Source organism: Panthera pardus, unplaced genomic scaffold, assembly GCF_024362965.1.
Source record: "Panthera pardus isolate Hobbes unplaced genomic scaffold, ASM2436296v1 HiC_scaffold_21, whole genome shotgun sequence".
In the NCBI taxonomy this organism is placed as follows: Eukaryota; Metazoa; Chordata; class Mammalia; order Carnivora; family Felidae; genus Panthera; species Panthera pardus.
This window is the reverse complement of record NW_026526777.1, coordinates 8978788-9114510: the sequence shown is the minus strand read 5'-3', so window position 1 is coordinate 9114510 and position 135723 is coordinate 8978788. Positions and strand designations below refer to the sequence as shown.

At 49.7% G+C, this 135723-nt stretch overlaps 1 protein-coding gene and 2 long non-coding RNA genes across 7 annotated transcripts; 2 read left to right on the top strand and 1 right to left on the bottom strand.

Annotated features, from left to right (window-relative positions):
- Window positions 1-5345: 5345 nt before the first annotated feature.
- LOC109276631 (uncharacterized) lies at window positions 5346-54535 on the top strand. Its single transcript, XR_002084765.2, has 7 exons — window positions 5346-6043; window positions 12124-12273; window positions 25108-25190; window positions 27327-27653; window positions 28219-28313; window positions 32403-32596; window positions 54199-54535. It is a non-coding gene; the product is annotated as an uncharacterized LOC109276631 (long non-coding RNA).
- A 13688-nt stretch (window positions 54536-68223) lies between these two features.
- On the top strand, window positions 68224-112869 carry RXRG (retinoid X receptor gamma). 5 transcript variants are annotated; one of them, XM_019465715.2, is made up of 10 exons: window positions 68224-68585; window positions 85635-85882; window positions 95303-95447; window positions 97139-97318; window positions 103687-103847; window positions 103963-104092; window positions 105404-105536; window positions 106880-106971; window positions 108811-108916; window positions 112380-112869. In XM_019465715.2, the coding sequence occupies exons 1-10, from the start codon at window positions 68537-68539 to the stop codon at window positions 112525-112527; spliced, it is 1392 nt and encodes a 463-aa protein (XP_019321260.1). In that variant the 5' UTR covers window positions 68224-68536; the 3' UTR covers window positions 112528-112869. The 5 variants fall into 5 exon arrangements, with proteins under 5 accessions (XP_019321260.1, XP_019321259.1, XP_019321262.1 ...); XM_019465714.2 differs by lacking the exon at window positions 68224-68585 and adding an exon at window positions 83221-83254; XM_019465717.2 differs by lacking the exons at window positions 68224-68585; window positions 85635-85882 and adding an exon at window positions 89108-89353.
- Window positions 88488-89826, bottom strand: LOC109276633 (uncharacterized). Its single transcript, XR_002084766.2, has 2 exons — window positions 89719-89826; window positions 88488-88809 (listed from the first exon to the last, which is right to left on the bottom strand). It is a non-coding gene; the product is annotated as an uncharacterized LOC109276633 (long non-coding RNA).
- Window positions 112870-135723: the final 22854 nt, after the last annotated feature.

Genomic DNA, 135723 nt, shown 5'->3' with positions numbered 1-135723 from the left:
TGGACAAATAAAAACTGAACTAATTTACTTTTAGCAGACCTAGAAGTACAATAAATGTTAAAGGAATTTCCTCAAGAAAATAAAAATGATACCAGACAGACTCTTGGATCTACACAAAGAAATGAAGAGCACTGGAAATGGAATAAATGAAGATAAGTTTAAATGCATTATTTCTTCAAATATTTTTCTGCCATGTTTCCTTCTTCTGGGATCCCAAATATATGCATATTAGACTCTTCAATATTGTCCCACAGTTCTTGGGTGCCTTTTTTTTTTTTTTTGGCTCTTTTTTCCTTTGGGTTTTCCTTTGGGTAATTTCTATTGACCTATCTTTAAACTTACTTATTAATTCCCTTATTCATTTCAAGTCTATGATGTGCCCATTGGAAACATTCTTTATCTCTGTGACTATGGTTTCCATTTCTAGCATTTTCATTTGATTCTTTTTTACAGTTTCTCTCTCTTAGTGGAAGTTACCCATCTCATCATGTATGTTTTTCATTTTTTCCACTAGAGCCTTTTACCATAATAATCGTAAGTATTTAAAATTCCCTGTTTGTTGGTTCTGACATGTGTGTAACATCTGAGTCTGGTTCTATGGATTGCTTTGCCTCTTGACAATTTTTTTGTTGTTCTTGTTTCCTTGCATACCTTGTAATTTTTTGATGAAAGCCAGACATCTTGTCTAGGGTATTAGAGACTGAGTTAAATAGTTGTCCCTGGAAATGGACATTTTTTCCTATTCTTAGCATTTAGTGTGGAGGGTTGAATCAGCCTAATTAAGAGTTGAAAACCAGTTTGGGATTTGTTGTTGCTATGGTTACTTTCATTATAACACAGTTTTAAACTCCTCTGGTGTTCGGCGCCTGGATGGCTCGGTCGGTTAAGTGTCTGACCAGTTTAGGTCATGATCTTGTGGTCTATGAGTTTGAGTCCTGTGCCAGGCTCTGTGCTGACAGCTCAGAGTCTGGAGCCTGCTTCAGATTCTGTGTCTCCCTCTGTCTCTGCCTCTCTGTCTCAAAAATAAATAAAAACATTAAAAATTTTTAAATTTCTCTGGTGTTTAGGGTGGTGGCTGGTTTGTTGGAAGGTTTTCTCCCCATGGTGTCTGCTCTACCCTTGGGTGTTGATCTTCCTTTTGCCCTGTGCTTCCATGGGGGTTTCTCACCATGATTTTGCACCTCTTTCAGCAGTAGAGTACTATCAGTAGTTACTAGATGCTTATTAGCCTGGTGGGGGGTGGGGAGCATTCTCTGATGTTCTGATTAGGTCTCCATTGTAGCCAGGCCTTGTGTCTCTACATCTTGGAGGTGGTGCTTTCTTAGTGGTTGTCCTTTACCTTTAACTATAGGTCTGGGTCCAGAACATATTCCTGCGCCTTCCCAAGACTATAGAGCTGCTCCCCCACCTTTCCCCAGCTACAATAGCTTTTCACCAGCGTCCTAGGACTGACAGGGTTTGTTGCCCTTCTGCCAATATTTCCAAGCTAGATTTGATAGGAGATAAGAATCTAAGTGGAATTCCAGACATTTCCCACAGTGTCTGCTACTTCTTTCTCCCAGGCCTGCAGCGCGTAGGATGCTGCCTGAAGACTCGTGTCCTATTCTCCATCTTTTTTGTGTATCCTTAATGAGGTCTGTGGAGGAAAACCTGCTAGAGGGTGTGAATTTGCCTTTGTCTGTGTCCCAAGGGGTTCTATAGCCTCTTGCTGGTCTAAGCTCAGCCTTTAGCAATTTGTTGAAATTTTTGTTGATTTTTATTCTTTGTTTATGTATTTATTTTTGAGAGAGAGAGAGAGAGAGAGAGAGAGAGAGAGAGAGAGAGAGAGAGAGTGCACATGAGCTGGAGAGGGACAGAGAGAGAGGGAGTGAGAGAATTCCAAGCAGGCTCCATGTTCTTAGTGCAGAGCCCGACATGGGGCTCAATCACATGAACCGCAAAATCATGACCTGACCTAAAATCAAGAGTCTGATGCTTAACAGACTGGCCCACACAGGTGTGCCAATTTGTTGAGATTTTTAGCTGAATTAGTCTTATCTGGGTCCAGCGGCATGGGCCCCAGATAATCAAGTGCTTATATTTGTCTCTCTCTGGAGGTTCCTGTAGTTTCCTTGGGTTTGGGGTTAGCTGACTGTCTTTCAGTCCCAGATCTCTGATGGGTCAAGAAAGGTGAATTTGCAGATTATTCAACTTTTCTTTTTCTTGGTGTAATGGTAGGAGTGATGTTCTTTCCAGTTTTCTACATCCTAAGTGGGAAGCTAACACATAATTCTTAAAACATTTGTGTATCAATTTTTCCATTTTTCAAGAGTATAGAACAGTATTTATTATAGTATCATTTCCAGGCCATCTATATCAGAGTGTTAAGGCTTATTAAAAATGCTGATTATGGAGCCACACTCCAGGCTTATAAATCTGAAAATCTAAGGGTCATTCATTTTACCAAGCTCCCCAGGTGATTCTCATGCATTTTTAAAAAAAGTTTATTTATTTATTTTGAGAGAGAGAGAGAGAGAGAGAGAGAGGAGGAGGGGTAGAGAGAGAGGGAAACAGAGAATCCCAAGCAGGCTGTGTGGTGCTCGAACCCATGAAACTGTGAGATCATGACCTGAACTGGAACCAAGAGTCGGATGCTTAACCCACTGAGCCACCCAGGTGCCCCATCTCATGCATTTTGAAATTTGAAAATGGTTGGATTCACAATTAGCCGTGAACATTTATTGGCATTTATTATAGTGCACCCGGCATATTACAAAGATTATCTTAATCTCACAACAAACCTATGATATAGGCACTTTTATCATCCTTTTTTTTTCTAAATTTTTTAATGTTTATTTTTGAGAGAGAGAGGCGCGTGCGAGTAGAGGAAGGGAAGAGAGAGAGGGAGACACAGAATCCAAAGCAGGCTCCAGGCTCTGAGCTGTCAGCACAGAGCCTGACGCAGGGCTCGAACTCACACACTGTGAGATCATGACCTGAGCCGAAGTCAGCCGCTGAGCCACCCAGGCGCCCCTATCGTCCTTCCTTATACACTATGCAGCTGGGTCTCAAAGAGGTTAATTAGCTTATCCAAGGTAACCCAGCTGGGATACAGCAGGGGTGGAATTTGAACTCAGATGGTCTGATTCTGAAGCCCCAGATCTTTTTAAACATTGAGCTATAATTCACATTTCTATCTTTTAAAGCGTACCATCAGTGGTTTTTATTATATTTACAAGATGATACAATCATCACCACTCTTTAATGGCACATTTTATTTTCATCGCCCCACCCCCCCAAAAGCAATTTGGTACCTGCTAGCAGGCACCCCCCCACTCCCCCGCCCCCCTCCAGCTCCCGGCAATCACTAACTCACTTTCCATGTCTAAGGATTTGTCTCTTCGGGACGTTTCATGTAAATGCAATCATACAATACGTGGCCTTTTGTGTCTGGCTTCTTTCACTTAGTAAAGCCGGAGATCTTAACCACCGTGTCAGAAAATTAGAAACGGGATCGTATCTGCTTAGACAAAAAGAACTAACACCTGTCAGCTCGCTGGTGCAGGAGGAGACAGGCTACCCAGGAGACACAAAGACAAGAATTCCATTCAGTTTAGTGAAGACTAATAAAGACCACGTGTGTTACGCGCGAGAGCGGTTTCGCTCGGGGAGGGGGGTATCTGGGTGGTGGGGTCTGGGGTCCGGGGCGGTTCCGGCTTCAGGTGGCCGCATTCCCCGCGGGCTCCAGATGCCCGGAGCAGAGGGGACCCCGGCGGGCGCGCAGGAGGCGACGTCCCCGCGGACGCGTCTGCAGGAGCCCCAGTGTCCGTGACCCTGGCGCGCCTGGCCGCCGCGGTGCGCAGCTCTGGGCCGGGCTGCGGAGGCGGCTCCCCACGCAAACTCAAGCTCCCCGAGCCGCGAGAGATGCGTTCGCCAGGAGGTTTGGTCAAAGTCCCTGATGAGGCCGGAGCACTGATGACAGGACGCGGCCAAACTTCAGGCTTGGGCCTGACGCCGTGGACCGCCCCGCCTCCCCCCCACCTACAGGAATGATGGTACAGTTTTGAGGCGGCCTCTACAACGCTTTGCAAAAAGTTCGTGGGTTTGGTTTGTTAGGAAGAGTTGAAATGAAGAATGTGAGTGGAGAGAGAAAACTGGGGTGCCTCCTGAGAGCAAAATCTGGGGCCGGATACTCCATGCGTATGCACATCAGAATTGCCCCTGGGGTGTGATAAAAATAGATTTCTGGGCTTCACTGGGGGAAATTCTGGTTTTGGGGTCTAAACAGGGCCCCGTGTCCCGTGATTCTAACAGGCCTCTGCAGGTGATGACGAGTGAGGGGCCAGGGCCAGGCTGGCACGCACAGCTGGAGGGTAATAGTTTTCCGCGTTTAATGTGCATGCGAATCATCTGAAGGTCTTATTAAAATTCAGAATCTAATTCATTCAGCAGGTCAGAGAAGGGGCCGGAGAGTCTGCGGTTCTGAGGACCTCCTGATTCGCTATCCGGGGACCACCTTTTGAATGGGAAGGTTGTAGGGGATACCGGCTTAAGGATAGAAAGCTCTGGCTCTCACTTAGGGTACTTGCCGTCTAGGGCGGGGAGCCCGGTGGACAGCTGCTTCTAGGCCAACGTGAAGTGGTCTGTCCCAGTAAAGACCCAGAATCGTTGTAAGGGGAGACACACCCTTTCTGTGGGCATCACGTGTTGGTAGTGAGACATCCAGGAAAAAAAAAAGGTGTATGTCATGTTCGACAAACTGTTTAGCAAGATAGGAAAGGGTACTACAGATCTGACGCATATTTCTATCCCAAATGGTTAATATCTTCAGAAAAAAATATGGACGCTAAAGAGGTAAGCCCTAATTTTCTAGAAAATTCACTGATGTGGAAAACTTCATTTCCTGATAATGCCGGGAAAATCTGTGTTTTGTTGGGTGCTCCATATGCTGTTGGTGCTTATGAATTGTGCAGTTTTATTATCCTCATTAACAGGGATAATGCTTGCTTTTTAACAATCATGATCACCATCTGGAACTTGGAAAACCATCGTTTGAGACTCAGGTAGGAAGGGGAAACGGTCTTGATGGGGTCCTGGCTCACTCACTTCCCCACTGCCCCAGCCTTGTTCACGTCCAAGGGCTTGGCTGCCAGGCACAGAAGAACCATACAGACAGATGTGATGTTAGTTGTGGTTCAAGAGGAAACAGAAACAAAGCAAAACAGAATGAGACTCAGCACAAGGAACGTTTGGCTTTGACTTCACTGTTTAATTTCATTCTCATCTTTTTTTTTTTAATTTTTAAAAATGTTTTTTTTTTGTAATTTATTTTTGAGAGGGAGAGAGATGCCAATGGAGGAGGGGCAGAGAGAGGGGGAGACACAGAATCTGAAGCAGGCTCCAGGCTCTGAGCTGTCAGCACAGAGCGTGATGTGGGGCTTGAACCCACATCATGACCCGAGCCAAAGTCTCAGCTGAACCACCGACTGAACCACCCAGGTGCCCTGAATGTCATTCTAATGTTAACAAATGTTCATAAAGTGGCTTTCCATGTGTGTTCCCCTCACAGCCCTGGTGATCTATATGCTGTGACATTGTGACAAGCTGGCTAATGTGACCGTCAGTGCTCTCCCAGCTCTTGGGGGGAGTTGGATTTGGGCACCTGAATGTCTTTTTTGTTTCACGGAGGATTACCTTGTCAGAAAGAGGTGGCTAGACCTCCAGGACCTGATAACCATAGCAACCATGCACGCCTGACCTTGTGGGTTCTTTAAGACACCTCCCCAGACCTTTCCCAGACGGATCTTTTCAAGCTTTCCCCAAACTGTTAGTGGCATTCTTAGATGGGCTTAGCCCTAACATGCAGGGCACTTCAGGAGTATTGACCTGACTGTCTTTTCCAGGTACCTAAACAGCACTCCATGGGGAACAGGAGGAGCTGGAAAAATTGGGAAAGCGAGAAGAACAACACGAGCAGAATCTCGCCAAGGAAATAAAGCACCTGCTTTTGATCACTAAGAACAGAAGATAAAATGCTCACATTTGAGAATGCGATCAACTCACTGTAAGGAATTGCACTTAGAAGTTTCTTGGTGGGGGCGGGGTGGGTAGCAGGTATGTAGGTGAGTTGGAGGTAGTTTTCTAGAGAAGGCGGGTTTCCAGTAGAATTGGTGGAGAAGAAAAGGGCAAAACACGGCTGTGAAAAAGGGAGGAGATGTTAGTAGTTCCCCCATAGGGGCTGTGTATTGTTTCAGGGGCACAGGTGGGGGCAGGTCCTCTGAGGCTGAACCAATGGAACAAGGCATTGGGGGCCATATGGCTGAGTCTTACAGGCTGGATCCATCATCATGAGTAGCCAGTTCCAGGGTGGGCAGACACTAAAACAATCAGGCTTCCCCACGTTGTGTCCTCCCTGAGTTTTCCAGCCTTTCTTCCCGCCATGCTCCCCCTTTCCCTGTTTCACCCTCCCCAGCAGCCTCTTCCTTGCATGTGGCTTCCAAAGCACCCGTGCCATCCCATCAATTGGTACCAGATTGAAATGAGGTTGAGACCAGATGTCGACATGCACTGAAGCTTAGAACACTATTGGGGCTCAGCCAAGTCAACTCGTTGTGGTTTCTTGACCGTTTCTCTGCTGACATGTGGACATTTACCACAAATAGTGAATGTTTACACCAAAGAAGTGGAAGGATGTGCATTCTAGCTGACCTTCACTTCACCTCCCTCTGTCATCTTCTAGAAATAGGGCTTTATCGTTGGAGATGGAGTCAATGGGTTATGTCTCAAGTATGAAGACTACTTCACCACAGGGGGGTAAATAGTGATGTTTCCCATTGCAGTTATTATGGGATGGAAGGGGTAGAAATATGTAGTCTGATTTGTGCTATTTCTTCTTTGGGGGAAGCACACACTGTATTAGGCCTACCTCACGTTGCATTTGGTGCTGGTTGGATGAGATCATGATCCTGTCCTCTGTAAATGGAAGGTGACTCGGATACTTTCTCATGGATCCTATGTAATTGTCCTGTAACTTACTGGGTGACTCTGAACTTGGGTTCCATTGGGTGAAGTTACTAGGTGACCTGGTTTCCTCAGCTCTCAAATGAGGGGAGTGGGGTTGGACCTTAGTTAGACTAGATGATAATTCATAGCCCTTCCAGTTCAAATATTCTGTGACTTTCCTGGGTACTGGGCAAAGCTCAAGTTCTAATCACAGAAACACCTGTGAGCCCCTTCCACTGCAGACATTAGCTCCATCCTCTGTGGCTCTGGGTGAAAAGTGACACATTATCAGTAGGGACCATGGGCACATGTCCAGTTTCATACCTGCAAGGCACGAGGCCATGAAGTGTCCAGAACCCAGCACGAGAAGTAATAAAGAAGTTCTTTGAGAGTAGGGATGATTTACATCCGGTAAGATTAAGTGTGGCTCTGTCTCAAGGAAAACCTAAAATAACTGTTTTAAAGCAGTTCTCAAAGTGTGGTTCCTGAACCAGCATCATCAGCATCACTTGAGAGCTTATTAGAAATGCAGATTCTTAGGCCTCAGTCATAACTGAAGAATCAGAAATTGGAGCCCAGCCATCTATGGTCTAATGAGCCCTCCGCATGATTCTGATGTATGTTAAAGTTTGAGAACCGCTGGCCTAAACATACCAAGATTATTCTATTATGGAAAAAGAGGTCTGGCGGATGACCTCGTGGGCTGATAGAATGTCACCAGGAACCTAAACTGACCATCCACCTGTTTTACCAGACTTGGTTCTGAATGATTTTGGCTTGCCCTGAAAAATAAATTCCATTCTCAAAGCAAAAAGACCCAGTGGCGATTACAGGTACCCAATATAATTTGGTTCATTTATTGAAAAGAATTCACAAATATGAATTCTAAAAATATTTTAAGCGATGGCACCATCATTGGGTTGTGCGCTTCCTAAGGTGAGGTGCCACTCACATGGATGTGTGTAGTCTTTGGTGTGTTTGTTTAAAAATTAACCTAATTAATTCATGGTCATACATCTTAACATGGTAACATTATAAGGCCATCATCTTTAATGCTTACTTCTTCATTTATTTTGAGAGAAAGAGAGAGCATGAGAGAGTGCTTGAGCGGGGCAGGGGCAGAGAGAGAGGGAGAGAAAGAATCCCAAGTAGGCTCCACGCTCAACATGGAGCCTGACATAGAGCTCAGTCTCACAACTGTGAGGCCATGGCCCGAGCCGAAATCAAGAGTCGGGCACTCAACTGACTGAGCCACCCAGGTGCCCCTCTAAGGCCACATCTTGCAGTCCTTTTGTAACCCTCTCATAACATACTTCTTTCTGGCCACTGAGTAAGCTTTCAATAAATAATGATTGAGTTAAATGGGTGACTTTATAGAGACCAAGGCAAGGCAAGATGAAATCAAGAATCAAACACTGATCTGGATAACTAAATCAGTGTAGACAGAAATGTAAGATGTTTCAGAATCTCAAACATTTGGTTCTCCATTGTAGATTTTTTCCTTTTTCAGTAATAGTTTGGGTTATGTTGATTTGAACAGGGGACTGAGAGCTAGGACCCAAGTTAAAAGCTCTGCCTTCAGCATTGGGAAAGTCACTTACACTCATTTTGTATCCCATTTCTTTTCCCTACAGGCAAGGGTTTTTACAATTAAAAGAGTTGGACAAGAGCTAGTCCATGAATCTGTCTTCTGCTCCTGAGGGGATACGTATGCAGGGCCTCCCCGTAGAGAGAATGGCACATTCTCAGTGGCACCTTTAGGACACAGCAGATACCTACCGTCGACCCCCATTCCTTCAGATGTGACTATTTTCCATTGGTCTGTATGGATCTGCGGGTGGGAGAATTATGGGGTGACCTTGAAGACCGAATGACACAGTGTGTTCTCATTTCTAACCTATCTGAGAAGCCTAGATGGTTTAGAAAATTGGAATAATTTCCTTTCATTTTCACAGAGAGCTGTGGTTTCTAAGAAAAAATATCAATGTTTTTGACCAATTCCTTCCATGAAGACTGGAAAAACCATGCCCTATCTGCTTAGCCCAGGCGCTGCGGGCCAGACAAGACAGTTGCCTGTTTACACGAGCAGAAAACAAAGCCGCTTCTAGATCAGGCTGTCTGACTGCTGCCGATCAGATCAGATCAGCAGCACTGAATGGGCTCCTCGCAGGGCCAGCTCCGGGTACCCCAGAAGACACGGGGCTGGCGGGGTCTACTCGCAGGTTCTCTGCCCAGCATTCATTCTGGCTTCTTCTTGACCAGCAGAACTCCTGCATCATTGAGGGCAGCAAGGTGTCCACTGAAAAGCGATGCTTTTTCAGCTTCCTTTTCTCCTTACCTGTAGGTAGCCTTGTGACCGTGTTCTGGTCCTTGAAATCCAAATGGAGCCTTCACGTGGATCTCCAGGAAGGCTCTCTAAAGACTGCCGATTCAGCCCAGAGGTGTGCCTGTGTTATTATTGTTCTACTCTTTCTCCTCGCTGCTGCCCGGAATTGAAAGGTGACATCTGGAGCCTCAGCGGTCATGCTGGGCCGTAAGTGTAGAAGCCAGGCACTGAGGTTGGCAGAGCAGAAAGGCGGAGGGATTAGTCCCTGTTGACTTCGTGTCAATCATGGGTTGCCTCCCCAAAGACCTCTTTTATGTGGCAGAGTAACTTTTTTGTGTTTAGACCTCAGTCATTTTGGGCTTTCCATTATATGTGGTCGCATCTAATCCCAGCTGATACCGGTGGTCCCTGCTCTCACTTCATGCCTGTGGATGCTGTGGAGTCTGGCACATTCAGGTGCATGCATGTGGTCCCTACTGTGGAGTGTATCACTCTTCGGTCAGAGTCTTCGAGGATTGGAGTGAAGGATGAGGGGATGGCAGGGTATTTTCATGATTAGGGTACCAGGCTTCCCTAACTCCCATGAGAGGGTCACAGGATGTTAACGATGACCTGGTTTAGTTCCTACGTCACTGCCTGCCCTTCTACATTGTGGGCCCAGGTTCATTATCTGGTACGTGTGAGATGGAGATTTCAATCACCAGGGGTTTTGGGGACCTGGAAGGAAACCTTGGACCACCGAATCAACACCTCTGCTTGAAGCATGAAGTGGAGATGAGACTACATGGGTGATGGTCTCTCTGAAGTGATTCAATATGGTCTGGATTTCAGCCGCAGAATGCAGCCTGACGAACAAGGTTCAGGCTTGGCTCCTTGTATCTAAGTGTTCTCGTTGAGCATGCTCGGGAATTTTTGACTAGATAAACCAATCGCAACTGAAGTTGACCATGGATCCCAGCTCATAATTCCAATATATAATTTTTTGTAATGCCTATTTTTGAGAGAGTGAGAGATAGAGACCTAGCATGAGTGGGGGAGAGGCAGACACACACACACACACACACACACACACACACGCACGCACACACACACACACACACAGAATCCGAAGCAGGCCCCGGGCTCTGAGCTGTCAGCACAGAGCCTGACACAGGGCTCAAACTCACAAACCATGAGATCATGACCTGAGCCAAAGTTGGACGCTCACTGACTGAGCCACCCAGGTGCCTCAAGTTCTGTAGATTTTCACTCATGCACCGAGTCTTGCCAAATACCACCACTAACAGAACACAGAACAATCCCAACACCTCATGAATTTCCTTGTGCTACCTGGTAGTTTTTTAAAATACCTTTCCTGAGTTATAATCACATACCATACAGTCCACCCATTTAAAGTGTACAGTGTGATGGCTTTTCATATATTCACAGATAATGTGCAGCCTCCACCAGTAAATTTTAGAACATTTTCATCACCTCCAAGAGAAGCCCCTTACCCTTTAGCCATCCACTTATCTTTCCATCCTTGTCCCAGGCAACCACTAGTCTGCTTTCTGTCTCTATAGATTTGCCTGTTCCGGACATTTCCTATAAATGGAATTATGTAATATGTGGTCTTTTGTTACTGGCTTCTGTCTCTTAGCATACCATTTTCAAGGCTTCTCTGTGCTGTGGCATGTATCACTATTTCTTTCCTTTTCATGGTCCAGCGACATTCCATTGCATGAGATACCACATGTTCTTTAGTTAATGGACATTTGGATGGTTCCCACCTTTTAGCTATTGTGAACAGTGCTACTGTGAACACTTGTGTACAAGTTTTTGTTTGAACAACCTGTTTTCGGTGCTTTTGGGTATGGAAGTAGGAGCGGAATTGTTGGGTCACGTGTACTTTTATGTTGAAGTTTTTAAGGAATCACCAAATTGATTTCCCACACTGGCTTAGCTGTTTTATGTTCCCACCAGCAATATATGAGGGTTCTAATTTCTATGCATCTTTACTAACATTTGTAATTTTCTGTTTTTGCTTATAGCCATCATGGTGGGTGGAAAGTTACATGGTCGTTTTTTGGATTGTAATAGTCTCACACGCTGGGTGAAAAATGTAGACATTTTTGTCCTGTTTCTTTGCCTTCAGCCAATTGAAACTTAGCAAAACATAGACTTTCAGAATGAGAGATTTGTATAAAGGGGGAATTGGCAGAGCAAGTGAATCAAAAGGAATGGTCTATAAACACAATATAAGGAAGAGCCAAATGTTATATGAAAATCATGGGTCCAATATACACTTCAATCAATGCATATTATTTGTTCCTACCGTGTGCCAGGCTCTGTGCTAGGCACTTGGGGCTTAAAACTTAAATAGGAACAGAGCCTTTAGAATGTTTGCTGTATGGAGCGGGTGCTCAGAGGAGGGGCCCTTCACACAGTCTAGGTATCAGGAAGGCTTCTTGGAGGCAGAGGGATGGAAAGTAAAGAAATTCTGATCAGAAAATAAGGGACACTAGAAGTATTTGAGAGGGAAAGAACTCATGCTGGAACATTTGGGAACTATCTTCCGGATGGCCTATTTTTTTTTTTTTTTTTGCCTTTAGGCTAAAATCTTGATTAGCCTGATTTCTTTCATTTCCCAATCTGCAATTGGTGGGTAGAATTCTTTCTTGAGGAAAATAAATCATAACTAAGACTTTTGTAAATATTGCTAGCTTTTGATTATTTGCACTAATTAAAGGGGAATGTATAATTCAGGATGGCAACGACGTAAACAGGGTTTATATTGACTTTGGAATATGTTTTTTGTTTTTTTCTGAAATTCCCAGATGTTGCTGTGTCGGATGTTCTCAGAACACACAGACCCGACTACGGCATGATGCCCTAGGAAGTGGGCTCTGTAGTGCTTCAGGATGATGCGTCGGCCTAAGCAGACAAATTTTCTTCAGACAGTGCTTATGGGGCACACCTTTCCTGCGGTGAGAATTCATTGTTTGGGCTTTAGGTTTTCTGTCTCCTGATTTATACTAAAAAGGAGGAATAATTCCAAAATTGTTTGCTCTATTTTAGAGGTGGCAAAAAATCCTCGGAGATCACCCGTGCTGCCCATTCTTTTTTGGTACCATAAATAAAACCTTTTTGCCAAATTCAGGGGAGGAAAAGAAATTCTTCTGATATGATCAAATTCTTTTGATGACACCCTGTGGCTTTTAAAATAAACACAAGTAACTTATTGATTCATGTCCCAAGTAGCGGCCTAGACATTGCCATAAAATATACACACATATACAATGGACCAGATTTTGGACGACTTGTTTCTGAAGGGTCGCCAATGGAGAACAGACTCTAATCCCAAATAAATAACATTGCCAATTGGTCAAAGTAAGAAATAGATTCACATATGTACAATAAAACCTGAAACTCATTTGGGCTACTTATGGAGAATTAGCAACAAGTCTTTCTTAAAATTTTTTTAATTAAAAAAGTTTTTTTTATTTAAAAATTTTTTTAATTAAAAAAGTTTTTTTTATTTAAAAATTTTTTTAATTAAAAAAGTTTTTTTTATTTAAAAATTTTTTTAATTAAAAAAGTTTTTTTTATTTAAAAATTTTTTTAATGTTTATTTTTGAGAAAGAGGGACAGAGCATGAGCAGGGGAAAGGCAAAGAGAGGGAGACACAGAATTGGAAGAAGGCTTCAGGCTCTGAGCTGTCAGCATGGAGCCTGATGTGGGCTCGAACCCACAAACCATGAGATCATGACCTGAACTGAAGTTGGACACTTAACCAACTGGGCCACCCAGGCACCAGGGGCACCTTAGCCAGGGGCTAAGTTCATGGTCTTGTGGGTTCATGAGTTCAAGCCTGTGTTGGGCTCTGTGCTGACAGCTCAGAGCCTGGAGCCTGCTTCCAATTCTGTGTCTCCCTCTCTCTCTGCCCCTCCCCTGCTTGCTCTCTGTCTCACTCACTCTCTCTCTCAAAAGTAATAAGCATTAAAAAAAATAAAAAAAATTGGAAAATAAAGATCCTTGAGTATCTGGTTTGAATGAATAATAAAAAGTAATTTGTAATTAGCACACCAGTTATATATTTGCTATCTATTGCTACATAGCACATTATCCCAAAACTTAATGACTTAAAGTAACAATAAACATTTCTTATGTAGTTTCTGGAAATGGATTAGCTAGTGTTTCTGGCTCAGGTATTGTCATGAGACTGTAGTCAAGCTGTCAGCCGAGTCTGCAGTCATCTGGAGGTTTGACTGGGGCTGGAGGACCTGCTTCCAAGATGGCGCACCCACATGGTTGGAAAACTGATTTCTCAGTCCCCTTTCTAGTGAAACTTGCTCAAAGCCTGCTTGAGTATTATCACAGCATGACAGCTAGCTTCTCCCAAAACAAGATCTGAGGGGGCAAGGCAGAAATAGCAACGTCTTTTATGACCTAGTGTAGGAAGTCACACGTCATCACTTAAGCCATATTTTATTGACCACACCAAGACGCCCTGATACAGTGTGGCTAAGACTGCACAAGGGTGTGCATACCAGGAGGTACTGGAGGTATCAGGAGGCATCACTGGATGCCATCTTGGAGGCTGACCACCACGAGCTGTTAGTACATAATTGGAAATGAGTCACTCCAAAAGAGAATTGGATTAATCACTTTCCTATTCTGGCAATTAGCATCCAACTACTATAAAAAAAATTCCAAGTGGGTAAAGTCAAATTGTGAATTTGAGCACTTTCAGGATGAGAGGTTTATGATCAACATCAAGATAAGTCATTAGCTCAGGGTCATAGAAGACCATCTACAGTTAGCTGGATTCTACTCTTTGCCTACTCTACTCTACTCTACTCTACTCTTCTGTTGTGAGTACAGAGCCCTTGGGTATTGGTACCCTACCCAGATTCTTCAATGGTGATTTCATGCCACCTCTTGTGTCATCTTCATCATGAAGCTACTCAGCTGGCTTGGTTCTGGTGGTGGCTTCCAACCATTTCTGTCTCTACTGAGGACGTTCCCTCACATTGCACACTCTCACGGGCAACTCTCAGATTATATACATCTCCCAGACCACTAGGTGCTAGCCCATTTTGTTTTCTTTTAAATTCAAGAAACGTATTAGAATACCAGTGAATGAGAGGGGGGGTCATGCTAGGGATAAACTCAACCCTGTTCTGATTTATATGAATCAGAAAAGCATGTGTATAAACACATAAGGCATTTACAAACATTAGCACATTGACTATTACTAGGAACAAGTCTCTCTTAACACATTAGTGTGTCCACCCTGAGATTGAGGGCCTCAGTAAGGACACTGGCATGGCGAGTTCAAATCCGAAACCCAGACTGGCCTGTTAGTTCTTCTATGTTTCCTGGTAGGCTGGGAAGCATCTGCCACTAATTACAGGGTAAACTGAGTGAGCGTGTCTGTGTGACTGGTCCCTGCCCATTTAAACAGACTTCGCTTCCACCAGCAAATGGGCCCTGAGAAGTATTTAAAGGAGAGGCGTGGACATTGGCTTCAAACGGCCAGAAGTTTTTCAGACTGACTCCTGTCTTCCCATGTCAACTCACTGTTTTTGTCTTTATCTCCCTTTTTCTCCAACCCTATTTTCTTTGTACCTTGGCTCTGATATCCACCAGGTCCCCGTGCTCCAATGATGGGTGTAGACGTGTTTGTTGAATTCACTCTCTGGATCTGAGCAACCTTGGCTGCGCTATGCTGAAGCGCTTCGCCCCTGCCACCATCCCCTGGTGTGAGTCTGTCCCTACTCCCTTTGAGCCCCAGTGGCCACCGGTAGGGATCACACCTGTTATTGTACACAAATGCATCACTGCCCCCCGGGGCAAACAAGTCAATGACCATTAGATAGGATTATTACCATCATTGTAATTCATCAAATGAATTTTCATTTATTGTGGTTCACTTCAAATTCAGACATTTGTTCTTAGAAAGGCTTTTCTATTCCTTTCTTAATAAAGGAGTATTTATGTGGTGAGTTTTCTTCCAGTTAACACATGAGAAAACCAAGGTTGAGAAAAAGTAAGCCACATAGCCACTAAGTTATGGGGAGAGGATTAGAATCTCAGCCTTCCAATATTTGGTCTAAAATGATTTTTTTAAGTTTATTTATTTTAAGAGACAGAGAGAGAGTGAAAGAGAGCACACAGGAGTGGGGGAGCGGCAGGGGGAGAGAGAGAGAGAGAGAGAGAGAGAGAGAGAGAGAGAGAGAGAGAGAACGAGAACCAAGCAGGCTCCACAATGTTAGCGCAGAGCCTCACATGGGGCTCAATCTCACGAACTATGAGATTATGATCTGAGCCGAAATCAAGAGTTGGACGCTTAACTGACTGAGCTTTGTTTTTAAAAGACTTTGTTTTTAAAAGAAAATGTGCAGTGACTTTCACCATTTGATGTAATAATTGTCTCCCAGCATTAGAGAATTAAATTCAACTTAGTTAAGTTGAATAGAAGGGTAGTGGCAAGGGGCACCTGGCTGGCTCAGTCAGGAGAGCATGAGACTTGATCTCAGGGTTGTGAGTTCAAGCCCCATGTTGGACATGGAGGCTACTTTATTTTATTTTTATTAAAAAAAATTTTTTTTTACATTTATTTATTTTTGAGAGACAGAGACAGAGCATGAGCAAGGGAGGGGCAGAGAGAGAGAGACAGAATCCGAAGCAGGCTCCAGGCTCTGAGCTGTCAGCACAGAGCCCGACGCGGGGCTCGAACTCACAGACCGCGAGATCATGACCTGAGCCGAAGTCGGCTGCTTAACTGACTGAGCCACCCAGGCGCCCCCCGGAGCCTACTTTAAAAAAAGCACAAACTAAAAGTTAGAAGGGCAGTGGCAAAAGTGTCAGAATGATGGGGGTTTGGGAAGAAGTGCATTTGTAGTTCTTCATCTTTGCACTTTGGTATAGATAGTGAAGAGCCCACCTGCTAAAAATGTTCTTAATTTTTAAGTACTTGTTGCAAAGCTACTGGGGGTAAGGCATTTACCTTGATATGAGGGACCCTGTAGGGTCCATATTTTGGGGAATATTATAACCGGAAGTACTTGAAGTGTCCTTTGAGGGCTATTCTAATAAGTTCTCTGTGAGACATTTTTGTGTCTTGCGTGGGGATGTGGAGAACCTGGTCGGCCACATGATGCTGTGTTCCTTCGTAACGATGGAGAGATCTTTTGGATCTCAGCATGTGCAAGAGCTGCTCAGAAACCCTAAGTCTCAAAACCTACTGCATTTCCTTCTTTGAGTTTGTCTTCTAGCTTGCGTTTCTGTGTGCTAACTTTGCCCCAGCGTTATCTTTGAGCGTTGCTCAATTTTATCTTTGCCTTGATTTTCCTCCCTTTTTGTGTATAGTATCCTGTGGTCCTGCATAGCCCTGACGCGATTCTGAATGTGAATGCGTGTCTACGTTAACTTGGACAGATATAATAATTTTACAAACATCTGTGGAGGAAGGTTGGTTATTTATTTATTTATTTAGAGAGTACGTGTGCACGAGTGCGAGAGGGGGAGGGGGAAAGGCAGCGAGGGAGAGAGAGAAAATTTTAAGCAGGCTCCACGCTCAGCACAGAGCCAGTCCAGGGCTCCATCCCACGACCCTGGGGTCATGACCTAAGCCGAAGTCAAGAGCCAGCCAGCCAGCCTGAGCCACCCAGGCGCCCCTGGAGGAAGTTTTAACAAACAGATGAGATTCATTTTGGTTTAGTAATACTCATTGCTTAGAAACAATGTGTTATCAACAAAGGAGGGAGTAGAGATGGAAGAAATAAGAGGGCATAGGCTGTCGGGTCATTTTCTACAGGCTGCCTGTCCAGTCAGTGGCCCAGAGAGGCTCCCTGAGAAGGCTGTGTGACTTTGCTTCTGGAAGCCCTTCAGGACAGCACAGTGCTATCTGAGAAACTGTCAGGGCCACCCAGAAGACTGGCTGGTTGATTGATCTCATGGGATTACTTAGTATGATGCTTTCATTGAACTTTTTTTCTGTACTGGAAGAGTATATGGGGAAGAAGAAAGGGTTCCAGCAAGAGTTTTCTCTGGGGGCCAAAAACATAACCAGTGGTTCTCAATGTGTGGTCCAGCATCATCGCTATCACTGGGGAATGTGCTAGAAATGTAAGTCTTCAGGCCTCACCCAGAGCTACTGAATCAGAAATTCTGAGTGTGTGGCCTAGAAATCTGTATTGTAACAAGCCCTCCAGCTGAATCTTCATGCTCGGGTGTGAGAGCTGCGGGCATTTAGAAGTCAAGAGCATGAGCTCTGGACTCTGACCTCCTTTGCTAGAATCCTGGCACCACCCCTTATTTAAGCTGTGTGACTCTGGGAGCATTGCTAGATCTCTCTGTGCTTTAGTTTTCCCATCTGTAAGTATCTGGAGAGAATTATAGTACCACCTTCAGAAAGTTGTAATAAGGATTAGATTTGTGAATATACTCAAGAGTAGTACCTGGCACATAATAGCAGCTCAGTAAATGTTAGCCATTATTATCAGCGGACTTCTTGTCATGGAAAAGTGGGAGAGGGTTTCTCGCTCTAGCCTCTCTCCGTAAGAACCCGCGAAGCTCATGCAGCCTTCTGTGAGGAACAGCTACAGGCTGGAATTGCTAGGATAGTGCAGAACACGAGATGCTCAAAGCCCCATCTGCGCATATCATGTATGTTGCCTTAGAGATAGCCCTGAGTTGTGAGAAACTCAGTTTCCTTCTCAGCATTGGTAAGATCCGTTTCTGACCTGGGGGACAGAGAATTGATTCCTCGATTTTGGGCGAAACCCCAAGTGTCTGAGGGATCACACAGGTGTTGCAGAATTCACCAAAAAAGTCTGAAAGTAATATCACCTAAAATTAACTTTAAATATCTTAAAAGAAGTTCTAGTTTGCCCAGATTTTCGAAAACTGTGCCTTAGGGGGTGGTGGGGAATGGGGGAATCTAGAAAGAACCAAATGGCTATTGGACGTGGTAACCTCTCTCCAAAGCCTGGGGATCACCGTTGCAATGTTTAAATGGATTATTTTCAAAAGTTGCTACAGACACACTCATCAACACGGCCTCAAGACCCACTTTCCAGTTGCGATAGGGTGGCATTGTGATTTCCCTTCTCCCAAGGTTTGAAATTTTTCCAAGATGATGTGCAGCTTGGCTGAATTAAATCCTTGTCAATAAGATGAAATACACCAGATCAATTGGGGGTTTTCTTTTGGCAGCCCCCACCGCCAAGCCGGCTCATCTGTATGGCGGATCCACTCAATCATGCAATAGTAGTTGCTGACATGACCAGAAAGAGTGATTTGTTGGGGAAAAATGGTTGGAATTGGAAAGGGCTAGGATTAAACGCAGGAGCTCAGAGGTTCCATGCTGTGCCTGAGCAGCCCAGGGGCTCCGGCGGCCTCTTTGTCTAGTCCCGGCGGAGTCACTAAATGGAAGGAGAGGACACGGGCCAAGCTGGGTCAAGGTCTTTGGATGAATGTGCACGGGTAGCCCTGGAGTGTCCTGGAGATTCTAGCCACCCCCCCCCCCCCCATCTCTCTCTCTCTCTCTCTAATTCTCTCGTTCTCATGTTCCAGACCTGAGAACCTGTTGAGGCCAAAGAGAATGAGTTCTGAGGTCCAGTCCTAGGTCCAAGAGCCAGAAAGCAGAGCTCAGGGGTCTGGTTGTGTAGACAACAGCCAAGTGCTTTTCTTATCTCAGTACATTCTTCTCCTAGCCCACCCCTCCCCCTCACCATCTCTCCTCATCAAACTTCCCAGTGAATTAGGCTGTTGCTTTGACAACAGCTGGGAAGGGGGGTGGGGGGGATGGTGAAGTGGAGGACTGGAAAGTTCCACGTCACTCTGTGGCAGAACTGCTGATGAGACCCAGGAAGGAGCACGGAATGAGATGTTAGCTTGAGGATTGCAAACATTGGCAACGCAGGATGATTTACCCCGGGCTGGAGAGGCTTCTCTTATTCCTTCGCCTGCCCCCCCAGGAAGCCTCTAGGACTCTGAAAATAATGGATTTATCTCATGGGAGAGAGCTGGTGTCTTGCCAAGAGAAAAGCATCCTGATAGCAACAGGTCGAAGCCTCACGTTGTGGCAGGATTTATGATGGGGGTTTATCAGCCAGAGAGAGAGGCAGTGTGGGGAGGCCTGGGCGGTATCTCTCCCCACAGGAATGTTCTGCATGATCCCTTTACTACATGAAAAATGAAGTGTGGTGGGCTAGTGGGGAGACCTCGTAAAGCTCGGGTGATCACACAGACTTGGATACAGAGCCTGGCTTCAGAGCATAAGAAATACCCAGGCTATACCAGTGAAAGGGTGTGGACATAAATAATGGGCAACTCCCATAAAAAAGGTCAAACGTCTGACTTCAAATAACATGCTTTTTCTTCCTGAGCCGAGTTGCCGAGAGTTGAATGAGGGTCAGATTTGCATCCACATCTCTCCCTAGCTCAGCTCTTGGCTTGCCTCGTTTTCTCCCCAGGGTGTATTAGAAACAGAGCCGCTTCACGTGAATGTGATGGTTCCCATTCGGAACCCTGCCTCGGCTTTGGTTTTTCTCTATCATCCTGAAGGGGGAAATGTCCCCCCCAGCTTCCAGGTCACCTGCGAGCTATTTGGGTTTGGAAATGAAATGAGACCCTTGGAAAGCGTGCCTCTTTACTCATACTTCGCTGATGTTAGTAAGACTCGGTCATTCTCCAGCCCCGGGTCAGGGGTCAGGCAGCCATAGACCTGCCCGCGGAATTTCTTTCGGGCAGAATTACTTTTTCTTTCTCTCTTCTTTTGCTGTGGAAGGAAAGGATTTTGGAAAAAACGGTTTGCTTTTGCTCTGTGGTTTTTGTTTTTTGTTTTTTGTTTTTCTGTTTTGGTGGCTCCTTAGAGCTAATCTTCTGGCCTGACAAAGCACCTGAAAATACATTTGTAAACAGTGATGGCCTATCTGCCTGACCCACCCCTGCCCCGGCCCCCACCCCTGCTTCTTTGAGTCTTAGACTCAGCAGCTGGAATCCTTAACTCCCAGGGAGAGACCTAGCCTTAACCTTAGGCTTTGAAGTTGATTTCATTCCTGGCCGAGGGTTGTAAGGAGACCCAGGGCAGGAGCGGACTGAGGTGGAAGTGAGTTTCCCTCGCTGCTGTCTGACCGGTGCCTTCAGTCCCCAGCTGGGCCCTGGTCCTCATGGTCTGTTCCAGCCTTCCTGCTGTTTGTCCTCTGTGGCACTGGCCCTTCTGGCCATCACCTGTCCCTCCCTTGGTTTCCAGGCAACCACTCGTTTCCTGGTTCTTCTCCTACCTCTCCCAGAAAATTCACCCCCTCCTTGGCATGCTCTCCTCTGCTCCCCCTCCACCCCCCACCCCCCACCCCCCACCCCGAAACGTTGACATTCCTTAGGGCTCTACCATTTGTCATTTTCTCCTCTCTGAGTAACCTTATTTACACCTGTGACTTTAATCACCAAGTCTGGGCTACTGGTTCCCAACCATGGAGACTAAGCTCCAGGCGTGTTTCCAGAACTTTCTGGCCACATCGACTTGCAATGACCCGTAGTAGCTGAAACTTACACATTCCAATATGACCTCATTTTCTTCCCCCTCAAGGAAAACTTCTTGTAGTCTTGTTTTTGATAGATGGTTTTCCATCCATCCAGTCCCTCGAGTAAAAAAATCGTGAGTGCTCCTTGACTCCCCCCGCCCCCAACCCCCATGTTCAACACTCACATGTCCTGATGTTTGCAGTTCAGAAATTTTTCTGGAGCCCTGCCTCTCATTTCTGTTTTCCATATTTACTGCTATTGCTTTGGTCTAAACCCTCACCCTCCTTCCCCTCTAAACATATAACATTATAATTCTTGAACAACCGTAAGCTCAACAAATATTGGTCGAAAGGATGGATAACCTCTCTAGACCTCGGCAGACTGCTGTGAGGGTTATATGAGATGCTTTACGAAAAGCCTCCTTAGCACAATGATTGGCTCACAGTAGATGCTCAGGGAACATCAGTTGTTATATGTTATATACAGGAGCTGTTTGAAAGTGTGGACCTTGGACCCAGGCTGCCTGGTTTCAGACTCTGGTTCCATCCTGTTTTCACTTGTCGTATACACGATGTCCGTGTCTCCATTTTTTTTCATCTGTAAGATGAGATGATGATCATACAGCTGTTGGGATTACATTATTTAATTTATGTAAAGCTTTTAGAATAGTGCCTAGCATATGATAAATGCCCAATATGTCAGTCCTTACTGTCATTATTTTTGTTAGTCTCCTGCTTCCTGGGTTTCATAGTCAACATGTTGGGCTCTGTTAGAGGAAATGTGTGTTCTCTGAGCTCTCATGTGTGGCACCCTAAAATTACGTTGGGGAAAAATCATCACCTCATTTTCACCGAGTATCATGTCTGTCTCCTGTGGACTTGATAAATACTGAATCACAGTCTTTTTTGCTGCATTTTATAATCGTTCTTTGGGGTGAGCAGCTGTCCTGGTTTTCCTGGGATGAGAGGTTTTCCAGGATGGGGGACTTTTGGTGTAAAACTAGGATAGTCCTGGGCAAACCAGGACAGCTGGTCATCTTGCCCTTTATCTTCAGTACCCTGAGCTCTTCTGAAGCTCAGCTTCTAAACATGCTTCCCCAAGCATATTTCAGAGGCAAAACCAAAATGCATAAGTCAAGGTGACGGGCTTGCATATCACATTGGGAAAATAATCCGGGAGCCCTCACATGCCATCTTCTGTTCTTCTCCACCGAAATGTCACATTCTGGGAATTTCTGGGACAAACCAAGGCTGGTTTTTTTTTTTTTTGTTTTTTTTTTTACTGGTGAGAAGAATGACTTCTCATTTCTGGCTCTGTCCTTAAACACTGCAGCTCTCTTTAGCTGAGTCTCTGCGCTGACGAGCAAACCGAGATCCCCTTTCTCATCCGCCAGGCCTTCTCCGCACACGGGCTGCAGGGCCGCAGGATCCTGGTGGCAGCTGACCAGCTGTGAGCCCAGCCATTGCAGAGAAGGTGGCTGCTGCTCCCTACCAGCTAATAAGCAGCTGCCCTCTGCTTCACTCCCGAGGCCTCTCCTCCTGTTGTTTCTAAGCAGAGTCTCTCTTTCCCTATTGGCACCAGACTTCTCTTCATAGAAAAGAAATCAAAGCACATCATTTCCCAGCCCAAATCTGTTGGTTCCGGAGGCCCATAGCATTGGAGCCAAATCCTTGGCTCGCTCTTGGGCTCCTTCACGGTCTGGCCTCCAACGATCTCTCCAAAGCCTTCTTGGCTGACTTCTGCTTTCATTATCCAGAGGTCACCACTGTTCCTCAAAGATCACCATGTCTTTGGATTAATCTACTCAGGCTGCTGTAATGAAATACCATCGACTGGGTGGCTTAAGCAACATTTACTTCTCATACTTCTGGAGCCTGGAAATCCAAGATTGAGATTCCAGCCAGTTTGGTTTCTGGGGAGGGTGCGCTTCCTGGCCTGTGACAGCCGCCTTCTCAAGCTGTGTTCTCATAGGGCAGAGAGAGAGAGAGAGAGAGAGAGAGAGAGAGAGAGAGAACTGGTGTCTCTTCCTTTCTTCGAAGAGCACTAATCCCATCACAAGGGCTCCACCTACATGACCTCATCTAAGCCTAATTGTCGCCAAAAAGTCTCACCTCCAAATACTACCACATGGAAGGTAGGGCTTCAACGTTTGAATTTGGGGGGAAACACTTCAGTCCCTGACACCTTTTAATTAACTCCGGCTTCTGCACATGCTATTTTCTCTGTCTTGCATGCCCTTTCCCTTTGCCAGACAGATTCCTACTCATCTCTTAAAACCCACATAAGAGCTTCCACTCCCTGTGAAGCCTGCCTTGGCTCCCCTCTGGGTGCCTGTAGCATTTTGTCCAGTGCTTAGAGAAGTTGCCACTTTGTACGAGAACACGTTTACGTGTCCGTCGCTCCCTGGAGTCTTAGAGAGTCTTGAGGGACTGCACTTCTGGAGTATTCTTCTCAGAAAACCCGGTGCCTAGCACAGGTGTGGTTCGGTCATCGAACGACTGGATGAGAGTGCCAGCCAATCTGTAGCCATGACAGCAGCAGTTAACCTTGACCGGGAGCACTTCCTGAGTGCTGCGGTGCTCTGTGCAGTGCTTTGCAGGTCCCATCTTGGTCCTTGAAGGAAAGCGGTGTTGCTATCCCCACTTGACGTGAAGGCCATCGCTAATTTGGTTAGCAGCTGGAGTCCATCTTTGCTCCATCCACGCAGAAGGAACTTCAGACATGTCATCAACAGAATGCTTTTTTTATTGTCATTATTATTCATTTTGAGAGACAGAGAGCAAGTGGGGGAGGGGCAGAGAGAGAGGGAGATGGGATCCCAGGCAGACTTTTCGATGTCAGTGCAGAGCCCGACGCGGGGCTTGAACTCACAAACCGCAAGCTCATGACCTGAGCCGAAATCAGTTAATCAGGGCTCTTAACTGACTAAGACACACAGGCGTCCCCAACAGAATGTTTTTTAAAAGCTTTAAAATACTACATAACCTTTCTCAAGACATTCTAACATATTGAAAGCTCTCATGTATTAAGAATTGATGTGCTAATCACAAGTTCAATGTGGCTCCTAAGGCAGCCTCCAAAAAATGATTATATGACATTTCCTTGACGTGATGTCACTTTTAGTTTGTATCTGGAAGTTATAAGACTGATTTTCTTTTAAAATATCCTTAGCTAGTTGGTGGGAATGCAAACTGGTGCAGCCACTCTGGAGAACAGTATGGAGGTTCCTCAAAAAATTAAAAATAGAAGTACCTTACAACCCAGTAATTATACTGTTAGGTATTTATCCAGAGGATACAAAAATGCTGATTTGAAGGTGCATGTGCTATATTGTTTATAGCAGCCCTATCAATAATAGCCAAATTATGGAAAGAGCCCAAATGTCTATCAACCAATGGATGGATAAAGGAGATGTGGTATATATACACAATGGAATATTACTTGGTGATCAAAAAGAATGAAATCTTGCCATTTGCAACAACTTGGAAGGAACTAGAGTGTCTTATGCTAAGTGAAATTAGAGAAAGACAAGTGTCATATGATTTCACTCATGTGCAATTTAAGAAACCCAACAGATGAACATAGGGGAAGGGAAGGAAAAATAAAAGAAAAACAGAGAGGGAGGCAAACCATAAGAGACTCTTAAATACAGAGAACAAACTGGGGGTTGCCAGAGGGGAGGTGGGTGGGGGACGGGCTAAATGGGTGATGGGCATTCAGGAGGGCCCTTGTTGGGATGAGCACTGGGTGTCATATGTAAGTGATGAATCATTGGGCTCTGCTCCTGAAACCAATACTATACTGTATATCAACTAACTTGAATAAAAAAAAAAATATATATATATATATATGTATAAAAAATTAAAATTTCAGAAAAAAAACATCCTTAGTTAGGATGTTTCATAGAGCCACATTGGCCTTGACCTTGCTGGCCTGAGTCAGGCCTATGTGCCATTTGAGGCCATGTCTCTCACTTGCTTTCCAGGTAATTTCTGCGTTCGCTTTAGCGGATGCCTCCACTTTGTGCCACGTACCTGCTTTGGTGTATAATTGGAAGGGAAAAAATTGTTCGGTGAAAAAAAAATTAAGTCAATGCACAGAATAAGGCCCTGAGAACATTTCTGTTAGGTGGACAGACCTCATTATAGCTGCATCATTCTAGATGCCGATAAAGGATACTAAAAGCAACCATAATTTCTTGGCTCCTTTTTGTGTTTCAACATTTTACACTGCCTTAATCTTCACATGTGTCCTACAAAGTAAGTGGACTTTTTTCCATTTTACAGAGGAAGAAACTGAGGACCAGAAAGTTGCATAACTTGTTCAAGGTCTCCCTTGAGAGAACAGAGGACTTGGGAGCTGAGCCAAGGTTAGTCTTACGTCAGATCGCACGCTCTTCACCTGCGAGCTACACCGTCAGGTGATGCCAATAACACAGTGTCCGCAGACACCCCACATTCTAATCTAGAGTGTGACATCACCAGCCTGTGTTCCCCAAATGTGACCTAGTGCCCATTCCTGGCCTCAGTATTTCTAGGTGGCATGACACATCCTGTGTCACCCGAGCGGCCGATGCTGGAAATAATCCTTGCTCACTCTTCTGTAGGGTTGGAGATTCCTTTGGACATTTTCCCCGGGCAGAGGAGGGGTGGGGCCAGGGTAAGGATATAGTGGATGACAGCTGGCATAGAAGCTTGATAGCAGGGACACGAGCTGACTTGCTTAGTGAGACGCGTTTAAATCTGTCCCTGACCTTTCCCCAGGCGTCATGCCTCCATCTTGTTTCTACTTCTGGTGCGAAGGATCTGGTGAAACGTAATGATGAATAATTCCAAAACCCAAGAAATGTTCTTATTAAGTAGGATTTTTGTCTTGAAAACGGGGCATCTGTGGGCAAGTACAAACTCATCAGGCGACTCCCAAATAAAGACCTGGGTGGCCCTCCTCATTCTTTCCCACGCTGAGAAAATTTTGGTGGTGGAAACTGCAAATTTGCAAAGCTGTAGCAACTTGAAAATAGTTCTCCGGGCTGTAAAATTTACCCCGCTAAAACCAATCTAATTTCTTGAGCCAAAGATCAAACTTTTGCCAGATGTGGTTTTTCCATTGTCATTTCAGCCTTCAGGTGGCAAAGCAACGCTTGATGAGTTTTAATATATGGAAGCTATGTCTCCATGGGCAAAGAGGTGTAGGTCAGAGCAGTTAACTGGACAACTCAGTCTACAACCTGGATTTGACGGACCAGTGTCTAGACGTAACTACATTTGTCCTGGTTTTAATTCTGTAGTTTACCGGTGTCCAGAAGTTTGGTTTGCTCCACAACGTCTACTTAACGACTTGCTTTTGGAATCTGGCCCTGAATGAGTGCTTCCTTGGATTCCTCCCCCCACCCTGCCCCCTTCCTTGGGTTTGTTCTCCACAGCTGGAATCAAGGACTGGACAGTGTGAAATGAAGGGCTGGGGCCATCCACTGTGGGCTTCCAGGATGGCTCCCTGGCAGCGGGAGCGCAGTGACCCTGGAAGGCTGATGTGGACTCAGTTCTCCTGATGTAACATGGCTGGCAAAGCTCCAGCTCTGGAATGTTAGCATATTCTTCCACGCTGGTGGTTCAGCCGGCACATGGGAAATTGGACTCGGGTGGGGCCGTCTGGCAACAAATCCAAACCAAAATGGGAATCAGTCCTTTAAGGCCAACCGTGAAAATGTACGTGGGCCCACAGCCCGAAGGCCCGAGGGGCACTGGGAAGGGCGGAGGTGGAATCAAGAACACTTTTAGTGACGTGCTGCAAACACCCCTTACCCAACCTGGCAGGTCTTTGTGTGTGCTGAGATCGGGCTATGGGAAGGGCCACTGAACATCTTCTCAGGCCAGGGAAAAATGGCAGAGGCACAGCATGTGGGGGAAGCTATTTTCAAAGATGTCTTAGATTTTTTGTTGTTGTTGCTCGATTGAGAGCTCTATTCATTTTGGAAAAAAAGAAATGGTAGCCTTCATAGGAGGCAAAGTAGCTAGCCTCGAGCGGGCTTCTGGGATGTCTCCATCGTGGATTACTCACCTCTTCTAATTGCTCAGGAGAAGGCTGGGGCCGGAGGGGGAGCCTCAGGAACATCCACTGCAGGGCTTCTCAACCTGGTCCCGCACTGGAATCCCTTGGGGAATATTCTAGAAATACTGATGCCTGGGCTGCATTCCAAGCACATCAAATCAGAATGTCTGGGGTCCCCGCTCGGACATCCACATGTTCTGATATGGCATTCTGTGGTGCGGCCGAGGTTGAGAAGCACCAAGCTAGGCGAATCTGACATGTGAAGAAATGAACTGTCCAGAGAAGACTCTTACTGAGCCCTCTTGTGCCACGTTACGTTGCTTCTCTTTACTGTAGTTTGGCCATAAATTAAAAGCACACTTCAAGGTGTAAGTTTACGAAGTAGCTTTAAGAAATGAGTTCCTTTGAAGGCAAACAGGGATTTAATCACCGGTAATACACTGATGCTTTTTTACAGGAACGTCTGGCCGGCATGAGCTTATTGTGTCTGGGGCCAGCTGAGCTGAACGTGGGCTCCTTTGTGGCTTCCCCATCGCTGGCCAGCAGGCTGGCCTTCTGTTTCTCCTCCGGAAACCTTGCACACTCCTTTGATTCATGGTGTTAATGGAAAACCTGTAGCTGGTGGTCCGTACATCTGCTGGAGAAACATTTTTCACAGAACTCACCTCATCTGGGGACCATGTATCCAGGAGAGTTACCGGTTTTTGGCAAAGGGCACATCCAGACCCATGTGCCAGCGTTACCCTCTGGGACATCTGGTTACCAACTAATGACAGGCAGCCAGGTACGCTTACTGGTTTGCTTTGGTTTGGTCTTGTCTTGTCCTGTCCAGCAACCCCCCACCCCCCCCGCCCCATATTTGCCACATTGCAGCTAAAAATTCTTAGCTAGACTTACCAACAATGCCATTTAATCACATTTAGACCAGATTTCAAGGTGTTGCTGGTCTCTATATGAAAACATTTGAATTTCTTCTTGTGTTAAAAGAATGACATGATCTATGATGTAATTTCTAAGGTGTTTAAAAAAATTGCTTGGTCTAGACTAATGGTCTTTAACTCTGGCCACTTTAGACTCACCTGGGGTATTAAAAAACACTACTGTCTCCTGGGACCCACCTCATAGATTCTGAAGCTGTCAGTCTGGGGTGGGGCCATGGGGTGGGACCAAAGCGTGAACACTTCTGAATCTCCTCACTGAGTCTAGCTTGCAGTCTGGGCTGACACTAAAACAGGGCCCCGAGCTCTGGATTCTTCACTGTGACCTTGGTGCTATTTGCAATTTCATTCATTTTATTTATTCAATGAATTTATGTTTAAGAGGGAAATTTTTTTGAAATACTTCCCTAGGTATCCTTTCCTCCAGTCGTACATGCAGTCTTTTCTTCACCTTTGCAACCTCATTATGGCTAAAGCAGACATTTATCACCCCTGGGAAGGAGAAGGTAGGTACTGCGAAGAAAGGTGATTTGCAACCTTAGATGCCCTTTAGAGCCACTTGGGAAGCTTTAAAAAATTGGCAGTGCCTGGGATCCACTCCAGACTAATTAAATCAGAATGTGGGGGATGGGTCCAGGGATTACTATAAAAGTACTCCAGGCATAATACTTTTTTGTTATGTGTCCAAGGTGGAGACTGATGATTCTAGTAAGAAATGGATGGCTTACCAACTTACAATGAAATTCTGTTTTTTTAATGGTATTTATTCGGCACTGTTGTTTAAAAAATTATTTTAGAGGGAGAGAGAGAGAAAGTGAGTGGGGGAGAGCAGGAGAAGGAGAGAGAGAGAGAGAGAGAGAGAGAGAGAGAGAGAGAGAGAGAGAGAAGAGAAAAATCAAGAGTCAGATGCTCAACCGACTGAGCCACCCAGGTGCCCCTACAATGAGATTCTTATTTCTTAAAATCTTGTGTATTCGAACCCGAAGTTTTGAGATTTAAGGGAAATTATCTACTGACCTGTAATTGGAAAAGATGGAGGTTAGTTTTGTTATTGGTGATAGGACTTGATGATTTACCTTCATAAATATTTATTGAATAACTAGTATATGCAAGGAAACTGTGATTAGAAACACCTGGGAACTTTTGGTTTGTTTACTTTGGGTCAGGAAGGAGACCAGCGTGGATATATGGGTCTGGGTCCCATCAGGAAAGACAAGGCACGCTCGCACTTGATAAGTATATAGGATTTAACAAAGGGACTGTTTATCATGATACAAGCAGGGTTTAGGGAAACCGATAGGGAGGGGTGCAGCTCGTAGGAATGGCGAGTCACAGGGGGAGCCATGAACAACCCCAGGCCTGAGGGGCCAGGCAGACTAGCTGTGTTAGGAGGGCACCTGACAGAAGCCACAAGCTTCTTGAGAAGGACACAGCATTGCCCAGGGACCCTTTCTGTATAAGATCATTCTAGTTGAGTTCCTGTCTCACCCAGCCCAGAGAACTAAGTCATTCACAACCGGTCCTAGAGGTGAGCAGGTATAAGTGACAGAGTCTATCTTTTGAAGGTGGGCAAACGAGAGGGAAGGAGTAGGTAGCCCCTGATTCTGGCTTGGGAAACTGGTAATCCCGCAGTTTAATAACCACTGCCCCGTCTCGTGGGACTCTGCCTTTGAGGCTCACCGGGGCTGGAGAGTCTCACGGCAGCACAGAAGACGTCAGCCTGCCATTCATTCATTTATACCTTTACTCGTTCTGTGAAATCGAGAAATACTTCCTGAGTGGCTCCCAAGTGCCAGGCACGGTTCTCGCAACAGGAGCTAGAGCGTCGATAGAGAAGCAGTAGAGGAGACCGCGTCTGACGCAGCTGGCTCCGAACAAAAATATTCACACCTGTCAGGGGATCGTGTAGACAAGCGTCGGCAGTCACTGCCTTAAATCCATTTCTTTTTTAAAAGTTTTTTAATTTAGTTTGAAAGAGATAGAGTGTGTGAGCAGGGGAGAGGCAGAGAGAGAGGGAGAGGGATCCCAAGCAGGCTCCACGCCGTCAGCACAGAGCCCGATGTGGGGCTTGAACTCACAAACCTGAGATCGTGACCTGAGCCGAAACCAAGAGTCGGATGCTTAACCGACTGAGCCACCCAGGCGCCCCTAAAATTCATTTCTTAAAAGGTGCTTTCTGAACTTACATTTGGCATTATGCTTTGAATTCATGGTAAAACCGCCATGAAGAGAAGACACTTGGTGTGGAATCGCACTGCTAAATAAGAAGCTGGCTTTGGCACGAACTAGCCACATAGCATCCTACCGTTGTTCTGGAAATCTCTATTCTCAGTTTCTTAGATGTAGGGATGTGACTTGGGCACTGGGGGTGGGTGGGGGCTGGGAAATGGCCCTGAAGAAATTTAGGAGAGAAAAGAAGCCTTTCCTTGTAGCTGGAGATGGTCTCCATAATAAGGGAGAGAGTTTCATTCATTCATTCATTCATTCATTCATTCATTCATTCACAGACACATTTGTTGGAGGACTGTCATGTGAGGACACAGGGTTGGGTGGCAGGGATCCCCAAATAATGACAGCATCCTTGTCCTCAAGGCGCTGGTGGTTTCCTGGTGATTCAAGTGAGCACGTCACTGTTTACCTGGAGTTTGGTGGGGTTATCCTTGAGGAATCTCTTGAAAATGGTTCATTTGATAAAGGATTTGACCACCTGCCAAATGCTAGCCTGAGTATTTGTGACTTGTGTGCTCTGTGTGTGCACACATGTGCTGGCCTGCACATATGTCCTTCATCTAGAAAGAATTCTCTACTGGGATGAAGTGAGGAGGAAGGACAGAGAAGCACGAAATTTTTCCTTAATGTTTTTCTGGTGAGAAAGTAAGCAGGAACCTAACGCAGCACAGGCTGTGAAGGTAGGAAAATTCTGGTCTACACACTCTTCTCTCTTTTGACTCAGAACCAGGTGATGTCAGCAGGCTGTTGGGGTTTCGGGACCAGTCCTAGGGTCCAGTGAAATGGCTCCACTTTATGATCCCTTAGAACAGGGGCCCGTTTTCATGTGAATTCTGCAACGTCTTTGCTGGCAGGTGGAGCGGGGCGGGCGGCGGGGGGGGGGGGGGCTTCAAACAAATGGACTTAGCATCTAGGGTTTCTCGTTAGGTTGGCCTCCCTTTGCTAATATCTGGGACTTTTGCCAACGTCTTTGAACACCAAAGGTGAAATCAAAGCCCAGAAGGTGACACGTGTCCGAGAACAGGAGGAAGCCCATTATGTTAATGTGTTCCTCTGTGTCTCTGTCATCATGTACGCGCTTCTGTCCTGACTTTGAGTAGGCGACCTTTAGCTGAGATGTGAGGGTCTGTCCTTCTCATGTCCGACAGCGATGGAGATTTGTTCCAAATGGAGCAACAGTTAGGCTAGTTGTCCAGTGCTAGTGTCTGTGAGTGAGGAATGGCACCAAGGGAGACCGGGATGGAGTAACTCACCGCTGCTCGACCTCGCTGAGAGCCCGAGACCCAACTGGGTCCCAGGAGGACTTGTACAGGAGAGGACTGAGGGGTTTATTTAGGGACATCACAGACATGCCTTTTGCAGAAACGGGAAAGGAGCAAGGATAGATCCCCTGATAACCCGGGGGTTTGGTGCTTTCTCAGTTCCGGAGGACACAAGGGTAACTCATTGTGGGTGGATGCCACCTGGATGCACTAAATTTCCTTATGGATGTGCCCGGGGTGACTTTGGGGTGTTCATGTGGCCCCACAGGCCGGGGTGGGGGGGGCAGTGGCCGCCCCTTACATCTCTAACCCTGCTGCTGTCAAGGTTCTGCCCTCATTTGCTTCTGATGTGTATCCTGAACTTCAGGTGACCTATATTTAGATTATGTAAAAAGGGTGGAAAGCAAGTGGCCTTTTTGCTCTAAGGTCAGAGTTCGGCTGTGCTTGATAATGCCACTTTGATCTCTAGGACCCTGCCTGTCGAGATCTATGGTGTCTGTCAACTAACCTCGCCCCGCACTTGACCTTTTGCTTGCCTGGGCCTGTAGTTACTGCCAAGACTCTAATCCCTCAGCATTGTCACTTCTGGCAAAAAAAAAAAAAAAAAAAAAAAAAAAGTCCCAAAAGCCCGAGATTCAGACATTCCAGATGCTGCCCTGGCCCCTTAAAAATACATTTAATGAAGACTTTTTTGAAATAAAAAAACCAAGAGGGTGAAGGAGTGGTTTTAAGAGGAAACTTCAAACAAACTGTACAGCCAATGATGCAGAGCTCAGTAACAGTAGTTGGCTTGGCCAGAGTCCTGTAGAAGGCCCTCGGAATCCTAAGAGCTGGCCGGAATGGAGACATTTACTGCGGCTCCCTGTTTGGGAGCAGGTGACCCCCCACCCACCAAAGACAGATGCTTATCTCCTGTCCTGTTGAGAATTTCTCCCCTTGCTTTCCTTTGAGTTGCTCATTTTGATATTTTATCATGCAGGCAGCTGAAAAGTACTTCCTTACGTCCAGCTGGAATCTTTGCCACTTAATTTAAAAATCAATTTTCCATCCCTTGTCAATTTCAGTTACTTATTATTATTATTATTTTGTATGGGTCCTTTCCAGATGTGCACGTGGTTTCCACAGTGTGGTGAACCAACTTGGACCCGATACCCTCAGAGGTCTGACTGCCGCACGGCACGTCAGGACCGTTGGCCCAGGACTCAGGAGGAGTCTGGTCGTCTGCCTGCCTAGAACCTATTGCTTGACCTTGGATAAGTCGCTTTCCCTGTCCAGGCATTGTGTCCCTCCGCTCTAAGGTAAGGGAATCCAATCACATCATCTCTAAGATTTCTTTCAGTTTTGATGCTTATATGATTTTGCTAAGAGCACTGTATTGAAACGACGAATCTGCTTAACATGTAATAGATACACAATAAATATTTGTCAAGCAGCATTCAATCATAGGGATTTCCACTGAAGGCTTTTTTCAGCACTGGCTGGCTAAACCTTGGAACCGATGTCCTGTCCTCAGTCCCTTCCAGGAGTGATCTATCTCTATCTCGTGTGGAAGTAGGAACCAGATGGCAGTGGTGAAGACCTTTCTTCACAAGGTGCATCAGGCGCCTGGTACAGGAGTAGGCAGGACTCTCCAGCTCCACAGACAACCTGTTTCTAGTCACTTCTCCTCCATCATAGCCAATTCATTAAAATGCCTCTGTGATTCCAGAAAGAAGGCAAGTGTCCATGAGGAAGAGGTTATAAATACATCCAATTATAAATATATCCCATTAAAAATAGATATCAACAAGCAGCTCCAGACAGCATTGGGCTTGGCAAACTTAGCCAAGGAGAAAAAAGGAGGCTAATATCCAGAAAGCAATCCAGTTGTCCGTTGAGCGACATGGCTTTGAACTGCGCGGGTCCACGTAGTGTGTGGATTTGTCTTGATAAATACAACACAGTGCTGTGAATGTACTTTTTATTATGATTTTCTTAATTATATTTTCTTTTTTCTGTCTTCTAAGAATACAGCATATAATATGTATAACATACGACAATGTACTAGTTGACTGTTTATATGATTGGTAAGGCTTCCACTCAACAGTAGGCTATTGGTGGTTAAGTTTCTGGGGAATCAAAACTTTTATGTGGATTTCTGACTGTGCAGGAGGTCAGATCCCACTGTGCAAGAGTCCAATGTAATGTTTTCTTAAATGATTCCTTAGTAATATCTTTGGCGTTGTATATGGCTCTTAACTAGCTACTAAATAGCGTAGGTGGTCAGAGGAGGGTTTGGCTTAGAACGTCCAGTAAAAATAGAAGTAGGACTTAATAAATAAAGATTTCTCTGTGTCACAATATGTACACAGAAACTCCAGTGGACAGTTAGGGGTGACTGTGTTCCTGGGACTTTGGAAAGACAGAGTGGCATGCAGTCCCTAACATTCCTGGCTTTTAAAGTCTCCAGAGAGGGGTGCCTTGATGGCTTCATTGGTTAAGCATCCGACTTTGGCTCAGGTCACGATCTCGTGGTTTGTGAGTTCAAGCCCCGTGTCGGGCTCCGTGCTGACAGCATGGAGCCTGGGGCCTGCTTGGGATTCTGCATCCCCCAATCTCTCTCTGCCCCTCCCCTGCTCCCGCTTTGTCTCTCTATCTCTCAAAAATAAATAAACAAAAACATAAATAAAAGCTTGAGGGTGTGGCTGCCCCTGGAATCAGAGGGCCTGGGCTTCCATACTGGGTCCGGCAAGTCCCAGGCGGGTGACTTTGGGGAAACCAAGCCCTTTCACTGCTTTAAGCCTCAGGTGTGTATTAACAATTACGTGAGGTAACAGAATAGAAAGGAACCTAGCCTAGAATCTGGCCTGTGGGAAGAACTCAGACGTCGGCTTCTCGTAGTGGCTGTCTGGGGTCAGGGCCAGTGGAGGACATGCGCCACCTTGGAGGAGCTCCCAGGGCCCCTCCCTCAGACCACATGATGCACTCTGATCCCCTCTCCATGAGTCTGTGGAGTTTCTGTGGCAAAATGCCACAGACTGGGTGGCTCAGACAGCAGGAGCCGATTTTCTCCCAGTTCTGGAATCTGGAGCCCGAGATCAAGGTGCTGACAAGGGTTGGTTTCTCAGAGGACTCTCCACTTGGCTGGCCTGCAGGTGGCTGCTCTCTTGCTGTCTCTTCACATGGCCATCCCTCTGGGCACACAGCCCCCGGTGTCTCTCTGCGTGTCCTAATCTCCTCTTCTTATAAGGACGTGGGGCAGATTGGATTATGGTCACCCTAACACTCTTATTTCAATTTTAACATCATCGTCTCTTTAAATGTTTTTTAAGTTTATTGATTTATTTTGAAAAGAGACAAAGGGGGGGAGGGCAGAGAGAGAGGGAGGGAGAGAATCCCAAGCAGGCTCTGAGCTGTCAGCACAGAGCCTGATGTGGGGCTTGAACCCACAGACAGTGAGGTCGTGACCTGAGCCCAAGTTGAGAGTAAGACGCTTAACTGACGGGGCCACCCAGGCACCGACATCATCATCTCTTTAAAGGCCTTGTTTCCATGGTCACATTCTGAGGTACTAGGGATAGGACTTTAAGTTTGCAGGGAGGGAGACAGAATTCAGTCCACGAGGCCCAGGCACCCACTGAGCCTGCACGTGGAGCTAAGACCTTACGGTCCCGGCTGTGTCAGGCTTTGCAGTTCAGCTCCCAGATGAGCGTCTGTGCTCAGGTCAGTCCTCTCTGCTCCCTCCTCCCTTCCTCTTCTGGGAGGAAGACTCAAGCTAACACCCCCATTTTTCCAAGGGAACACTGCTCCCTTTTTAGAGAGGCTTGATGTGTGGTCACTCAGGTTTACAACCAAGGACACTGAAGTCCCTGTGTCCTGGGGGAAACCCCCAGGGAACTTGGGGGGGCTCTGAAACCACCCCATAAAATGGCTCCCGAGCGCCGAAGGCTGGGCTGTGTGAGGCCATGAGACAGAACGCCAGAGCCACACCCCAAGGGGCCCGAAGGGGGTTCCCATCTTCTGTGGCTTTCTCTTTTCGTCCCTCGGCACCCCGCCTACATGGTGAGTCATCGCAAACTCCAAACACCCAGCCAGCTGCTTGGAACAGAAGAAACAACCACAGTCAGAGGCATCTTGGGCCCAAACTCTCCCTCTCCTCCCTCCCCCCTCCATCTCCCTCTCTCCATCTCCATCTGCATCATCTGCATCATCTGCATCATCTCCACCTTCTCTATCTTCTCCATCTCCATCATCTCCATCATCTCCATCATCTCCATCATCTCCATCATCTCCATCATCTCCATCTTCTCTATCTTCTCCATCTCCATCATCTGCATCATCGCATTATCTGCATCATCTCCATCATCTCCATCATCTGCATCATCTCCATCATCTCCATCATCTGCATCATCTGCATTATCTGTGTCATCTCCATCTCCGTCATCTCCATCTCCATCATCTCCATCATCTCCATCATCTCCATCATCTCCATCATCTCCATCATCTCCATCATCTCCATCTCCATCTCCATCTCATTGTTGGGTTTTCCAACTCTCTCTTTTCCCCCTCTTCTCATTCTCATCCTCTCAAGGCTTAATTTGATTGTCTGGAGACACTGGGTCTTTGCCAGTCAATGTCTGATCTATGGAAAAATTAGCATTTACCAAACTAATAGTTACAGCAAAGCCCTTAAGCCATGTTTCTTCCTGAAGCAAGATCACTTTTCTTGTAATTCTTACCTAGAGTGTTAGCTTCTCACGAACAGGGGCCATGTTGTGCTCTCCACAACCCTCATGCCTTCCACACAGAAATACACAAACACTATTTGCAGAGAGAGATGAAACTTTTAATGATAATAATACTCTCTGAAAAGCTCAGGCCTGCAGTTAGTTTTTTTCCAATGTTATTTTTGAGAGAGAGTAAGCCAGGGAGGGGCAGAGAGGGGGGGGGCACAGAGGATCCAAAGCGGGCTTTGTGCTGACAGCAGAGAGCCTGACGTGGGGCTCGAACTCACGAAGTGTGAGATCGTGACCAGAGCCGAAGTCCGATGCTTAACCGACTGAGCCACCCACGTGCCCCAGGCCTGCAGTTAGCTTTAAAGACACTTAGTAAGCCCCCCCGGGACCCAGACCTGGAGGTGCCAGCGTGCCAAAGCCCGGCTTCATCACTTCTGGTGATTCAGTTTGAGCCACTGAGCTCAGCAATAGATACAGTTGATTTAAAGAACAAACCTCAAATATGGCTTTTGACACTAAACTATAAAGCAGAAAATCATGTAGTTTTCATGGACAAAAATGCCTGCATCAAATGCAGCACCTTATCAACTCAAAATGATTTTGTCGTGATTATCTGTTTAAAAAAAACCTTTTTTTTGTATATCTATACAATGGAATACTACTTGGCAAGGAGAAAGAATGAAATAATGCCATTTGCAGCAATGTGGATGGAACTGGAAGGTATTATGCTGAGTGACATAAGTCAGTCAGAGAAGGACGGGTGTCATATGTTTTCACTCATATGTGGATCTTGAGCAACTTAGCAGAAGACCATGGGGGAGGGGAAGGGGAAAAACAGTTACAAATAGAGAGGGAGGGAGGCAAACCATTGTTCTCTCTTAAATACAGAGAACAATCTGAGGATTGATGGGGGGTGGGGGAGAGGGGAAGGTGGGTGATGGGCACTGAGGAGGGCACTTGTTGGGATGAGCACTGGGTGTTGTATGTGAGCCAATTCGATGATAAATTATACTTAAAAAAAGACCAAAACCTTTTTTCCCCTCTTTTGGCTTCAAAGTTAGAAATTCCCTTGTAGGTACTTGGTCTAATATTGAAGTCCCTGACGTTCTGCTGAAGTCAATGCCTTCAAGTTTGCTTCAACAGATGGGGGCCGTGGGCTCTGAACCCGGTCTTGACCTCATTTGCTCTTTCTGTCCCTCACTCTGCTGTCAGAGGAAGATGGGGCTCATGAGAAAATCGAACGGATTTTCGTTTCCCATCTCTGACCTTTCCCACACTCCTCTACGCTTAGTGGAAATAAGAAATAAAGATTGGGCACAAGCGTGAAGCATGTACCTGTTCACTCATCTAGTCATTCAACAGTTATTTGTTTAGCACCTATTACGTGCCAGACATTTTGCCAGTCCAGGCACTACAGAGACGAGAAAGAGATCCCTGCCTGCAGGAAGCCCGCAGTCTACTGGGGGGTAGACGTGCAACCAAATCATTCCTGAATACTGACATACGAGAAATACGTATGAAACACTATAGGAGAACCGAAGAGGGGTCTGTCTCTTCGCATGAACAGAAGGAAGGTTGGAGACCTTGGAATGAAGCCTTGAAGGATGAGCCCAGTTTTGCTAGATGGTGTGGAGTGGGAAGGACCACCTAGGGCTGTGGTGTCCCACATGGTAGTCAGTAGCCACATATGACTATTTAGATTTAAGTTACTTAAAATTAAAACAAAAAAGTTAATTTCTCAGTTGTTCTGACTTTACTTATTTATTTAGGTAGAGAGAGAGGGAGGGAGGGGGGGTGCAGAGAACGAGGAAGACCGAGAATCCCAAGCAGGCTCCGCACTGTCAGTGCAAAGCCCAACTCCAGTTTCAAACTCATGAGCCATGAGATCGTGACCTGAGCTGAAATCAAGAGTCAGACGCTTAACCGACTGAGCCACCCAGGCATCCCAACATTTCAAGTACTCAAAAGCCACACCTGGCTAGTGGCTCTCACATTGGACAGGGAAGATACAGAACATTTCTATCACTGCAGAAAGTTCTACTGGACAAAGCTGTTGTGGGCAGAAAGGACAGCGTGCTGACTTCTGGGACGCCGTCAGCTTTGGTCTGAAAATGCTTCCCTGAGGCTGCTTTTTGTGCCACGAGCCTCGGAACCTTCAGCGCTGCCTTGTGACAGAGACTGGTCCATGGGGCATGGCCTGGAAAGCTGGGTGCCCAGTGACCACAGCATGAGGCTGCCGGGTAAGCCGTCCTCGCGGGCCATCTGCTCTGGGGGCTGGGCAGTGGATGCTGACTGGCGGTTATCAGCAAGGACACAGCAGCTGGCTTCAGTGGCATGTGGCCTCAACGTCTCCCTCCATTGGACATCCAGTGGACATCTAAACCCGAGCCCCGCATCCCTCATGCCCACCTGCTTCCCCACAGTCCTGCCCCCTCAGGTGATGGCATTTCCACTCTCCCAGCTGTTCAGGCCCAGGCCCTGGTGAGTACCTTACACCCCCCTCTTCTCCCGGCCCTAACCCTCCACCTAACCTATCAGGAAGTCCTGTCGGCTCTACCTTTCCAACATGGCTGGTGCGGCCCTCTTCCTCCCATCTCCATTGCTGCCGCCATGTTGGAACTCCATTACCTTTCACCAGGATTTCTGCAGCAGCCCCCTCACTGGTGTCCCAGGTGTCCCCCTTGCCCGCTCCCGTACCTTCTGTCCCCAGTAGAGTGGCTGGAGTGATAGTGCTAAAAGTTAGGTCATTTCATTCCTCTGCTTAAAAGCCTCCAAATTCAGAGTAAAGGTTAGAATCCTTACAATGTCCTGTAAAACCCTCTGTGACTGTAGAACCTGGCCCCGTTCCCTCTCTGACTTCATCTATTACTATTCCCCCACTGCATCCTCTGCTTCAGCTACATTTGCCTCCTCCCTGTTCCCAAGGGCCTTTGCTCTGGCTGTCCCCTCTGCTTGGAAAGCCTTTTCTCCAGATATCCGTACGCAAACTCCCCTCTTCCTTCGGATCTTTGCTTAAATGTCAACTTCTCAACGAAGCTCATGGCAATCTTATTTAAAATAGTAACCTGCATGCCTCCCTGTCTTTCCTGGCACCTCCATCCCCATTACCCTATAATACTCTTTTCTCAAATAGCGCACGGCACCTAGCCTGCCTCTTCGTTTATGGGTTGGCTGCACTCATTTTTGCTTTGCCGTCTCCCCTCCCTAGAACAGAGGCCAAGTGAAGGCAGGGAACTTTGTCAGTTGCATTCACTGAGATGTCCTATGTGCCTAGAGCCCACAGTGGTTCAGTTGTGTTCATTTGTTCTCATCCCGAGCTGCTCTCTGCCGCTGGGGAGCAGGTTGTGTGTACGTATGAGCCAATCGGCAGCCTGGGTCGGCAGCCCTCGCCTCTCCTTAGGCTTGCTGAGCGGGGCTCCAGGGGCGGACGGACTTACTGAAATTCTCAAGCGGAAGCTAGAGGCTTGGCCCTCAGGCGACCTGACTCTAAAGCAGTCTTCTGCTTTTCTGAGGGTCCCGGGTTGACAGAGGGTAGGAAGGGGTGGTTGGAGCAGTGAGGAAGGGGCTCCTGGGCAGGGTGGTGGGTTAGGGACCCTCGACGGTACGGTGGGGAGTGTAGTGCACCTGCCCGCGGTGTCCAGGGCGGCTGACTCTTTTCAAAACTGCTCCGTCATGCCCTCCAGTTGTACGAGCCTCCCGCGAGCATGCCTGATGACTCAGTAGCTGAATGGGACGGGGGAGGGTTTCAGGCATCAGAGCGGGGCTTATCAAGGGGTGGATGTGGAGTCTGAGTTGCGCACCGAGCGAGTGAGGAGAGGGCGCCGCGGGCAGCGAGTGGGGAGCTCTGCCCGCACCGCCCCCCACGCCAAGCCATGGATTTTTCATCTGTTCAAAGGGAACAGTAAAGCCTGCCTGTCTCCCTTTCAGCGTCCTGAGGATCAAATGAAATAATGTATATGAAAATGTTCCAAAAAGAATAAAGAGCTTGGCCAGGATAAAAAATTGCTTTTATTCCCAACGATAAGTCAAGGGTGAGGTTTCTAAGAAGTCGTTTGTGTGGGCTGTTATTTCAGATCCTGTTTGTTTTGTTAAAAAAAAAAAAAAAATTAAACCAAATCTGGGCCTGTTGTATCAAGGGACAGTGGAAGAAAGTGTGCTATATGGTTCCTCAGACCTGTGGTCCAGCCCTTTCCCGCCCTGGCGCCCTCCCCCTCCTCCCCCTCCCCCCTCCCCCCTCCCCCCTCCCCCCCTCCCCCCTCCCCACTTGTCTGATGGTCTCAGTGCCCTCCAGCTGCTGTGACGCCCCTGTGTGTCTCGGGCCGGCTGTGACCTTGTAGAAGACGGGATGCAGAACCGTGCCGCTTGGTCATGGGGCCAGAACGACCTGTCCCCAGAGCCTCGGTGGCCCCGCTGAGGGACAGAGGGAAGCTGGGGTAATGACCTGGCTTGTTCAGGACCTGAGTGGGGAGCAGCGGAGAAAGAGGAGGGCGACTTGTACCCGTAGGACCTCCGTGCTGTGCCAGAGGCCATCGTGACTTTCCGCCTCCCAACGCACCTGTGTCTCTCTAAGGTAGTGTTGCCCTTAGCTTAAAGATGAAGAAAGCTGAGGCTCAGAGAGGTTGACAGTCGGTCCCAGGCCACACAGCTTAGTGGTGACCAGCAGTGTCAGCATTGGAACTCAGATCTGTCTGGTTTCAGAAGCCCTGCCCTTTCCAGGCTGCCCTGCTCCCCCCTCTACACAGGCCGAGGGGTGGGGCTCCAGGTTTGGCTCCTTCCCTCAGATGTGTGATGATGGGCGTGTCTTTCCAACGTTTCTCACCCATTTCTTCAGCAACAGAGGCAGCGGTAACTTCGTCCCTCATGGGGTGGTTGTGAGAATGAAGGGAAACCGTGTATGTGGAGGAACCCGAATATTGCAAAGTGTTGCATGCAAGTGAGGAATGGCTATTAGAATTTTACCCTGTGACTGCCTTGCTCGAGAACCTTCATTGAGTCCCTCTTCCCCGACCCGCTGGATCCTGGCGTCCCTAGTTCCGTGCCTGCGCTCTCCCTGTCTGCCCCTCACCCGACCTTTCTCTGTGGTCTGGCAAATGGCATGTCCATTACTGGAAGTGTCCTTCCCGCCACCTCTCTGCCAATGTGGCTCTCTCGCCACCTTTCCGACCTGACACACATATGCCCCACCTCCTCCAGGAAGCCCTCCCTCACAGCCTCGCCTGCCTGTGTCACGTGGCTTTCAATGTGCTGCCTGGTGGCTGGGCACAAGTGCTCTCCAGCTGACTCAGAACCTTGAGAACTTCTCCCCAAGGAGGTTTGCCAGTCCTGTACCACTGAGATCATGGTTCTGTGCTCTTTGAATGCCCCCACAGCGCCTCGTCCAGTACTCGGGACCCGCGACTTAAACGGTCCGAAAATGTCAACCGGTGGACTAACGCAGGGTCCTGGACCAATGCTTCCACTTTCTCATGTGGTGGGGGTCACGGAGAGCTCTGGCAGCTTTTCCAGGCAGCCTCCTGCAGCCCCTCGGTCTCTTCTGGAAGAGGCAGCTTCCGGCCTGAGCTCACACGGTGCCTGGAGTGAACCGGGCCCCTCCTGTGTGCCTGGCCAGACCACCCTGTCCTTGCGGGGCCAGCTCACCGCAGAGCTCTGGGAGCAAGGACGCTGACCTCAGCCCCCTTCCCTGCCCTGCACTTCTCTCAAATGTCATGCCCGGGCGGTGCGTTACACCTTGGCTTGTCTTCCAAGAACCTAGAGAAAAGAGAGCAGCCTTGACCTTCCTCGTGCATGTAGTGGTAGGACCTCGTACGTCCCTTACCGTGGCTGGACACAGATCTCGAAGCAGGGTCACGTAACACCTGCGTACGGAGACTCCAAAGCTTGCTTTCCAGGTGCCTTCTGTGATTCGGGAGAGAAGGTACAAGGACCCCAAGGGGGGGAGGGTAACAGAAAGCACGCGTTGGTGTCACTCACATCGGCCGGTAGCCTGCCACTGGGCACATTAGCTCATCTTCCGGGGCACCAGTGTCCTGATGTGTAAAGTGCGGATGACAATAGCATGGCCACCACAATGCATGGCTTTAAATTCCGTCTCGAATTTTGTCCGCCTCCCCACTGTTCAGGTCTCAGGGTCGACGTCACCTTCTAAGACGTTCCCGCCACCCTAGGGATGTCCCTGGTGCCGTCCTGAGTGTCGCGCCCTGGCAATCCTTCCTGGCACTTCTTACGATCTGTAATCATTATGTTTGTGCAACTGTGTATGTTTTTGCTGCTAGAACGGAAGCCCCACGAGGGCAGGGAACACATGGGTCTTACTCACTGTTGTGTCTCGAACTCCTAGAACAACAGCTGGCACTTAGTAGGTGTTCGGTACACTCTGGTTCCCTTTCTTTTCCTTCCCCAGTAAATAACACATCAGTGTCAGGGAGAGAAAGTTTCCCGTTGGGCTTCCCAGTAAGTTCCTGCAAGGGCGTAAAAGTCCGAGCGGCCCGTGTCAAAAAGAAACTCCTACCCGCCACGGAAAGCTTGACCAGTGGGGGTCAGGGAGGGGCAGGTGCTGGTGACCTTTCAGCCTGAAGCAGTGGAACAGATGCCCCCCTTGTACCGAACGAACTGGCTGTGGGGTATCCTCCAGGAGACCCCTCCCACCCGGCCCCCGCAGAGCCGCAGGGCCATGGGCATTTCTGGGGACAGCAGCCTGGTTTTGCCCTCCTTCCTGTGCCCACCCCCACCTTCCCAGTGCTTAGCGAGCACCAGACGTTTCCACACGCGGCCACGGGGCCTCTGAGGACGCTCTGGAATCTGTCACCTTTCTCCCACGACACACATGCCAGGAAGATGGACGTGAGTGTGTGCGTGGGGACGGGAGGTGTCCATGTAAACTTTTTCCGAGGGAAGAGAAATGAAGGACAGAGCGGGAGAGAAGGGACTGGCAGAGATGTGAGGAGGGCGGAGAGAAAAATGTTGGAAAAGGGACTTTTTTTTTTTAATCTTAGAAAGGTTTGAATGAGTGGGAAGGAGCCAGCTGACAGGGGGAGCTTGAAAATCCAGGAACACAGGGTGAGGGAAGGCTGATAAGCAGACAGAGTCTAGGGGTTACCCGGGACGAAGGGGCTTCCCAGGAGGTGGGAAGAGGCCCACCAGGGACTTGTCCATGGCTGAGCTCCGTGGCTGAGCAGGCCAGGCATTGGCACAGGCGTGACTTTGTCCTGTCCTCCCTCAGGTAGCTAAGGGTGCAATTATATGCCTTCCAGCAATCGGACCTCACTTCCCCTCCACCCCCCACAAAAGCGCATTCCCCGTGCTGGAGATGGGACGCTAGAAAGCCACCTCATCTTGCCAGGCCTCGTTCTCCAGGACAGAGGGCTGGTTGGATGATGTCTGAGGTTCTTTCCAGCTGAGCTGTTGCGAGTCGACGGTTTAAGTTGCCTGTGATGGCTTTGGTGTCCCTGGCTGGGTCTGTTCTCAGGACACAGCATCAGGGGTCTCCAGGGGAAAGTCTTCACGTAGCGATGCTCCTGGCTTTCCTGAAGCCTCTTGCCCCGTCCTGCTTTGGAGGACACGGCTTGGGGACGAGTGGGTGCGTACGGGTTTGTCCGCCCTCAGGAGACTCTGCTGGCTGTGTGGGGTCTGGGTCAGCCAGGCGCCGCACAGCGGTGGTGACATGGGAGCGCGGGGGGTGCGTGACTTCAGCAGCCGCACCACGTGGCCTGGGTGGAAGCAATAGCAGTGGGAAATGGGGGAGGGGGCTGCTGGTGAGCTGATCGGGTTTCTCAATTATTTCTTTACACTAACCAGTTTGGGCTGAGCGAGCACCTGGGGCTCTTCAGTTTTGCGGGGAGGAGGTCCCGGGAGAGATGTTATGCGATCCTTCAATCTGGGCAGGGGGGCACCTGGGTGAGTAACGCGCACATAAAAAACCAGGGGTGGCTTTATTTCCCAAGCTGGTGGTGCAGGTCATGCCAATGACATTAGTTTTCTTTAAAAAGAGGCAAAGCCAACAAAAAATGCTATGTATGGGTCTGTAGTAGGGTTCGTGTGTGTTGTATGTCGGGGGGGGAGGTGGCTGAAATCCCAAATCAATAAGGTAATTGAGTTATTTCCGTCGAGTGTTTAAGGCTATTACTTTAAGTGAACACAGGGCAGTTGGCTGTGTTTGCTGTAATCAGCTTTGGACTCATCGGGCATATTGATCTGTCCCAGCGCTGTTTGGTGTTCTTGAAACATCAGCGGAAGTCTTACCCCCGCCTCCCCCTCCTCTTTCCTCCTCTTCTTCCCAAGGCTTCTGAAAAGCACAAACACAGTTCTCTCTGCTGGCTGGGTTGCAAGTTTTCCACTTCACATCATCATCATTTGTTCTAAAAGCAAAATGCCATTTTCCGCGACTCTTTACACTTGTGTGTGTGTGTGCGTGCACACACACACACACACACACACACACACACAGCCTCTGTGCTCAACAATGTGCTTTTTAATATAAAGAAGGAGTGAAGACAACAGGTCCACTATTTCTGCAATATCCCGGGGCAGGGAAGCCATTCCCAGTCCAGCAAGAAACATTGTGCCCATTGAGGCTGCCCTCCAGCTCTGGGCGGCTGACAATCCCAACCTTTGTGACCACCAGAGAATCATGGCCTGTACCCGTCCCCTCGGACTCCACCCTACTGGCCCCCAAAGGTCACTGACAGTGATGTCACGGAAAAGCATGGGGTCACAGAGCCTGTCCTCCGAAGAAGCTCTGGGAAGTGTTGGTGGGTCCCTGAAAGCTAGTGGACTTACCCACTCCCTTCCATCTAGCCCCCAGCCCTGAGCCCTGCAGAAGTTCTCCAGCTCAGAGGTAACGCACCGGGGCAAGGACTCCATCCTGGATCCTGGCCCTAGTGGGAGCGTGCGAGAAGCTGTGGGCAATCTGCCGTGCCCACTCTCCATGGCACCCGCTGGCTGTCAGGACTGAGCAAGGGGGACCCTGGCCCCTCCCCTTAGACCTCCTGCTGCTCATCTACTTTAACCCCATTCTTGCTGGGCTTGGCTCCACATCCGACATTCATTTGCCCTTTTGATGCCTCTCTCTCCCCAGCTTTACCCCCTGCGGAAATGGGATATGCAGGTGTACCTGTACACACATACACACACACACACACACACACACACACAGTCCCCATTAACCCACTCTGAGAGTGCCAGCCTCATCCAAGTCAGGCCAGAGAACCCAGGAAAACCCCTTGGTAACCTGGGGGTGCTGTTAGCTGGAGCTTGCGCACACCTGCCTAAAGTTTGGGGACACAGAACTCCTGGACTCTCTCGGGGGAATATGGACAGAATCCCAGAGAAAGCAACACGATTTATGGTAAAATTGCACAGACTGAGCCCTGTCCATGTGTCCTAAGCCACATACATTATTTCCCATCCATTCCGGGAAGGAGCTGTTTGTGTTGTAATTTTGCGCTGAAGAAGGTGAATCTCGGTGGTGAGGGCAAACTCTTGGGTGGTAGATTTGAAACCAGGTTTTGACTCCAAATCCAAGACCCCCCACTGCCCCCCACCCCCACCCCGGGCTATCCCGGGGCTTAGAAATGACAACAGGTAACCAGGATTATTTGCGCTCCAGAAGGGAAGACTTGTGCAGATCCATGTGTGGGCGGTGGGGGCCGGGGTGATGGTTTGAGGAATTTGGAGCCCTGGTAATGGGGTGAGATGGCACCATGTCTTGTGATCTCCTTAGCGCCATCATCCCTGGTACTTGTATCCTCCTCTCTCCTTGGGATCAAGCCCTTTCAACTTAACTCTGCCCAAGGCCTCCGCCATGACTCCTGCCACCCAGCAACCCACTGCTGTTGGGGAAAAAGTCCTGGCTCCCAATCTGGTGGCCCCTCTCCGCTCCCCCACCCCAACTCTGCCTTACTTGCTGTGCCTCCGACATCCATGCACTTCTGACTCCCAGACTCTGCAGTGGCCGTGCCCTTCTGCTGACACGTCTCCTTCTCCTCACTCTTTTTGGTGACCTCCTATGATCTTCTGAGTCCCAGCTTGTGACATTCTCCCTAATCCCCATCCCCACTGTCTTCCCATAACACTGCATTGTCTGGCCTAGCAATGCAAGTATGATCAGAGCTGTGGTTTAGAAAGATCACTGTATTGGTGGTGTAGGCATTGACTGGATGAAACACTAAGGGCTGGGAGAACATTTGGAGTCTTTTGCAACCCTTTCAGTGAGAGAGGAACCAGGGCAGGGGATAGAAAGAAGAGTTCTGGCTGGGGGTGGGGGTAGGTTCTGGAGATTGAGACTCCCAGACATGGAGCTGAGTTTGAGCCCAGGGTCAGACTAAAGGAGGCTAGCACCTGTCCCAAGATGGCTTTCAGGGAACTCTTGCCTCTCGGCAGGGGACTTCCCTAGAAGACCTTTGGAAGACCCTTTCAACCCTTTAACTGATTCTGTTATAACTGTGGCATTCTCTGGGTTGCTCAGAAGGCAGGAGCTCTAAAAATAGAAAGCCTTATTATCACCGATTAAATTTCTTTCCACCTACAGAATTTTCTGAAAGTAATAAGAAGAGGAAGCCTGAGTCTGTGCTGAAGTGTTCAGGGAGCAGATATATGCTGAGAGGTGATGACAGAGATAAGGAGGGGTTGAGGGGAAAACCACTGATTGAACACGCTAGTGGGTAAAGAGACTTTCCAGAGGGTGTGGACCCTTCAAGGGGAGGTGTGCATGAATATTAAAACTATAGAGTGCCCGCCGAGGCCACTGTCTGAGCCATGGGAGGACAGTGGCCATGGGGTGCAGTGACTTCACCCCTGTCTCTGCCTCAGGGCAATGCACGAATGACCTCTGCAACCCTGCTCTGGGGTGCAGCTCATTCCCCAACTCTCCTGCCTCCTGATGCATTTCATGCTCATGAAGATCCCCCTGCAAGGCTGACGGCAGCCTCACAGTTTCTGAGAAGGGCGCCCTTGACGACTAAGGATCTGTAAAGTCGCACAAAGAGTCCAAAGAAGAGAGGGAATAGAAAATACTCTATTTGTGCATTTTATTATGTTTTTAAAGAATTTTAAAAATGTTTTTTTATTATTTTTTTTTGAAAGAGAGCGAGTGGGGGAAGGGGAGAGAGAGAGAGAGAGAGGGAGAGAGAGAGGGAGGGAGAGAGAGAATCCCAAGTAGGCTCCATGCTGTCAGCCCAGAGCCCGATGTGGGGCTTGAACTCACAAACCATGAGTTCATGACCTGAGCCAAGATCAAGAGTTGGACACTTAACTGACTGAGCCACTCAGGCGCCCCACTTATTATTAAAAAAAAAAAAAAAAAAAAGATCCCTCCCCCGGGCAATCGAATCAGTGTCAGGTACTCCACACCTGGATCCACCCTATAGCTCTGCCCTAGAATAATTTAGAACAATTTTAATGCCTCTTTCTAATGACGTGAAAAAGTCCAAGTCACTTTCTATGTGCTTCTTCCTGTAGGTTCTCTTTGCCCGCGTGGCTTAGTCCCACATCCTGGGTGCCGTCCGTGGTCAGGCGTTCCCGCAGGGGTGGTCTCACTAGCCGGGTCTACGTTGGGGCTTTGCAGTCAGGCTTGAAACCTGGCCCTTCTAGTAACTGGCTTGGGTTCTTAAATGGAATTATTCCAAACTGCCATTTGTTCAAAAGTTAGAAATGATTGAATAACAGCATTTACACATGGTTTAACATTGAGTTTCCTTTTCCGCAAAATGGAGACCATAAAGGAGTGCTGTTTAATGGGTTTCAGTTTTGCAAGGTGAAGACAGTTCTGGAGAGTGGGTTGCACAACAGTGTGTATGTACAATGTGGACATATAACCGAGAAAATTTTAAAGGTCTTATTGTTTCAGTGATTCGTGAATCGGGTGGCACCCAATCCAGCAGATAGAAAGGGGCTCCTGGGCGTCTGGGTGGCTCAGTCCGCTGAGAGCCCGACTCTTGATTTCTGCTCAGGCCGTAACCTCGCGGTTTGTGAGATGGAGCCCTGCCCTTCTAGCTGCCAGTGATGAACCTGCTCAGGATTCTTTCTCTCCGTCTCTCTCTCAAAATAAATGAATAAACTTAAAAAGAAAGAAAGAAAGAAAAGGGGTACAAGGAGCTGTACAAATGAAAGACTTTTATAGGCAGAAAGGAGCAGGAACAAGCAACTTATACCAGGTTAGTAGATGGTTACTTTCCATTTAGGGGATGGTGGGGATTTTATAAGGCAGATCTCCTACCGAATGCTGCTTAGGAGGTTCCTGATTGGCTCGTTTACAGTTCCATCTCTGATAGAGTGGAAACTATAATTGAGTTGACGGTGTTTGATGAGGTGGGGTTTAGCACAGGCAACTCCATTTTGGACCCGCCATCTTGTTTTCCACAGTACTCAACACTACTGGACTGCGTACTTAAAAATAATTAATGTGGTAAGTTTTGTTATGTGGGCTTTACCACTATTAAAAAACTGGAGATAATAAAGTCGGTCTCACCTGACGGTGAAGGTGGGCTGAGAAGACGTATGTAAAGTACTAGGCACAGTTCCTGGCATCTGGCAAACACACAGCTCGATAATTGTTAACTTATTAGTAGTATTAGTATTGATATTTCTTGTTCCCCAAACCGGCATTCTCTTCCCCCAGGCTAAAATCAAGGTGTCTCTACTAGGGAAGGGAAGAGCTAGAGAGGATCATCACCTAGTGGAATGTCCAAAACATTCGTTACTGACATTAGGTTCTCCTTGAGGCCGGAGTTTATAATAACGACAGCTAACACTCATCTCCACACAAATGAGCCCACTTAAGCCCCACAAAACCCGAGGGAATGGGTATAACTATTTCCATCATTTGTCTGAAGTCACACAGCTAGTAAGTGACAGTCCAGATAAAGCTGTTTGTCCCAGAGCCTACAGTGTTGACCACCAAGTCATGACCTACACCCAGCCCACCACTACGTTAGAATCTCTGGCTTATGGCCTCTTGAAGCGATGGGTCCCTTCTTAGCTGTGGCCAACGAAACTCTTCAGGCCTTGATCTCCTGTAATGCCAGCCATCAGCTCAGATTTGTAGGCCATTTGTATTTCAGACGTAAGAAGGGCACACCTGAGCGGTGCTCACGTTGGCTGAACTCTGGAAACAGTCCTGAGGTCACTCATTCTTCGTAAGACTACGCAGTTCAACCCCTCAGAGCTCTGTGGTTGACTCCTTTCTCCCAGAGGTTCTATTTATTTAGCTTTCCATGTTCTTCGCTCCCTAATTAATTAAAGTAATAGATGCACAGAATAAGAAATACGCAGGCAATCAAGGACAATAGAAAATGCAAAGTAGAAATGTTCCTTCCCCTTCCCTCGCCTGTGCCTCTGTTTCATTATTTCAGTTTCTAGTTCTTCTGGTGCCTATTTCCAACCTTTAACCATCTAAATGCTTTTATGCCTTTCTCTTGGTTTTTCATTTTTAAACAGTGTTGATTGATTTCTTACCATGAAAGAAGAAAGATATAACTCATTTGCTGTAATCCTCCTTCTAATTTTGCTTGTTTTTGTTCTTCACCTGTGTAATTTTAAATAACATATTTAAATTTATATTTTTAAAAGATTATGTTTCTCGATATCTCAACTCTAGACAGTACTTTTCTGATTTTTGCACTGCAAAATAAGGACTTTACCTTCCTCTGTGTTCTGATTTCTACCAGCTGCTCTCCTACTTTTCCATTGCTTGTGTAAAATAGTCACACTCTGGGGGTGCCTGGGTGGCTCAGCTGGTTGAGCCAGTTGAGTTTGACTCCTGATTTTGGTTCAGGTCATGATCCCAGGGTCATGGGATTGAGCCCCAAGTTGGGCTCCACGCTAAGTATGAAGCCTGCTTACCATTCTCCCTCTTTCTCCCTCTGCCCCTCTCCCCCACTTGGGTGCTCTCTCTCTGAAATAAATTGAAAAAAATATTTACACTCTGTTCTGTAACTACCATTAGATCCTCTGTGTCTGGCTTATATGCTGATTTTTACAGATTAAAAATCAATGGGTATTTATGTTATGATTATTTACTTATTTTCCTCAGAACAAGCAGTGTGATTAGACCCAAAGAAAAGATGTAATTCTATTGTTGAAGTAATTAAACACGGAGGCCATTAGACTGAGGTGACTCTAATGTTCTGGTAGCTTACCTAAGCCAGAGTCAATTCCTATAAATGTACTTGTATCCAAGAAAGCAAAACTTAATAGTAACCAATCACAACAGCCAACTAGGCTTTCCTAAATAAGGCAACAGCTTGAGATTTAGACAATGAAATAATTTCCTCGCTTTGCTTTTATGTCTGTTCTATAAAAGTCTCTCCCCAAGTTCCTGTCCGCCAGGTGCCCCTAACCACTTTTGGCTTGGTTCTGGTGGATTCCAACCAATGTTTGCTCAAATAAACTCTTCAAAAATTGAATGTGCCTCGGTTTATCTTTTTTCATACTACGTTGTTAAGACTTTCCGTTCAAAGGAGAATGCTTCCAGAATCAATGCCAGATGGATTCTGTTTTCATACATTCTATTCATGTTCAGAATCATGATACATTTTTACTTTTGTGTATTTTGACTGTGACTTTTTAATACAACTCTTTGCTAATTTTATTTTTCCTGGTATTCCTAACTACATTTCCTTTTCATTCATAGACAACGCTATTCTTTTTAGATCATCCAGCTTCTCATCCTAGTTACCTGCTATGGGAAATTGCCTTGATTTAAACAATTTTTAATTTAATTTTAATTCTTCTTCAGCACTGGACCTGAGCTGAGACATAACTGAACATGAAAGTTATGAACATCCCCAGCCTAGGTGAGGACATCCAGGAAGCCAGCCAACGTTGTTCTAGGTTTCCTGAGTCATAAAGGAACCATGAAATGCAATGTGGCCTCCTGGAGAAGGAACTGTATCTGAGTTCATGTTCTTGTTTCCACACACCACTTAGTTTCTCTGCACCTCAGGATTGGTCTCCGTAGAACAATGGTGGCTACCATTTTATTGAGCATGTACTAAGTGCTGAGCATAGCATTCTAAGCACCGTATGTACATCACTGCGATCCAGCTCCAAAATAACCATAAGCAAAGGCCAATCATCATTGCAATTTTAGACACAAGGGGCTGAGATTCAGCAAGACTAAGCAATTTCTCAAGGTTGTGAGTAACAGAGGCAAGGCTTGAACCCAGGTGGCCTGACTCCAAAATCCAGTATTGTTTCTGTGAAAGAATTTCTCAGCTCCCTTTCTGCATTAAATAAATGCCAATGATTCTGTGAGCACTTATTCTATTAAGTATCGATAGCAACTACCTTTGGAGCTGTGAATTTTGAGGGAGGGCCCTTGACTCTTAAAGATATCCTTCTCAGAGTGCTCTGTGTCCTTTCCTAATATGCTTGGTTATTTTCTAGGTCCCCTGGGGAACTGTCACTGACGGGTTTCAATTCACTTCATTGCTGGGTTACTTTTACTCTTTCCAGATCCTGTGCTCTCCTGTCGCTCAGATATCTGTTTCACTTGGCTGGAGTATGCTTTCAAATGATCATTATGAAGAGGTGCAGAGGCACTGGGTGGCTTAAGTATCTGACTCTTGGTTTCGGCTCAGGTCACGATCTCACAATTGGTGAGTTCAAGCCCCACATTGGGCTCTGCCATGACATTGTGGAGCCTGCTTGGGATTCTCTCTCTCCCTCTCTCTGCCCCTCCCCCACTATCTAACTCTCTCTCAAATAAATAAACACTAACAAAGGTGCAGTGGATGTCAAATTTCCGACACTTAGCATACAGTTTTAGTGATGGCAGTCTGATACATGTTGCTTTACAGATAACCACTTTTATTTTTTCCTAAATCTTCAAGTATTGACAGTTGGCATTTCTAAACTTTTACTTGGATATTCTTGGGTGGTGGACCTAGTGTGTATTTTTTGTAAGCTCCAGGCACTTGTCCTTCTTTCTTTCTTTCTTTTATCATTTTCTCCCTTTCATCTTCTCTGTTCACATTTTCTGGAATGCATTAAATTGATGGTCCACTTATTGGGTTGACCCTCTAAGTCTCTTCACTTTTTGTCTGAAATTTTCTATGTCTTTGTTTTAATGATCCATGGTCTGAAAGTCTTTTTGAATTTGCTCTTCACTTGCTCCATTGACCTTTTCCATTCAACCATATGTTTGTAATTTCCAGTGTCTCTTTCCTGCTCTCTGAATGTTTTCTTTTTACAGCAACTCTTTTTGTTTTATGGATGTACTATCTCCCTGAATCTTTCTGAGCAGAGGAATCAGAATCGTTGTTTTAATTTATTTTTTAAGTTTATTTATTTTGTGTGTGAGAGAGAGAGTGCACAAGCAGGGGAGGGGCAGAGAGAGAGGGAGAGAGAATCCCAAGCAGGCTCTGCTTGGGTTCCACATTGGGCTCGAACCCATGAACTATGAGATCATGACCTGAACCAAAACCAAGAGTCAGATGCTTAACTGACTGAGCCACCAGGTACCCCTAGAATCATTTAAAAAGTCTTTTCTGTTTTGTTTTCTCTGGAGTGAGTGTTTTTATTTGTTCATCTAGATTCTTTAGTGATGTTGAATTTTCTCAAATGCTTGGTGTCCTTGGAAATCCCACTCATATTTTTTTGAATGAAAGAGAAAGTTTACTAACTTCTGAGGTCAGCATGAATTTCCTTTATGGATGTAGAGACCTATTTATTTACCAGGTCTCTTTCTTAAATGAAAGACAAAGTAAAGGTGATACACAAAATGCCTGCACTCATGCTAGTTAAAGTCTTAGAGATGCAAACATCACATACATAATGGGATAAATATAAAATTTTGGTGAGATTTGGTGAGAAATACCAGGGCTTTATAAGAGAATATAGTGGGAAGATCTAATTTAAATTGGAGTTTTAGGAAGGGCTTTTCCGAGGAGGTGACATTTATACTGGGTCCTGAAATATTGGTTGGAGTTGCCTGGTAGAGTTGGTAGAATACCAGAGCATTCCAAGTAGCAGGGATAGCATGTCTAAAGGCCCTGGGGCAGGAAAGGGTGTGACATGTCGTAGGCACTGAAAGGAGAGCTGTGCATCTATGACACAGTGATCGAGGGCAAGAGTACAGGAGTTTAGGTAAAGAAGTAGCCAGGGGCAGGTCATGGGGACCTTAAAGATCAAGTTACGGTAAAGGAGGTTACTTTTCAGTTCAATTATAAAACATTAAAGGCTTTTTTTTTTTTGAGAGAGAGAGACAGAGCGAGAGAGAGAGCACACATGAGCAGTGGTCAAAGGGAGAGGGAGAGAAAACCTTAAATGGGCTCCATGACCAGCCCAGCACAGAAGCTGACATGGGGCTTGATCTCACAACCAGGAGATCATGACCTGAGTGGAAATCAAGAGTCAGATACTTAACCTACTGAGCCACCCAGGTGCCCTATTCATGAAAGGACTTAAGCATAGGAGTCATATGATCAATTCTGCATTAAAAAAAAATCTGGCTATTGTGTAACTAAGGGGATGGAGAGGGTAACAGTGGAAGCAAGGGGAAAAGGAGGTGTTTGCAGCAATCCAGGCAGAACAAGATGGAGACCAAGCTGGGTGCATCGAAGATGAGAAGAACTGACAGCATTGGGTGGCGGAGGAAGTAAAAGAAACAAGGGGGAAAGTGGTTTCATATTGGCTGGAGCTGCCATCTAGGAGTGGAAGACTCTGGAAGAAAAGCAGATTTGGAGGCAACATCCTGAGTTTAGTTAGGCTGTGTCAGGTGTGAGATAGTTGTGAGACATCCAAGTCTAGATGTCTAGAGGGGCTGTGAATACTTAGATCTGTGAGGATTGTGCCAAGGAGGCCAAAGGATCATGCTTCAAGAGGGGAAGAGAAGAAGTCAGTAGTGTTGAACGCTGTTCCATTGTTAGATAAACAGCTAAAACATGAATTCAAATCTGAAACAAAGGGGCTTCTGATGACCTTGGAGAGAGTGGTCATATCAGAGTGGGGGCTGTGGAGGCCAGATTTGCGGACTCAGAAGCAAGTGAAAGGTGAGCAAATGAGTAGGGGTGGGGCGGGGTGGGGGAGGGTGCTCAGCAGCTTCTGGAGGTATTGGCTGGGAAGGGGAAGAGACAGCCGCAGCTAAAGGGAAGTGGAGCATAATATAGGTTCCCACATCACAATTATTCATCAGATCGTGAGCTTGAGAAGGACAGGAAGCATTTCTGACACTTCTTTCTGTCCCTTAGGCCAGCACAATGGCTAGGATATGGGAGTTGATCAAACTGTGTTTATTGAATCTGCAGAAATATACGAAGGCTGGGGAAGAGAATGGCTCTACTGTTCCACGGCAGGTAGAGCTGGCTCAAAGCCTGGCCTGTAGGGCTGTTGCTGACGCTGCCCACAGGTCCAGACCACCACAGACTGTGGACAGTCACGACTTGTGTAAATTGCCATTGTCAGCCTGGCCTCTTGGGGTCAAGCTGCTGAAGTTCCAGTAGGCCTGCTGGTAAACCCCAGGTACTGTCTGTAGAGTCGAATGGCCCTCTTAAGATAAGAACAGATGTTTTCTTTTCTTTATTTAAAAAAAAAATGTTTAAATGTTTATAATTTATTTTTGAGAGAGGGAGAGAGAGAGAGAGAGAGAGAGACAGAGTGTGAGCAGGGAGGGGCAGAGAGAGAGGGAGACACAGAATCTGAAGCAGGCTCCAGGCTCTAAGCTGTCAGCACAGAGCCCGACGTGGGGCTCGAACTCACAAACTGTGAGATCATGACCTAAGCCGAAGTCAGACGCTTGACCGACTGAGCCACCCAGGCGCCCCAGAGGTTCTTGTCTTTAAAAAAAAAAAAACAACAGCCCAAAGATCTCACAGCTGGCCGGTGAGAAGCTGGGCCCTGAACCCGAGACAGTAGACTCCCCGGCAGAAGTTGATGTGGATAAAGCACCCAGTCTAGCATCTGGAACGTACAAGGACTCATTAGGTGTGGATCATCCTTCCTTGCCCCATCTCATGTGCTTTCCCTCTGCCTGGCAGCCTCCTGTGCTCTACGGTGTGTCCCCGGATGGACAGACAGTATTCTAATAGAGTAATGAAGCTTGATGGTATGGAAATCAGCATCGGCCTTGACCTTCTATTCATAGTGTATGAACTCTGACTCTCCACTTTGGTAGGACTCACCCAGAACACCATCAACCAAGAGGCCACGCCAAACTGAGTTACAAGAGAACTTCTTAAAGTCTTTCTTCGGTGAGTACAAATAAAACCCGTGTTTCTGCTTTTTGTTTTTGTTTTTTTCTTTTGTAAATTCACAACCTGGTTTTACCCAAGTATTTGTACCCGCTCTGCTCATATCTTGAAACAGCACTGGGGGCTTCTAGGTCAAGGACACAGGGGGATCCTAATCTTCACTAGCAGCAGAAAAATCTGGAGAGGCTCCAGACACACCCCAGCTAGCAGGGCTCAGACAGGAGAGGCTGCCCCGACTGGCGGGTACCACAGATCCTGCTCGTCCGTTCCCTTTGGTGCCTACTCTGTGTCTGCCCATGTTTGCCTTTCCTCCACCCCCATCCCATGTGCATCCCTACCCCCCTTCTCCCAGCTGCAGACTCCCTATTCTTATCAAAAGCTGCTCCTGTTCTCCAGATCATGTAATGCCCGTTACCATGGCACCCGGTACTTCACATTATTAAGACAATCTCTTTATTAGTAAGCCCGCTCCTCCCAGGAAGTCAGGCGCCTCGGAGCCCATTTGACGAGACGATGAACCCGAGTCTCTGGAGGTTTCGGGACTGTCAGGGGGTCAGGACAGACAGGCTCGGAGAGCTCGGGCCTCATGCCCCACTCCTGGATTGCACCTGACTGCTTAGAGGGTGACTGGGACTCTCACAGCCTCCTTCCCTTTCATTGCCTTCATTGCCTTTTCTTTTCATCATGCACTCATAATAATTATACACGTTATCACACTTCACGTTTTACAAAAGGCTTTCAAATACATCCCTACTTTCCATCTTCACAGTATCCCTGTTGACTAAGAATTTTGTGCTCATTTTAAAGGCTGAGGAAACTGGAAGCTGACATTCAGGGAATCTGACTGTTCAAGGTCATACAGACACTCAGGGGCAAAGCTAGGGCTCAAACCAGACCCTCTGCTGTCTCTACAACCCCTTTTCTTATCCTAGACAGACAGATAGGCACACAGATAGACAAAAAATTCTATGCCAATTGCGTGCTCAGTAATAATTTGTTGATTTATAGGCTCAACGTGTCCGCTTGGAATCCAATGTGATGTTACTGACTCACCATTACTGACTTTGGACTGCCTTCCCAGTAGACGAATAGCTTCAACGACTTTTTTCTTCCTTTCCTTTCCTTTCCTTTCCTTTCCTTTCCTTTCCTTTCCTTTCCTTTCCTTTCCTTCCCTTTCCTTTTTTCTTTTCTCTTTTCTTTTTTCTTTTCTGCTTTTTTTCCTTTTGAGCATCTGCTATGAACAAGGCACCACTGGAAGTGGTGGGGTATACAAAGAATGTCCTACATCACCTGTATTCTTAGACACCTGTATTCTTAGACACACCCTATGCTCACAACGCTATAATCTAGCACGGAGTGTGATAAATGATAGTCATCCATTCGCCAGCTACTCATTGCCTACCAGCCACGTCCCAGGATTCAATGACGGGTAGAAGAGATATGCTCTCATGAAGCTTTCTGTCCGTGGAGGGAGGCAGGTATTAAGCAGAGTTATACAATTGGTTGATTATAATTAGGATATGTGCTGGTGAGGAAGAGTGGATGCGTGGCGAGAGCAAAGAAGCAGAGGTCCGACATTTGCTAGGGTGGGGGGATGGGGGTGTGGCACGGGAAGCTTCCTAAGAAGAACACATTGATCTGCTGAGTGGGATGACACGTCCCAATGTCCCTCTACCCCCCGCCCCAAGGAAACTTGCCTCATCACAATGAGGCCAAGCCCTCAGTAGACACTGAGGAAAGAGCGTGGATTAAAAAGGGCATGCGAGATGGGTTTTAATAACAGCAAGTTCAGTGACATTAGTCTGTGCATAGGCTTCATGTGAAGAAAACCCAAAGGTCACATGGCTGAGCTAGTGGTGGGTCACAACAGAGAGGTGCTCAAAGTTGGGCAGTGGGTGTAGAAGTGCCAAGAGCAGGGAGAGAGAAGGAGATACGGCCACGCGGAGAGGAGGGAGAGGGGGAGAGTGAGAGAGAGAAAGAAAGAGAGATACCTAACTGGGGGAACCAGGAGGAGGTGGCATTTAGGCGCCCAGAGAAGGGCCAGCTAGGATTCAGCCAATGGGGAGGAACGGTGGGGAAGGCGGTGTTCCAGAAGGGATGGAGCAGCTCGAGCGAAGGCAGGGAACAAGGGCGAAGGAGCGAGCAGGGTGGGTTTGGGGAAGAGAACACGGTGCCTTTTTCTGGAGACTAGAATGTGCTGAGTCAAGGCGAGGGCCAAAGGTTTGGAGAGATGGAAGGGGACCCAGTGCAGATACCTCTGTGGGTGGAGGGGGAGCCATTAAGAGTATTTGGCCCGAGGAATCACATCCGAGCCCTATGCATTAGGAGGATTAATCTGCCGAGAGTGCACAAGATGGATGGACGGGGAGGGAGGAGGGATGGTAGCTGCTCCTTCTATGCCACTCCCAGTGTCTTCCTGGTCGACCCCTGGCAAGCTGATCGATAAATGGAAGTTTTTTGGTTTAAAAAAAATTTTTTAATGTTTTATTTTATGTTTGAGAGAGAGAGAGAGAGAGAGCACGAGCAGGGGAGGGACAGAGAGAGAGGGAGACACAGAATCTGAAGACAGGCTCCAGGCCCTGAGCTAGCTGTGAGCACAGAGCCCGACGCAGGGCTCAGAGCCACGAACCGCGAGATCATGACCTGAGCCGAAGTCGGATGTTTGACAGAGCCACCCAGGTGCCCCTAAATGGAAGTTTGAACACAGTCCTCTGCCTACTTTCCAATGGAAAAAGGCTGATTAATTTTTGGCCCTAATCATGATTGCTTTCTTAAATTACCTGGCATGACTGATCCTTCTCTGAAGTATAGAGAGGGTATATCCCTGCCCCTCAAACAGTTGATAAAATAATGGATGTTCGAGAACTACATATAGGATTAATTGAATTTCCTCTCTTCTTACTTTAGCTTTTGGGGGCCTAAAGTCCTTGGGAGCTATTTTCATCTGCCAGGATGTCGAGGGGAAGTCCTCTCCTCTGCCCCTGCCTTCTCCACCTCTGATTATAGAGTCCTTCCAGTCTTGGCTAGCTGAAGCTTGCCAAAGGTCTGGACCAAAGGCATCCGTGCAGGGTCATGGCGGGAGGGGGCAACATCAGCCTCAGATGCAGGCTTTGATTAGGCGTCAGAAAGGCTCCAATCCTTAAATATCTGTGCCCAGCCTGCTGATGTGTCTGAAATTCCCCCTTAAGAGTCACTGATGTTTGGGCAATTCCAGAAATAACGCTGTACCCTTAACAGCTGCCCATGGGTGACGTCACAGGCAGCCAGAACAGCCTTCCTCTTCCCACATGCCACTGCACCGGGAAACTGCTTCTAGAGCTGCCCTCCCCCGCTGTCCATCAGACTCTGTAGCGGCATCTCTAACTGGACATATTCTGAGACTGCTTTCGCCAGGCTTTTCCTCTTCACCCGGTCCTGTGCGCGCTGAATGCTTTCAACTATTTCTTGTCTCTTGGGCCTACTTTCTCCCAACTAAGTCTTCCCAAAACCCATAGCTGCAAGGAAGCACCACTTCACCCCTACCTCACCTTCGCACTCAACCCTTTTTCCAGAATCTTCGTCCGACCAGAGTCTGGGCCACCTGCTTGTCAGGGACAGAGGTTTGGATAGTTCAGGAAGTGCATCTTGCACATTAAAAACAAAGGTGGGGGGGGCCCTGGGTGGCTCGATCGGTTAAGCATCAGAGTCCTGATTTTGGCCGGGTCATGATCTCGCGGTGTGTGAGATCCAGACCCGCGTCGGGCTCCATGCTGACAACTCAGAGCCTGCTTGGGATTCTCTCTCTCCCTCTGTCTCTGCCCCTCCCCAGATCGTGCTCTCTCTCTCAAAATAGACAAATACACACTTAAAAAAAGTAAATATTGTGTTCTCTCTACCACATTTTACCAGGAAGATGAACTTTTTAAAAATTTTTTAAATGTTTTATTTTTGAGAGATAGAGAGCACACACAAGCAGGGTATGGGCACAGAGAGAGAGAGAGGGACAGAGGATCCAAAGCAGGCTCCGTGCTGACAGCAGAGGAGCCCAGCACAGGGCTCGTACCCGCGAACTGTGAGATCGTGACCTGAGCCGAAGTCGGGTGCTTAACCGACTGAGCCACGCAGGTGCTCGTTTTTTTTTTTTTTCAATGTGTATTTATTTATTTTGAGAGAGAGTGAGAGAGTGAGATGTGTGTGTGTGTGTGTGTGTGTGTGTGTGTGTGTACGAGGGAGGGGCAGAGAGAGAGGGAGAGAGAATCCCCAGCAGGCTTCATGCTCTCAGCGTGGAGCCAAACGCGGGGCTCGACCTCATGAACCGTGGGATCATGACCTGAGCCGAAATCAAGAGTTGGACGCTTAACTAACTGAGCTACCCAGGTGCCCCGAGAGAGCACAATATTTACAGTCAAAAGAATTTCCTAAGCTTGACCCCACTACTTACAATAACCGTGGCTTTAGGAACTCAGGCTGTAAAAAGAGATTAATGTTGGCCTTACAGCGTAACCGGGAGGCGCGGATGAGTAATCTCTAACACCACAACATGGTGCGAACACCCGGTTGAGATTTGGCCTTCTTTAGGTGCCATTCTGGAGGCTGCACATTTCACTGCTTATAGGAATCACCTGCTGAGCTTGTTAGAGATGCTCATGCCCAGGGCCTCTGTAGCTCCAGAGATTCTGATCCAGAAGGTCCGGGCGGGGCCTAGAGATCTCTGGGTTTAACAAGCCCCCCAGATGAGTCTCACGCAGATGGTGCCTCGACCCTCTGAGCTACCCCTGCTGCAGGGGGTAGACGCCTCAGATGCCGACTTCCTCCACTGGTTCTCTTCAGTGTCCCGTGGTCGATTCTGGCGAAACTGGGTCCGGTATGTCCCCGGAGGACTAGGATAATACACTAAACACAGAGCTTTCTCCAACTCTGTCTGCTGCTGCTAAACATTGACTTTAAGACCTTCCTTGTGCCACACTTTTGCCCTAATCGACTATTTCTCTGCCTTTAGCTAATTCTATTCATTTTTGCTGTCAGGCAGAGTTACCTGAATGCTGCCGGTTAGTGCAGCTCTCACTCAGTTCCTTCGGAAACTAAATGCTTTCTGGCCTTTTGGGATTAGCTGCCTGGAAATAGCATTGGTTATACAGCGTTTGGCTTTTGGCAGTAAGAGAACTATGTCTTGGTGGGACACTAACTCAAAACGCCTTCCCCGCTGCAGAGAAAATCATGACAGCAAGATAAATTCTCGTGTCCTGATAGCCAACGTCCTTTCTGACTGCAGCCCCCTGTGCATTTGCTCTCCACGATACATCATACCTGCTTATAAATAAGCTATGAAAGCGTGTCGTAGACTATCGGGTGTTACACATATGGGAGATTTCATTACCATTGCCTGTATAATTGCAAGACCTTCCTATGCTCTAAATGCCTGAGAACAGAACGAGGTCCATTTTGCCCAAGTCCTCCTTTGTGGCATCGCCATGCTCAGTGGATCTTACGAGGGAACAGGATAGCGGTTGTGTTGCCATACAGAGCCCACAGCTGGGGGCTCATGAATGAAAACCCCGTCAAATATAACAGACACTTGCCCTTATGTAAATATAGCTCTACAAGTGGTGGGGCCTTTGGGCTGTGCGAGGGTAATGGTGAGGTTCTGGAAGTCCCTGTCTGCCCCGCCCTGCTCAGCTGCCGGCAATGATAATCTGCCTCCTGCAGTCACTGGAGGGTATATTTAGAGCCTCTTCCCCAAGAGTGAGCGGGATCTGAAAATAGATCGCTTGGCCTGTGTGTGATTGGGTTGCAGCCTCTAAATCGACACCTGAATGTATGTAGCCAGTAACCAGGTCAGTCCATGTCTGTTCAACGGAATGCGAGTGCCAGTGGCCCGGTCTTGGGGGCTGGGCTCTGTTCCAGTATTTCTTCTTCCCTCACGGGACTTGAGCAGACCTTCCTGAGGTCTAGTGCTGACATCCACCTCTTTGGCTGTGGCTCCTTGGATCCGGACCCAGTCTGGATTAGAGAGTCCCACATTTGAACTGCTGACCTCTCTCTAGAAGGGACCAGATGTTTCCCTCTGGTCTCCACTCTGTGTGATCACAGTTGTTCTATATCCTGAGAGCCCCCATGTGCTTTGCAGCTGTGGCCGAGTTGTTTATGTGACAAGGGGAGGGTTTTATGACCATAGTTTGACTGGGAACCATTGAAGGGATGGAAGCATCTATGTAACCCATTCTTTCTACCTTGAGAATTTTATGACGATGTTATTTAGTTTGGAGTTAAGGGCAATTAAAAGTTACCCTCAACTTCGTAGCTTATAGCTCCACGAGAGCGGGGACGGAGTCTGTCCGGGTCATAGTGGTAATCTTAGCGTCCGTTCAACAAGCATTTATGAAGCACTCATTGTGTACAAAGCCAAATGCTAGATTCTTTGATATTATAAAGATGAAGGAGTTGTCCCTATCCTCAAGAAGAAGGTTCCAGTTTAATAAGTAATTATGATACAGAGGGAAATTAAACTAGTGCTGTAATAAATATTGAAGCAAGTGTTTCGGAGAATGGTCGAAGTATTACCTATTTGTACGGGCAGATTGATGGAGGAGGCAGCCTTTATTTATATTATTTTTTAAAGTTTATTTATTTATTTAGAGAGAGAGAGAGAGAGAGACAGACGGGGGTGGGGGAGGAGAGAGAATCCCAAGCAGGCTCCATGCTCAGTGTGGAGCTGGACGCGGGGCTCGATCCCATGACCTGAGCCGAAACCAAGAGCCAGATGGTCAACTGAGTGAGCCACCCAGGCGCCCCAGGTAGTGCCTTTAATGAATAAGATTTTGATGGCAGAGGAGGTAAGGTGCGAGCACAATACCAGTAAGCCTCAAGGCAGTATATGCTAAGTCTACACAGCAGACAGCCTCAGCCACCACAGATCCTGCTAAGCAAGAGCTTGTGTTCATAAGTTCTGACTGTGTGTACCAGCAAATGGGCAAAGTGGATCTTCCTGGTTTCTCGGAATTATCCTGGGAAGGGCTTTCTCATTTTTTTTTGCTGGTGGGTCCTTCTTAGCTTCCGGTTAAAGGAAAGGTCTCTTTCTTTAAGTAAGTACTTCCCAAACTCATCTAGCTGCACATCAGAATCACTTGGGCTTCTTTAAGCAGTTCAGAAAACTAGACCACAGCCCCAAGCCAATGAAGTAATCTCTGGAGGTGGATAAAAGCTTCTGTAATCTTTTTAAGCCTCCTGGGTAATTCTAATGCCAAGTTTGGGAACAACTCCCTTAGGGCAAATTTTACTCCCCTTGTCTCAATAGTGATTGGAACAATTAGCTACGATACAAACGTGACTGATTGCAAAGCTATGGATGACACCTTACAGATCCAGCATGGGCCTTTGGACACATTTTAGACCTTATGGAAATGGCTCACTTTTGGGTGATAGCTGAGACAGTTTTCAAGCTGATCAGGACTCCCTCTGAACCAGGCACCTCATTTCTGTCCTCAGAGACTCTCAGTCACCAAGACAGATGTACGAATGCCACTATCAAGCCTGTCCACACACGGTGTATGGCTCTAGGAGAAGGAGCCCAGGCAAATGAAATTTGGGTTGTGAAAACTGTTGGAGCCTAGGAACATTTACCTCCTCGTGCCTAGTACCCTGGGAGAGGTCAGCCTAATCAACAAATATTTATCCATTCATCAATAGTGCAGTTACTGGACTTCTATTATGTGTGAGACTGTGTTGTAAAGGCTGTTGGAGCTAGAAAAATGACTCATGCTCTGATGCCAGTTATAGGGTTTCCTGTCTAGTACGTGGGGTTTTCAGATGCATTCATGATAATCACACAAGAAGGAACATGCTGAGTGACCCAAGAATGGTTCCGACCAAGGGCTGTGGGACTCTAGGAGACGTGGTTCAAATGGAGGGCCACCTAAAATTGCCCGTGAGAATGGCCTTGGGGAATGGTGGTATTTGGACAGAGAACGGAAAGAGGGGAGGCTATTCTGAGCAGAGGGACAGAATGAGCACATCCACAAAGATAGATTACTGGGGTGGCACCACTGGAAAACAGCGAGTTACCTGAATTCAAACAGCATGTGAAGGAGAGACAAAGCCAGGAAGGGGGGTTTCCCGCAGTATACGGTTGGCATGGCATGTTGAACACAGAATCAGGGGCGAGACTTTGCCCCCATGGAAGTCTTGGAGGCCAGATCCTCTAAAGGGGAGCCCTGAACATTGTACTTCCTGGCTGCTTGAATACACTGAGCTCATCCCCTCCTCAAGGCTATTAGGTCTACTGGTATACCCTCCCTCTACCTTTTCCTTTCCCCCAACTGAATCTTACTCATTCTTTAGATCTGAGTATAACTGTCATTTCCTCAAAGAAGTCTCCCTGACCTTTCAATTTAAATTAGATTTCCCTGCTATAGTCCCTCTTCTCATTCGGTTATTTTCCTTCAAAGCACTTATCATGGCTTATAATGATATATTTGTGTCTGTGACTATTTATTTGATGTCTGTATTCTCCATCAGCCTACATAAGCTCCATGAGGTCAGGGACTTGATATATCTTGTCTCGGAGTGTATCCCCGATGATTGACAGGTACAAAGCTCTCAAGTATTGACTAGATGATAATTGAGTGAATGAGTGACAGCGAAGAGAAAAAAACCAATATGTAAGTAAGAAACTCCCACCCCACAACACACAACACAATACAAGAAACACATTATTATTTTTTAATGTTTTTATTTTATTTTTGAGAGAGAGAGAGAGAGAGAGAGAGAGAGAGGCAGAGTGTGAGTGGAGGAGGGGCAGAGATAGAGGGAGACACAGAATTGGAAGCAGGCTACAGACTCTGAGCTGTCAGCACAGAGCCCGACACAGGGCTCGAATTCAAGAACTTTGAGATCATGACCTGAGCCGAAGTCGCTGCTCAACTGCCTGAGCCACCCAGGCGCCCCTAGAAACGCCTTGTTAATAAGAGAAGGATCAAGGTCAAGTGAAAGACACGTTGGCTGGGCGTCAGAATTGGGGGCCTGGTTTTTTATACCCATTTCTGTCACTTCCTAGTTGTGAGACCACATCTGAAATCTGACTTGTGGGAGTAGCTACCTTTCCTTCTCTGACTTCACAACCTTGGACTCCAACGCCTCCTTTATGTAATAGGGTAGCACACTATGCCCTGTTTAACTCTAATATTTGGGGAAACACATTGAAACTTTATATGCTATTATGCAGGTGAAGTGCTACATAAATGTAAAAACATTAATCCATATCATCAGCGTCGAGCTATTTGCAAAAATCTAAATTTTATATCTAATCAATGACTTTGGTTTTTTATGTGTGTTTACTGCAAAATATTATTTTCCATTGCCATTGGCCAACAGTGTGTGCACGCATGTGGGTACACACACACACACACACACACACACACACACACACACAGAGACCAGTGGTAAAGCTATATCCTTTTATTACAAGGGTGAATATAAGATGTGCTGAGTCTATGGCAAACATACCAGTGAAAACACATGCCCTTTTCATTTACTCAAAGGCACTAATGGCTTTAATAAACGCAGAACATATCACTTAAGAGGAATAGATAATTAGCCTTGACAAGAAGTGAGCTCAGAATTCTTATGAATGAATTAGCTAATTCCCACTATGGACATCGAGCATTTGCGTTTTCATTTGACATCCTAATGAGAATCCAGTAACAGCTGGAGGCAGTGGAGAGGCTGAAGTCAGTGGCGTTGTCTGGGAAGGGCTTAGGTTAGGCTAATGCTGTTATGTCAGTAATGGTCTCGGACAAGACACAGCGGTGCCAGCAAAAAATGTGGATTAGAAAGAAAAGCCACATTCATATTTCTTGTACTTTAGGCAAAGTTTATGGCTTGTTACGGAATGTTAAATCACATGGAAGGCGTCACAAGGAAAACATGCCGGGATATTTTGGTATAAGCAGATCTCGCATTTTTTAATGCAAAAGGACATATTGAGCACCTCCTGTGTTCTAGCAGTTATGTGGGAAAACCATTGTTGTGGCAAGCGGGCGGGGGAAGGGAAGTGGGTCTGGGCAATGGGGCCGTAGTTGGGAGGAACACGCTCTGCTCCCAGGGTGAGCAAAGCAGCCAGACCAGAAGGGACCCCTGGAGGAAGGCGAGAAAAAAAAAAAACAAGCAAAAAACAAAATATTACCTCCTCGTATTTGTACAGAACTCTAGAGTGTGAAACAAACACACAAAAATCCCAAACCAAACCAAAGCAGAACACATGTACTCCTCTTGCCACATTTGGTCGTGAGACACAAACCCCAGACACCTCAGTGAGGTGAGTGGTGTGGCCGTTTCCCTGGAGAGGACATGAGCTTGCCCAAGGTCACACCGCTGGAGGCTGGTGGGGCTGGCGGGCCCTGGGCCTTGTGACCACTCTCCCAGGGCACTTTCCTCCAGGTGGAGCTTAAAAGGTAAGGCTTTTGGTCTCTGTTCTGTGAGGAAAAGTGGACAGGAACCTGGCTTAGCAAAAGGGGAAGAAAACAGAGTCTACCTCAAACTGCCGACCGATCATCTTGACGCTGACCTTGAACGAGGCTCTGAGAGCTTTTTAAAGGATGGTTTTGAGTACTTGGAAGAGCCCTTGCCAGTGTGTCTTCACCAAAAAGCCGATTGGGGCCAGAAAAACGCATTCCTTTCTCAGGCAGGCGCACCTATTTGCAGTTTGTACTTTTGTAAGACGTTTGCTTCAGACACCTCTGCGGAGAAAATGGACCATTATGGGATGCGTGGTGGATTCGTTTGCCTTTACTTTGAAAGTTGAAGGGGATGTTGGAACTCATCTGGCCCTGTTCCATCATTTTACAAATGATGTAAAAAGAAACAAGGGGTAAAGGGATCTGCTTAACTTGCGGGCACACGAGCGGATACATCCGCTCATAGCGGATACATGAGCGTTAATTGTGTGCCCGGCGTATTGGCATATTCTACGTGATTAACACGTGTGGAGTCAGCAATCCTCATAACAAACCCAGGTGGTCACCGAGGTGCAGGGAGGGCCAGTAACTTGCCAACATTGTGAGGCTGGGAACGACAGAACTGAGATTTGTACCCAGCAAGGCTGGCTTCTGACTTGCTGTTTTCTCTGCAGACACAGCCTCTGCAGGCCACACAACGAGTGTCGTATGAGCAAAGTGTCGTGGTACTAACGGACGGACTTTCTGGTGATATGCTGTAAGGCGTCCTTGCTATATCCTTTTCATTTCTTGTCCATGAGTTAGACAAAATACGGATACAGTTCATCAGATCTTCAGAAGTCATGAAACGGGGCGGGGGTGGGGGAGGAATGACAAATACACAGGACGAAAGAAGCAGGACGCCGGAAGATCTGGGGTGATGAACGAACCCAAATGTTTTGTTTCAGGGGAATATGTGGGATGATATTGCAGGTGGGTCCCCAAACCAATCGCCCAAGAATAGGATGGGGAATGTGTACGAGAGAGAACACAACTGGGTGGATGGGTAACTTGTGAAGTTAGTTCTACGTCGGTTAACATGTAGGGTGGCCCAGAAGCTCATACGGGTATAGGCAGAGTCCTCCTGTATTCTGCACTGCCCATGTCTATGCTGGTTCTCAACCCATGCTCTGAGTCCGGCACCCACCCGAGGGAGCCCCAGGCGCACCAGCCTTCGGTGACGGCCTTCACCTCTCTTCTTCCTTCCCGACCAACTTTTGCTCTGATCCCCATCTTGGCCCTTCTCCTCCCTCGTCATCTGGATGCTCTTCTCACCTCTGGGCCTTTACTCTTAAGTTTTTGTTCTGGGTTCTCTTAGCATTTGAACCTTGATTTTTTTCCTGTGGGGGCTTGAGTTGGCTCGAATCTCTATGTGCCATGTGGTGCCAGGGGCAAACCTCTCATCGTGTCTCAGCCCCTCAGAGCCCAGCCCATGCCCCTGGCGGTGTGCTGATAGCCCCTCCGCTACCTTGCGGACAGACCCCGAGAGGAGAAGATCTGGATCCCATCTGAGGTATTGTATTCAAGTCTGGCCAACCCCTTCCCCTCCATGAGGGCCTCCATAAATTGAAGTACGTTCCTAGAAAAAGAATAGGTTGTGAATAGGCTGGAATGCTTGGTGATACACAGAGGGGTTGAAAGAGGCAAGAGTGTCTAGAGAAGTCGATTATGGGCACGGGACATTTAGCTGTGAATTTGCAGAAGATGCCACTGCGAGAGACCCCATGGGCTCCTCTGCTGTGGCGTCAGGGATCACCCCTGAGCCTGTTGGCAGAAACTGCAGAGAAAAGGCAGATTTCGGCTCAATAAAAAACTTTCTTACGGTAAGAGCTGTCCAGGAATGGAATGGGATGGTAGTGAGCTCCCCGGTACCAGAGGTGTTCAAGCAGTGGCTTGTCAGGAAAGCCGTGTAACAGATCCAAACAGCAAAGGGATACTTAGGCTCTTTGATTTGTGGCTGCGTCCCTCCCGAGAGAGTCTCTGGTTCGGTGAGGACTCCGTGGTGCTTTTTGAACAGGTGGCTGGATGACAGTGGTATTTAAGGTGATTGCGTCGCTTCAGCGAATGACCGCCACGTCCAGCCAAGGCGCCTTCCCTACTTGCACATTTTCCGTGGGAAACAACTCAGGCTCCCAACTGCACCTGTCACGCTGCCCCCGCTGCAGCCCAGACAAATGTTTCTGGCCACCCCGAAGGGATGCTTTAGCTGACTTTTCCACAGCTGGGGATGCAGTCTCGCCCTTTTCCGATCTTGTGCTTTTGGAAGGGGCTCCCTTCTCTCTTGGCCCCCACCCCTCCCCCCCTCCCCGGATCAAATACCAAGTGCGCCAGACGGACGGGACAGAAGCCGGAGTGAGAAAAGGCATTTGAATAAAACCCCGTTGATTTTTTTTTTTTTTTCTTGTGGGTGCAAGTGAAGGAGGAGGCCCCTGAAGAGTTCCCCCCGCCCCGGCCCCTGCCGCCTCCCTCCCCTGACCCCCTGGGGGCGGTCGCACATCGATCTGCTTCCCGGGGATAATAGGAGGCTCCGCGGCCCAGCCCCGTGTGAATCAAAGCAGCAACAGCAACAGGAGCCCGTGCGCGGCGGGGCGCGGCGGCGCGTTGTGCGTGGTTACTGACAGGCACCAGCTGCCGCGCTATGTGGCCGCTCGGAGCGACAGGCAGATTCCAGACTAATCCCGGAGGGCTGGCCCAGCCCGAGCTGCCGGGGCTGCGAGGAAGCGATGACCACTCCTGTTAGCCCAAGTTGAAGGCAGCCCGGCTGCGCTCGGGAGCCCCGGAGGCCGTGCTCTCCAGAAGAGGCGGGAGAGAGAGAGCGAGCGAGAGAGCGAGCGAGAGAGAGAGCGAGGAACATGAACTGAAGAGTAACCATGTATGGGAATTATTCTCACTTCATGAAGTTTCCCGCAGGCTTTGGCGGTGAGTACTGGCTTGGGCTGCCCCCCGGTGGGGGGGACCTGGCCGGACAGACCCCAGGGGATCCTGCCCTGCGGAGGAGCGCAGGGTCACGCATTAGGAGGAGGGCACGTATGTTGATGTGCATTCGTGGTGTGTTTCCCCTGTGAGTGTGTCTGGGCGTGCAGGAGGGAGGGAGGGAGAGGGGATGGTCGGAGGTGAGGATCTGTGCAGAGCAGTATGAGTGAGCCGAAGGGAGGGTGTGCGGATATTCTAAGCCACCTGCTTGAGGATCTGTCTGAGACCCAGACGGCATAGGAGCATTGTTCGAAGCCGGTGTGTTTGTGTGGGTGTGAAAAGTGCAAGAATCAAAGGGAATTACTATGATGGACCTATTATCCAACTTGTGAGAAAAGCGTGAGCCAAAAGGCTTCACCCGTCTATTAAGGGTCCCTGGGATAGTTCGTAACAAGGGCGTTATTGAACAGCAGATCTCCCTGTAATTGGATTTTTGCAAAGAAAACGTAGCACTTTAATTTGCCGCTGTGTTTTCCTTCCTCTGTGGTCTTCCCTTTTGATTTGCTACTAGCCTCGCGCCCCCTCCATGCTGCTGCCCCCAATGCCATTTCCAGGGTCTCCGCTGTGACTTGTACTCTGAGGGTGGGATCTGGGGGGGTGTGTGGGGTGGGGGGAGCTGTCGATCCGAGTTGCCAGCCAGGCAGGGCAGCTCGGTCACACTTCACAGGGGCTGCCTTCACGGGAGTCCCGAGGCTCCCTTGATTCAGTGGCAGAAACTGCCCAGCCGCCCCAGCTTTGAATAAATGGAACCACCAGCTGACCAGCTGGCCTGTCACTTGTCAGCTGGTGGCATGTAACTTGTGTTCTCGGGAGCCGAAGAGAAGCGTTTGCCCTGCGGATGCTGGCAGACAGGACAAAGCAGAAATTCTTGTTAGGTCTTGAGAACTGGAGAGTCCCTGCTCTCCCGACCCCCTGTGTGGACAGACGGGCAAGTCATCTGAGGGCTAGGGAGTAAAGCTTGCCTACATTGCTGGGCAGAACCCTCTGTGAGGCCTGGAGGGGCATTGCAAGGTGGATGGGGTCCCTGCCCGGGGGGCCCCCAGGCCAGGGGGCTTGCTCCTTCATTCAGGGTGTCTGGGGGTAGTTTCTGTGATCCAACCATGGTATTAGGCTCTAGGAAGACAGATGCGAAGGAGACACGGTAGGCTTATCACACAGGCACATTATAATATTTCGTGCCGTGTGCTCTTTTGGAGGCAGGAGGAAGCTGTTGCTGGGACGCACGGGGTGGGGGGCCACGGAGATGTTCCTGGAAGAGGTGATGTTTAACTTATTGGGGCCAATCTTGTATATGACCCAGTCAGAGTGGTGGCCAAGGCTGCGGCCGGGACATCTGATCTCCAGTTTATAGTTGGATCCTGGGTGTGAAGAGCCTTCTCAGCTCCCATCTTGGTCCCATTCACGGCTGAGAAACCCTTTTTCCTTTTTGCTCTGAATTCAGTGCTTTTCTGTGAGATTCTCGGGCGCCCCGAGGTCTGTGAGGTCATGGCTTCACGAAAGCCACTGAGACGGTGGGAGCGAATGACAGGGTGGAAGGTGGAAAGGTCTAGGGAGTGAGCTAAGAGAAAGGCTGGAGAAAGAGGGTCTATCCCCAACTTCAACGGGGGCTGCCCGCTGGAATCTTGGAATGGTAGCCTTCCTAAGGAACCTGGAGAAAGCCTCTGAGACCTCTCATTTTACAAGGTGGAAACTGAGGTCTCCAAAAGGCAGGGAACAGTCTAAGGTTATGTGGGATTGAATGGGAGACAAAAGCCCTGACTCAGAATACTCCTTCAATCTGATATAGTAAAAAAAAAAAAAAAGGCAGGAGAGAAAGAGAGAGAGAGAGAGAGCTGAACTTGGTTCACTTACTCGCTGTGTGATGTTACACAAGATATTGAACCTCTCTGAGCCTCAGTGCCTTCATCACTAAAATGGAGTTGATCAGCCCAGCCTCCGAGTATTGTCTGGGGAATTAAATGTGCTCACGCTTGACAAAGCAGTCATAAAGTGTTGTCTGTGTATTTGGTACTTAATAAAAATTATTATTTTCATCCCCTGCATTTTGCTCAAGGTAGTCACATACAAACTCACTTAAAGATCAAACATTCCTGTCGAATAATGAATTAGGAATGTGGGCAAATAAAATTAAAACCGCAAGGACCCACACACTTTGCGGGTTCAGATTCTCACCGTGGTGGGAGCTCATTGAGCGTAAGTAGGTTTCAGATAAAAGGAAACACAAGAGTGCAGCCGTGGAGGTTGATAGGATGCGGTAATGGGGGGCGTGGGAGGGAAGAGGGCAATCAGGTTGTGGAACTGTCTCCCTCTGATGCGACTTTTCCTGGTTCCTGAGGGAGGAGAAGAGTTATTTTGTTTAGTTCTGTTGATGTTTTCCGTTTTGTGTGCACGCGCCCCGCGCCCCGTGGAGAGGCTGCTGAAACGCTGAGCGGAAGCTCAGCCCCCGCTCCGGGGAGGCCTGTCTGAGAACTTGCCCGTGGTGAGGGAGACCTCCCCCACCCCCCAGGAACGGGGGAAACTGAGGACTGCGGTGGCTGTCGCCTGCACCCTCTGCCTTTTCGTGTATGAGCAAATGGGACCACAGGCGGCCCCTGCGATTTGCGTGAGGCTCTCTGGGGACCCAAAGTCACCCTTGGGAAACAGCACGAGGGTGGGCATCTGGGGCCATGCTCACCGGATGTGAGATCATCAGCCCCTCAGCGAACAAGGGACTGGTCAAGCCGGCCGAAGGGTGGCGACTACCTGGGCTGCTGTGACCTCACAGAGGTACCAGCGTCCCTGTTCCCCGCCCTGCCCTGTGATGAGGGCCAGCTGTTCAGTAAGAGATCCGTTTGCCTGGATGGGACAGTCGCTGCCTCTAAGAAGATGGCAAAACAAAGCCTGTAATTCCCCCATCCAATTGTGCGGTAATCCTCGGGGTGACAAGGAGATGGGGGGCGGGGGGGGGGAGGCTCGCATTTCAGTTACCAAGCACGCTGGCTGTGGCTCTTACTGAGGGCCAGCTACCCTTGTAAGCTTTTGCACTCTCTGCTTGTTCAGTCCTCACGACAACCTTCTGAGCAGCCACCATGATTATCATACTCCCGTTACAGACGAGGAAACTGAGGCATTGCACGGCGCAGTAAGCTTGCTGAAGGTCTTGTAGCTAGAAAATAGCCCTGCCAGGGATTTAATGTTTATTTATTTTTGAGAGCTAGAGACAGCGAGTGGGGGAAGGGAGGGGGGGCTGCTGGGGAGGGAGACCCAGAATCCGAAGCAGGCTCCAGGCTCCAAGCTGTCAGCACAGAGTCCGACGCGGGGCTCGAACTTGGGAACGGCGAGATCATGACCTGAGCCGGAGTCGGACGCTTCACCGACTGAGCCACGCAGGTGCCCCCCCTGCCAAGGGATTTGAACCCAGGTGGTCTGGCTCCAGAATCCTTGCTCTGCTGAGCTGCCCCTCACGGGCCACGGACTCGCTCCGGGAAGTTATGGGGCACAGCACCCCCTTGCTGGGGTGAGGAGCCCAGTCCAGCCTCGGCACTGCCCGGTGGTTGCAGACATGGGCCCTGGCCGTTGAGGAATAAGAACCCGGGATAGCTCAGCAGTCACTCAGGAGCGGGGGACCTCTGGAGTATTAACAGGTGCTTCTCCTGGAGGCCGGCTGATTTGCAAGAGTCCCGCCCAGCTGGCCCTGACCCTTTGTGTAGAACACTGGCTTCTTACCCAAGAGTAGCCATAGAGGAGGGGGTTGAGTTGGGCGGATGGGTGTGCACACGCCTATGTGTATGTTTGGGGGGGGGCAATAAGAGGATGTGTGTGTGTGTGTGTGTATGTGTGTGTGTGTGTGGATGTGAGTGTGTGAGTGTGCGTGCACGGATGCGTGCGCCAGAACATATTTGTCCCTTCCACAAATGCGTGGGTGGTTAATTGGGACCTTACCGTGGACGTAAGTGGTTAGGGTTTATGTAGGAAGGAGTAACTGTTTATGAGATTTAGGAAGGAACATATTTAGTGTAAACTATTTTCTGAAACATTTACAGTCTTACCAGGAGATAGAGAGCTGAATAGCAACCGGGGAAAGAAATTGTGCAAAGAGTTATCTAAATTCTCCACCTCTTCCTTCCCCTCATTATGTAGCTTCTGTATCTACGGAGAACTTTGCCACCACGACTGGGTGGCTGGGTTGCCAGAGGCTCCCAGAGGAAGCTGCTCTTTTCCCTTCTTGTCTGAAAGGAGAAGACCCACAGACCCAGGGAGGGCAGTCGCTTATTTTCTAGGGCGCCTGGCTTTGGGTGGCTCTCAGGAGACTGATCCAGGTCCTGGCTCGGTGAGCTTCAGAAACGAGTGAGAGTAATAGCTCATGTTTGTTAGGCACCTACTATGTGCCGGACCCTCCTACCCCGGGCATTACAAGCACCATCTCATTTAATATTGTCAAGCATCCCTGGAGCTAGGGCACTATTATCGCCATCCCCATTTCACGGATGGGAATGTAGAGCCTCGGGGAGGTTTAGTAAACTGCTCAAGATCAGCCGGCTGATAAGGGGCGGACCCAGGATCCAAATCCAGGCAGGTGCCAGGGCTGCTGGGGTCAAGCCCCGTGTTGCGCTTGCTGGGGGTGGGGGAGGGGTAGAGTGGAGTGAGGGTGGGGTGGAGAGATGGGAGTCCCAGATCTGCCACCAATGGGTGAATTCTATATAAGAACAACAACTACCATATTCCGATCTTACTCTTTGCCCTTGACAACTTTCTTAGGGATCACAATGTATCTCTTGGACCGTGCATAATTGCAGCAATGAATAAATGATGGGGTGGGGGCAGGGGGACCGGGCACGTGAAGAGACGAAGAAAACAAAAATCCAAAAAATGTTCCAGGTGAGGGGCGCCTGGGTGGCTCATTCGGTTAAGCATCCGAGTTCGGCTCAGGTCATGATCTCGCGGTTCATGGGTTCAAGCCCCGCATCGGGCTCTGTGCTGACAGCTCGGAGCCTGGAGCCTGCTTCGGAATCTGTGGCTCCCTCTCTCTCTCTCTCCTCCTCCCCTGCTTGCGCTCGTGCATGCACGCTCTCTCTCTCAGTCTTTCAAAAATAAATAAACCTTGAAAAAAAAAAGAAAAAAGAAAGTTCCAGGTGGACCCCACTTTATTGTAACACGTGGAACCCAGTTTTACATTCTAGGGTGCGATTCAGCAAACTTGTTCTCTGAAGAGCCAGATTCTAAACCTTTGGGTCTTTGCTGCTCCTGTGGGGGGTGTGTGGGAGAGTAGCCATAATTAAAGTCGCATAAACTAAGGCACAGGGATGTGCTGTGTCTCAGGATGTTTGCTGACCCCTAGGGGATCCTTCTGGAGAAGTGTTATTACCATTTCTGAATGTTCTCCGGTTTGCAGTGGTTGCGATCGTCAGCTCTGAACAGCCCTTCCCCCAGCCTCCCTGCCACAGAGTGGCATCCTCAGAGCTAGACAGAGAGGCCTGTGGGTCATGAGGGCGGCCCCTTCGTCACAGGTGAGGACGCTTGGGGAATCAGGTGTGGCTTCCCCAGGAAGCTTCTTGTGGTCTTCAGACTGGGTTCTGCTGAGCCCCCTGGGGGCCACCTGGGGTGGCAGGAAAGTGGGGGGACGGGGAAGCCACAGAGAGCCCTCCCGCCCCTTGGTAAAATAACTCAGTACTACTCACCACGTAGGGTCAGTGTTAACTGTCTGCAGTGCAAGGGGTTAATAAAATAAAGCCTGGACAAGTCGTGAACACCTGGTAAAGGTCCCCTTTTCCGTTTCAGAAAATTTGGACACTGTAGTTCTAAAGTATGTTGCCTTTTCTTCGGGGAGGTGTGCCTGTTCTGAAAGCATCAGACGGCGCAACCACGAGGTGCTGACAAAGCAAAGTACATGAATTCTGTGCCTGTTACCGAAAGTTCTGTTTTAACAAATGGTTCTAGGGCAGGCGCTCTGAGATCTGGCAGGAAGAGAGCCCTGACGGGGGACCTCCAGCCCCTCCAGTCTTCAGGAGACCCTGGCCCCAGGCCAGTGACTCTGATGAGTCATCAGACAACCTGGCCTGCCCTGCTGCCTTTATCAGACGCTGTGACTGAGAGAGGGGAAGGGAGACAGGAAGTTTCTAGGTTCGAGATCAAGCTCAAATTCCTGATGGGGTTTCAGAATTCAGCATCTGAACTTAAAAAAAAATGGAAAAGCTTGTGATCTTTAATTCAGAAAGCGTTTAGAAGAAGTCAGAGGAGTGGCCAGGAAAGTGCTTAACACGTATGTCGGGATGTTTCTTCCGGGCTGGTTTGCCTGAGTTTCATTTCTGTGACTCAGCATCTCCTTTGTCCCTCCTTTGCTGGTCATTAGTGTCGTGGAGAAGCAGTCTCTTGGAGAGTTTGGGGCTCAAGGTACCTGTGTTTGCTCAGTCCCAGCGATGAGGGGAGCAGAGCAAAGGTTAGAGATCATCATCAGGGAGAGAATATTCTAGACTGTTCTGGGAATGCCAGTCCCTTGTTCAGTGCACACTGGCTGAGTATCTGGCTTGTGCAAGGGTTTGCCGGACGAGGAGAGCTAGAATTCATCTCCTGTCCTGAAGGAACGATAAACTAGTTACAAGCTCTGAAGTCTGCATATGTTTGGAGATGAATTATTTCTAGACATGTTTCTTGGGACTGGGGTTCAGTGGATGGGTCCAAGGAATCTAGGTATTTAGAACCTGAGAACAAATGATGCTATGATAACATTGATATGAACGACCACATTGCACCAGGGATGTTATTCACTATATTTTAAGATGACTGCAGTCTTTTAAAAGATTTTTTTTAATGTTTATTTATTTGTGAGAGAGAGAGAGATATTTATTTATTTTTGAGCGAGTGAGAGAGGGAGAGAGCATGAGTGGGGGAGAGGCAGAGAGAGAGAGAGACACAGAATCCGAAGCAGGCTCCGGGCTCTGAGCTGTCAGCACAGAGCCCGACGCGGGGCTTAAACCCACAAACCGTGAGATCATGACCTGAGCTGAAGTCGGATCTTAACCGACTGAGCCACCCAGGTGCCCCAAGAAGACTGCAGTCTTTAGAAGTCCATCCATATTTAGAGATCAGGGAGAGCATATCTGAAAAAGAAGTCCAGAGAGACAGAAACAGGGATTGGGTTCGAGAGCTGGAGGTGGAGTAAATTGATGTTCAAGGATTCTAGGAACAAGGGGTGAGGAGGGAGCGCCCTCAGCAAATGCCTGAACCACTCATGGCAGTGTCCTGGTGGACCAGGGTGGTGCACTGTGAACCAGTATATGGGACTGGTTTAAAGGGACAGGCCGTGTTCCTTGTTAGCGGAGCCCCTGCTCCAGGATCCCCAGGTCCCTCTTAGGAGTTAGAGACAGCATGATCTCCACCTGCACCATCAAGGTTCATAACTTGGTCCTGAGTGGGAAAGGTGGGATGCAAGCAAAATGCCATTAATTACATGCAGAAAAGTTGGCAGAAATTGTGCTAGACCAAACTCACATTCGAGGTCTTTAGTGATTCACAACACGCGCTTGAAAAGGTCACTTTATCATTCTGAACGTGTTTTTCTAAATCTGTAGAATGGGGATGATTTCTGCCTTACCGACTACTCTGAGTCTGTTTGAAGCTTACATGAAATAAGCAGTGGGCCCCAGGAGGGACCACTCTGTCCGTAGCGCCTCGCCTGGGGTCTGGCACATAGTAGGCACTCAACGAATATATTTTTGACTGCCCGAGCCAGTAACTGACGTGGAAATAAGTAGTGCACAGTTAACGAGTGCAAGATGGCACCTGGTACAGGGAATGACCTTGAACCTGGCAGTCAGAAGACCCAGTGTTTCGGCCTTGAGCGAGTTGGGCAACCTCTCAGGGATCATTGTCTCTTCTCTCCAAAATGCGGTGGTTCTTTGAGTCCTGGAAGTCTGGTTTCTGAGCCCAAACAATATTGCCTTATTAATTTATGACCCAATTAATTTGGAAAGGTGATTAAATTGGTCCTGGTATGAGCTAGTTTCTATTTGCTCATTCACAAAAAAAAAAAAAAAAAAAAAAAGTAAATAAATAAAAAACAAAGAAGGGTTTGTGGGGCAAATAAAATGGTAGCAATGTTGCCCCATTTAAGTTACATCTGTTTTCAAGCAATTTAAAAAGCCTAAAGGAGCGTCATTAGCATATTAACGGGGTGTTAATTACAAAAGTCTTTTAAAGCAGATTTTATAAAATCTCCACTTCGTAACCATTAGCTTGTGGGACTCAAAATACAAACTCTTCCCGTGTGTTACTTGGAAGTAAGAAAATTGTAATTTAAAAGTAATCGAACGGAGACTGATTGTTTTCTCTCAATTGATCAAAGTGAGTAAGGTTTTGCGATAATTATATATAATGCTGGTAATAATGAGGCTGATGATCGGTCGTTGCCTGCTTTTCACTACCTCCATCTCTGCGGATTTTAGGGGAGGTGGGGCAGAAGGGGGGGTGGGGGGGGCGCGGGAAGGGAGCGGAGGGGAGGGAGAGGGAGGAAGGGATATCACAGGGCCCTCCCCCTCCCCCAAGCACCAGAGGAAGCAACCTCTTTCTCCCCTTCCCCCCCAACAGCCAGGAGCCCCCCTTCAGGGACAGCAGGAAGCGTGAGGAGCTGTCCTGGGAGGCTCTGAAAGATGGGAGGGCGGAGGGCAGGCGAAGGGATCAGCCCCTGGTGTTTGGGTCCTCACATTGCGGGCAGGGCGCTGAGCCCCTTCTCACACACACTCTCCGCTTCTATCATGTTCCCTTGTTTTCCCCCGTTGAGAAACCCAGAAAATGCTTCGGTAGCAGAGAAGGCTTCTCCTCCAAAGATGTGCCTTCTGCTTCTGCTCCTCATTCCCTAGGAGTTCAGTGTCTCCCACCTTGGGGTTGGCACCTGCTAAAATGTAGAGCTCTGTGCCTGTAAAACACCTTTCTGCCCAGTGTCAGGGTGGCTGTGAAGGGCTGAGGTTTACGTGCAGGTGCTTTTGAACACGCTGATCACGACTCAAATGTCAGAAATGTGTACCAGCTCGGTGGCATTGAGCACCCCTTCTACCGAAGAGGGGAGGGGAAAAGGTCGGGCTGAGCTGGGACCCTGCTGAAGGGAGCCCTGGCCAGCTTGGAGCCGTGAGGGGCCAGAGTCAGGATGGCGAGTATCTTAGTCAGAATGTGCCAGTGTCAGGGGGCTCCTGGCTGGCTCGATTGGTGGAGCACGTGACTCTTGATCCCGGGGTTGTGAGTTCGAGCCTCACGTTGGGTGTTGAGGTTACTTAAAAAAAATAAAATCTTTAATTAAAAAAAAAAAAGTGCCAGGATCAAAGTCAAAGTCTAAAGTGAGGCCTCAAGTCGGGGTGGGGAGGGCGGGGAGAGCTGTCTGTACAGCTGGTCGGGGGACTTGCGGAGCAGGGGACACGTGGTGGGGCTGCAGATCCCCTGCTTTCCCTTCTCCGTTCATCCGTTCAGGTGCCACTTGTCTAACTTCCTAGTCCCATTCCCTCGGGCGCTGTATTTAATCTCTCTGTCTCCTAGCTTTTGCCTTTGTCCGGTAGGAAGAAGCATCCCAACCTTAACAGGGCTTGTAGGTATGCAATGCATCCATATACGTAACGTGTTGAGAATCATGTCTGGCTTGTGGCACGTGCTCAATGAATATGATCTGTTGTTGTTGTTTGTCTGTTAGTCATCGAAGGAGGTGGTGATTAAAGTGTCAGTTAAAGTGGCCTCGGTAGCAGGCCTCTGCCCACCTCGTTCAGCAGCCTGCCTGTGTGTTAGGAGCCAAGAGGGGAAAGGATGTGTGCGTAAGTTTCCCTTAGACTGGGAAGAATGAGCCGGCTGTCTGACCGGTCTGCGATCCTGGGGCTCGTGCACCGTGTCCCTCCGCTAGAGACAAGGCGCCGGGCTTGGGTGTGCTTGGTTGCTTGCGACCCAGTGGGAGGGAGTTTCACGGGCCTGAGCCCTGCCATGCTCCTTTGATTTCAGATGGAGAGTCCTGACTCTCAGAAATAGCACACCTTCACCTCCGTCCCCTTCCCTGTGGGTGTGTATTAACCAGTGCCAGGGATTCATTACAACTTTTCATTCCATCCGGCAGAGGCTTGTTAGTGGGCCGGCAGCAAAGGGGTGGAAACACCAAGCCATTCGCTCCCTTGTCTGGCCAATCAGAAAGACGCATGCTTGACATTTTCCTTTCATTGGCTGAGGATGAGTTGCTAAGCAACTTCCTCACCTTGCTAAGAATTCCATCCTTCTGAGTCCCAGGGACTTCTCTTTCTCAAAGGCCCCCCTGTTCCCCCCAACACACACGTGCAATTCCTTACTCAGAGATTTTACTTTTGGTAAACACCAGGGATGTAGATTTCTTATGCAAGTAATTTCTTTTTTTAATTTTATGTATTTGAGAGAGAGAGAGAGAGAGAGCAGGAGGGGGGGAGAGTTGGAGAAGGAGGAGAGAGAGAATCCCAAGTGGGCTCTGTGCTGTCAGCACAGAACCCTACACAGGGCTCGATCTCAGGAATCGTGAGAGCATAACCTGAGCCAAAATCAAGAGTCAGTCGCTTAGCCAACTGAGCCATCCAGGTGCCCCTATGCAAGGAATTTCTATTGATGGACTCTATATAGTTCTCACTAACAAAAAATTATCCCAACGCCAATCCCATCTCGTTGTCTAGTATGTTTTGAGCGTCTGCTGTGTTCCAGGCACAGTGCTGGGCACCACAATGGCAGTCGTTAGCAGCAAGGGATAGAAATGAAAAGTGTGTAACATCCAGTAGGGCAGCAGACAGTCAGATTGGAGGTCGTGTGGAGGACCTGTTTGTGCCAGGCTCGATTACGGGGTGATCTGGGGGATGCTGGGGGAAGGGTGGAGTGGCCGGGGGGACAGGGGTGCTCCGGGCTCAGAGCAGTGGCTGTTTACTAGCCAATTCAGAAAATTCGATATTGTAAACAACTGGTATGTCCTTACCAGCGTATGGCAAGGACCATCCTTAATAGAGCATTAACTGTTGGCCTGGCTTGGGCTAAGCCCTCCACGTACATAATCTTCTATAATGGCCCTCGAGCCAGACACAGCCCCTCCCTCACAGCATCTACTGGATGGTGAATTATTGCACCTGCTACCCCAGGGCCCGTACTCCCAGGTGCTGTCCGCAGTCCGATGAGGTGGCATGTATGCCTCCATTTCGGGTGAGAAAACTGCGGTTCAGAGAGGTTAGCTTCCTTGCTCAAATTTATGGGACCGGACAGAGGTGCAGCCTTGAATCCGGCCTGGGACTTTTTGGCTTTGGAGTCTTGTATCGTGCACGGGCTGCATTCCGGACGCCGTCGTGCCGCGAGGCACACACCGACTCCAGCAATCATTGCAATCATCACAGCGTATGTGCCCCGCACAGCTTTGATTGCTGGTGACACTCAGCATCTCAGACTGAAGGTCTAACGCTGTCCAGTTGCCGAAAGCAGGGGCCCCTCGGAAAGTGGTCCAGACCCAGACCATGTCAGATCACTGGGACCCACGCTTCGTCTTTCAGATGCCCGTGGGCCGTCTCCTACCGCCCATGTGCGTGGAGCAGGGCTGGGAGGGGTCTTGGAGACCCCAGGGCAGAATGAGGCCCAGAAATATGAAAGATTTTTCTTAAGTGTCTGGCCAACAGAGAACAGAAATTCCTGGGAAAACGCACTAGCCCTTTCTCGTCAGATGAGTGAGTTTTTATTTTAAAAAGTCATTGCCGGAGCAAAGAGAATCAACTCTGTGGAGTAGAGGGTTTGTGCATTTCCCCGGCATCGGGCCTCGGGCACAATCTGGCTGTGGCTAAAGAAGATTAGGAGGGTGTAGGGTCAGGGAGCAAGCAGGGCTGTGGGGGGGAGGGGGCAGGGGCCAGGCGAACGGGGCTGAAGGGGCAAGAGGGAGACACTAGAGGAAACCGTGACTTTGGATCTGGACGAGAAACCAGTTTTCTGGAAACCGTCTAGGACCTTTTGGCTGTGGCTCCCCTGTGGCTATGAGAAAATGGAAAGAGAGGGAGGGAAGCCGGTAAAAGTGCCATCAACAGCTAGGCTCTGGTGTCTGTCTGTGAGAACGGCTTAATTTTCCATTGGGAAACACTTTGTCATTAGAGGCTTTCTCTCTGCTTCTTTTTCTTTTTCAAAAAAAAAAATTTAATGTTCATTTTTGAGAGGGAGAGACAGAGCATCAACAGGTGAGGGGCAGGGAGAGAAGGAGACACAGAATCCCAAGCAGGCTCCAGGCTCAGAGCTGTCACCACAGAACCCGACACGGGGCTCAAACCCGTGAACCGCGAGATCATGACCTGAGCTGAAGTCAGATGCTTAACTGACTGAGCCACCCAGGCGCCCCTCTTTCCACCTCTTCTAAAAACAAAGCTATTCGTGTCTAAGAGCCACTGGGTCATGGGAGAGGCAAAGAGCCAAAATGGGATCGCGTAAGATGTATCTGTCTTTGTGAATTTTATTGAAAAAAATTTTTTTTAAGTTTATTTGTTTTATTTTGAGAGAGAGAGAGAGAGAGAGAGAGAGAGAGAGAGAGAGAATCCCAAACAGGCTCTGTGCTGTCAGGCTGGCAGCCTGGGGCCCGATGCTGGGCGAATTTCTTTTTTGTTAAATGTAGCTTTAAAATAGCCCACCTCTTCTGGGTCACTGACTCAGCAGAAACACGCCATATTTAAGGCCGTTGCAAACCAAGCTTTAACTCTATTTCATTCTGTCTCAGCCATGCACCATTCTTTTTTTTTTAAATTTTTTTCAATGATTATTTATTTTTGAGAGACAGAGACAGAGCATGAGTGGGGGAGGGGCAGAGAGAGGGGGAGACACAGAATCCGAAACAGTCTCCAGGCTCCGAGCTGTCGGCACAGAGCCCGACGCGGGGCTTGAACCCACAAACCATGAGATCGTGACCTCAGCCGAAGCTGGACGCTTACCCGACTGAGCCCCCCAGGCGTCCCAGCCACACACCATTCAGAGCATCATGGTATATTCCGATTGTCCTAATATTATTATTATTAACAATAAAAGCAATATACTTTTTTTAAATTTTTTTTTTAATTTTTAATGTTATTTATTTTTGAGACAGGGAGAGACAGAGCATGAACAGGGGAGGGTCAGAGAGAGGGAGACACAGAATCTGAAACAGGCTCCAGGCTCTGAGCTGTCTGCACAGAGCCCGACGCGGGGCTCGAACTCACATACTGCGAGATCGTCACCTGAGCCGAAGTCGGACGCTTAACCGACTGAGCCTCCCAGGCACCCCAAAAGCAATATACTTTTAATTTCAATCGCTCTCAGCCCATCTCCTTTTATTCCTGGAACAACTTGTGAGTTCCCCAAAGTCCACGTTTTCTGTATTTTTGTGCAGGTCAGTGTTTCCCTTACCCGTCATTCCCTCTGCGCACTCTTCCCGTGATCTTCTCCGGACCGAGTATCCTTTGTCCTAGGTCAGTTCACTCTCTTTTTGAAAACTTAAATAGCTATTTTTAGAAAGGCAATCTTGTACAAAAATAGAAGCCCAGTCACCTGCTGTAAATAGAAGGAAACAGTAAAAGTAATTCTTAAACTCTTAATATTTTGTGACACCCACACCCACTTAAAATACCCCCGAAGGTGTCCCTCACCACCGCGTTACAGGCGGCACACCTCGGGAGCTCTTGGGTTGATGCGGGTGTGAAGCTAAGTGGTGTTCCTGTCTGTCCCACGGCTCTGGGCCTGCTGTCGGGGTGCAGAAGTGACAAGGCACAGACTCTCTGGGACCCACGCAAGCAGAGTAAAAAGGAGAGTTGCGGGGTCCTTTGGTCTGAAGCCGAAGCCGGAAGGGAACGGCCAGGGGGTCGGACGGCCGCTGTCCCAGTGGAGAGCAGGGCTCCTGGCCCGTCAAGACAGGCTGGCTTCCAACTCACCTGTCACATGTTATCTTAGTAACAGGCTCAAGATATACGTTGGCCTCTGTGAATGTCACAGCCTTCCTGGGCCTCAGAAGAGTCTAAAATTGTTCTTTCCAATCAGTGGCCATCTGGGAAGATTTTTGGTCTCTCCGGCTTGAGTTCTTGGAAGCTGCCCTTTTCTCCCTCTCCTTCAGATAAACTTGCAGCTTGAGATCACTTCGTAATTGAGTCATCTTGCACTTTGCGATATGGTGGCTCTCCCAGTCATCCTTGCTGTCCTTGCCAACACAGACCGGAGGCAGCGTGGGTTTCAGACCGACAGTTCGAATCTAGGCTCTATCACTTATCCCCCGGGCAGCGCCGGGTACCACGCTAGGGGTGGGGAAGCGAAAATGGACACTTCTCCCCTTCTCTCGGTTGAGTGGAAAAGCCAGGGCAATAAACAAATATGGCGACACAGTGGAATCAGTGCTAGGATAGGAGTAAACACAGGCTATTATTAGAAAACAGAAAAGGGCATCAGACGAGTCCGGGAACACCAGGGAAGGCTTCCTGGAGGAGGGGACACTTGACTTAGACCTTGAAGGAGGAATAAGAACGTCATGGAAATGGAGAGGAGAGCAAATCATCCTGGAACAGAGAGCAGCTTGGGGGCGGGGGGAGGCTGAGCCCCTGAAATGGTCCCCACAGGCTTATCGTCAGGAGGAAGTGAGTTAACGCATGGAATTTGCTTAATGCTATTCAGGATAGGTGGTAAGTGTTCGACCTGTTCATTTGAACCCCTTTGCCACTCCTCTGTGGACCCCTGGAAAGTGATTCATCCTCAGCCGTGCTACTGAATTTTTTTTAATGTTTATTTATTTTTGAGAGAGACAGAGAGACAGAGTGGGAGCAGAAGAGGGGCAGAGAGAGAGGGAGACCCAGAATCCGAAGCGGGCTCCAGGCTCCGAGCTGTCAGCGCAGAGCCCGACGCAGGGCTCGAACTCACGAACGGTGAGATCATGACCTGAGTGGAAGCTGGATGCTTAACCGACTGGGCTGCCCAGGCGCCCCCCCCATCAGCTGTGCTACTTAGAACAGGGTGATTGGGATTTATCTGTTAATGAGACATTTGTCCCTGATGGAGACTCCCCGGGTAGGATGATAGGAGGGTCAGAGCTTCCTTGGATGTGGGACTGGCTGTTCTCCCCCCAGAGAGACCTTAGGCGTGTTAGCAGAAGCTCAAGAGAAACTCTAGGCTGACATTTTTTCCAGTGGAATATTTAAGAGTCTTTGCACAGAGAAAACATGAGCTCAAGGAAGTGTATCGACCCCCGTGTTCACTGCAGCATTATTTACAATCCCCAAGATGTGGAAATAACGGAGGTGTCATCAATGAGCAGGTAAAAGTTGTATATGTGATGGAGTATTATTCTGCCATCGGAAAGAGTGAACTCTTGTCGTCTGTGACAACACGGACGGACCTGGGGGACTACGCCCAAGTGAAGTAAGTCGGACAGAGGAAGCCAGATCCTGTATGATCTCACTTATGTGGAATCTAATAATAATAATGAAAACACACTGAGCTCATAGCACCAGAGATCAGATTGGTGGTTGCCAGAGGTAGGGATAGGGGCGGGAGAAATGGGTGAAGGGAGTGAAAAGGTACAAACTTCTAGTCATAAAATAAGTAAGTTCTTGGGATGTGACGTCCAGCATGGCGACTATAGTTAATAGTACTGTACCGTATATTTGAAAGTTGCTGGAAGTAGATCTTAAAAGTTCTCATCACAAGAAAAAAAAAAAAACCATTCAGGGCGGCTCAGTCGGTTGAGTGTCTGACTTCAGCTCAGAGCGTGATCTCGCGGTTCGTGGGTTCGAGTCCCGCGTCGGGGTCGGCGCGGAGCCTGGAGCCCGGAGATGTGTTTCCTCTTCTGCGTCTCCCTCTGCTCGCGCTCGTCTCTGTCTCTCAAAAACAAATAAAACGTTAAAAAAAACAACAACAAGAAAAAGCATTTCCAACTGTGTGTGGTGACGGATGTTAACTAGTCTTATCGAGGGTGATCATTTTGCAGTATAAACAAATACCGAATCATTCGGTTTTGCCCCTGAAATGAATACAATGTTGCGTGTCAATATCTCAATAATAAAAAAAGAATAGTACTTCTGACGTGCTTTGCTGCCCCCCAGCATTCAAAGGGGGCATGTCCCCCCCCCACGTATCTTGCTCCTAACACTACCCTCAGTGGCCCCTGATATCTCCCAAGACTTAGGAGAGCATCCTGCACGTAGTAGGTACTCAAGAGATATTCCTTGAGCGAACAGGGGACCACACAAGGAAGTAGCTCTATGACACAGGGTGGGCTGCCCTATCATTTTTCCAGTCTCTTCTTTGCTGCTCAGATCCTGAGGTGTAGAGCTCCTGTCTTAGGGAGAGCGTGTTCCGTGCTGGGCGCCTCAGATGACAGTGGGGCACCCTCCTTCTCTGTCATCTTGAGCTGCGACTGACCCTAAGGGAGCTTGGAGTCAGCTCAGCCTGGGAAAGATGGTACCAGACAACCACGTGCCCAGGGGCTGTTCCGTGGACACCTGGAACCACAGCTCCCCGGGCCGCGAGGTCGAAAGGGTCTGGGCAGGCCTGTGCGCCCTTGCCTTCCTGGGCTCCTGTGGCCAGCAAGCCACGCGCGGCCATCGTGCATCTTCTTCCCTGAGGGCTGGCAAAGCCCCGTGCGGTAGAGACAGGCAGGGCGAGGACTCTATAGGCACAAAGCTGCGAAAGATATGGGCAGTCGAGGGCGTGACAACAGCTTCTGCTGCCCCGTTGTCATGGCGGAACGCGACCCCTGATGGCAGGGACGGGGTTCTCCCGGGCTCTGAAACCCCAGCACCTGGCATAGTACCTGTACCTCAGTCAGCGTTCACCGCACGTGAGTGAGTGATGTTCTGTCCTAGAGAAGGCCCTCTCCCTCTCTCTTCTTCATTTGCCTTTATTCTACGCGCTCAGTGGGGGTGTGAGCGCCTGGGGTTCGCGGATATGCAGTGGGGCTGGAAGGCGGGGAAGGGCACGGGAAACAAGCTGGGGGTGGTCTCTGTCCTCACAGGGGCCACCTCTGTGCCCCCCAGTCTCCCATCACCTTTGCTCTTCTCTTTCCAGGCTCCCCCGGCCACTCCAGCTCCACGTCTATGAGCCCATTGACAGCCTTGTCCACAGGGAAGCCAATGGACAGCCACCCCAACTACACGGACACCCCCGTGAGTGCCCCACGGACTCTGAGCGCGGTGGGGACGCCCCTCAATGCCCTGGGCTCTCCATATAGAGTCATCGCCTCTGCCATGGGCCCACCCTCAGGAGCACTGGCTGCGCCTGCGGGAATCAATCTGGTTGCCCCGCCCAGCTCTCAGGTAGGTGCCCGTCCTCCCGTGGGACTTTCCAGCCACCCTGTATGGTGTCACCCGTGCCGCTCCTGGAGCCGGGCCAGCACTCGGTGGGTGCCTCCTGTGTACTTTCTGGGTCGTCTCTGCAGACGTGTCTCCTGCTGGACCTTCTTTAAGGGTGTCCTCAGGCGGGGGAGCCCCCGAGAACTGATGACGCCTCGTGATGGAGGAGACGGTGGCTCAGAGGTCACCCCTGTGGCTTAATGGTTCAGCCCTGGCACTGATCTCACCATCTCTGAGGGCTGTTTGTCATCCTTGGGATGGACCCCATCTGTTCTTCTCATTCTAATGAGTACTTATCAAGTCACTGAAGTGCCTGGTGCTCTCTTACATGCCGTGGTGGACGTGAAATGCTCAGGACATGGTCTTTGCTCTCTAGGAGCTTATAGTTGAGAGACGAATAGGTGGAGATGGCACACGGATAAATCCAGAACATGGCAGACTGTGTTATCTACCTGTTGTCTCTGAGATAGAGGAAAAGACTGGAAACTCAGGAAGGAAGGAAGCCTCACCCAATTCCTAGTGCTTCTGCTACAACAGAGGAGAGGGGGTGTGTGCATAGTAGACGCTGCTGTAGCATGGCCAGTCGCCTCTCCTTCCTTCTAGTAGTGTCGCAGTGAGGTCGGCAACCTTCCCTTCTTGTAGTGGTCAGCTGTTGCTGCAGTGATGCTGTGTAACAAACAGTCCTCAAGTTGTCATGGTGCACAAACGCACACATTTTTTTTTGTGTGTGTGTGTGTTCCTCACTCACAAATTTATGTTGGCTGGGATGGCTCTGTTTCAGGTGGTAGGCGAGCTGGGCTAGGCTGCAGGCTGGGTGCAAGTCTGCTCCTCATGTCCCAGGCTGAAGGAGCTACTTGGGGCATGCTTTTCTCGTGGTGTCTCACGGGAGCACAAAGCCAAAACCAAACCAGAAAGGTACGGCGGAGTGTCTGCTCGCATCATGCCCTCTGGTATCCCCTCGGCCTGAGAAAACTACACGGCTGACTCCAACATTGTGGGGCAGGGAAATAGGCTGTGACTATTTTAGCAGGAGGTACACAGTGCAAAGGATGTGAAGAATTAGGAGCAATAATCCCATCCACCATGTGCTCCACTTATGGGTATCTCAGTTTGGGGCTGGTGCCATCTTGCCCCAAACGCCAGCACATCTAGAGGCAGGATTAGTAGGTCCTGAAGCTTCCTTGGGATTTCGAGTTTGGGAGAAGAGGCAGGACTCCCGTTGTGTCAGTCTTTCTACCGCAGGGAGAACTTCAGAGGCTATCCCCAGACCATCCCTTTCAAGAGGCTTCGTGTGCTCAGGGTCTGAAAGCAAAGCTGTGTGGAGTCACAGAACTCGAGAGCCAGTAACGGCTCCAGAAGGCTCTCGACTCGGGGATTTGAGAATCTGTAGAATACCTTGGGGGTCTTTGAGTGCGGGAGCCAGGGCCAGGTGCACATAGATCAGCGGGGCTGGTGGGGTCTGCAGGGAGCCGCCCCCTTCCCTTGAAGCCGTTGCAATTCAAAGACGTGAAGCTTGCACAGGCCAAGCAAAGTACTCCTGTGGGTCGCATCTGGCTGGCCCTTTTCACCCCGACTTGTCATCTGATGGTTTCACCTATAGGATCTTCTTCGGAGTGTACATTTCTCCCCTATCCCAGATCTTGGCCCTTGTGGAGCTGGTTAAAGCCCAGCTGAGAACCACGAATTCTGTCTAAGCCCTCATCCCACAAATGAAGTAACAGGACTCAGTGAGCTCAAGCGACACATCCAGCGTCTCCCAGCCAGTCAGCAGCAGAGCACGGGTTCGAGCCCAGGTGTCCTGACCCCCGCTCTGTGTTCATGACGCTGCATTCACCTGCTGCTGTGGTCTGTGCTGACTCAATCCGTGACCCCAAGATCTTCCGTTGGCCACCAAGGATTAAAAGATGAGTAATCCGGGCACCTGGGTGGCCCAGTTGGTTAAGTGTCCGACTCTTGATTTCAGCTCAGGTCACCATCTCGCGGTTCTTTTTTTTTTTTTTTCTTTTTAAATTTTTAAAAATGTTTTATTTATTTTTGAGACAGAGAGCGACAGAGCATGAGCAGGGGAGGGTCAGAGAGAGAGGGAGACACAGAAACAGAAGCAGGCTCCAGGCTCTGAGCTGGCAGCACAGAGCCTGACGCGGGGCTCGAACTCACAAACCGTGAGATCATGACCCGAGCCGAGGTCGGACGCTTCACCGACTGAGCCACCCAGGCGCCCCAACCGTCTCGCGGTTCTTGAGTGTGAGCCCCACATGGGGGCTGCCCCTCCTCTGCTCAGTCACTCACTCTCTGTCTCAAAATAAATAAATTAAACTTGAAAAAAATGAAAGATGACTAATCAGTGCTCCTAAGGTGTCTCTTGCGGACGTGGCACGTCATGTGGGCAAATTGCAAGGCAGTGTCTTGTGGGCTATGGTAGGCTAAGAGCAGAACCGAAGGAGCAGAAGCCAAGGAGTCCGGACCTTCCCAGGCGTGTGTTCCACGAGAGGAGCGGGGTCCAGACGGCCGGGGGATGGGCAGGTATTTATGCCAGCAGCGCTGGTGCCACGTAGCCTTCAGAACGTGAGACCCTGATGAGGTTGGTTTATTCACGCTCTTCCTTGTGAACGGACCCCAGGAAGGCAGGTCATAGCCAGTAGGCAAGAGACAGAAGGACACGTTGAAGCTCCGGGCTGCAAGGAAAGTCTTGCTGGGGCGTTCGTGGTCCTTCACGTAACTACTCACGGGGACCGACTTTGCGTCCGGCGGTTCTTGATGCTCTCGTAGGTTCTGGGGAAAAGCGCGGAGCAAGGTGGCTGATGTCTTCACGTTCACGGCAGTTAGACCGCAGCAGGTGAGACGGAGACGAAACGAGCGAGCGAGGTGGTTTCACATAGCAATCGTTCTATCTGCGAAGAAGTGAGGCAGGGTGAGGTGACAGACAGTGACAGGGCCTGTGGGTGGGGAGTGGGCAAGGCCCCATCCTTCAAGGCTGCTTTTAGCAACCAGGCTCCGGTCTGATTGAGCCAAACCTAGCCGACACGTTCGGCTTCACAGCCGTGTGAGTGGCAGGGACGCTCGCTATTCCTGGACCGTATGTCTGTACAGAGGGATTGGGGTTGAAAGGTCAGCTGAAAGCTTCGGTCCTGGCCAACTGGGCTGTGTGCAGAGGCCGAGGCCAAGTTTCACTCCGGGAGCTATATTAAGCTTGCCAAGCTCTGGGGGAGCTCAGCGGCCCCGGGACGCTGAACGGCGTCGTGGCCTCGGGCTCCAGACACGTTTTGCCTAATGAACCAGATGACACAGGACATCTAGGACCCTCGGTGTTAGCTGCGGTGAGTTGGACTCTGAACCACCTGGATAGACTGTCTATGCATCCTGCCTTCCTCGCCCAGGATGGGTCTGAGCGGGACCCGCACGGGAAGCGTGCTCCTCCTGTGACCTGGGTCTAGGGTAAGTGCAGTTTGCGGGGGGAGGGGAGGGGGTGCTCTGGTGTGGGAGCAGCAGGGCCGTGTCTCCTGTTCCCTGCCCCGTCGTTCCGGTGCTTGACCAAGTCTCTCTGCTCTTGTTGGACTTTCATTCGTGAGGAGTAAGGAGAACTGAACAGATACTCCGGACACGGGGACTGTGTAACCTTTCGCAAACCACTTAAGCTTATGTCTGTCCTCAGTTTCCTTTTCTCTTTCAGGGTAACATGCTTTATGAACATTAAAGGAGCTATGATTTATAAAGTCACTTCTTAAGTGCTCTCTGGTGGCAGTAGGGTGGCATTATTATTATCATTATAATTATTATTATTATACCTAGGTGATATGCACCTCAGTGATGTACATTCTACCCCTATGGGATCTTTGCTCCCAGGGTATTCTCTTGCTGAGAGGTTCTAGAAAAGTTCATTTCAATAAGCATTCATTGAACCAGGCCCTGGAAGTAAAAAAAAAAAAAAAAAAAAAAAAAAAAAATTATAAGGGTCCGTCTCTGCTGTGGGGCGCCTGGCTGGCTCAGTCAGCAGAGCGTGTGACTCTTGATCTCTGGGTTGTGAGTTTGAGCCCCGCGTGGAGTGTAAAGATTACTTAAATAAATAAAACTTAGAAAAAGAAAAAGAGTCAGTCTCTGTTCTGGGGAGTATTTAAGTTGAGGGAGCAATTTCCAGAAACACCAAGTATGTAGTTGGGAAGATATTTATGCAGCTTTCAGGCAAAATGATCAAGGCCACATTTTCCTGACTCTCTGTGTGTGTGTGTGTGTGTGTGTGTGTGTGTGTGTGTGTGTGTGTGAGAGAGAGAGAGAGAGAGAGAGAGAGAGAGAGAGAGAGAGAGAGAGATCTGTTGCCTGCACTTGGAAATAAGCCCTGAAAGTTCTTGGAAGGCCCCTACCTCTTTCTCCCCTCCTGAACCCTGCTGCTGGACCTGGGTTCTGTCCCTGATAATTCCTGCCCAGGTAGTACTTTCCTTTCAGATTTTTGTAGAGAATACTCAAATAATAAAAATTACGAATGTTGGAGTTGAAACAGACCTTAAAGGCTGTCTTGTTTAATGATTAAAAAAAATAAGCCATGAAGTCTTGTCTCCAAGAGAAAGCGTGTTTGGAAGGTTAATGTGTACGTTTTCTTTCTTTTAAAAAAATTTTTTTTTAAAGTTTACTTATTTATTTTGAGAGAGAGAAAGCATGAATGGGGGAGGGGCAGAGAGAGGAGAGAGAAAGAGAGAGAGAATCCCAAGCAGGCTCCGCACTGTCAGTGCAAAGCCTGATGCGGGGCTCAAACTCACAAACTGTGAGATCATGACCTGAGCCGATCGATACTGAACCGACTGAGCCCCCCAGGTGCCCCCTAATGTGCATGTTACAAACAGGTGTGGGTGAACTAGGAGGAGGAGATCTGAAGCCTTCTTGTTCACCTTCCCCGCTGCCCTGCCACGCACACTCTGAGTTGGAAAACCCACCGATCTAATCTGTAGATGAGGCAAAGGGTCTCTGACGCAGTGACCTGGTCAAGATCACGCAGTGAGGAGGGGGCTGGTCCCCACCAAACCCAGGGCTCCTCTCCCCCCTGTAGAAGGCGCAGGCTCCTTACTCCTCGTGACAAGGCCCTCTTCTAGATTAAAGCAGCGCCCCGTATACAGTCCGCTCCCTGGAAAAAGAGTGCCTGCCTGTGGCCTGGCAGGCCGGCCACGTCTCTGCGTTTAGTGGGATAATTTTGGCTGAAAGCAGCTCAGAAATGTGGGAGCTGATGTTCCGTGATGGCTCCGGGGCATCCAGGAAGCATTTGGTCCCTGGCCGAGTCTGCAAATGGAAGCCAGGCCAGTCAAGTGTGTTTCCACCCTGTTCTCGGGGAGCAGCCAGCCGCCTGGTGAACCCCCGCTCTGAAAAGTGCTCACTTCCGCGGGGCTGCTTCTAATGGAACCAGACAGCCAGGCGGGGGACTCGGGGGGCCAGGCAGCTAATGGGTTTGCGCTCTGGCGGGTGCCTTCTAGCCCGTCTGCCCTCGCTCGGAGCCCACACAAACCCCGAGCCAGCGAAGAGGCCAGTGGGTATCAGCCCTTCTGTCCCAACCCCTCCCTTCTGCCACCTGCCCACCCCCTGCCCCCATGACCCAGGAAGAGAAGGGTGGGGGGGGTGGCCGGCTCCCAGCTGGGAGAGAGAGGGCTCCCCACCAAGGAGGTGGGCCAGGAGGCTCAGACACTCGGAGTCTCCTGCCACAGCAAGACAGAGCTTGTGGTAAAGGACTGGTCTGGGAGCCCAGCGCTGGAGCTCTGGCCTGTTAGCCTGGGGAGGCTCCGCGTCTCCCCGGGCGGCTCTGACAGCCCCCGTGTCTCTCTCCTGCAGGCTTTCCTCGAGCTGCCCCCCCATTTATCTCCCCGAGGCAGAGTTTCGAGAGCAGGATTCCTCAGCCCAGAACCTCCCGTGGCTGCTCTTAATTGCTTCTCAAGATTAGATCCACTCTCCTTAGCCCAGCGGTCAGGCTTCAGGCCTCTGCCACAGCCCAGCCCCCGGCCTTGCCTCCCACCCCTGCAGCCCACAGGAACCCCTGGGCTTCCCCCAGGCCTTTGCTCTCAGAGCCTTTAGCCCGTGAGGGGCCCGTCCAAACCTGACCCACTTTTAAAGGCGGCCAAGGCCTAGCTCCAATGCCACCGCCTTCAGGAAGCCTTCCCAAATCTCCGTTGTTTGGGGTCTTTCCTTCCTAAACCATCCCAAATGACTTTTAATCTTGTCAATGGCCTTGAGGCGGTACTACATCCTCCTCCTTTCGGTATCCCCACGGTATTTCTGAACAAACACATGAATAAACCGCTCTAAGGCCTAGTTCCCTCATCTGGAAAATAGAACGACCTCATAGGGCTGTTGCAAGGATCAGGAGAGCAGTGAGCAGCGTGGAGAGTTTTCTATGGTGGGTGGGGCTAGCGGTGGGCAGGGCTCATGATGGGCGGGGCTAACAGCAGCAGTAACAGTACCTACTGTGTTTGGGCTGGAGATAGTGAGGCTGGTTCCACCGGACCTGGCTGTGGAAGGAGGAGGCGAGTGAGCGTCTCTTGAGCCTCAGGGGATGGCGGCCTCCTCCTCATTCCCATGCCCGTTCTCCTCCGTCTGAGGATTTGGGGACAGAGCCTCCTCAGTCAGCTAGCGGGTTCTTTCTCTGGGGTCGTCCGACCTCAAATGCTTCCATTTCATGGGTGGATCTAAGTGGTTAGTATCTGTGTCACTGAGGCACTCAAGGAAAGTTGTTGCCTAGAATTTACATCGATGGAAACCCCCCTCACCTGATTTCTGAAAAATAGACACATCTAAATATGTCCCTTATCTGAACTGATGATAATGTATTATGACAACGTTAAATAATTTTCTGACCACCCCCTGCTCACCAAGAAATGGAATCATTTAACCCCTTTGGTGAATGTGGCCTCATTTACTACAGGATTCCCAGCACCTAGTGGACTGTTGGCTTATAAGAAACACTAGAATTCTTGTCTTGATCAACCAGATTTTATGGGAATGATAAAGGCCACAATTTATGGGACCCCTAATGTGTGCCAGGCACTGTGATGGGGATTTTACATCATTATCTCGTCGAGTCCTCCCAGTGACTACATAAACTAGGTCTTACTAGGCTCATTTTCCAGATAAAGAAACTGAGGGTCGAAGAAGATTAGTAACTTCTTTGAAGTCACGCAGCCAATAAGGGCAGCTTGGGAGTTGGTCCCAGTTCCCTGGGACTCCCAAGCCATGTTTTTCCCACCATACCGGTGATTCCGAGCCCTGACGCACATAGCATTAGCCAGGAAACCTGAAGAAAGGTCAGTACCAATGGCCATCTGACCCACTGACTCAAGATTTCTGGGTGTGGATCCCTGGGATCAGTTTTTGTTGCAAGCTCCCAGGTGTACATCCAGGGTTGAGAACCACAGTATGATACCAAAACAAAGCCAAATACTGGCTACAAGTTCTAGATGTCCTGTCTTAGCCTTGTAAAGAGAGGGGGGAGGGGAGAGGAAGAGAGAGAGAATTCTCCCATCCCATGTGTGTTTTCACCCTTCACACAAATTAATTTTTAAAAATTCCCGGTGACTTTGACTTTGAAGCAAGGAGCTGAAGGCTGTCTTGTGTTTTCTGCATCCCATAGAGCACTTGACCCAAGCCTCTGCCCATCTCCTGTGCTCAATAAATATTTGCTTAGTGAATTGAAAAGCTGGTAAATTTAAAAGGAACCTAACTCAGGCTGTGTTGTGTTTTATGTTTTATTGATCACTCCTTCTGTCCCAAAGGCCTTGAATAGAGAAACAAATCCTACCTTTGGTTTAGTTTAGGAATTACAGTCACTTTGGTGAGGCAGTACGATTCGAAATTCACACGGACCATACAGAAGTCTGTAGTCTGTGGAATCTCTCTGAAACTCCCAGATCCTTACCAGGTGCCTCTGCTGGACGTTTAAACATACTCCCTAACCACCTCTGTTTGCGCTTACTTAACTAAGCGTTTTTCATTTTGGCACATGTGACTCTTCAGTGAAAGTGTGCAGTTTTGAGGAAGGAGAGATCTTCTAGGTTAAAAAAAATTTTTTTAATGTTTATTTATATTTGAGAGTGAGAAACAGAGCACGAACGGGGGAGGAGCAGAGAGAGAGACACACACACAGAAACCAAAGCAGGCTCCAGGCTCTGCGCTGTCAGCACAGAGTCCGACGCGGGGCTCAAACCCACGAACCGTGAGATCATGACCCGAGCTGAAGTCGGACGCTTCACCGAGCCACCCAGATGCCCCGAGATCTTCTAGGTTTTATATCTCCTTTCACAGTGCTTAGAATGTTGAGCTGTGCACATGGGCACTCAGAATTTCTGCTAATCGGATGACCTAGTCATGATCACTTAAGATTTCTTTGATGAATATGGAACACTTAGCGGCTTCTCGGTGATCTCCCCAGACACTGGGAGACTTGGAGGTGGTGGTGGTGAGGAGCTAATGTGAACGTGTGGTAAAAGACGAGGGATAGGAGGCGCATAAAATTCATCTCTTCAGCCATCCAAACGCACCGACTCCCCACCCCGGGTGCTGGGACCATGTCAGACACAGGGAGGACAAAGCACCCAGTCTCTGGCTGTATGGATTTTCCAGTTTCACAGGAAGATGGTCTGTTTCTTACATTTAAGTTCAAAACCACGAGCTGGGGCTTTCTGCCCAACTTTTTGGGTGCTACTGGAATAATCTGGGCATTTGGTTTGGCATCCTCTGTGGGTTCGTTAAGGTGACGACTACACGTGTCTTCTCTTCCATTTTACTGTGAACTCTTTAAGAATGTGCATTTTTATTTTTTAAAAATTTTTAGTTTTTTTAAAAGTGTGCGTTTTTAGACCTTCCCTTTGTACCCCAGCGCCTCGCATGGAGTCTCCATGGTGAGTACTCAGTGAGTGTCTATAGATTTACTGAATGGATTTGCATTTTTTGCTTGGTTTTCTTGGAGTCTAAGTCTTTTGCCTAAGAGCCATAGCTCCTCTTGGAGCACTGCTGAATAGACAGTCAGTAGTTTTACAGAATCTAAAGACACACAGCTGGCTTGTCCTAAGTGTGTCTGAAGCGTGTCTGGGGTGGGTTTCTAGCTCTGACGAAACAGACGAGTGAAATGAGTGAAGGCAGAGCACTCTGATGACGTGTTGTGATTTTCGATTTAGGTTTTGGTGTGTAGGAATGATTTGGTTCCTCTATGCCCCCTTTTCTCCCTCCCTCCCTTAAATTCGTATCCCCCACGGACAGTTTTGGATACTCTGTACTTGGAAACCTCTTCTTGAAATAGAACTTGTTTTTTTTTGTTTTTTTTGTTTTTTTCTCCCCGCAAGGATACCCCTGTTGCTTTTGGTCTCAGGCGCTGGGTCTGCCCTGGCTCTGTGTTTTATTGTGTGTTTTCTCTCGCAGCTAAATGTGGTCAACAGTGTCAGCATTTCAGAGGACATCAAGCCCTTACCAGGGCTTCCTGGGATTGGAAACATGAACTACCCATCAACCAGCCCCGGATCCCTGGTTAAACACATCTGTGCCATCTGCGGGGACAGATCCTCAGGTACATGTAGAAGTAGATGTCACTCTGGGGTGTCCCACACAGTGAGGGTCTCAGAGATGGCACCTGGTCCACTGACCACCTGGCTACATTGTACCCAGTGGAAGGAAAAGGGCCTTTTCGGATGGTCCAGCTTGGGGCCCAGGCTGTAAGTTTCTGCCGCTACGCTCGTAGCCGGAAATCCGGATGAATTTAAAGTATGGTTTCGGTTTTAAGGGTTGGCTTTGCAGGAAGCCCCTCCGTGGAGTTACTGTGTTGCATGTGTGTCTGGAAGAGAGAAGCTGTTCTGATCAGTAGGTGTCTCTTTAATTGTTTTTATTTTATTTTATTTTATTTTATTTTTTATTTTTGTAATGTTTATGTTTATTGTTGAGAGAGAGAGAACAACAGAGCACGAGCAGGGGAGGGGCAGAGACAGAGGGAGACACGGCATCCGAAGCAGGCTCCAGGCTCCGAGCTGTCAGCACAGAGCCCGACGCGGGGCTCGAACTCATGAACCGCGAGATCCCGACCTCGGCTGAAGTCGGACACTTAACTGACTGAGCCACCCAGGCGCCCCTCTTTCATTGTTTTTAAATGTTTATTTATTTATTTTTAGAGAAAGGAGGGGTAGGGGCAGAGAGAGATGCGAGAGAAAATCCTCAGCAGTCTCCTCCCTATCAACACAGAGCCAGACTTGGGGCTCGAACTCACGAACCATGAAATATGACCTGAGCCAACATCAAGAGTCGGACGCTTAACCACCTGAGCCACCCTGTCACCCCCCAAGATCTTTATGTCATAAGCCTGCATGTCATATTATGCTATAGAGATCATACACTAATTTATTCCTCCAACAAGCAGTAGCATCTAGAAAATCCATAACTCAGGTTCCTCGTCTGCTTTTCGGTGGGGCTCCCATGTCCTTGGGCCTCAATTATGGGGAAATATTAGGAAGGCTGAGGTTTTTTCCCCCACTAGATAATACATCACAAGCATAAATATTTTTATTTATTATGTATACTTAACGTCTTGAATGGAGACAGAACATTTAGCTTAACTAAACACAAGAGTTGCCTTAATAAAATAAATGTAAACAAAGCCTCGGGTCAAGACTTTTCTTTTTTCTTTTTTTTTAATATGAAATTTATTGTCAGATTGGTTTCCATACAACACCCAGTGCTCATCCCAAAAGGTGCCCTCCTCCATACCCATCACCCACCCTCCCCTCCCTCCCACCCCCATCAACCCTCAGTTTGTTCTCAGTTTTTTTTTAATGAAATTTATTGTCCAATTGGTTTCCATACAACACCCAGTGCTCATCCCAAAAGGTGCCCTCCTCAATGCCCATCACCCCCCCTCCCCCCTCCCCCCCCTCCCCCATCAACCCTCAGTTTGTTCTCAGTTTTTAAGAGTCTCTTAAGCCTTTTCTAATAATGCTCTCCGGAATTAGCCATTCCAGAGAGCAGAGAGTGCCTTCCAGAGGGAAGACACGAGGAAGGGCACATTCATCCTGCTTAGTCTCCTTCCTGGGATCAAGCCTGCCGTCTCTGTCGGCTACCCTTTGCGGTCCCCTCCCCGGGTCCAGGTGATGTGCCAGTGTCCCTGGGGGGAGAGTCCGGGGGCTCTCTTGAATGAAAAATCCAGACAAACCCAAGGACGGTCTCCGCAGCATTCATTTTCTTTTCTTTTCTCTTGCCTTTTCCTGGGAGCAGGAAAGCACTATGGTGTGTATAGCTGTGAAGGCTGCAAAGGCTTCTTCAAGAGAACCATACGCAAGGACCTCATGTACACGTGCCGGGATAACAAGGACTGCCTCATTGACAAGCGTCAGCGGAATCGCTGTCAGTACTGCCGCTACCAGAAGTGCCTGGTGATGGGCATGAAGAGAGAAGGTGAGGCCCCCGTCCCCTCGGGGGAGACCGCTTTGCGATTTCTCCGGGACCGCGGCCGGGCGCCCCCTGCCCAGGCAGCGAGCGCCCCAGAGCACAGAGAGCAGTGTCGCCTTCCTCCTCCCCCACTCACGCATCCTTGCCCTGGAGCTCGGGGGACGGTCCCCCGGTCCCCTGGCTGGACCCTCTCCCTGGCTCTTCCCAGCCCTGGGAAGCAAGTCCTCGAGTCGGTTTCAGGGTCCCGGAGCGCAGCCCCATAAACGGAGCCCCAGTGCCTCTCTGGGAGGAGCTGGCCTCCCGCCTCTAATCCTCACCGGGGAAGCCTGCTGGGTGGAGTCTTCTCTCTGGGCTTTTATAACCCGGGGCTGCCACAGGTCCTCTGAGACTGGTGTATTCCGTGGTGTTGCCGGCAATCAGACTCGGCCTCCTCATTCAGAGAGACCCGCACGTGTAACTTCCACGTCTTTCCAGTTTATAGTGTGGCTTAGCTGGGCTGTATGGAATGAAAAAAAAAAATCTGAAAGTGTTTTCTGTTCATTTAGAAAATCGAAAAGGCTTTCTGTTAAGTAACACAACTAAATCGAATTGGGCAGTTAATTAACGCACGAACTCAGGCAAGTACAAGTGTACATGGTGAGCCTTCCTAGATTCAGAGTGAGGAAGTCTTGTCTCTGTCTGGGAACTAGGCACAAGGCATTTAGTCAGTCCCGGGAGACTCCTCATGCTTGAAGAACTTCTTTTCTCTGAGGAGAGGGGAGGCTGACTGAAAGGATCCACAAAGAGAAGGTTCTTTGAGCCCCTTCTAGGAGAGAATGCTACCAAGAAGGAAAGAAATGGCAGGCCTAGCATGTCTGAGGTAGACGGAGGGGGCCCTTTAGACTAATTAATAGCCCTCATCATTCTACAGTGGAGGAAACCAGTATGGACTGAGGAGGGGAGTTTTCCAAGGTCCCAGAGGTAGGTGACGAGCCCAGAGTGGTCTTTGTACTCCCAGATCAGAGCCCATCTGGAGTCTCCCCTCCTCCCGGGGTGCAGAGGGGTTCTGGTACGAAGATGGCCCTCACTCTGTTGTCTGACAGCAATCTCAAGGGGGCAGACCCAAACCTGGGCTCCTGATAATCTGCCCTCTTAGCCTGTTTGTTGCACAGTCCTCTCCATTTTAGGAAATAGCCAGTTTTTCAGTTGCTCAGATGAAAAACCGTTGGACTCCTCTTCCATGTGGGTGAAGAAACCTTGTCTCTCCCCCAGAATGTGTCCAGAACGTCACCACGTCTCATGACTTTAACGTAGCCAGCATAACCCAAGCCATTGTTACCTTCTGTATTAATCCACCCGGACTCCTAAGAACTCCCCTTGCGTCCCTCTTTGGCTTCCTACACTCTTCAGAGCAACCAGTGAGGCTTTGAACAAGTGGGTCAGGTCAAGCCCTTCCTGCACCAGAACGCTCCAATGCCTTCCCTTCTTCCTCAGAAAAAAAAAAAAAAAAAAAGCAAAACCTTGGTTATGACTTCAAGGTTGTACATGATCTGACTGCCCCATGTCTCTCTGGTCCAGCCTTGCTGGTCTCTGCTGGGCCACCAGGGAAGCTCCTTCTCAAGGAGTGTGGCACTTACAGTCTCTCTGCTTAGAGTGCCCTCTTCCCAGGTACCTGCATGGCTCCCTTCTTCTCCACCTTTAGACCTTTACTCCACTGTCAACTGTCGAGAATTGCATCAGCCACCCAGGACACTTCCTAGTCTGTTTCCTGCAGCGGTATCACTGTCTAACATGCTTACTTACTTAGTCTACTATCTGTTTCCACCAAGGCAAGATTTTTTCTCTGTTCCCCCCATCACTGCTATATCACCAGTGATTAGCACAAAGGAGGCACTTCATAAATAATTGCTGAATGAGTGGATGAGTAGTTTAAACTGAATATTGGAACCAAAAGTTTTAGTAATGCAGGAGCTTCTAAAAGGACTCATCCCTCCCTCCCTCCCTCCCTCCCTCCCTCCCTCCCTCCCTCCCTTCACCCATCCATCCCTCCATCCATCCCTCCATCCACCCATCCATCCCTCTATCCATCCTTCCATCCATCCTTCCATCCATCCCTCCATCCATCCATCCTTCCATCCATCCATCCATCCATCCATCCATCCATCCTTCCATCCATCCATCCATTGACCCATCCCGCCATCCCTCCCTCCCTCCCTCCCTCCACCCATCCATCCCTCCATTCATCTATCCATCATTCCATCCATCCACCCATCCATCCATCCCTCCATCCATCCACTCATCCTTCCATCCATCCATCCCTCCATCCATCTATCCCTCCGCCCATCCATCCCTCCATCCATGCCTCCATCCACCCATCCATCCCTCCATCCATCCCTCCACCCATCCATCCCTCCATCCATGCATCCATCCATCCATCCATCCATCCATCCCTCCTTCCATCCATCCATCCCTCCTTCCATCCATCCATCCATCCATCCATCCATCCATCCATCCATCCATCCTTCCATCCATCCCTCCATCCATCTATCCATCCATCCCTCCATCCATCTATCCATCCATCCATCCATCCATCCATCCATCCATCCATCCATTGACCCATCCCGCCATCCCTCCCTCCCTCCCTCCACCCATCCATCCCTTCATTCATCTATCCATCATTCCATCCATCCACCCATCCATCCATCCCTCCATCCATCCACTCATCCCTCCATCCATCCATCCCTCTATCCATCTATCCCTCCACCCATCCATCCCTCCATCCATGCCTCCATCCACCCATCCATCCCTCCATCCATCCCTCCATCCATCTATCCATCCTACCATCCATCCATCCATCCATCCATCCATCCCTCCTTCCATTCATCCATCCATCCATCCATCCATCCATCCATCCATCCATCCATCCAGTATTAACCGAGTGCCTGCTTCATGCTCATGTCATCCTTGCCTTCAAAGAATCAATGATCTTATAGAGCAGAACACGTGAGGAAAAAAATCAGCTGGTGGAGGCTGTCTTCTCTTCACCAAGATAGAATTGATACTCCTTAAGCTTCTGCCACCATGATGGTCAAACATAAGATTAATGACCCCAAAGAAAGTCTCGCATCAGCAAGAGCTTGTTTGCTGCCAGGGTCGCATTTGCCTCCCAGGACAGATAAGTTTCAGGTTGACTTGGAAAAATAATGGTTTTCCTGATGCAGATGAGACTGAGTTAAAGGAAGGTGAAAGCCTTCAGTCAGAGAAGTGGCCATTTCTATTGCTTCACCATCTGTCTCTCAAAACTCAGCCTCAGCAGCCCTCAGCTCCATTACAGTCAGAGTGGTTGGTGCACAGGTCACATGGCGGGAAGTGTGGCTCTTTCATTAAAGTAAGGCAGACAGGGACTTGTGAATTCTAAGGGCCTGGGCAGTCCTTCCTTTAAACTTGGCACTGTTCTGATTCTTTCATGGACAGGTGTCTAGTTTTGGCTTCTGCATTTTTGAGAAGAATGTGGAGAAATGAGGAGTAATGAAGAGCTGAGTAGTGAAATGTAGGAGGGGAAAGAGGCTCCTAGAGAAATTTCTAAAGGAATTGGTACTATTTACCCTGATGAAGAGAAGACAAAGGAGCGAATCAATTCCTCATCTGGCTGCATGAAGGGCCATTTCCAGAAGGCTGCCTGACAGCCTTTCCTTCACCCCTATCGTTTCTGACCTCAATGTACAGAACTGGGGGCTCAGGTTGGACACTGCCTTGAAGACAAGAATAACAAAATTCTGGAACAGTTAGCTGAGAGAAACTATCAAAAACAGGTAGAAAAAGATGGAAGTAGAATGGGCTCGGAATGTGTCTGCCAGAAGCCAGGGGCCAGGACCCATTGCCTTTTTAGGGTACCTAATGGGGAAGCCGGAGTGGCCATTGATATTCTCGGATGTGACACCTTTGTTTCCTCAAAGAGGAAACATAGATTCTAAGAGTCTGGGGAACTGCCTAAGCTTCCATGGTGAGCTAGTAGCAGAACTGATACAGGACTGGGGCCCTCTGACTTCCAGGCGACCACACAATCCTCAGGGGTCTTAGGCGAAGTCCGTTTCCATGATATCTGGTCATTTAATACAGTTTGGATAGATAATGGACTACTTTCGTGGCAATTAGTGGGTAGTATTCGATATCCCCATGAGCCCTGTGTGGTCTTTATTAGTACCAATAGCCCAGAGCCTCAGAGGTGGTACAGGGGGGTGAGAGGTGGGCTCAGAAGGCCATCAGCCTGGGTCTACATGTTGGCGCCATTTTTTCTTAGCTCTGTGACCTCTGGCAGGTTACATAACTACTCTGTGGCTCATAGTCCTTGAGAGGGTGATTATGGGGATTAAATGAAATATCATCTGTATAAAGTGTTGAGCATAACTCCTGACAGAGAAAAGAATTCAATAAATTTTGGTTATTATAGAGCATGTCCAATAAATACATGTTGGGCTAATGGATAAAGTTCTGTCCCAAGGCAGGAATTTGGTACCATGTTAGATCACCCAGTGTCCCCTGGATATATCCTGAAGTATGTTGTAGGGCAGGCTCAGAATGTCGGCCACATCGAAGGTTTCTTCCAGCAACAGATATATGACTCCTCTTCTGTGACAGTAAGATTTACGGCACAGAGTGGAGAGGGGAAGAGCAAAGGATCCCTCGCTTAATGGCAAGATTGGAATTAGAATCTAATTCCCAGAAGCCAAGGTTATTTCCTTTGAAGCTTGAAGGTTATTCTCCTTCCGTGTTACAAATCCACAGAAGAAATCAGCTGAGGACCGCGGAAGGAACTTCACTGAGTTTGCTTTTTCCCCGTCTTTTAAAATCGAGGCAAATAGAAGCCTATTAATCTATCTTAAAGAAATTAATACCAGAGGCGTTCAACTTTAACCAGCAAATCCAGCTGATAATATAAATACATATGTGTCTGTATGCTGTCCGAGAATGAAGACTGACAGAGTGGACAGGAAGGAAGGATGAGGGAGAAAGAGAAAGTAGGAGTTGGAGGAGACATCTAAAGGCTCCTTGGACTCCAAAGTGCATGACTTTTGCTCTCTTCTTTCCTAATTTCTCTTCATTCTCTCTCTCTTCTGTTTCTTCTTTTTGTCACTGCCCTCCTTTATTCTCTCTTCTATTTCTCCCTCCACTCCTTCCTTCCTGCCCTCCCTCCCTCCCTCCGTCCCAACCACTGAATATCATTCTCATCTTGAGGCATTTTGATGTGTCTCTACTGGAGGCTTTGGAGTGTGAGTTGTGTTTTTGTAGGCTTAGCCTTCTCTGACCTACCTTGGAAGGTCACTGATATCACTTGCATGACAAACTGGATGTCCAGCGTCTGATTCCAGCTCATTCTACAGCCTTTGTGCCATCGGGGGTGGGCCCCAGGGGAGGAAAGGACAGAAGCTGAAGGGTAGAAGTTGCTAGTGAAGTAGCTATCACTGAATTCCAGATTAGCCACCGGCTTCGAATATAATTTTATTGATTCTTGGGATTAAAAAAAAAAGCGTACCAATATTGAATTTTGCTCCTTGATGCTGGGGAAAGCAAGATGGAAACCACAGCTTTGTAGATTATGGAAACAAACCCAACAGAGAGTGTTTGTCAGTGAAGAGGACAGAATTGGCAAGGGGGTCTGCCTGGCATCCTAATGCATGGACGCTTAGGGTTCTGGGGGTTAGAACGAACTTCGGTAAAAAAAACCCCTAAATTTGGGGAGGCTGAGATGATTCCAGCCCGCACCTCTGCCTGCCTACCCTTCCCCACCCCCCAAACCAGCCGCTGATTCTGAAATGTCATCTAGGTGACATTCCTCCACCTCCTCACTTACTAAATACCCTCATGGCTCCCTGAAGATCTTCCCTGACAAGTCGGATCAGGTGATGTTGTGTTCAGGCTGGTGCATTAGGGGCAGACCTAATGGGACGTGAATGCCAAGGCTGATGCATAGGACCTGACAGAGGGATTTTCCAAGTAATGTCCTTGCCACTTAACTATCGCATGCCCGCAGCTTATTAGAGGTAGCAGCTAGAGGTAAAGTCCAGGAGACTGAAGAGAGATCATGGAGAACGTGGCTCATTAAAAGAGAGGGCAGAATCAGAGGTTATTAAAATTCTAAATGCAGACTTTTTAGACTGGTCACCATAACGAACAGGAAAGGATGCGAACTAAAAAACCCACAGTTCTGCCCACGCATAAGCCAATCGCTTTCCTTTCTTTGTTTTGTCTGTCAACATCGCAACCCCTCTGGTCAGGGACCGCAAGGATACCCACATGACAGATGAGGAAACTGAGGCTCGGCTCCGGTAGGTAACTCGCTTTCCCACAGTTGTCCTGGGCACGTGGTAACATCTGCCTGTCCTCTCGTGTGCCAGCTGTGCAAGAAGAAAGGCAGAGGAGCCGGGAGCGGGCCGAGAGTGAGGCCGAATGTGCCAGTAGTGGCCATGAAGATATGCCTGTGGAGAGGATTCTAGAAGCTGAGCTTGCTGTTGAACCAAAGACGGAATCCTATGGTGACATGAATATGGAGAACTCGGTCAGTGGTCTTAGACCTCCACCCGCCTCCCACTTCTTTCTTGGGCTGGGGATGGGCGAGGGGTGGACAAGGGTCCTGGAATCTGCCCCTCACAGGGCTTTGGGTTTGTTTTTAGACGAACGACCCTGTCACGAACATATGCCATGCTGCTGATAAGCAGCTTTTCACTCTTGTCGAATGGGCCAAGCGCATCCCCCACTTCTCTGACCTCACCTTGGAGGACCAGGTCATCCTGCTCCGGGCAGGTAAAGGACATCGGGGCTTGGGTTTCCTTGGGCCAATCGCTTGGGCTGCCATTTTGAAATTACCCTTGGGATCCTAAAGCAAGTCACCCAATGAGGCTGTAACCGATCCAAGCCGTGTGCCATGTTGAGGACAGGATAACCCCATCCAGGGTTAGTCTTTATGTAATAATTATAGGTTCTTAAGTTTGGGTGGCCCTCCCCCAAACCTTTTATTCCCAAATGAAACATTGTTAATGGAGGGTGAGACTCTTCTTCTGTGTAAATTTTACCGTGGTTTTATAATTGGCATTTAATTTTCAAATACAGTTAAGTCAGTTTTATTGACGACAGTCCAAAGCAGTGTTGTAAAATTGGAAAATAGAGGTTTTCCCATTTCACAGGTGAGATGAGAGAAGCCAAGGATTTTTTTTTTCTCAAGCTTATTTATCCAGGGTTCCTTCCTTTTTTTTTTTTTTAAGTTTATTTATTTATTTTGAGAGAGAGAGACAGAGTGTGAGCAGGGGAGGGGCAGAGAGAGTGAGAGGGAGACACAGAATCCGAAGCAGGCTTCAGGCTCTGAGCTTTCAGCACAGAACCCAATGCGGGGCTCGAACCCACGAACCATGAGATCCTGACCTGAGCCGAGGTGGGACGCTTAACTGACTGAGCCACCCAGGCGCCCCCAGGGTCCCTTCCTATTTTCAGATTCTGTGTGCTATATTCTCTCTCGGCTTCCATTTCTGGAACATTGTGCAGCTGACATGTGCCACCGCTCTCCTCTGTCACCGCGCCAGCAGGGAAATTTCATAAAGATTGGCTAAGCATTGGAAGCCAGTCCCCTCATTTCATCCCTGTTAGATAATGAAGAGTCTCTGAGTGTTGACTGAAAGCTACACGCTGTGCTGGGTCCTGCCAGACAGCGAGCACCAAAGAAATAAAACTGAGTTGTCAGGTGCTGGGGGCAGAGGTATCCTCACTTTATCCACCGTGGCAGCTAACATGTTGACGATTACCTGTGAAATGTTCAACCCGTATTTGTCGATTGACTGGGATGGGGGAGGAGAAGTGTCCTGATCCTCAAGCTGCCATTCTGAGCTGTCCTGGGGGAGACTGGGGGGGAGGGGGGGGAAGTGCAGGGCCATGAGTCAGGGGACCCCCGTCTTATCCTGTTTCTTCACTCATGAGCTGTATCGTCTGGAGCTGGTTTTTAACCTCCTTGGATTTCTGTCTCTGCTTTTGTTATACGGGGGCGACAATTCGTGCCTCGGATGATGATTGGTGAAGCGAGAATGCGGTCAGTTTTCCCTCAAGGCCTCCTTCTTCTCCTTGCAGGGTGGAACGAACTGCTAATTGCCTCCTTCTCCCACCGCTCCGTCTCCGTGCAGGACGGCATTCTTCTGGCCACCGGCTTACATGTCCACCGCAGCAGCGCCCACAGCGCTGGGGTCGGCTCCATCTTTGACAGGTGGCTCTCGTCTGCTTCCAGTGCGTGCGTGTGCGCGAGCGTGCCTGTGTGCGCGCGTGCGTGCCTGTGCGTGTGTGCCTGTGCGTGTGCGCGTGCGTCAGGTGCCGTGGGCGTGTGGGTGTGTGGACCTGTGGGCAGCGCTGGGACGTAGGATGGTCCACCCACACGTCTGCACGGGGCAGGAAGCGGAGACCATGCAACACATCGGAACGTAGACCAAGGAAGGAATGACAGGTGGCTCTCGTTTGCTTCCAGGGCGTGTGTGTGTGTGTGTGTGTGTGTGTGTGTGCGCGCGTGCGTGGGTTACAAGAAAGGTTGAAATGACGAGATGGAGGTGGAGCCAGGCAGGGGCCAGCACGGTTGCTGGGGCAGGAGGGCGAACCTGTTACCTCTGCGGGTTTCCAAAGGAGAGACTGGATCGTTGACATGACCTGGGGGGGGGGGGGGGGAGGTTGAACTGCCAGGGGCCCGGGATGGAGGTAAGCAGCCAGGACCTGACTTCGGGAGTCGCGGAAGATGAGCTGAGGTTTTTGCTGGACTGGGTCGCAGGGTCTCTGGAGAAGGGCCGCAGCAGGAGCGGACCCACCTGGGTCAGGCAGCAGGAGCCCCAGCCTGGCGTTCTGTGCCTTAAGCGGTGCTGAAGGAAATTTAAGGCATGTGATTCAGACAGATGAACGGAATGAGTAGGGATGAATGGTGTGGGGCAAGGGGACGGGCAGCCGGTAAGCCTATCCGGAGAGGATAGGGTTGAAAATAGACTCTGGGCCGGGGCCCCGGGCCCTGTGGCCCCTTCCCACCCTCCGTTGTAAATGGATTTCCAGGCCACGTGAATGTCCACCCAAGGCGTCTCTACTCCCTCCCCGCCCTTTCCCACAACACGCAGAGGCCATGCAGGGACCAACACGGTCTTTGATGGACTCCGCCGTCGTCATGGAGATTTCCACCCTCTCCCTGGAGGCTGCCCTCTGCTGTGTCCCTCCAGACGGGCCACACCCTCGCCCTGCTTAGCCTGTTACCTTTCTACTGACTTCCAGTCCTCCAGGCTGCCTTTCCAGCGCCGCCCTGCCCCCCGACCCCCAGAGTTCACTGCTTCCCCCTCGGTGCTCCCTTGGACTTTGCTCACGGCTTTGTGTCGCTGCGCGTTGCTTCCCTGTTTCCTCAGTGAGACTGGGAGCTCCTCGAGCTCGGGGATGGCACCCTCTTCGTCTCTGCACCCCTAGCACCTGCCGCATCATCTGGGACACGGGATGGGGACATAAGGAGCGTGGGGTGCGTGCGCCTCATCCGCCCCTGGCCTGGTGTTCACGGTTTTCTCATCGCCTGTCATTGTGTCCTGTGAACAGAGTCCTGACTGAGCTGGTCTCCAAAATGAAAGACATGCGGATGGACAAGGCGGAGCTGGGGTGCCTGCGGGCCATCGTGCTGTTTAACCCAGGTGACTGGGCAGTGGTTCGCCCTCCTCCGAGCTCGGCCGCGGCGCTCCCGCGTTCTGACGTCCCCCAGCTCAGCTGAGGCGGAGCAGGCAGGGCCGGGAGTCGATCCTTCGTGGTTCCGACTCCTAGAGCCTGTCTTGCGGGCGTCTTGAAGGAGCACGGAGTGTGCATATTTGGGGACAAGTGGGGAAGGCGACGGTGGCCCGGGGTCACGGTGAAGGAGGTGGTCGGAAGGATCAGATTTGGCAGATAGTTTTAGGCAAAGCTGGTGGGGTTTGCGGAGGGATTAGAGATAGAGTGTGAAAAGAGAGGTGTTAAATATAATTCTCAGGGGTTTGGGGTTCATTTTCCCGAGTTATTGTGAAAATGGAATTTTGTTTGCTGAAGTGGGGGACCCTAAGGGTAGGGGGGGTAGGAATTAGGACTTTGTCTCTGGACATGAAAACCTCAGGTGGACATGTAACAATGTGGATGGAACGAGAGTGTATTGTGCTGAGCAAAATGAGTCAGAGAAAGACAGATACTGTATGATTTCACTCATATGTGGAACTTGAGAAACAAAACAGATGAACACAGAGGAAGGGAAGCAAAAATAAGTAAACACAGAGAGGGACGTGAACCAGAAGAGACTCATAAACACAGAGACCAAACTGAGGGTTGCTGGAGGGGTGGTGGGTGGGGGGGATGGGCTAAATGGGTGATGGGCATTAAGGAGGACACTTGTTGGGATGAGCACTGGGTGTTTTTAAATTAAAAAATCAATCTCTGGGGCGCCTGGGTGGCTCCGTCGGTTAAGCTTCCGACTTCGACTCAGGTCATGATCTCACGGTTCGTGGGTTCCAGCCCCGTGTCAGGCTCTGTGCAGACAGCTGGGAGCCTGGAGCCTGCTTCGGATTCCATTTCCCTCTCTCTCTGCCCCTCCCATGCTGGTTCTCTCTGTCTCAAAAATAAATAAACATTGAAAAAAAAAACCTATTACTTAAAAAAAAATTTTCAGATGGATAGTAGACATCCAAGAGTAGCTGTCCAGGAAGCTAGTGTTCATGAGTCTGGGACTCAGAGGAGAAGTCAGGGCCGGAGATGTGCCTTCGAGAGCTGTCAGCCTCTACCGGGCACACGAGACTCTCAGACAGGTGTGAGCTCACGTAGGGGGTCAGTGAAGTGGGGCAGAGAAGGGGGCTGGGCAGAGGTGGGCCCAGGGGTGCACCCTCACGTAGGGGCTGGCGAGAAAAGGAAGAACCAGCAAAGAAGCCCGAGACAGGCCAGTGAGGGGCAGGGAGAGAAGTGGAGGAGTGATGTCCTGGTGGCCCAGGGAAGAGAAGCGATTCAAGGAGGAGGAAGGGATCGGCTTCCTCACATGCCGCTGGGGGTCAGGAGAGATGACCGTTCAGAATTACATGGTGACTTCTGCACAGGCTTCAGCCCAGGAATCAGGCGGTTCGTTAGCTGATGCGGCACGTGAGTGGATCTGGCTTTTGTACCATCTCGTCATTCAGTCCGGGCTTAGCACATGGGAGGCACTCAGTAAATGTGGGGATGCAATCGTTCTAGAATGAGCGGATAGAGTAAAACTCTCCTCCTTGGAGTCGGTAGTGGCTGCCTTTGGCGATCAACAGGGTTTTCAGCCTTTGCTCCAGGAGTCTATTGGGTGGACTGGGCACAGAGAGGGAGAGCTGGGGGGCCCAGGGGACCAGCTTGGTGTCTTTCACTGTTGTTCCCCACCCAGCGCGTCTCTATCTAGTAACTCTTGGGGCAGAGGCCAGAGTGAACGGGGACAGCCTCTCTGGAAGGGTGTCCACCTGAGATGTGTCCCCATAGGCTAAATCAGTCGTCTTTTTCAGATGCCAAGGGTCTGTCCAACCCCTCGGAGGTAGAGACTCTGCGAGAGAAGGTTTATGCCACCCTCGAGGCCTACACGAAGCAGAAGTATCCGGAACAACCTGGCAGGTGAGAGAGAGAGAGAGTGAGTGCAGGAAGAATCTAATGGCCGCGGTGAGGCCTCTTCCTTGCCCTGCATACATGGTAACGTGCAGCAGGTGCCGTCTAGGGTTTTCAAGTGTTCTTTAATCTTTCTAATGAGCTGAAAGCTGCCGAAACATTGGCTCCACGGCACCGGAGATCCTGTCCTGTTCACCGTTCCCTGCTCCAATGTTAGAGCCTAAAGCAGTGCCGGGCACATAGTATAGGGCTGTAAATGTTGCCAGGATGAGCAAATGCAGAAATGAAGGCGGGTCTCAGTGTCTCCAGTTTCTGGCGAGGCACCAGGGCCCGGAAAGGGTAAGGCACTTGCCCGGCATCGTGGAGCTGGTGTGCAGTGGGGCTGGGAGGTGAACTCAGGTCTGTCTGGCTTCAGAGAGCTTGTGCTTTCCAGGGCCGCTGCCTGGCTTTCTGCTCTGCCCCCGCGGGACAAGACGAATCCTACATTTTGGGGGTATATATTTTTCCAGTATTTTTGCGTGTCAGTGCATGCGTGCACAGAAACGTGCATTTACAGACATTAAATCGTACAGTTTGGTGTATTATTTCCCTTCTCTTAGCCGTTTTTAGCTACTTCATCAGATGCTGAAAGGTACAAAATTATCATTTTCAGTGATTCTGTAACGTTTCACGGGGTGGACGGATCTTAATGTATTTAGCCATTGGCCCGTGGAACATTTAGGTTGTTTCCGCTGAATGTTACTTTCAAAACTTTGGAATTTACCCGTTTTCCTAGGAACGGGCCTGCCAGGGGGTCCCGGCTGCCTCCTTGTTGGCCGGACTGGGGTGGGACCTGGAAGGGCAGGGAAGGGGGTGTAGAGGCGGGGCCCCCTCGTGTCCCCGGGGTGTGTCCGGCACAGCCTGGACAGAGGGGGACCACCCTGAGGATGAGCAGGTGCATCGGGGATGTCACTTGGCTCAGGCAGGTAGGTAAGCGTGCCGAAGGCTGGTCACCTCTGCTGGGCAGGAACAGGTGGAAGGAGGGCCGGGCACGGCCGGGTGCTGTCCGTGGTACTGGGCTGCCACTCCCTGGAAACACTTCGGAAGTGCGCTTTGCTCCAGCGAAGCAGAGATGGAACTCAGGAGGACGCAGGCACATTGTCTCTCGCGCGGCAGGCACCTCAAAGGCTGTGGCTGCCGAGCACGTGAGGGAGGCACGCCGCGTCTGTCCCCAGGGCTGTGGCCCTTCACGGGCGTGTTGGTTTCCAGTCCCGATCTCAGCCCCTAAGTCAGGGCCAGTCAGCTGAGACAGCAGTCCCCTAGTGTAGTTAGCATTTTGTGGGTTGTAAAATGCGGGCATCTTTAGAACGAACGATACATTTTCATAGTTCTGTCTCAGCCTCTCTTTGTACTTTACAGAGAAGCCATTCCCTTCATCTAATTCCGTAAAAGTCTTTCGTGGTAGAGTCAGGACCAGGAGCTCAGCCTTTACCTAAATGGCTCTTCCTGCTTGGGGATGCCCTGCAGAACTTTCTGAAGGGTTGTGTGGCCTTGGGATAGACTTTAATTTTTCTTAAAAAATTTTTTAACATTTATTTTTGAAAGACAGAGACAGAGCGTGAGCAGGGGAGGGGCAGAGAGAGAGAGAGAGAGAGGGAGACACAGAATCCGAAGCGGGCTCCAGGCTCTGAGCCCTCAGCACAGAGCCCAACTGGGGCTCGAACTCATGAATCACAAGATCATGACCTGAGCCAAAGTCAGATGCTTAACTGATTAAGACCTTTAATGTTTCTAGGTAAAGAAGTAATCCCGATTTTTTGTAGATGGTGCCATTTTATTTTTCTTATATTGCCCCATTTCTTTGAAACTTCATGTGGCCTGAATATAGAAACATACACGTTTTCCAGGAGCATTAAAATTCCAACTTGAAACTCCCCCCGTGAACTCATGTTGTGACGCTCCATGAAGAGCCAGCCTGACCAGAGTCTCTGATTTCAGGCCGGGGTGACCGATAGGATTTTGGTCCTTGTCCTTTCATTGGAAGTTATGAGTGACTGGATTGCCAGCTATTATTAATAACATTAAAAATCAGCTTTATTGGCAAAAAAAGGATTCTGAGAGATGGAGAAGGGCCACCGAGGCAGGTTGGAAAACACAGCAAATCGAGGGGACCCAGGAGGATGTGCAAATGTTAGGGTAGTTCATACACAGGCCTCTCTCCCTGCGGTGAACCTCACAGCCAAGGTCCTTCGTTGTACAGGAGTGTGCAGCACACGCACGTGAGTGCATGCATGTGGGAGAGAGTGCACGTGTGCGGGCACGTGAGAGTGTAGGAGAATGAGTGTGCGTAGGTGGGCGTGTGCACAAGCTCACGTCTGTGAGGGTGGGTAAGAGGGTGAGTGTGTGCACACACGTGTATATGTGTGACACGTGTGAGGCAGGTGTGGGTGAGTGTGTATAAGGGTGCGTGAGAATGTGTGAGTGGGTCTACCTAACGTGTGTCAGGCGCGAGTGTGTGTTTGCACACGTGTATGTCGTGTCCCTACACTGCCCTAGGGGGCGAGACTAGTATATTCCACCCCACTCTCCTCCTGCTTAAAGGAAGCACCTCCTTCGTGTTGGTAACAACTGCTTGCCAGCTGGTAACAGACCTTGGTGACTCCCCGCCCCCCGCCCCCTCCCCCCTCCCCCCCGCCGTGGTCTGTTGGGGGAGGGGTGGTGAGAGGAAAGGCGGACTCAGCCGGGGCGGTAAGGGCCGCGGGCCCCGCCCTCGCTCACCTCGTGTTCCAGAACCTCCGCGAGGCCTGGCGGTGCCCCAGTAGGTGCCCCCACGTGCACGTACGTGAGTGGCGACGGCCACCACAGGTCAGCACAGCCGTGTCTCCTGCTCTGTTCCCGGCATCCCGGCATCCCCGCAGACCTTCGCAGGCAGCCCGCGGGCGGGGTGGGGACGTAGGGAGCCCCAGCTGGTTGGTGGGAGATGAGCCAGAGCCTGGCCCTTGCTCCTGCCCGGGATCCCGGGACGTGGGCGCAGATTTCAGAACACTCTCGAGAGGCCACAGGGTTCGGCTTCCCCTTTAAAAACTCCATTGCGGGGGGCACCTGGGTGGCTCAGTCGGGGAAGCCTCCGACCTGGGCTCTCGGTCGTGATACCACAGTTGGTGAGTTCGAGCCCTGCGTCGGGCTCTGTGCTGACAGCTCGGAGCCTGGAGCCTGCTTCCGATTCCGCGTCCCCCTCTCTCTCTGCCCCTCCCCTGCTCGCGCTCTCTCTTCCTCTCTCTTCCTCTCTCTCTCTCTCACTCTCAAACATAAATAAACATTAAAAAATTTAAAAGCCCATTGCTGAAGCTTCCTAGGAGTAGAGCTTGTCTAGCCGCCCCAGTGTCCCCTTCCTGGCTCTCTCTCGCACGTGGGCTGGTCGGGGAGACCAGACGAACTGGAGTGGCCACCCGGCTCCTGACGCCCTGCCGCCCCCCACCCTCCGCCCCTGCAGGTTTGCCAAGCTGCTGCTGCGCCTCCCGGCCCTGCGCTCCATTGGCCTGAAGTGCCTGGAGCACCTGTTTTTCTTCAAGCTCATCGGGGACACGCCCATTGACACCTTCCTCATGGAGATGTTGGAGACCCCGCTGCAAATCACCTGAACGCCCCCAGCCGCAGCCCCCCCCCAGCCTGGGACTACCCCTGGGCGGGTGTGTGTGGACCCCCCACCCTGCACACGTCCCGCCGCCTCCCGCCCCGCCCCTTTCCCGTTCCAATAATGTGATGCTTACAATAAAGAAACCTTTCTACACGTGCGACTTTTATAGGTGGTTTTGTACAGATGTTCAAGGAAACCCTTCTTTGCAATCTGAGGGGCTGGGGATCTTTCTGGAAGTTCTTGGAAAAACTCACCAAGCCTCTGTACATATAATTGGTTTAAATTATTTTTTCACTTGCCATGGAAAGCAAACGAGCGAATAATAAAATAATATATATGATGTTGACATTGCCTGGAGCACGGGGTGTGTTATTGTTATGGGGGGAAGTTTTCTCAGCTGTGGGAGGAAAGTTGTTGGGGGCTGGGGAATGGGGGTGTGGCCCTGAAACGGTAAATCAGTCCCACAGTTCGGCAGCCTGAGTCTAAGCTGTCCCCAGCCAGCTTAGCCCCTGGCGAGAGTGGTAAGACACATTGTCTTTCAGAATGAGCTCACTTTGTTTTTTCTTTCCTCCTTCCTCCTAAGAATAACGAGTACAAACAGCCTTGTCCTGTTTGAGAGCAGTTGAGCATAAGGCCACGAGAAGATGCTATCTGGATGGAGGAAGATTCTGGGATCAGGAGAGTTGATAGGGGGTAGTAACAAAGGAAAGGAATTTTCTGTTGTTAATTGGCAACATTAGCAAAAAGACCAGAGAACATCTAATTTGTTTTCCATCATTATCTGGCCCTACATAGCCTATTCTTAAAAGGGAAAGAGGAAACCTCTCCCAGCATTTAGCCTCGGAGTGATTTCCTTGTGGTCCTAGAGTCCTACTGTCTGCTGGACAGTGAGCTCCTTGAGGGCAATGTCTGATACCACAGCTAGACTACACACACACACACACACACACACACGTATATATATATCCCATCTTCTTTGAGTCACCTTCCTGCCATCCACAGGAACCGGACTTAATGGATACACAAATCTGTGCTGTGCTTTACATGACACCTGCTAGGGCTGTGCAGTGAACAACACGAACAACTGCACATGTCAGGCCTACTTACCTTCTCTGTACACCAGAACCTGACCCAGGGTCTTGCACACAGCAGACACATAGCAAATGTGTGTTGTTGAATTGGGGTCCATGTAACTGGAAAGAATTTCCTAAAGGGCACTGTGGATGACAGTTGCTTTATTCCCCATCAACACCTTGTCCTCTCAGAACACCCTAGGGCTAACTCTCCAGTCCAAACACATCCGTCAGTGGGCACACAATTTCGAGAAATTAAAATTGTTTTATTCCTGGGGAAAGCGTAGGGATCCTTTATCCTTGGACATTAAGCAATGGAATTAAAATCTTAATTATGCTGTCTCTCTTTTTTTTCCTTTTCTTTTTTATCTACATTTTCTGTGAACCGTGATGCAAGCGACTGGGGTTGTGGGGTGACTAAGATTTAATTGCAGATTTAATTGACCTCCCCCTGCGGCCAGCGTAGCTCACTGGAAACGTTCAGCTGCACGTGGCTTCCAGGGGAACTCAACATGGCCCGCCATTCATGGTAACATTCGTGGTAAGCCGGGTCCTGTCCTCGTCTTTGATCCCTCCCGCAAAGAACCGTGGCTGTTGCCTGGAGCTGAGTTCAGCCTGAGGGGGGCCCAGCGGGGGGGTGTCTGTGCCCCCGCCAGGCGGTGTCCCCTGAGCTGCCACCCACAGACACCGAGCTTGGCCAGAGACGGGCAGGTGTCTCTTCCCGGGCTGGCTCCGTGACATCCGGGGCCCCAAAGGCCACCTCCTTCCTGACCCCTTCCCCCTCACACTCCAAGACGAGCGACTGAGTGCATGTTCGATCTTCCTTCAGGCTCAACTCCGCCGCAGCCATGAGAAGCCTCCCCAGGGAGAAACCTCTCCTCCTTCCACTCGCCTGGTCACCGGAGGAGTCGGCCGTGGAGACAGCACGTCGTCCCATCGGTGCCGACTAGTGTTTCCTGAGTGCCACAACCCAGGCTGCTGACACAGGTAACAAAATCGAGGGACTCAGCCTTGTGTTGCTCGGGGTTTTCGCAGAGACGGGGCCAAGGTGGCCAGAGGTTGGATGCCGGATGCAGCCAGCTAGAGTCTGCTCCCGGAACTACAGGCTGGTCCTCCTGTGTCTGCGGGGCAGTTGCTCAACCTCTCTGGCGCCTGTTGCCTTTATTTGTAAACGTCAGTAATAATACGCACCTCATAAGGGTAAAAAGATAAAAGGATGCACAGAGTCCAGCGTGAGGGCACGTGATTTGGCACAAGACACGGTCGGGTGGGTCCTGACTGTGCCTTTCGTGATGGACTTAAATCTCACTAAGCCTCAATGAGCTGATCCGTAAAATGGGACAATTCTGTTTGCTCTGGGGTTTTTGTGAGGATCATGTGTAAGAAAATGCGTGTGAAGCTTTTATCACATTACCTGGCATAGAAGGGTAAAGCAAAGCTTTCAATTAATTTCCTTCTGGAGGGTGAGACCGTAGTCAAAACTGGCATCCCGGGTTTCGGGGATGACTAGAACGTCCTCTTCCACAACCTGGTCAGGAACGCCCAACATGTTTGTACACAAGGAACCAGAAAGTTCTGGTTTCTAGTCTGGGTTAACACTTTTCTTCTCGTTTGTACCTTCCTGAGTGCAATGGCAGTACGTCCCCCTCCCCGCCCCCGTCCCCCAGCACGGCTGACAGTGTAGACTGCAGGGCGAGCCTTGTGGGAGCCGGGAGGACCGGGTTCCAAGGAAGCTGCCGGGGCTCCCCGCGAGGGTGTGGGTGTCCTGCCAGCCGCCATCAGAATTTCACCTCTGGTCTCAGCGACTCGGGCAGGTGGCTTAACCTTAGTTTCTGACTTTGGGAACTGAGACAGATAATGGCACCAGGCTCTTGGAGAGAACCAAGCGGGGTGATGCGATGAGCTCTCAATTAGCTTCACTTACACGATTATCGATCCAAATATTTCTAAGAGACTCCTGCTCTGAAAAGAAGGTCCTAGACTCCAGGGACAAGCCTCCCCCTCACGCCTGACCCCTCTCCCCCACGCCTCCACGCCTCAGCCCCATAGCCACCCCCCACGGCAGCCCCCCCCCCCGCCTACCCTGCATCCGTGGCACCGTCGCCCCCTGCCCCCGCCTTCCTCGGATGGTCCCCGTCACATCAGCGACAGCATCTCGTGACATTCCTGCATACACGCGCAGGGAGGACTGAAAAGCTGTCCTCTGCACAGCTAACGCTTCTTGGCCTTGACCACGCCTGTTCATATCGTTCAGCGAAACCAGCCAAATGGCATGTGATTATTGGTTTATGTTACTTCTTTGCACAAAAACTTGCAGTGACTTCCTCTTGTCTGTTAAGCAGCGGTGGTCACCAGGGGGCAGTTCTGCCCCCGAGGAAGGTTTAGTGATGTCCGAAGAGATTGTCACAACTGGGGAGACCTCGTGGGTCTCCGGCCGGGCCCCTGCAACAAAGAGGCATCTGGCCCCAAAGGTCAACAGGGCCGAGACTAAGAAACTGCTGTAAAGCATCACTAACGAACAGAAAGTCAAATGGCTCTTTCCTGGGTTTCAGAATTTTGGCTAAAGCCCCAAGGTGAGGCCAGGAGGCTCCCACATGTTCTAGAGGAATTACTAGATGCACCCACATGAACTTATTAAGATAGAAGAACTGATTCTGTAACTTTAACCTTAGATTTCTTCTTGAGCCTGTATTCAGAGAAGATTGAAATTTAAGCAGGAAGATCCTAAGAAGGAGGGGTGCTTGGGGGGCAGTGCTGTGGCTTTGCCCCACTCCTCCAGGCGGAGGGAGCCACCCCCCATACCCAAGCCGAACGAGGAGCACAAAAGACCCCTCCCTGGGACTGGACCTATAAGAAGGGGGTACTGATAGGAAGGGAGGCTGTCCCCTCCTCCTGGCTGGCTGCTTGCTCAGTGCCAGAAACCCCGCGTTGCCCTGATGGGAGTGAGGGGCTCAGGGATCCTTGTGAACACAGAGACCGAAGTCTTTCTCTTGACTAGAGAGCTCTGAAGACAGGAATCCATCTCGAGGGTGACGCAGGACAAGGGAGAGGGCGGCGGTGCACGTTCCCCCGTCCTCTGTGCTTGGTCTGGTGGGGACGTGGCATTTTCTATGAGCCAAATTAATACTCCGCAAGGTAGTTGCGCTTAGAATATCTGAAAGGTACCGAGCTCAAGAGAACGCCTGTCAAGCAAGGCTGGGGGGTGGGGAGCAGTAAGAGGTTGAGCTATCGGGGGCAGTGACTTAGGGGTCAAACGGGGGAAGCTATCGCATCAGACGTGAGTCAGCAGAGCAAGTGCTGCCCATACCTGGTTACTGGGCGGGGTAGCGTCCCTCACGGGCCTCCTGAGGAACTCCGGTGTGGCCCTGGAGAGAGCCCCCTGCTGGGTGTTTGCCACGTGGAGGCCACTGACAACACTCCATCCTTAAGAGCTTCCCCTTCTTGCCATCCTTCCTCCCAGGCCCAGTTCCCCGGTTACAGAGGGGAGGACCCCAGGGAGGGGGAGGGAGGGGAAGGAGCCGTCAGAGAATTGCCCTCCTCTCCCACCCCCCCCCCCCATGCAGGTCCCCAGGCCAGCGGTCAGGCCCGACAGGACGAGGCTTTGGATGCGATGTGCGGTTGGCATCTGGAAAGGTCTCTGCACTCAGGCAAGCAGTGGAGGCCTCACCGAGCAGGCGTGGAGGCCGTGGCTGGAAGGAAAGAAAGGCTTTCCCTGCATGCATCCCAGTGACTTCCGTTGCTTCCCAGTACCGGCTGCGTTACCCAGAAGTGGCGCTGGGGGGCAGGCACCACCTTGGCTTTGCCTTCCTGGGTCACTCGGCCCTCAGCCTTGGCTGTCCCCTCGGACTGAGCCCGGGAGTCGGAGCTCCGCGGCCCAGTGCCTCAGCCACAAAGTTTTCGTTTCGCCTCTGAGACCGGCCGAGGCTCTTTAGCAGGGCCGTCAAGGCTCTCCAGGGCGAGGCCCCAAAGAAAAACCTGCCAGCCTTCCCTTTCTTGCACATCCCACGGCGCACCCAGCTCCGGCCGGTCCAGCTCTTCCTCCGGCCCCTGGTGACTGTCTTCGCTGAGCCGTCCTCCCCCTGCACCACGGAGGCACCTGCCCTTCCTGCTCCAGTCCAGTGCAGGTGCCACATGCCTCTGGCCCGTTTCCCGATCTCTCCATCCTTCTAATTTCATCTTTTTTTGTGCCCGGATTCTGCACACGTCTACACTGTGTTTTACATTCTTGACTGGCGGTATAAACAATCAATTTTACTTGTAAACGCCTCGAGAACAGAGATCATGCCGGACTCAACTGTGTATCCACGACAGCTCTGAGCAGAGCGCCCAGCCGGGGCTTGGCACTCAATAAATGTTCAGTGGAAGCCTGTTGTGAGTAGCACGGTCCAGCAGCGAGCCCAGGAGCCTCCCCGCTGGAGCCTCAGCCGGAAAACCAGCTTCCGGTGGGTTGTTACCAGCAGGTGTAAGGTCTCCGCTGTCTGTCAAGTTACTCTTCACGGGCACAGTGGGCCGTGGCCCAAGACGTTGAGGCATGTTCTTGGCCTTCAGGGAACTTACGGCCGAGAAATGTACAAGGCACAAGGATCAAGGGCTACAATGATACGTTGTGTAGCACTTGAGAGCTTACACAGCACAAAAAGATCTGTGACTGTAATTTGGCCTGGGAGAAGTGGGCAAGAGAACTTTTGTTATCTTCATTTGTTTTAAAAGTTTATTTTGTGTGACAGAGAGAGAGGGAGAGAGAACGAGTGGAGCAGAGGGCGGGGGGCGGGGGGAGGCGGCAAGAATCAGAAGCGGGCTCTGCACCGACAGCAGAGAGCCCGATATGGGGCTTGAATTCGTGAGCCACGAGATCATGACCTGAGCCGAAGACCAACGGAGCCACCCAGGCGCCCCTGTTATCTTCATTTTAAGGAGGAAGAAAGTAAGGCACTAGAAATTCAGAGACCTGAGCCAGGAAACGCATGGTGGGCAGTCCGTGGAACTCAGCCTGTCACTGCCCATACGTATCAAGCACGACCCCGCCTCCAACATCTTTGCACCTGTCTCCTCGGCTAACTGTATATTCCGTGCCCAAGAAATATCTGTACATGGGGGGACTGGCATAAACAATGAACAAACAGAAAAATAATACGAAGGGTGTTTTTAAATAAATACGGAACCTGGGCAAAGGAATCGCATTTAGCTTTGAAACCTTCTTTAAGACTTTTGCTACAATTATATATATATATATATATATATATATATTTTTTTTTTTTTTTTTTTTTTTTTTTTTTTTTTTTTTGGAAAGTCCTCTTTTACATTTATCTCCAGAGCTGCTTTAGAGGCCCCCTAAGAACAATGATCTCATGGTTCTACCTTAAAAGCTCGTCCAATAACAAGGACAAGAACTCCCGCGTGACCCAGATAAACCCCACCCTACATCAGGCCCCGGGCTCGGAACTTTCATACCCACCTCATCTATTTAATTGATCAGGCTCTGAATGAGTCTTGGCTGTTTCCAAACATCAAATCTACGCTCCCAGAGTGAGAATTTGCCACCACCGATGTAATCCAAAATACTGGGGTTCAGGCTCTGAAGGATCCTTCCCCCCCAATGATCTCAAGGCTTCAGGCCATAAAGCAGTAACGTCTTTCCCTCTAGGAGGGTGACTGGGGGCCCCCGATGTGGGATGAGTTTACCGGGAGGGGCTGAGTGGGCGGTGCCCTGGAAAGCTCGCCCCCCCCCCCCCCCCCTTGCCGCTGAGGCCGGCCTGCGCCGTGGGTCTCCCTCGCTTGAAGCAGACGACTGGGGAAGCAAACTCCTTCCCAGCCAGGGAAGAGCAGCCCTCACCCCGTTCCATGGAAGACTCCACGGAAATGTCTCCCGTGACAGCGTTGGCGCCCACAGCCATCTCCGACCACACTGAACTGGCCCCGGGCCAGCCCCCCCCAGGGGCAGCCCCTCGAGGTCCCTGCGGCTGCAGGCAAGCGTATGACCCGCCCAGCCCTGGCGGGACGCTTGGTGCCAAGATTGTGGGGCACGGGCGCCCTCTGCTGCCAGCTCGGGGCATCACGCTCACCTTCCTGGGAACGCAGCGGCCAGGGAGTCTGGGAGGGCTGGAATTTCCAAAATGGGAAAAGAAAAAAGAAAAAAAAAGGAAGAAGAGTTTGAAGAACGAGACTCAAATATGCCCCCTCCCCTCTGCCAGCCGGATACTCAGTGGCGTCTTCGTTTCTGGAGATAACGGGCTCACAAGAGGAATCTCAACGAGGAAACAGGGGAGCGTCTCCAGGGGGGATGCTGAGGGCAGGAGCAGGTCTAAGCTGGGAAGGACCACCTCCCTCGGAGCTGCTAAACAGTAGCGACACCCAGAGCTGCGACTGCCACGTCACCGACATCACACAGGAGACAGGAGGCTGGAGGGTCACGGCACAGCAGGGCTGGCTCCAAGCGGTCCCCACTAGGTGTGACAGCAGATTCTCCCTTGGTGATGCTTCCCCTTAGACTTGTTTCTCAGGCCAGGTGGCAACATGGCGACCCGGTGGAAAGAGCAGAGGGTGAGGAGTCAGGGGCCTGGGGTCCTCTGCTAGTTACGCAGAGGCTCTTCGTCTGACCCTGGGCAGGTCACTGGACCCCGCAGGGCTCCGCATCCCTGTCAGCAAAGTCAAAGGCGCTGACTGCGTGATCTCTGAGTTCCCCTCCACCTCCCTGAGTCAGTCGTGTCTCTTAGAAATTGACCGATACCCCATTCCGTGACTTTCCAGGCACAGGAGCACCCTGACCTCGCAGTACCGATTCCAGAGAAGACCCCGAAAGATCCTAGTCCTCAGGAAGCTCAGAATCTGAAGGATGAAACAGGTTAAACAGTGTCGGAGTTTCAAGTGAGCACTTGCTTTGGGTTTAGTGTTCTGTTAAATGACAGAGGCGAGAAGGTGCTTTCCAGTGCGGGGGAGACCCCGTTAGCTTCTCTTGTGAAGCCGACCCCCCAAGGCGCCTCTTTGGCTTATTTTTTCCCCTTTATCTTCTCTCTCAGGTCAAATTCTCCCCCAAAGTACCCACTTCTCAGGTATTTCTAGTAGGTCCTTGAGAATCCACCTTCCGTTTGTTGATTCCCACAGATGACAGCCGTGAGAATTACACGGTACTCTTTTCTGTGTTTTAAAAACGTACGTGAGTAATTTGTTTTTCGCCATCAATGTCCCCTTGACTCACCCTTCTTTGGTTTACTCTGTGCTCTGCTTTGAGGTCCATCGGTGATGCTCTCGGTGACTCTAGCTAACTCCTCCTGACTGCCGCCCGGCATTTCTGCACCCTCCTCGGCGGCCTCTGGTTCTTTACCAGGATAGGCACTCGTGCCCGAGTCTCCTTGCTTACACGTGCGGGAGTTTTCTTGGGGCGTCTCCAGGGTAGAGGGTTTGCCTAGACTGTAGTCACATGCCCATGTCACTAACGTGTCCACGCTGCTCCATGAGAGGTTTGCAGTGATATGTCCCAGCCACATGCTCGAGGGGCCCACTTCTACCTGCCCTTCCCGGCATTCGGTATATTCAAGTGATTAACTCTGTGCTGCACATCAGTGAGAACTTTCTCTGATCGGGAGAAACACTGGGCTCCTCCCACTGTCCTTAGTAACCTTCCAGATTTCCTATTCTGTGAGTTACCTATTTATAGCTTTTTAAGGGACTCAACCAAATTCCTCAGTGACCCCAAGTCCCCCAACGTTCCCCAAATTGATTTTTTTTCTTTTTTTATAGGAAACCAATGGGCTCAGCACATTGTTCGTGTTCTCTCTTCACTCAAATAAATCACGACACCATTCGTATGCAACTTCCTCAGAAAGATACATTTCACATCTTGGCAACCATTGGAATACGGAATGAGTCATGCGTGCCTGGGTCGTACGAGTCGTTTTGGGTCAAAACTTGGACTGGCTTGCCGTTTAGCACAGCTGCCGGAAAACACAGCGGAGTCTGCTGGTTTGACGAGCCTCCAATGACCGGTAGGATTCTGATTGTTGTCACTGTCAGTCACATCTACGCCAAGAGGGGTGTTGGAATACCCATCTCTCACATTCTGAAGCAGACGCACAGACACAGGCAAAGCCCCCTGAAGACTGGGGACAAGGTCCAGTTTTGCTTGGATATAGGAGAACAGAAATCGCAAGAAGAGAGCACTGAAACGCACGTAGATCTGAATGTTGTGCGTTTGTGTGTTGAGTAGAGAATAACAGTGTAATCCAGGGCACCGGATTACAATTCGGAAGTATGCTGAAGTTTCCATTGGTTGCTTATCTTAATTAAAAATTAGGCTTTCCTAGAGGGGGTTGTTGCCCATTTTTTTTTAATGTTTATTTATTTTTGAGAGAGAGAGAGAGAGAGAGCGCACAAGTAGGGGAGGGCCAGAGAGAGAGAGGGAGACACAGAATCCGAAGCAGGCTCCAAGCTCTGAGCTGTCAGTGCAGAGCCTGATGCGGGGCTTGAACCCACGAACCGCGAGATCACGACCTGAGCGGAAGTCGGCCTCTTAACCTACTGAGCCACCCAGGTGCCCCGGTTTGTGGCCCTTTTTTTAGGCAAATGCCTAATATATATGTCCTTTTTTGTCTTTCTTTCTATTGGATCGCTTGGCTTCCTGTTTCCTTTTGGCAGGAGTTTCTTACGTATTCTATACAGTACACCTTTGAAAGCTAGAGATGTTACAAGTAGCTTCTCCCAAGCTAAAACTGTTTATTCACCTGAACAGATTTTTACTTTTGAAGAAGTCGTCAAACCCCTACACTAAGGTTTGCAATTCTGGAGGCTTGTTGGAGAAACCCCCTTCATCCCAGGGTTTCAGAGACACTTTCTCGTTCTCAAGCACGCACGGAATCAACCTAACAAGAGACTCGAGGCGCAAAGTGCCTGCTCTGTAAGGGATAGATCTGGACTGGAGAAGGCGGCCGGCCTCTCTTCCCAAATGAAAGGTGTCCACAGCCACCACGCAGGGGGAGAAGCTGGAGAACGGGCACCTTCTATGGCCAGAGTGGCCTTGCTCACGGGTCTGTCCTGTGGGTCCCCGGAGAACATGGCTCCCTGTACTTGAACTCAGGCCCAGGCAGCCATTCAGGACTTCACCGGTCCACCTTTTGGACTCCCCCCTCCTCTCGAGGGGGAAGCGTGGCTCAGTGTCTGTTCTCCCCATTCTCCCCAGTCAGGCCAGTCACTTCCTTTCCAGGAGGAGCCAGCGTCAAGGGAGGCCGAGTGGTCTCTTCCAGTATGGGTGTTTCTGGCAAAGTAGCAGAAGTCTTTCATCTTTGGATTGAGCTGGAAATGTGAGATTAGGCAGAGAGTGAAAATTCCGTTCACGAGGCAATCTGAACAGCTTCATAGTATAGTTGAAGAGAACGAGGCTCAGAAAGGTTGAGTGACTCACCCACGGTCGCCCAGCAAGCACTGCAGCCAGAATTCAAAACCACTCCCTCCAGTCTGCCTGACTCTGGAGATAAGCTCTTAGTGTCTCCCCCCTTTACCCCAAACTGCAGGATGGACTCTGACCTCTTTCGTGCTCTGTCTCCCTCAAATCGTAGATGCCCAGGGTATCGGAACTCCAGTGGCCACCTGTCAGAGTGACCTGGTCATATTGCTGAGAACCCCACGAGCAAAAGGGCTTGTCCAGAGCTGCCAGTGAAATTGGGGCAGCACGTGGGCGTCTTCCAAGCACCTCGTGAAGAGAACTGTCTCATTCCTGGATGCTTTTAGCCCTGAGCTCCTGCTCCAAAGAGGATCGATGCACGTAGCACAGACCCAACACGACGAACTTAAGCACAGAGGGGAATGTGTTGTCTCACAAAATGGAGAAATCTGAAGGCAGGACCCAGGCACCCGGACGGTGCCCTCTGGATTCCCCAGGGCGTCTCTGGGGCCTGCTTTTCTCCTCGTTGGAACATTCCTGGCCAGCTTGACCGAAGATGACTACGGGGGCGGGGGCGGGGGCGGGGGTCTCTCCATTGGGCATCCTCGCCCACCAGTGCCCGCAGCTGAAAGAGAAGAGTTTCTCTCCCCGCTGTGTCCCAGCAGAAACCCTGGTGTTCACGGGCTCTAATCTGTTGGAACCGAGTTCCAGATACATCTGTGGGGACGATGGCAGGGACAGCAACACCGGAATCACATGGGCTGAGCATGTGAGGTGACGATCTCCTAGAACGCAATGAAAAACGAGGCGTGGTCCCCTGAAGAGGTGATGTATGCTGGGAGGCAAGACAAGCCAAGTGTCCACACAGCTGGCAGATTCAACATGCAGCCGCTCGTGTGCAGTTGTCTATTACTAGCTGCCTCCACTCTGCTCCCCACCCCCGCCCCGGGGGGGGAGACCAGTCCTGCACACAAGTGGGGTGCCAGACACCGGGCCAAGTATACATCACCTCCCTTCGTTCCCAGGGCACTTTTGTTTTTGTGGCAGGATCCCAGTTTTAATGATGGGGATATCAAAGCTCAGCGAAGTTCTGTAGCTAATTCAAAGTCACACTGATAGTAAGGGACAGAACCCAAAGGCAAACTCAGGAACGCCTTGACTTAATTGACGTGAAATTCACCACTGCATTTCCTGCAAATCCCACAGCTCTTCCCAGGGAAAAAGGACTTCCTGCAGTCTGCAGATAATAGAACATAAATCTCCCCTCCTGCCCCCTTCCCCACCTCCTCTCCCCCCAGTTGTAGAACAGAAGGCACAAATCCATATTTCCACAGCCTATGATTTCTTTGTAGAAACTCTGGATTTCCGCTCCCCTCGGAGACACTTCCGGCCTTGGCAAAAGCTGACCACCCACACGAGAGGGCTGGTGCTATACGGGGACAGCTGTTTCGGGATTGTCCACAGCCAGAGAGATACTTGACTTGTTTCCAGCCGAAGGAGGATATACGCTCCCCCAAGTCACCCGGTTCCAAACCGACTAAACCACTTGTGTTCAAACTTCCCCTGAACAATTTCATCCCTGGGGTGGGAACGAGCGTGGAATGATTTGGAGCAAAAGGACAATTTTTGGACAATTACGAGTGAGTGAAAACAGGAGGTTGTAATGGATGTCGTCTCTCACCCCTTAACGCCGGCATTCGTAGCCAGGAATTCTGTCGCTCCGATTTTGGTGGTAGAAACGTAATGCCGAGCGGTTGTCTGAGACTACTTCTCGATGTTCAGTAATTAGAAACAGTGACGCTGACTCGGGAGCCTATCAGTCGGGGGGGCCAAGCACCAGTGCACACGAGAAAAAGAGGCGCATTTGCTGGAAACGTGTGAAGATAAAAATCGAACAAAAACTAGCAAATGTTTCATATATATTTTAAGCGTGACTTGTATTTCTCCCTTCAAACCTGCGATGTCAGATGTCTAACACAAAGAAGTCTCTCTAAGAGGAATGTGCTGGAAGGAAAGAGGGACATTTTTCGGTAATGACGAGAAGCCAAAATCTCTTACCGGCGGGGGGGCAGGGGGGGGCATGCAGTCAACGGAAGGAGACAGTGTGGTTTAGCAGTGAGTCAGGTGACGCAGTTGGAAGTTAGTTTGTCTGCAAAAATGTATTTTTAAATTTGGTCCAGGATGGGACCAGACGTGTTCCAATTTCCTCGAACAGCTTTAAAAGCTGGAAAACACCCAGCTATTGTCCGTGACTTAGACACAGGGCTTCCCGGAGGGAGAGAAGTGCTTTTTGGAGGGTCCCTTCCAGCTCCGAGATTTCTCAGAGCCTTTCCATCTTAGGGTGTTGGGGAAACAAGGAGCACGTGCAGAGTCTGAGCCCCCCCCCCCACCCCACACTCACACACACACGCACAGTGTGATCGTTTCGGCAGCGAGCCTGCGTGGGATGCACAAGAAAAGAGAGAAGAGGTAGGTGGAAATAAGAAAATCTCACGGCCTGGAGCAGGGAGGGATGTGGTGCCCGAGGAGGAGTCCCCACTCACTGACGAGTGAGGGCGTCGCTCACAGCAGCCACCGACAGCACAGCCCCTTTGTGTCCTGGGTCCGTCCAGGACAGATGAGGCCAGCTCCAAGCAGGAGGCAGGCACTTCACAAGCCCCTCTGCTCCCTTCCCGGGATGATTCGGCGAGCAGCTACAGCTGGGGCCTCGCACGCCGTCTGGCACGTAACCCACTCTGTCCACGTCTGTTGTGGTAATGACACCTCTCAGACCAGGTGAGGGGCTCCGGGCCGAGCCAGTCGCACATCTTCGAGGCAGGGTCTGAGCAGTAAGGGGCCACCCGCTTCTCCGGGGAGTATCGGTGGATGGAGTGCAAAGCAGGGGGCAAAAGGACATTGAACTCCTGGGGCCTGAGAGGAGCCACCCACGTGGCTGACAGACCTCTTCTTTGTACCCGGGGCGGGGGAGAGGGGCTCACCAAAGCACAGGCCCATTGACAGGGGGCAGAAGGACCCTGATGGCTGTGATGCATAGCGTTAGTCCTTTCGAGAGGTTTGCTCATCAGACACATACTGTCTGCAGAACATTTACGGTATGTGAAATTCTACGCCAAGTAACAATATTCATGAGGTACTTTTCCACTTAGGCAAAATGACCGTGTATGGCTTTACATGGTGTATGTGAACCCATAGCAGAAAGACAGGAGGGACCCACTTTAGTACGGTTGGCCTCTTGGAGCACAATGGGGCTGGAAGTGATGCGAAATGTGCTCCTTTTTTTTCTTAATTAAAAAAATTTTTTAAATGTTTTTATTTATTTTTGACAGAGAGAGACAGAGCATGAGCAGGGGAGAGGCAGAGAGAGAGGGAGACCCAGAATCCGAAGCAGGCTCCAGGCTCTGAGCTGTCAGCGGGGCTCAAACCCATGGACTGAGATCATGATCTGAGCCGAAGTTGGACACTCAACCGACTGAGCCACCCAGGCACCCCATTTCTTAATTTTTTTTAATGCTTATTTATTTTGAGAGAGAGACAGCGTGTGCGTGGGGGAGGGGCAGAGGGAGAGGGAGACACAGAATCCGAAGCAGGCTCCAGCCTCCGAGCTGTCAGCACAGAACCCGACGCGGGGCTCAAACTCCCAAGCCGTGAGATCATGACCTGAGCCGAGTCGGATGCTTGACCTGAGTCGGATGCTTAACCTACTGAGCCACCCGGGCGCCCCCTGTGTGCTTTATTTCTTATTTGACTTCTGTATTTCTTTTCAAAACGAGCGTTCATATGCATTCATACATCACTCCTGAAATTCTTCAAAATTTTTGTCATTTCTGGATATTAAATAGATATAAATGCCCATGAATTTATTTCCTACCTCTCATGAGGACAGGGATGATTTGGGGATGTCATAGACTAGGGGCCTCTATTTTGTTTCCTTTTGTATCCTTAGAGTCTAAAACAGTGTCTGACACAGAGGAAGAGTTCAGTGTGTATTTGTCGATTAAATGAAAGAATTCTTTCCAAAATAAAAAATTGCGGGGCGCCCGGGTGGCTCAGTCGGTTAAGCAGCCGACTTCGGCTCAAGTCATGATCTCGCGGTCCGTGAGTTCGAGCCCCGCGTTGGGCTCTGTGCTGACAGCTCAGAGGGTGGAGCCTGTTTCAGATTCTGTGTCTCCCTCTCTCTCTGACCCTCCCCCGTTCATGCTCTGTCTCTCTCTGTCTCAAAAATAAATAAACGTTTAAGAAAAATTTTTTTTAAATAAAAATTAAAAAAATTGCAAAACTGTATGTATTCCAAATAGAGGATTTAAGTTTCTGGAACAGAGCCTGCCTTATGCTAAGTACTTAATATGTGAGTTAATTAAATACTTTGGTATGTGAAGCTTGGTGCCTGCTCCTAGAGATTTTATTTTTATTTATTTTGTTTAAGGATATTTTTTTTTTATTTGAGAGAGAGAGAGACCACACAAGCAGGGGAGAGGAACAGGAAGAGAGACAGAGAATCTCAAGCAGGCTCCACGTTCAGTGTGGAGACGTGGGGCTCGACCCCACGACCCTGGGACCGTGACCTGAGCGAAATCAACAGATGCTCAACTGACTGAGCCACCCAGGCGCCCCAAGATTTTAAAGTCCAGACACACTTATAATCATGTTACAAAACAGATTATGCAAAGTCTCCTAAAGAGGTAAAAGCAATGAGTGAAGGGGGTCAGTAAAGAAAGCTACAGTTTCTATCAGAGGCAATCAGGGCAGGCTTCACGGAGAAGGTGAGATCTGAGAAAGATTTTGAAAGGTGATATAATAGTTTCCCGGGGCTGCCATAACTTGTCATGGCAACCTTGGGGCTTGAAACAACAGACGTTCATTTTCTGACAGTTCTGGAGGCTGGGAGTCCCAAATCAAGGTGCTGGTGGGACTTTGCTTCCTCTGGGGGCTCCAGAGGAGAACCTGTCTCTTGCTTCTTCTAGCTCTGGTAGCTGCCTGCCAACCCCTGGATCCCCGGAGTCCCTTGGCTTGTGGCTGCGTCACTTGGGTCTCGGCCTCTGTTTTCACATCACCGTCTCCTCTGCGTGTGTCGGCCTCCTCTACCTCGGCCTCTCTGATAAGGAAGCTCATCGTTGCACCCAGTGTCCACCTCGAGAATCCAAGATAAGATGGTTTTTTTTCTTAAGATTCCCAATCACTTCCTTTTGCCTAGAAGGTAATATCCACAGGTTCTGGGGATTAGGAGGGGAAGGTATTTTTGGGAGACGTGTTTCCTGCCCAGCAGAGATGGAAAGAACTCAGAGGAGAGGAGACAAGAAAGGAGTTCCTTGTTTCCTTACAGGTCTGTCTCGCCAGTCAACCTTCTGTGTGTGGTTCTCCCCCATTTAAAAGTTTCCAGAGGACCCGACCCATACTAGGATCACCTGGGAATTTTATTTTGTCTTTAAATCATTTTTAAATTAATTTTAACATTGTTTTTGTTTTTTATTTGTGTGTGTGTGAGAGAGAAAGAGAGAGAGAGAGAGAGACAGAGTGCACATGGAGGAGGGGCAGAGAGAGAGAGGAAGGCACAGAATCTGAAGCAGACTCCAGGCTCTGAGCTGTCAGCACAGAGCCCGACGCGGGGCTCGAATCCACGAACGGTGAGATCATGACCTGAGCCGAAGTCAGACGCTCAACCGACTGAGCCACCCAGGCGCTCCTTGTTTTGTTTTTAAATGGAGGGGTGGCAGGTGAGAGGTGGGACATGGGGAGATCATCTGGACATGTCTGAGTCATTGCAGGAGGAGAGAACAGAGGCAGGAAAACCATCTGGGGGCCCCTCAGAGGAAGCAGGGCCCGACGTAGGATGCTGGCAGGAAAAAGGAGACAACGGAGGGGAGAATCAGAGGTGGGATCGGCCGGAGAGAAACCTAACTGGGTAGAGGCTGTGGGGTGGCCGTGCAGGTCTGAGGCCTGCGACACGGGCATGCGGGGCAGGACGGAAGCGTGGATGCTAGGGATGTGGGGCAGGGAGTCTGGGATGCTGGTGGGGCCTCCGGGCACATGGTCGGCGAGAAGAGAGGCCGCCACAGTGGGAGTGCTCCCCAGGAGGGGAGAGGAGGCTCAGGAAGGAAGCTTGGGCAGAAATACGCAGTGAAGGAGAGCGCGTCCAGCCAGGGGAGCTCAAGGTGAAAGCTGAGTGAGAGAGGGCATCAGATGCTACAGCGACGACCCAGAGGCCGTGGGTGCGTTTCTGTATTGCTGTCATGTTAGCGATTCTTCCCAAGTAGAACAGATTCACGCCCCCGGCTGGAGTGGCTCCTGGCTCCTGACCTCCACTCCTCATCCCCTCTCTCCTCTGCCCCACCAGCCCACGCCACAAGCTCCTGGGGGCTTTTGCAGTTGGAAACCCGGATGACCAACCTCGGTGACACCCCACAGAAGCCATTCCAGCCCCCGTTGAAGCCATAAATATATATTCAGAGTGATAAAAATCCAGCCCGACCACTACAGACGACAGTCCTAGAACGTATCCCTCGAGGTTCCCATAGAAATATCACCGCAAAATGCTCATTTACCATCATCCTTTCCAGACAGGGCCGTTTTGGTGAAATGACTTTCGGAGATACTGTCTTACCGTTCGCGGGTGTTTATACCAGGCTCTTTAAAATAGAATGTTCTTTTCCTTTCAGAGCTGAAAAGCGTTTGTCCCTCTGTACCATCTGGTGGGTTTTCTCTCATAGACAACAAAGGGTGTCATCGCAGAACCTAGCCCCGGGTTCTGTGCTGGCTGTCGGGACGCGTCGTCACAGGACCTAGCCCCGGGTTCTGTGCTGGCTGTCTGGATGTTAGGACCGAGTGTCACAGCAGGTTGCAGGAACACCTCATGTTTGGTTTTCTGGTACCATCATTCTTACTGCTCACCTTGGTTCACCACAGCCTTCTCCACTGTCCCCTGGCCTCCTTCCTTCTTCTTCACGGTCCGATGCCTCTTATCGAGTGTGTTTCCGGATCCTTTTTTGGAGGTTGGCAAGATAGGATGGTGAAGGGAGACTTTGCTGCCATCATGGGCAGATGGTTGGGTTATCTGGGGCCACGGGCGTCCTCCAGGCTCCTCATAACGCACACCACAGAGGCCAGGGCAAGATCCAGGTGTGGCTCGGGGCACCGGGACTGTGCACCAGACCCGAGCCTCCCCGGCGTCGTGCAGCACGGGGCAGGCGAAGGGGGCACGAGGTCTCCTCTGCCGGCCGTCTGGCCTTGCCGCCACCTCTCCTCCAGTCCGGCCACGCCAATGCCACCGGTGTCCTCGGGGCAAAGCGAAAGGGGGTGGGGGACCTGGAACAGGGCTCTACTGAGAGCCAGACCCGAGGAAGCTTTGGAGGTTGGCTGGCTCGTCCTGTGTGGCCAGGACAGCATTGCCTGATGTATGGGATTCAGAGCGAGAGCAGCGTCCGAGGCCGAGCCCAGGGACCCTGTTCGGGATGAGGCCTCTCGGGCCCGCGAGCTAAACCTTCCATGCGTGGTTAGACAGACGCCGTCTGCTTGCTAACCTTCCCAGCCCCACCGACTCTTTGTCCCCAGAAAGGAAGGCCTTATTCACAATAGCATCACCTGAGGAGTGGGTTGGGGCCCCTAGGAATCGCCCAGCCCCTCCAGGGCCTGCAACTTCTGGCAGAGGCCGCAGACGCGTCTCCCCCAGAGGTCTGACGTGAACTGTGCACGAGGCGAAAACACCCAGGACAAAAAGGACACGGCAGTGCTCGCTTGGTGGCCCCCGAAATAGCAGAAAGGTGTCCTGGAATCTAGGCCGGTGACACCCAGATCTGCCTGTGCGGCGAAGCCCTTTTAAAAGCCTCCGAAAACCGTGGAGGCCCGTGCCCTGTCCCTGATCTGTGGAATCACAGTCTCTGAGGGCAGCTGGATATTTGTCTTCTTAAAGGTCCCCAGGTGATGGTCACGTGCGGGCCGGGTCAGATCCAAGATGCTTACTCCGCGTCTGGGCGGCGGGCCCAGGAAAGTGACTCACCAAGGCTGGCCGGGCCGGGCCTGGGACCCATGTCTTCCAGCACCCGGTCCAGTCTTACGTCAGCCCCTGGCTGTCACGCTGCCCGGCCGAGGCCTGCACACCCAGCCCCATGGCGCCTTCGGGGCCTTCCTGACCGCGCTCAGCCACGCAGTGCTGTTTTCTCACTCGTTCACATGCGTCTGCACTTTAGGCTGCTTTTTAGGAAAAAACAAAACACATGTTGATTTATCTCAACAAATCGAACTCAAAGTCACGGTCCAGAATGAGGGCTGCGGGCCCCACGGGGCTGGGGGAAACATACGAGCCGGGTCTCTTCCAGAGGGGGAGACGTCATAGCATCGTGGCGGAGAGGGCATCAGGCAGGGCAGCTCTGGAATCAGCCTTTGGATCCCGGCCTTGCCGGACGGACTTCGGTGCCCCCGAGTGCACGACAAGCCCCACGGGATGACGTGACATCTACGTTTGTACACCCGCCTCATTAGCTGTAGGATTTCCGGAAAGGCCGGGTGTGCTCTTATAAACCTATACGCACCTCAAGGCTGTATTTCTCCCACCCGCCACGGGCTCAAGGGAGGGACGGTGGAAGGCGGGAGCCTGTGGATGCAGGCAGATACTCTGGGACCCAAACTGAGCGTCTCCCCCACCATCTCAACGCGAGGCTTCGCGGGCTCCCGTGGGGGATCCCAGGCCGGCTCTCAAACCTTCGCCTCCAGAAGCACATCATTCCATTCCCATTGCATCGGCCGGCCGAGTTTGCTAGAACACATCTAGCTCTGAGCGACCTGTGCTCAGAAAGGTCAGGGAGTCGGAGGCCTCGGGGAGCACAAGTAATGTCCCTCACCGGACGGGAGGGCTTGTAGAGGCCTGGGCGGTGCAGGGAGCCATCGCCACTCGGGAGACTAGAGCCCAGGTTCCTGGGCTCCCCTCCGGGGCTGAATCTCCTTCTCTGCCAATGGACTTTCTTCTGTTGCATGAGCTCTTTTCCCGGCTGACTCACACACTGACTCACTCCTCTAGTCAAGGCCGAAAAGAAACATTTCCAATGGTTACAAAACTATGGGAGCAAACAGAACGAGATTCCACTGTCAAGCCTTCCAGCTCAAGGATGGCTCCTTCCACCGGGCTTCATAATTCCTGTCGTATTTCTGAGTGGCTTATGCTTGTCAGCAATCATGCTTCCTCTGTAAACGGTGGAATTTGAGGTATGACTTAGAAAAGACGTATCCGTCTTCAATGCGTGCTTTTGACGCAGGGGTGTAAGTTTACATTCTGGGTCCCCGAGCAGTCGTTTGCAAGGACCTCCTCTTTCAGCCTACCTCCTTCAGAAGAATCCTTACCGTTCTCACTGGTACAGCCCTGGATTTGGGGGCAGGTCCGCTGAAACGCTGATCCATTCACGTAAAATCAGAACAGTAGGGGGAGGGGGGGGTGTGCAAGCAAGCCTCCCTCTCCCGGCTTACAGAGAGTGTCTTCCTAGAAGCACATCTGAAGGTCTTTTCGTGACTGGTTATAGATGCATGTTGCCCTCAGCTCCTGCCCCAGTCAGCTTTTGTTCTGGATTTCAGGACTCGGCAGCGAGTGAAAAAGTCCCCTGCTTTCGTGGAGTTTACCTTCTGTGGGAGGAATAGAGAAACAGACAGTGAAGCCCACAGATAAGAAGTTCTCTTTCAGGCGGAGCACGGGAGAAAGAAAAGCGTGCACAGCGCAGGAGGAAAGGATGATCTGGGCTGGGGAGGAGACGCTGCTACCTTCGAGGGGCTGTGGAGGACTTTTCTGAAGAGCGGGCAGCTGATCAGAGCAGTGAACGCGGAGAAAGTGCCAGCAATGTTACAACACACGGGTGTTCCATTGAGAGGAGGAGTGTGTGCACGTGTGTGTGTGTGTGTGTGTGTGTGTGTGCGCGCGAAGGCAGGACAGGCTATAGGCCTTCATGTTTTGTGCAGGTCGGTACACACATGGGGCGCTGAGTGCCCCATGCAATACGGATCGGGGTAACAGCACGTGCAAAGGCCCTGCGGCAGGTAGTAGTTTGACTTGTTTGAAGAACAACGGTAACTGTGACCTGGTAAGCAAGGGGAGGAGAGGGCAGGGATAAAGGGCCACAACAAGACAGCCCTTGTTGTCCACAGTAAGGGTGAAATTCTGCTGCCTCAAAGCAGCCTCTTTCAAGGCCCCCACGGCCTTTCACGGCCCGCAGGGCGGCCCCGCTGCAGAAAGGGGCACAGGGCCATAATTACTGCACCTGGGGAGACACTGGGCATCACAGGCTCCCGGTCAGTGGTCTGGGCTCTCTGATGAGCCTCACTGTGTCCTGGGGGTCGGGGTGGGGGGGCAGTTAGCATCACTTAGCAGCGGGCCCGGGAGGCAGGTAGACAGCCTCCTTCCCACCCCTACTTGCTTTTACCCACCAGGCTCCACTCCCCATCCTTACAGTGCTCAGGGCTGGGAGTCTATTTGACTCCCAGGAAGTTTCCAGGGCTCTTCCGGAGCTCTGCTAAGAGCCTGAAGCGTCGGAGGGAAAGGGAAAGACAGGAGCCCCTCCCTCTCTGGAAGTGGGGCGCTCCGGGGACTTCCAGCACGAGGTCCCGCCGGTCGGTCCTGCGGCGGAACCGGGTTCCGGAAACCCACCCATTCTCGCCCAGCTCATCCGTGTCCACATTCCGCTCCCGGCGTTCCACTGCCCTGGTAATTGTTTTTCTTGGCATTCCAGGGTAGGAGGTCACGTTAGCTTCTTTTCTTTCAAGTCGTCTCCTGACATCAAAGTGGAAGGGGATGCAAGGTAAAACAAGAAATAGATCGGGGAGGATTCTGCATGTTTCTCAACTGCTTTCATGTCTGGGATGTGCAGGAATGCTGGGGTGGGCACAGATTCCGTTATCTCCCCGGTTCAAGGAAGGGCGGTGGGTGGGAGTGTGGTATCCGAGAGCAGACATGATCCGGACAGATAGCAGGGCAGCGGGCTGCATGAAAGCAAGAGTCAAGGGCAAGATTTTTCAAATTGACATAGCATGGCGGATAACTCAGGGCTGAGACTGAGCATAAAACACGCAAACTGGTCGGGGGTGGCCCCGTGGCGGGAGGTGTACAGAGCGACCAGGAATGTCCAAGGAGAGGGCTCATTGCTTACACGTGACCTCCGGGGGCGGGGGAGGGGGCGCGGCCTCTGCTGAAGCCCCAGTTTTGTCACCTGTGATGTGGCATCTTTAAGCATGGCATTCCATGTCTCAGACCTTCTTAGACACTTCTGACCCAGGGACAACTTTTCCTCTTCTGAAATGGCAAGAACTAAAAGCGATTTCATTCTTTTTTTTTTTTAATGTTTTTATTTATTTTTTTTTTTTAATTTTTTTTTCAACGTTTTTTATTTATTTTTGGGACAGAGAGAGACAGAGCATGAATGGGGGAGGGGCAGAGAGAGAGGGAGACACAGAATCGGAAACAGGCTCCAGGCTCCGAGCCATCAGCCCAGAGCCTGAGGCGGGGCTCGAACTCACGGACCGCGAGATCGTGACCTGGCTGAAGTCAGACGCTTAACCGACTGCGCCACCCAGGCGCCCCTGTTTTTATTTATTTTTGAGAGACAGAGAGAGAGAGAGAGAGAGAGAGAGAGACTGAGGGCAAGCAGGGGAGGGGCAGAGAGAGAGGGAGACACAGCATCCGAAGCAGGCTCCAGGCTTCGAGCTGTCCGCACAGAGCCCCACACGGGGCTCGAACTTGTGAACCATGAGATCGTGACCCGAGCCGAAGTCGGAGGCTCAACCGACTGAGCCACGCAGGTATCCCAAAAGTGATTTCATTCTTCGGGAGGGGTTCCCGGGAGTAAGCCGTAGAGGGTGTAGGGGGTTCATCTAGGAAGACTCCTAGGAGAGGGAGGGGTTAGCACTGGTGGAAAGAAGGCTGGTGAACATCTGAGTTATCACATGTGGAGGGTTTGGAGGGTTTTGCTCATGTCTGTGTCCCTGGGTGAGCCCGTTACAACATAGGCACACAGGGCTTAATACAACTGTGATTTTAAAAAAATTTCTCCCTGTCTCTGCCTTCCTTTAAATGAAACTTATGTACTTCTTTATAGTGCAGCCTGGCAGTCTGTGTCAAAAAACTGCAAAACGGTTGAACCCCGTCGCCCACAAACTGTACCCACAAAGAAAGAATCAGGGCTAACAACCACCACTCATTGAGTTCTGTGTGCCCGGTGTGGCCCAAACAACTTCAATATATTAGTTTCTTTTGTTCTCCACAATCACCTGTAGAGAAGACATTATAATTACCATGTGGTATGAGAAAAATGAGACCTAGGAAAATTTAGTCGATTTATAAATTCAGTCAATTGAGTAAAGTCAGGGTGAGTAAACAGTGAAGCCAGGATTTGAATCCACATCTGAGTGATTCCAGAGCCTATTTCCAACCTCCGCAGTTTTCTCCCTTTTTAGGAACACATGCGTGGTTTATGTATAGTGATTAAACTAATTACGGCTCATACATCATATACGTATGAGGAAGTCATGAAGACTGATGTGTGACAGTTCGCCATGGAGAGCTCTTCATAATATGTCATGTTAAGTAAAAAAATAGGTTATGGAACACTGTACAGCGTGAGCCCTGATTTTGTGAAAAAATATGACCGCGGTTGGGTGTTAATGAAATAAAACGTTGATTCTCATTATGTATTAACATGGAATTGTCAGTGATTTTTTCTTCCTTGTTTATGCTTTCTATAGTGTCCACATTTTCTTTTTTTTTTTAATATTTTTAAAAAATGTTTTT

What these genes read in the sequence shown, in the direction of transcription:
- RXRG (XM_019465715.2), top strand. Translation starts at nt 68,537, where the DNA reads ATGTATGGGAATTATTCTCACTTCATGAAGTTTCCCGCAGGCTTTGGC. An exon ending in GTTTCCCGCAGGCTTTGGCG is followed by an intron (nt 68,586 to 85,634) that starts GTGAGTACTGGC and finishes TTCTCTTTCCAG; the next exon opens with GCTCCCCCGGCCACTCCAGC. An exon ending in CTGCGGGGACAGATCCTCAG is followed by an intron (nt 95,448 to 97,138) that starts GTACATGTAGAA and finishes TCCTGGGAGCAG; the next exon opens with GAAAGCACTATGGTGTGTAT.